This window comes from Monodelphis domestica, chromosome 4 (genome assembly GCF_027887165.1).
Source record: "Monodelphis domestica isolate mMonDom1 chromosome 4, mMonDom1.pri, whole genome shotgun sequence".
NCBI classification, from domain to species: Eukaryota; Metazoa; Chordata; class Mammalia; order Didelphimorphia; family Didelphidae; genus Monodelphis; species Monodelphis domestica.
The window spans coordinates 265,696,285-265,816,942 of record NC_077230.1 but is presented as its reverse complement, the minus strand read 5'-3'; the positions used below and the strand labels follow the sequence as shown (position 1 = coordinate 265,816,942).

Here is a 120,658-nt window from a genome sequence, read left to right as displayed (position 1 = left end):
CCCAACTCTCTAAATCAGGGAAAATATTGGCTTTCTGTGCTTGCCAGCCTGGGAGAATTTTTGCTAGGAATACTTCTGATGTGGGGATATAGAGCAAGATGAAAAATCTTCAAGGCTTTTAAGACTGAGTATATATTGTGGATAAACCCAGACAGAGATTCAAGCAAATCAGTGTTGCAAATTAATAAGCTATAGGGCTCTTTCAAAAATAGCCTTGGGCTATGTTTTACAGGGTAGAATTAAAGAAATTACTAATAAGCTTGCAGAATCATAACTTGGGAACTGGAAAGAGTCTCAGGCTTCAACCTTTAGTTAAATACTTTCATTTTATAAAGAAGGAAATTCAAAGCCTTACCCAAGTCCATTTGGATGATCTATTGCTTTTTAAAAGTGTTGGACTGAATTTTCTACATCTCAATAAGCTCTTTTTGCTATTGTGTTAATCCATCCCTAAACTAAAATGTCTTTAACTATATTATCTTGTGATTTGAGGATCACTGAAGGACACTCTCTAGAACTGTGTTGGCAAACCTATGGCACACGTATCAGAGTAGGCTGGAGGGGGCTGCTCCCTTCCCCATCTCTATTTGTGCCTGAGACATTTCTCATAGGACCCATTACTCTTCCCAGCATCCCAATGGAAGCGCTTTCTCCCTCCCCTGTCTGGGGTAAGGCTTACATGTAGCATAAAGGTTGCAGTTTGGGCTCTAAAGTCTCTAAAAAGTTGACCATCGCTGCTTTATAATATCTCTTCTCTGCTTTTCCAAATTCTTCTTTTCCTTCAAGGCTTATCTTAGCTGCCTCCTCTTCTATGTGGGCTTCCATGAAGCTCCAATCAAAAGTATTCCTCACCCTCTCAAATATTCCTACATGACTGTCTGGATCTCTCCTTCACTCCGATCTCTTTCTACATCATTTTATTTGTCTGTCTTTTTATCTTCACACATAACATGGTGCTTTGCATAAGGAGATAATGAAATTGGTCTACATGATGTATCCCTCCAGTGGTATATAAGTTCTTTGAGGACAAAGATTGTATTTTTTAAGCTATGTATGGCCAGAAATATATTAGCATGGTGCTTTGTATATAGTAGGCATTTAATAACAAATGTTTATCTAATTCAATGGAACTACACATATAGAACCAGAAAAGATGCCAGGCTGGTCATAAACTGAGAGCAAAGCATGATAGCTAAGCACTTTGACTCCTAAAATGGATTCTATGAAACATTCAAAGATCCAAGAAAAGGTCCCCTGCATATTGAGTGGATCTTTGGTGAAGAGTTTATTCAGAGACATGAGTAAGAACTGAAAAGGATGAGAAGGAATAGAAGTTTTGCTATCTGCATCAGTGGAGGGAATAAAATAATCGCACTAGTGCCCCAAATAATTCTTCAGACTATCAAGTCAATGGCTCATAAAGAGAGACAATTAAAAAGCTAAGTATTACAAATTCAATAATAGGACCCTTTCCTTGACTTGTCAATCTACAAGATGGGAGAGGGTAAAGGGAATAACTAATAACTGTAGAAACAAGGCAATTTTGGCAGCCAATGAACAACAAAGCAAAGGTCACCAACTCTACCAGTTCCATCTGAACTGTTTCAGGCATGGGTACCAAGTAGATCTTTTTGGCAACCAAAGGGGAGGGAAGAAGAAGGGAGGATGAAAGAAATACTTTCACTTAGCTCTATCAAGTTTCTTTGCAGTTTTACTAAGAGCAGTCCCAAAGTAGTTAGAAGAGAACTCAGATCAGGGACCTTGCATTTATATAGTATATTGTTTTCTAAAGCAGTTTTCAAATATTCTCATTCTACTTTAATCGATCACTTAATTAATAAGCATTTATTAGGTGCTAACTATGTGCTAGGTGCTTTGCTAAGCACTGGAGATATAAAGAAAGGCAAAAAACAATCCCTGTTCTCATAGAGCTCCCAATCTAGTAGAGGAGACATGTAATAATTATGCACAAATACATATGTACTAGATAAATAAGAAATAATTTATAGAGGGAAGGCACTTAGTTAAGATGGACTGGAAAATTTCTTGTAGAAGATAAGATTTTAGCTTAGACTTGAAGGAAGCCAGGGAAGACAAGGGACAGAGATGAGGAGAGAGAATATTCTAGTCATGGGGAACAGTTAGTGAAAATATCTAGACTCAGGAGACAGAGTACAGTGATCCCTCACCTATTGCAGGAGTTCTGTTCCAGAGATCCTGCAATAGTTGAAGATCCGTGAAGTAATGGCTTTATATTTATTTTATTATATATACATGTTATTTTTATTATACTGACTCAGCTTACCCACGAACAACTAATAGTTCTCCAATCATTTAGTTATATTCTTATTATATAGAGAATATTTTTAAATTGTATTTGTGTAGTTCCTATGTGTGTCTTAGCAGGTTGACCAAGTGTTTTATACTTTATATAATATAGAAATGGAATTTCTCTTTTTATCTCCTCCTGCATTTTATTGGTAATATGAAAAAATGTTAATGCTTCATAGGGTTTACTTTTTATTTTGCAACTTTGTTGAACTTATTTCAATTTGTTTTTTAGTTATCTCATATTATATACAAGAAAATTATAGTTTCATTTCCTCTTTACCTGTGCTTATTCCTTCAAAGTTTTTTTTCCTCACTGCTATAACCAACCTTTTTAGAACTATATTGAAACTGTAATAATGAACAGCTTTCCTTTTCCCTGTTCTTATTGAAAAAGCCCCTAGTTTATCTCCACTGCAAATTTTGCTAGTTCTTAGTTTTAAATAGGTACCACTTATCATATTAATGAGAGACACAATTATTCCTATGCTTTCTAGTGTTTTAAGAGTAATGGATGTTGTAACTTGTCAAAAGCTTTTTTTCCTGCATCTACTGATATAATCATAAAATTTTTATTGTCCTTGCTATTTATATAGTCAATTACGCTTTAATTCAATTCTAATATGGAATCAGCCTTGAATTTCTGATGTAAACCCAGTCCAGTCATAGTGATATATTGTTATAGTCTCCTAGCTAATATTTTACTTTAAATGTTTGTATTAATATTCAATAGAGATATTGATCAATAGTTTTCTTTCTCATCTCTGACATTCCCTGATTTAGATACCAAGATATTTTGTCATGGAATTAGTTTGGTAGGACCCCTTATTTTTTTATTCCTGTTTTGAAAATAGTTTATGTAGTATTGAAATTAGTTTTAAAAATTTATGATAGAGTTAATTTTTAAATCCCAGTGTTTTTTTTTCTTTAGGAATTCATTTTTGCTTGTTAATTTTCTTTTTTCTAAGACTGGGTTATTTAAGTTCTCTGTTTTTATTCTATTAATCTGGGCATTTCATCTTTTTGTAAATATTTTGAATTTCATCTAGATAGCCAGTTTTGTTTAATAAGGTTGTATAAATCATTCCTAATGGTTTCTTTGGTTTCTTCTTTATTGATAGTAAATTCACTTTTTTCATTTTTTGTTTGGTCATTTAATTTTCTTTTTAAAATCAAGGTAGGTAATGGTTTACCTATTTTACTTTTTAAGATTAGTTTTGTGTTTTTAATTCAATGTATTTTTCTTTTAATTTTGCTAATCTTATCTTTGACTTTCAGGATTTTTATTTTAATGTTCAATTTGGGAGAGGGTTCATTGTTTTGGTTATCTAGGGTTTTTTTTTTTTAGTTGTATTACAAATTTCTTGATCTACTTGTTCTTTTTCTGATTAAAGTGTTTAATGATATAAGATTTCCCTTAAGCAATTCTTTGGCTTTAACCCGAAAATTGTGGCATGTTGTTTCATTTTGTCATGTTTTTTAATGAAATTATTGATTGTTTCTACAATTTGTTCTTAACACATGCCTTTGCCTCTAAAGCCCTTTTTTGGTTACATTTTTATTACATTATATTCTGTAAAAATTTCATTTCACCTTTCTACTTTTCTATATTTATTAATAAGTAAGGATTTTATTCCTTGATGTGTATGTCATACCATATTCGGGTTCTTAATTTCTTTTTCCTTTTTTCTTTTTTTGCTTATATTTACCTAGCTCTGAGAGGGGAAATTGAGGTTTCCCTTCAAGTACAGCTCTACTGTTAATTTCTTCTTATAACTCATTTAGCTTTTCTTTAAGAATTTAGATGCTATGTTATTTGGTGCACATATGGTTAGTACTATTATTAATTCATTATTTGTTGTTCCTTTCAGCAAAATGTAGATTCCCTATTTATTTCTTTTAACTAGTTCTGTTTTTGTTGTTGCTTTGTCTGCTGCCTTTTCACTTCAGCTGAAACATTAAGGACATTGCTCTCTCACTTGTTTTAAATTTATTTGACTCATTTTTTCAAGTGTGTTTCTTGTAAACAACATATTGCTAGATTTTTGTTTCCAACCCATTCTGCTATTCTCTTCTCTTTTATTGATGCATCTGTCCCATTCACATTCGCAAGATTATTAATTATGTATTTCTGTCTATAACTATTCTCTTATACTTTTCCTTCTTTTTTGTTTTCCATCCTTCAAGTTTTTTTTTTTTGCTTAAGACTACTAATTCCTCTCTTAACCTTTCCTTCCTTTACCCCCACCCCCCTTTCTCTTCTCACTTTGCGCTTCAGTTTTCCTGTTGAATTAAATGTATTTCTATACTCTACTCTGTGTGTGTATGTATGCTTTACTTCTTTGATCAGTTTGGATGAAAATGAGGTTCAGGTGTTGCCTACTCCTCCCATCTCTTTCTCTATGTTTGCATAATCTTCTACCTGTGCACTCCAATTATGTAAAATAGTTTTCCCCATCCTTCCTCTCTCTTTTCATTTTGGAGTTTCTTTCAGGAGCTGGCTCATGAATTTTATCTATTGATTAGAGTTAGGAATACAAGTTCAAATCTGGCTTCAGACACGTATTGGGGCACATCACTTAATGTCTATTTGCTTCAGTTTCCTCATCTATAAAGTGAGGATAGTAATAATATTTACCTCCCAGGTGTGACAGAGGCTATTTAAGACACAGGGTTGTTGTGAGGATCAAATGAGACAATAGCTATAAAATGCTTAGCATGGGTTTCTGACACATAGTAATGCTATATAAGTCTGATATATACATATATATGCATATTTTCACTTTTTTATGTTTCTAAGATATTTGGGAAGGTTTTTTTATGATTTATTAAAATAGGATATCTAGGACCTTTTTAAGGTTGTGGCTTTCACATGGTCTAGGGATTCTTAATTTTCTTCCTCTTTGACCTGTTTTTGAGATCAGTTGTTTTTGCTATAGGATACCTTGCATTTTCTTCTATTTCTTTCAATCTTTTGGTTTCATTTCAATTTCTTCTTATTGTCTTATTGAGGTTTACATTTATTTGATTCTAATGTTTTGTTACTTGAAAAGTTTTATGTCTCTTGTGCCACGCTATTAATTCTCTATTCAAATTTTTCTTTTGTAGCACTTCTTTCACCATTTTTCTTTTAGTGCTCTCATTTGATTAAAAAAAATCTTTTAAAGCTCTTTTTAAAACCTCTTGCTTCATCTCTTCTAGGAATTTTCTTTGGATTTATGCATTTTTCCTTTGAAGCTTCACTTCTAGATATTTTGGAGTCATTCTCTTTGTTTCTTCAGCATCTCTAGCACCTTAATAACTCTTTATGGTAGGATTCCCTCTCCTCCCCCCTATTCCTTTTAACCTATTTCTTAACTTTGGACTTTCTGTTAGAATAATATTCTATTTATTTCTGGGGAGGGGATGTCTAGGCTGAGCTTTTGTCTTCTACAGTTCTATTTTCTTTTTGAATTGAGTATTGTGTAGTTCCAAGATCTTATGGGCTTCCCTGACTGGGGATCTATAAGTTTTTAGCTCTCCCACAATGACTTGAACCATGACAAAGTATGATCATTGCTTTCTTGGTCTGAGATCAACAGGTCCCTAATATGAATTTATTGACTGACTGACCAAAAGTCAGGAAGATTTGAGTTTACATTCCACCATACTGAGATACGTGATGCCAGACAAGTCAATTAACCTTTTTATGCTTGGTTCTTTATCTATAAAATAAATAAGATAATGCTTTTGGTTAGGGGAGATGCTGACACCAAGACACTATTAGTTCAGGTTAGCTTTTGGGACAAATTAGGCAATCTGAGTCATTAAGCAGTTAAAAAGAAGAGATTTACTTAGCTCAATCATAGCAAGTATATGGAAGAAAAATATACTGGCATTTTGTTTCTACAGAGGTAATCCCCTGAACATGCTGCCTCTCCTCAACTCTCCACCCCCTCCCTCATTTCTACATGGAAATTTATCTCTTCATCATGGCAGAATGCACTGATTTTCATGGTCCTCATACATCCAATGCATGGGTGGGAATTTTTAAAGCCCTTAGGTGACCAATAGCTTCGTTGCCTTTTAGAAACAAACTAAATTCTATTACAGGGTGTGATGGGTGAACAGCATGGGAACCCTATTCCTGTCACTTTTCTTATATATCAGATTCACAGGGTTGCTATAAAGTTCCGTTAAAATAAAACAAAATAAATCACAAACTTTGAAATAGTTTGTAAGTCATCTATTTTTGCAAATACATTTCATTTTCCTTCTGTTTTAGCCATGGAAAATGATCTTTGGATTGGGAAAGACAGAAGCAAAAAATCCCAAAACCTAACAGGGAGGTAATTGCCAATAGAGTATTGGTAAAGAAATGAGAAAAGATCATTTAACTGGCCTTATGGGCTCAAGCCACCTGGCCTAGATGAACTATATGAAATGAAAGAATAATAATAAATAATAAATGATAATGATAATGAAAGAACTAGTAGACAAAATGATTAAGGCACTGCCTATTACCCTTGAAAGATGAAGGATAATTTGAGAGACACTGCAGGACTGAAGAAAATCAAACATTACTCAGATTTTCAAAAAAAAAAAAAGAAGGGAAGAAGGCAAAGCTTACCAACTACATATTGGCTGGTGAACTTCGTTTTTGTAACTGGCAAATTCTAGAATATGTAACCAAAGACATGACTAGTGAATATTAAGATAATGAATGAGGTGATTGTAAGGAATGAGCATCCATTAAGACAGAATAGGCTATTCTAGACTAATCATCCTTTCTGATAGGGTAATCAGTCTGGTAAATCAAGGGGAAACTATAGATATAGTTCACTTGGATTACAGCAAAACATCCAACAAAGTCCCTTGTACTGTTTTTGTAGGAAAAAAATGTAGAAGTATAAACTATATGATATTACAGTTGGATGTATTCAGAAAACAATATAATCAATAGACATTTATATAAGTCTTTGATAGTAATTTTTACATATATTTTCACATTTTCTCCTCACTACAAAACTAGAAGGTAGGTGATATTATTATGCCCATTTTACAGATGAGAAACTGAGACAGAGAGGAGCTAAGTCATTTGCTCAGGGTCATACATACAGCTAGTAAGTGTCTGGGGTCTAATTTAAACTTAGGTCTTTCTGATTCCAGATGCCACACTCTACGCTACCTAGCCACCTGGAATGAGTTGTGAATTGCAAGAAGCAACAACTAGTCACCAATGCATCATTGTCTAATTGGAAGGTAGTTTCTAGAAGATTGCCTCCAGCACTATGTTGCTGAATATTTTTTATTTGAAAATAAGTGACTTAGATAAAGGCATGGATAACCTGATTATCAAGTTTGCAGATGACACAAAGCTAGGAGTAAAAGCTAACACATCAGATGTGGTAGAGTTAGGAACCATAAAGAGCTTGACAATCTGGAACACTGAGCCAAAACTGGTGAATTAAAAAAAATTAAACCCTTTTCTCTTATTATGAATTCTTAAAAAAAAAAAAACAACCTTGCCTTCTGTCTTAGAATTGATACTAAATATTGGTTCTAAGGCAGAAGAGTGGTAAGGGTTAGACAACCAGAGTTAAATGACTTGTCTAGGATCACATAGCTAAAAAGTATATGAGGCAAGATTTGAACCCAGGCCCTCTTATCTCCAGACCTGGCTTTCTATACACTGAGCTACCCAACTGTCCCCTTAGTATGAATTCTAAAAAGAAGAGTGGCAAAGGTGAGGCAATTGGGGTTAAGTTACTTGCCCAGGGCCACACAGCTAGAAAATATCTGAGGCCATATTTGAACCCAATTCCTCTTGACTCCAGGTCTGGCATTCTATCCACTTTGCTACCTAGCTTCTCCTGTTAACTAAATATTTATAGGAATAATTAGAAAATATTTCACATGGGCACAAAAGTCATCTTCATAAAGTGCAAGATGGGCATGGCATGGCTAGCCAACCAATTCATTTTTTAAAAATCTTGAGGTTCTAATGGGCTTCAAGTTCAATATGAATCATTATTATGCCAAAGTAGCCAGAAAAGTCAAAGGAATCTTCAACTCCATAAACTGAGACCCAATGTCCAGGACTAAGGAAGTGATAGTCTCATTTTCTACTCCAGCCAGACCACATCTGACACATTGTGTTCTATTCTGAACACCACATTTTAGGAAGGTCATTGATAAGGTAGAGAGTATCCAGAGGGTAACTAAGATGGCCAAGGTCCATAAAACCATGAAGTGTGAAGACTAATTGAAAGAACTGACAATATTTTGCCCAGAGACGAGAAGGCTTAAGTGGGCATCATAACCATATACAAGTATTTCAAGGCCTATGTTGTAGGAGAGGGAATACATTTATTCTACTTGGTCATAAAGGGTAGAAATGGGAATAATGATTGGAATCTGTAAAGAAGTAGCTTCAGGGTTGACATGAGTAAAGTCCTAGATCTTCTGGAATCTGAGGCTAATCTCTACCACACCAGGCTGCCTCTGACATGTCCTGATTATTGTGACACTGGACAAGTCACTTAAATCCTCAGAGAACTATGGGAGATTCTAAATTGCAAAGAAGGTGCCAGTCAGCATTGGTAGATGGCTTTTCTTCACCAGGAATTCCTCACACCAATGAAATCAAAATCTCAATCCAAAAAGCCACAAACCAAACATAAGGAATAACACCATAACATTTAGACTCTTCCCAAGATGGAGTGGTGAAGTGGTGAGTTCCTCTTTAGTAGAGTTCATCAGAGACTGTAGAGAGGATATTTTAGAGAAAATTCTGGTTTGGGTTTCAGTCAAACTTGAAGACTTCTGAGTTTCTTCCAACTCTGAGATTTAGTTATTAAGAGGTATATTGACAAACTAGATGAAATGTTAGAAGGAGATATGGATGATGAGAGGAATGGAGACTATGCCATATGAAGAATGATTGAAGAAATTGAGAACTCAGAAAACAGAAAATGTAGTGAGAGCTTCCTTCAAATATCTAAAGTCATCATAAAGTGTAGCCTTCAAAATATATATGAGCAAGAAAAAAAATGGACCAGTCCCACAGAAAGAGTCAGGATTAAGTTGACCACTCCCATGAGCTATTTCTATTTTTGTGATGAAAAGATAGTGTTGAGGAGGCCCCAAGCAGGTTGAGTGGATCCCCTATAGTGAACTTATAGGCAGACATGAATAAAAGTATACAGGATGGATGAGTGTAGATGGGTGGCAATCTGTATCAGTTCAACACATCCAAACAGAAATCATGGTTTTCCTCTGAAACCCTTCCCTCTTCCAAACTTCACCATCTCTGTCAAAGGTACCATCACTCTCCCAGCTTCCCAGATTCATCATTTCAGCCAGCATTATCATGGACTCCTCAGTCACATCCCGAATACATCCCATCAACTGGCAAATCTTATTTCTAACTCCATAACATCTTCACACCTGTCACTTTTTTTTCACCCCCCAAAGCTACCAGCTTTATTTAGGCCCACAACACCTCTTGCTTAAATTATTTCAACAGCCTCCAGGTCTCAAGTCTCTCTGTACTCCAGTCCATTAATCTTGACTTTGACACTTATCAGCTGTGTGACCATAGGAGTCACTTAATTTCTTTGATCCTCAATTTCTTTAACCATAAAGTGGAAATTATAATAGTTATATATATGTATATATATAATATGTGTTATATATTATATAATAGTCTTACAGGATTGTGATTAGGCAACTTCTTTGTAAAGTGCTTTGTAAATGTGAATTGTTATTTATAGTAACAACAGCAATAATAAACTAACCAACAATATCCATTTTACTGAAAAGTTTCGAGGCCTCATTGAGTTTTGATATACCTTAGAACACTGATGACAAGGAAAAAGATACCAGGCTCTCCTCTCTCCAATGTGGGTCAAAAAGATGTTTCATCTCCAGCTGGGGGCCCATATTAAGCAAAAAATGTGAAAAATATCACAGCTTACATGGTTTCATTTTTTTAGACGCATAGGATCCGAGATCTTGTAGGACATTTCTCACATCATCCACCCCTTTGCCCAGCAGTACAATGGGAGCACTTCCTCCCTCTTCTGTCTAGGGTAAGGGGACAGCTCCCACGTAGTATGAGGGTTGTGGTTTGGGCACTTGGGCTCTAAAAGGCTCTCCATCACTGCCCTACCTCATCTGACTGCCAGAAAAAGATGAAAACTTTTTCATGTTTCTTGACTTGGAGTGGAGTTAGTAGGTGGTGGTCTATTTTTTCTTCCTTATTCTAGAAATAAGGTGTTTGAATAGTGCATATCATAAATATTGAGTTAAACATCATTTGGTTCTCTAGAAAATAAGCTGAAAATTGTATTATGAAAATCTATCTAGATTTTTTTGGTAGAGGAATTTCCTCAAATTAACTCTCTTTGAAAGAAATCCTATAACACAGAAATAGGTTTTGAACAATGATACATGTATAACCCAGCAGAATTGCTTGTCAGTTCCGGGAATGGGGAGGGAAGGGGGGGGGGTGGGAAAAATCATGATTAATGTAACCATGGAAAAATATTATAAATAAATCTAATACTGGGGGAGGGGAGGAGAAAGAAATCCTAAAAGAGAGTATCAGGTCCATCGAATCTTTTTTCTCTTCTGCAGAAGCTGCTATACAGGGCTATTCCATGTAAACTTTCCAGACTCAGTTAACAATGTGATGATCTGGGAGTTGAATTACTGTGGCTGGCACATCTACGTCACAGAAACATACAATGCTAGATCTGGAAGCTTTCTTAGAGACTGCCTTGCCCAGTGTTTCCACTGTTCTTGGCATCTCTACTCTCCCATTATCTTCCCTTACCACTTACTTTGCCACCATGACCAAAGACAGTGTCCTGGAGAGTTTAACCCTTTAATTTCCAAAACATCCTGCTTGAAGCACTTAGGTGCTGAGGTCCTAATTAATGATGCTTCATGTATGACCCATGATATTAGTAAGGGTACTCTGGCTATATTTCACTTCTCTGTGCTTCCACCTTCTGTATCCATGTAACTCTTTGTAGGCTCCTCTCTTTCCCTTTCTAGTTCTCGGGCCATAACTCAACCCATATTTCACCACCATCAAGAAAGGTGTGCCAATCTGCTCCTTCATCCTTTACTCTTCATTTCAAGTAAGCAAACTGAATCCTGGAGAGACTGAATGATTTGCTCAAGACCCTATAGGCAGCAAGGAATGCCAAATGCTGAGCTCTTTCCATCATCTCACACTCTCTATCAAATTAGACTAGAGACATATGGAAAAAGTAGTTGGGATATATGGGTTGAGAATGGAACCTGTCATGAGCTAAAATGGAGTTAATTCTGTGTGTCAGTCAACGAAGCCAGGATGACGGAATGTTACTGCTATGGAACTTCTATACAGTTAAGGACTGGAAGTATTACTCAATAAGCCAGAGTCAGGATCAAAGAGATGAGTTATGAAGAAGGATTGGAGAGAGGTAGAAAGTGATATTCAGAAGAAAAGCAAGACTAGATTTGGAATAAAGAACAGTCCAAGGATATGCAAGAAGACACATTCTAGGGTCAAGTTTTAGGGGCTAGATACCAAAAGCAATAACAGGGGTACAAGTTTGACAACTCATTTACTCAATTTGTTATACTCAGCATTTGGTAGGGTGTGGATGTTTTTATGTTTAGCCCAGTGCAGCCAACTCCACCCTCCTAGAGCTTCCTTTAAATTGAAGCAGCTGGACAGCTCCCACCTCTACAGGACTCATTCTCCATAGTAACAGCAGACTCTTAGTAGACATGGACTTAAAACATTATATTCAAGACCCAAAGACCTAGTGATGATTACTAAATTCATAATGTCAAAAATGTTCTCTTCCAATGTATAATCCTTATTTTTAAAAAACTCTTTCCTTCTGTCTTAGAATCAATATCAGTTCCAAGGCAAAAGAGTGGTAAGGGCACTTGGTAATCAGAGGTAAGCAATTTGCCCAACATAACAAAGTTAAGAAGTATCTGAAGCTCAATTTGAACCCAGGACCTTCTATCTCCAGACCTGGTTCACTATCTATTGAGCCACCTTGCTGTCCCATTGCATAACTTTTTCATTAATCTTGAGAAACATTATTCATTTTAGTTGGGATAACATGGGGCCACATTTGGAGAAAAAAGCCATCTCCCAATCTTGGGCTGAGCTGAGGAGTCAGACACATATTTGCTGGTGGTGGGATTTCACAGTGAGAATTTAGGAGATTTGGGCAGTGATTAAAGAGAGAATTAGTGAGGTTGTATAGCCAGATTGCATATTTTATGATATGAGTGATCTTTTCATGTTTCCCTATAAAACAGGTTGGAGGTGGCAGAGAATTGTTGCATCATCCTTTTCTTTACCTCTGTCCATATAAGATTGCTACCATGAGTTCAGGATGTTTCCTTGTACCCTATTCAGGTTAGCTTGGATTTCAGATTTTAATACATGACTGACATAGGTGTGAAGGAAAAAAAGAGGAAGAAGGAAAAAAACAAACAAAAACAACCTTTAAGCAACCAAAGGGTCAAATTGTCCCATGTCATTCTTGGTAAAAATAAAAATACATGTGATTAATGAGTACCCAAACTTAAAAATGCACCTAGGTAGCAAATACATTTTCTGGAAGGCTAGAAAGTGTCTTGTCACTATTGTAACTCCTTCATTGGACCTGGGCTACTTCAATAAGCTTTCCAGATAATGTCCCAACCCCAAACTGAAAATAGGAGGAGCCATGCTTCATCCATTCCTTACTTATAACTAGCTCTGCGTGAGGGGGAGGGACAGGGCAAGGCTCTCTGCTGAGCACACTGCTGCCCAAGTTACATTCACCAATGCCTCCAGAGCAGCTCACTGGCTGCATCCTTTTCCTCACATTCCTTTTGCTGTCTGGACTGGTTGAAGCAGTTACCAGGACATACTATATTGGGATTGTGGAAGAACTCTGGGACTATGTACCCCAAGGGAAGAATGTTATTACAGGAAAAAGTTTCTCAGAAGACAAGTAAGTAAATCGGGGTCTCTAACATAGATAACTAGAGTTGTATTCTTTAGTTTTAAATTTTCTGCTTTGGAGGTTTGACATTTCTGAACTATTAAAATGATTGATTAGGGCATGAATCAATTTAACCAAAATGCAAAGGGAAATTTGATTTTATTGAATGGTAAAAAAAAAGGGGGCATTTGTTGATCATTTGGGAAGAATAGTGTGAGTTTAAAGAGCCCATAGATTTCAATTTATGAAGAGGCAGGTAGGAAATCAGGTGTCTTCCTTAAAAGTAATTCATATCCTGGACCAGGTTTAAAAAAAATGACAACAAACTTTATTATGTCCTTACCTACCCTGGTCATATTTGTAATAGTCTGAGTTTAGTTTTTAAGGAAATAGTATATCTTTCCTAGAGTTAAAAGTTAAGGATTTCCTTTCCTTTCCTTTCCTTTCCTTTCCTTTCCTTTCCTTTCCTTTCCTTTCCTTTCCTTTCCTTTCCTTTCCTTTCCTTTCCTTTCCTTTCCTTTCCTTTCCTTTCCTTTCCTTTCCTTTCCTTTCCTTTCCTTTCCTTTCCTTTCCTTTCCTTTCCTTTCCTTTCCTTTCCTTTCCTTTCCTTTCCTTTCCTTTCCTTTCCTTTCCTTTCCTTTCCTTTCCTTTCCTTTCCTTTCCTTTCTTTTCCTTTCCTTTCCTTTCCTTCTTTTTTCCTTTCCTTTCCCCCTCTCCCTTTCTTTCTTCTTTCTTCTCTCTTTTTCTCTCCTCTCTTTCTTTCTCTGTCTCTGTCTGTCTGTCTTTCTTTCAGACCTCTATTTTCTGTGTTAGAATCAATACTGTATATTGGTTCCAAGGCAGAAGAGTAGTAAGAGCTAAACAACTGGGGTTAAGTGACTTGCCCAGGGTCACACAGTTAGAAAGTATCAGAGGCCACATTTGAACTTGGTTATCAATCCACTGAGCTACCTAGAGCTCCCCAAAAGTAAGGGATTACATAAATTCCCCCCAACTCAAAACATATCATTTGTTTTGTGTATTTATTTACTTGTCATCAGAGGCTTTGGTTTTTTTTTTCTTGTAAAAGGAAAAGGAACTTACTTAGTATCAGTATGCCCGAGGCAGTAATCTCTTTCAAAAACTTTTAAAAGAAAAATAAGAGAATGGCAGATTCATTTGTATTAATTTTTAGATCATCTTAGGAGTTCACTGGGTTTGTTGGAACCTATAGGATACCTTGGACATCTCAAAGATTTGACCAATGATTGAATTAGATACATCAGTTTCTTTTTCTATTTTGTCAGTGATAGGAAGATTATTCCTCTTCTTACTCCTTCCTGGAGCAAGGCTAGGGCCCACAGCACAAGCTTATGGGATGGTGCTAAATTTCCAGGTTTTTTAAGTGAGTCAATGTGGGGTGGTGGAAAGAGAACTTGATTTTGAATCAGAAGATTTAGCTTTGTGTAAAGTCACTGCATTTAATAGTTGGGCAACCAGGAGCAAATCACCTCACCACCATGAGCCATAATCTCCTCATCTATAAGAGAGGAGTAATACAGCTTGAGCTGTCTACTCCAGCTGTTCCCTCTCACTACTTGTGTGACATTGGGTAAGTCACTTAACCCAGTTGTATCAAACACACACACACTGCCTTCTGGTTGCATACTCTAGAGTGTGTTCTGAATTAGATTAAATTTTGGTTGAGAAATATTTAACAAAATAAATAAAAATACAATAGAACATAATTAATGTTAACATGTAATGTTCTAAGTCACCATGCAGCAGCAGGATTTCTTATGTTCAGTTTAATGACTCTATTTATATTTGAGTTTGATACTACTGACTTAACCTCTCTGGGCCTCAGTCTTTCTATCTGTTAAATGAGAAGACTGGATTAGTTCCTTCTAGTTCTAGATTTATGATCCTATGGTGTTTTTGTGAAGAAAGGATTTTGCAAACTATGAAGAGTTATGTACTTGTGAGTTGTTGCTGTGCTTTTAAGGACTTTTATTTCCTAATTTACTTTGTGGAGAGGAGGGGGTGTGTGGCAATGGATGCTGAGACTGAGAACATTTCTCCTGAGACTCCTTCCTTCTCTCATCATTCTCCTTCTGTCACCTGATATCCAACAGGTTTAACAAATAGAATTCCTCTTTTCCCTTCCTATCCACCATATGCATTTCTCTTTCGCTCCAGAAGCTTTAGTTTTTCCTTTTTAAAATTTTGTGATTTTTTAACATCCTTTCAGATGTTTGGCTGTTGATACTGGAAGTCCAGAGGTTTGTGCTTTAGACAAGCAGTGGTCTTCCCTCCAGCACCCAAGTTCCATTTCTAAGGTGATCAGCTGATAAAAATGCTATTGGGAATATAGAACAGCGAAAGTCTAATTCTTCTAGGGGTTTGAATGAACCTGACAATTTTTTGGAAAAAGTTTTGTTTGTTTGTTTTGTCTCTGAAGGGGTTGATGAAAAGCTAATAAAATCTGAAGACACAGTAGCACTGGAGATGGTGGTGATGATGATAATGATGGGGGGAAAAGATCCAATTAGCTTATTGTGCGTAAGGTCCCTTAAAAAATAAATCAAAGGAGCATGGATTTAGAGCTAGAAGGGACCCTAAAGGCCATCATATCCAACCCCCTAATTTCAGAGATGAGGAAACCAAAGAATAAATTGGTAGTGACTTTTCCAAGGTCACACAGCTAGTAAGTAAGGGTCTATAGCAAGATAGAATGCAGATTAGATCTTCTTGACTTCAATACTTCTTTAACAATCAATCAGTGAACAAGCATTTATTAAGTGAATCCTATGTACCAAGTACCATCTTGAGCACAGGGGATATAATGAAAAAGAAAACAGCCTTTGTCTTCAACCCAAACAGAAAGAGGGAAAAATTAAAATTTGCTTGCTAAGGATGGACTCTGAATCTGTCACTGAATTTGCTGAGAAGGTCTTCTTCATCAGCACCAGAGGACTTGAAGAGACATTATGGAGAGTCATATTTCTGCTAGAAATCAGGGAAAACTTACTAAAAATTAGTCCTTTAAAATGGAATGAACTACCTTTAGTGAGAATGAGTTTCCCTTCACTGGAGGTCTTTAAATGGAGACTGGAGGATACCTGGGCAGGAATTTGGCCACATGGTTTGAACAAGATGATTTCTGAGGCCAGCTGAGATCTGGTGCCCACTTCTCTCTCCACCCCTCATCATTTGGAGGAGAGAATCTTTAGCCTTTTTCCCATTCCCATTGCTTCAAGAAGAGAATATTCTGACCCTGGCTCTAATTACAGAGAAGTGGGCTAATTACAAGGAAGGCCTAAATTTCCCTGAAAATATTTGGAAGGGTCCAAATAATCTTAGAAATCCTCCTTCCATGGTCAGCTAGCCAAACAAGAAACTTGCCACCCATTTATCTAAAGTCTGGGCTGCTGCTGCTCAGAAGTAAGCTCCAAAGAACCCTAAATCACAATAATTTTCTCAATCAGAAAGAGAAAATGCTATGGAGAAAATGTCATCAAAATAAGGAAAAGAAACAATTGTGGGACAGTAGTCAAGATAGAAAGAGGATCCATAAAATTGGGCAGGATCAGAATTAGGGGCTGAATGAGGCTAAACACCCTGTACATTAACTCATCCAGAGGAAGAGGACAGGTGCCAGCTCTGTCCTAAATCCTGACTTTCAGGAGAGAGAGGGAGGTTGGGTGGAGAGTTGGTGCTCACAGCTGACTGATTCTCTGGGTGGGCAACTGATAGTTGTAAAGTGTTGGGTAGGGCCTATGTCATTTTGGGTGTTCTGATCCCTGTTTTGAGGTACCAAGATATGTACCACATGTGATATGCTTTCCGTCTTATATGTAGGATGTATCATTTGGATGGGTTCCCCTCAGCAATACCCACCTACATATTTTTCTTCATGAGCAATAGAATGAGTTTGTGAGATGCTAGACAGAAAATAAGGGTATGTTTTATACCTAAAGACAGGCAACTATGGAATTGGCTTTAGAATCAGAGACCTTGGGTTTGAATCCTGGCTGCATTGCTTGCTTTTATGATTGTGGGCTAATCATTTAACTTCTCTGGGCCTTAGTTTCCTCATCAATTAAAGGAGAGAGTTGGAGTAGAAACTCTTGAGATGCTCTTCAATGCCAAATTCTATGATCCTATGAATAGAACACTAAGGTGTTTGGATTTGCAGAGGTCAATTGGCTTGTATATATACAGTCCAGTCTGCGATGTGATGTCATGAACCACTATGGCTCTACATCTAATTAGCTCATCACTGTGAGCACCCACATATTCCAGGACTTTGCACATAGTAGGTGCTTTTAAAGTGTTGAATTTGTTGAAGGACCTTGGTAAATGGGAGATCATCCATAGGAAGACAACCAAGAGAGTGAGGACAATACACTACAATGACACTATATCACATGAACAACTCTGAAAGGGTGAAGATGACTTATGGATGATATAGAAGAGATACTAGACTTGTTCTGTTTTGCTCCTGAGGATAGAACTTAGTACAATGTATGGAGGAACTACAAGGAAATTGCAGTTATTTGGACTCAATATAATGACTTTTGGATAGGGACAGTCATGGTCTTGGGAAAAGTGTTTTGGATCTTCATACCTGAAGATCACATGGCCAGGGTGTGAATTTTGTCTTGACTATTAACTAGCTATATCATTTCATGCAAATCACTCCTTTTCTCTGGATCTTAGTTTTCTTAATTATAAAATCAGGTAGTTGGAATAGATGATGTCTAAGAACATTTCCTAGAGAAGAAAATGGCAAACCACTCCAGTATCTTTGAAGAAAACTCCAAAAGGGGTTATGATGAGTTGGACATGACTTTAATGATTTAACAACAAACAAGAACAATTCCAGTTCTAAGTCCTATGATGGCAAAACTATCCAAAAATGGAATGGATTATTTCTAGTGATAGGGAGATCCCCTTCAGAAGAGGCCTTTTAGGGGAGACTGGATAAAGGCTTTTCCAATGTATTGTAGTGTGCCCCTTCTTGTTCTGAGAGCTGGTGATTCTCATAAAAAATATGAAAACTGCTGACAAGTTCTTTGTTCTCAGTGGTTAGTTCTATCTTTATATGGAAAAAAAAGGAAAAAAGGGAGGTTCTCTCCCTTTCCTTCCTTCTAATTTGGTTATGGATTAAGGTATGGCAATATTTTATTGGATCTTTCATGGCAGAAGCTTTGCACACAAGTAGTGCAAAATGTTAATGTTTGTTGCATGAATGAATGAATCATGATTGGAAAAGGTATAAATTAAAGAATGAAAAACAGAACCATATGTAATAGAGAGATATATACAGTCCATACTTGTAGGCAATGTAGGGTAGTGGAGAATGGATTGGTGAGCTATCAGAACTGGGTTTTATTTCTAATTTGGCCATTAACATATTATGCGACCATGGGTATATTACGGTTCTTGTATCTCATTGCCCACTTGGTAACTAATATTGACCTCGTTTTTAAAACAAGGTTATTGGATTAGATTATCTTTGAGATCCTTAGAGCTTCATCTAAATTATTTATTCCAGGAAGGCTTCTTTCAAGAAGTCATTGAAAAAAAAAAAACCACAACAACCCACTATTTGCCAAGTATTTTATCATATGGACCAGAGCAGAAGACAAAAAGAAATGAATCTGACAAAGTGTGAAAGGTTTCATTTTTTTCTCCACCTATCCAATTTCTGTCTTTAAGGCCCAGCTCATGTCTAGACTTTTCTTGAAAGTCCTGACCTATGCTAGAATTCCTTCCTAGAATTTCAGAATCATATACCACATTTTGGTTTTTTATTATAGTCTGATTTTTCCTAGTCTTTTCAAGTATGTTGGTTTTGTTTTCTTGACTAGACTAAAAAATCTTTTGAAGTAAAGACTAATTTTTGCATCTTCCACAGAATCTTCATAATCACTACTAGGTGCTTAATAGTCATTAAAATATATAGATAGGATTGAAAAGTCAAGGTTTTCATGACCACCATCATAACTAAGTTGAGGGCAACTAGACTTCATTCTAGGATGTTGAAATTTAAAGGTTGCTACTAGCATTCCTATTCCTTGTCAGGTAGATGCAAATAAGCACAATACTCAAGTAATAATAATTAGTTAAAATAGCAAGTTGCCAAATGACTTACTTCCCTCTTTCTTAATCCTGTGGTTTAACTTCAGGGGAATTCTTCATAACAGCCTTCTTTTTAGCTTCTTCCCAGAGTCTGAGGATCTTTAAGTCCCTGGAATCTTATGTCATGACCTCAGAAGCCTTTCTTCATCTTTCTATGGGCTAAAATGAATGTCTTTTTAAAGATTTGATGGGAAAAATTCAAAAGACTTGAGGGCACCTGTCATGCTGCTTGCCACAGGAGCAAGACTTACTAATTATGTTCTTGTTCTTGACATCAAAGAGAGTATAAACTAGGAAGTTGAGAGAAGCACATCAGTTGGAATTAGTAGGAGAAAAAAGTTTGGGGACTCACACTGGCCAATGTCATGTATATCTACTAATTCCTTGGTTCTGAGCATGAGATGGAAAATAAATCATCAGAGTCATCATCTCACTGACAAAAGCACTATCTCCTTCCTTCCTTCCTTCCTTCCTTCCTTCCTTCCTTCCTTCCTTCCTTCCTTCCTTCCTTCCTTCCTTCCTTCCTTCCTTCCTCCCTTCCTTTATCCCTTCCTTCCTTCCTTCCTTCCTTCCTCCCTTCCTTTATCCCTTCCTTCCTTCCTTCCTTCCTTCCTTCCTCCCTCCCTCCCTCATTATCTCAATGCCTATCACCATCTTAGTAATTCTCTTCTTTAAATATTCCAAGCTTGTCATTTTCCCTTCTAAAATGAAGCCCTCTGAACTGAAAGAGAGAGAGCACTTGTCTCAAAGAAGCTGATAGTCTAGTTGGGGGATAAAACACCAATGCAAATAGCTTTGTAATATGCCACTTTACATGATAAAGTACTATTTCAGATCCAAATAGTAACCTTGATCTTGACTGACCAAAGAAGTTACTAAGAGGAAATGTCATCTGAATTAGACTTCAAAAACTGGCTAAGAATTCAACAGAGACAGAGACGGCACAGGCTCAGGGGATGTACCACAAGGCACAGAAGGGGGAACATAGGATATGTATTTGATGTGGAAGCATGGAAGCAGACTACTCCATTTTGGCTGGCTAATTTTACTTTCAGGGGAAGTTAGGTAAGAGAAGACTGGACAAAAGGTTGGCACCAGATTGCAAAGGGTCTTACAAGCCAAAAATTTACAAAAACAAGGAGGTACAATTTAATAAAACTCCCCATCGATGTAAATAATTTGGCTAGTGGTGTGAAAACTAGAATTGAAAATAAAATTGAGGACCTACTCAGTGAACAGAGAGCCAGGCTTGGTGATTGGAGGTCCTGGGTTCAAATTTGACCTCAGACACTTCTTACTGTGTAACCCTGGGTAAGTCTCTTACCCCACCATTACCTAGCCCTTACTGCTTCTCTGCCTTCCAAACAAGACATTGATATGGTAAAGGTTTAAATTGAGGTTAGTGGCAATGTTTTTTAGGAAAGTGTGGTATTTAGGAGTTAGAGTCTATTGAGAAAAATTTATACCAGTTTTGCATTCTGCACCTCTTAGCTGCTTGTAATTTGAACAAACGAACTCCTTTGATTCACTCAGCAACTGTGCCAACATTTTGATCTATTTAAGCTAATCCTGTTGGGCCAATAAAGTATTTAATGAAAGCTTCTGAGTCTTAGATACTCCTCTTTGGAGTATCCAAGCCACAATCCTCACCCTAGGCCTGAATATCAAGCTGGTGCAATGGAAGAAGATTCATTTCTGGTCAATGTTAAACTAATAAAGAAAATAATGTGGGCAAAATGGCTCCTGGACCTTGACTGTGGTGGCAACCATATGGCGACAACTGGCATTATCCCATGGCTTTACAACTTGGTAAAAGGGGAACTGTGCTAACCACATTGTTGCTTCAGAGGGTCAACCAGAACCACTGGATGCAAAACCTGATACTAGAGAGAAACCTGTATGTCTGCACGGAGGACCAGTTCAAGGCAAGAAAGAGGCAGAGTTACTTGTCCAAGTTTTCAGGGCAAGAGGAAGATGTCACTTTATTAGGACCAAGTCTTAGAAAAAGGATATCATTTACAACTTAATTACTTTCTTACCTTCGTTATCATTATCACAAAGCATTTATCATTAAGTTCCCAGATGATGATGATGATGTCCTGTGCTGTGGGTTCCTCCCCCTCTTTCCCCCCTTATCTCTTTATTTTACTCTTAGTTCCCATACTACTACATTCCTTCCTTTTCTAGAACACACCATCATTTCTTTTGTCCCTGTTTTGCTTCTTTTTCTCTTCTCTCTTCTTAGCCTTTCCTTGTCCTCCTCCCTCTTGGCTAGTTTTAGAGAGCAGAAAAGGAGGCCTTTGGGCTGGTAACAGGGAGAAGGCCATCCTGTTGGTCCTTTGGGTAGGGAAGAAATGATGAAGAGAATCAAAACAGACAAAGGAAGGGAGAAAAAATAGCTCCCATTGTTTGAATGTTCTACAATTTTGGGTCATGACATCATAGATTTAGCTGGAAGGAGACTATCTTGCCCAATCCTGTCATCAGACAAATGAAGAAAGCCCAGAGAAGTCAAGTGATTTACCCGGCAATTTATATAGTGCTTTCCTTACAATAACCAGCTAGGAATCTCAGTGGTTAGAGCACCAGTGCTAGAGACAGGGTCCTGGTCCTTAGATACTTCTTAGCTGTATGACCCTGGGCAAGTCACTTAACTCTAATCACCTAGCCCTTACTAACCCTTCTGCCTTAGAACCAATTCTAAGACTGAAAGTAAAAGTTTAAAACAAAAAAAGCAAAACAACCTTATGTCAATAATTAGTGCATGTGTCACTGTCCCCACTTTATAGATGTGATAGAGAATTGAAATGCAAAGAGGTTTCATGACTTTAACCAGTATCCTACATCGATGTAGTGCCAGAGATAGGCTCAAACTCATGTCTCCTTATTGCCCACCCCTTGCTTTTTCTGATAGGCTATTCTGTTGCCAATTCTTCCCAGAGAACCAGTACATTTTAAAGATGTGCTAGAGCCAGCTCCCACTGGCTCAAGAAAGCTCATTGTTAAATTTTCCATTTTTCATTTAAAATTTCCATTTTTTAATTTAAATTTTACAATTGGCAATTGGCAAATGCTCCAGATTAGGGCTTGATTTATTGTTTTATTGATTGTTTAGACTTAAGAAAGTGATGGAGAAAATGTCAATAATGCAGATTAAACCTAAAAAAAGAGTATCAGATGTCCATTTTCTTTCTTCCTGGAAAGTCAGTGATTCAGCTTTTAGCAGCATGCCTATGCTGACAGACCCAGGCTGGCCTGTGGCAGGGCAATGGTTTGGACAGCATTATCCCAGGTTAGTTTCCACACAAGGATTCCTGAGCCAGAATCCTCCTTTCTTTAAGGCCCCTCCCTAAAGCCCCAGGTCCAGAGTACCCACTCTGGGGGAAGCTTTGCCTCTGTCTTCACACTTTGCTCCTCTCCGTCCTAGATTCAACTACAGTTAGTGATTCATTTTGCAATGAGCCTTGTCTGTTTTAGAGAAAACTCTGACAGCAATGAAGGAGTCTCAGGATGAGGGAGTGCAAGGGGAAGCACCTTACTCAGAGACTAGAAAATGATTAATTTAATTAGGGAGGGTGTGTAAACTCTAGCATGTAATCAAAATCTCCACCCCCTCTTTTTTTAAAATCAGATTTAAAGTTGTCCTAGTCTTATTTCCTTCCTGTTGGGGAAATAATAATGTTCCTCAGTTTCAGAAACCTTTCTTTTTTTGTTTTTAAATCCTTATTTTCTAGCTTAATAACAATTCTAAGAGAGAAGGGCAAGGGCTAAGAAAACAGGGTGAAGTGACTTGCTCAGGGTCACACAGAAGGGAAATATTTGAATCCAGATTTGAATCCAGGTCCTCCCAACTCCTGGTTTGGCATTCTATCTATCCACAGTGTCTCAATCTCCCACTACCCCACTTTTTAAAAATTTCAGACAACTCTAAATTAAAGTACTTAGCACAGTGACTGACAAATAGTAGGTGTTTAAGAAATGCTTATTCCCTAAATAGCTCCTAACCATTTACAAATTTCCCCCTTCTCTATCTAGAATGAATTCCCTCATCTTCTCTGCTTAAATCAATCCTTCCCTTCTTTGAGGGCCCCAGCTCGTGCACTGAATTCCTCTGGGAAGTTTTCCCAAATTGTTCCAGCCCAGACTGATACTCTACTTCTCTGAACTCCTCCAGTATTTATTATCCCCTCATGTAGTGGAATCAAGAGATCATGTAATTATAGATTTAGTTAGAAAGGATCTCCGAAATCATCCCATTTTAGTTATTAGAAAACTGAGGCTTAGAGAAGTTGAATGGTTTATCTGAGGTCATAAAAGGAGCAAATAAGTAATCAAGCTGGGATATGAACTCAAGCCTTCCAAATTCAGGGTTCTTTCCAAAGTGCTCCACTACTTTTTAATAGGCATTTGTCCCATGCTACCTTGTATTGCTTTTGAATTCTTTGTTTACATGTCCAATCATCTCAACTAGATTGGAAGCTCCTGGAGGGCAGACAAACAAGTCTTAGACCTCTGTATCCTTCAGGCCCAGTACCTGGCAAGTTCAATATGGTGGTAGTGATAATAGTGATGGATTTCAGAAGTGTATCTGCCTCAAAGACCCAATTTTCTAGGCATGAATTCTTTAAAAACCATCTGGGTTTTGACCTTGGCATTCAACTGTATTTAAAAAAAAGTCACAAAACAAATTTCCAAGGATTTGCAGCTACTTTCCTCAAGCAGTTTCCATGGAATTAGTGGAGGGAAAAAAAGACAACTATAACAAGGCTAATTTGGCAAATGATTTCTCTTTCCAGTTTAAAAGGTGTCTATGCTGACATCACAGCCCCTGGGGCCTTGGCAAGATCTGAATAGCTTCATCAAGTTTTAAATCCTTGTCTTGTGTCACTGCAGCAAGTAAGGCAAGGAAGCCTAACCCAACTGGATTTTTTAGCAGTAGGAAATGGGTTCCTCTTAAGCTTCCCTGCCTGCAGTCAGTGGTGGAATGTCTTGGGGGTGGGGGTAGTGGGGAGGAGCTCTTTTGCAGTTGCTTCCAATGGGGTCCTCCTGGGGCTATGCTAGAAACAATAAACTCACCCTTCCCTGGCATTCTAATGAATATTTCATCTTAGAGTTCTCTTGAAGTTACACCCTTATCACTCCAAGGGATATGCGTGATTTGCATTCCAAGAAGAACTGGAGCTAGGCACTAAAGGATCTTAGACATAAGTAATGTGTTTTATGCTTAGCTTACTCACATATTATATAGGCTGGTCTTTTATTTTCTTTTCTTTTTCTCCTCTTTGCCTATGATTGGTTGTAGTCCATTACTGGTTATTTCAAATAAATTACTAGCGACCCATAACAATCACCTCAATTCTATTTAGCCACAACAATATTGTTGTGTTTTTTTTAACCCTTACCTTCTGTCTTAGTATCAATTCTAAGACAGAAAAGTGGCAAGGATTAGGCAGAGTTAAGTGACTTGCCCAAGGTCACATGGCTAGGAAGTGTCTGAGGTCAGATATGAACCCAGGACCTCCCAACTCCAGCCTTGGTGCTCTATCCTGGAAGCTAGTTGTCCCAAAATTGAATAGTTTTCACAAATGATTATTTACTTCAAATATATAGTGAGAATAGACAAAGTCAAATCAATATTAAGCATTTATTAAATACTATGGGCTAGGCTCTACACTGGGGGCTAAGGATATAAATAAAAGGAAAAAGACTTTCTCTGTCCTCTGGGAAGACAACATTTAAATGAGAAAGCTACAGTTGTAGGGAAAGTGAAGAGTCAATGAGAGCCCCAAGGTGATGAACCTGGGAGATTAGAAAAATGGCAGTGCCTTTCTTTAGAAGAAAGTTTGGGAGTTTGGAAGAGGGGTAGATTTGGGAAAAAGATGAATCTTGTAGGTCTGACATAAAATTGAACATAGAGTTGGAAATGTCTAAAAGGCAAATGGCGATGTGGGATTGAAGCTAAGGAGAAAACTAGGGCTAGATATCTAGATCTAGGAGTATTCAGCTTGCACCTGCTTAGATTTAATGTAGCTTTCCTTTTAGAAAGGAAAGGACATTAAGAAAAGATGGCAAAAAATCAGACTGTAGAGTGAGGTTAAAAAAGGAAGAACATAGAAGCAAACAAGAGCAATACTAGAATAAGATACTGTAGGACCCTGTAGCTGTGGGGGCTACTTTCCAAGACCTACCATGGATGGTTGAAATCATGGGATATAAGTGAGGACCTGATGACCCCATATATATGTTCTCTTGTTCCCTATTCCTGCCCCTCTACTTCATGCAATCTCCCAACCCCCAGCAAAATATCCTCTTCTTCCCCCCAAAATAACCTTCTAAGTGAAAGCAGAAGAATGGATTGTGGAGATTCTGCTGCTTTGGACAGACTGCCTCTATGGGAGGTCCTCCAGTGCAGAGAGACCTTTGCTCCTCTCTACCCACCCAGCCTCAGGTCAAGTGTCTGTCTTCCATGTGTACCTTGGGTCTGGTGTCTGTCTTTGCTCTCCATGTATCCTTGAACCATGTGCCATCCTCTTCCTTCATCTGGCAGCAGCCTCCTTCCTGCCTCATTCCTTTCCCTGGGATTAGAAATTGACAATGGGTAACTGAAGCCTTGGAAAGCAAAACCATCCATAAAATGGGGGAACTACTGAATAAAGAATAGTGGGAGTCCCTCACATCATTGTGCCCCCAAATGGAAGGGGGTAAAAATGAGAGACTGGCCAGTGAGATGTTACTCTTATGGCATAAAAGCTTACTCTTTGAGACTCTCTAAAGCACATCTTACCTCTCACAGCTTTTCTAGGTCAAATCTTTCAGTACATCCTGGAAATAACCAGATCAGCTATTGTAAATCTGAATTGAAGGGAACAACATAGATTATTTCAAGCAGATACTTCTTTTCTGGGCATGACTATGTCACACTACTGCTGGAAAAATTTAGGAAAATACAATAGAAACAAAAGAAAGGTGAGACAAATTAAAAAGGTCAGGGACAAATTAGTAGAAGCAGAAAAGGAAGACAGAGAATTAATTGAAAGAGAAGGTAAAATCACAGAATCTCTGAGATGGAAGGTACTTTAGAGTACATCTAGTCCAACTGGAATGCTACTGAGCATATCTCTACAACATTTCCAAGAGTTGTCCAGCATTAGTAGAAGCAGTCCAACAGAGGAAGTAAGGCTAGAAATGGATTTTTTGGGGAAAAAAGAACAAAGTACCAAGGGACGGGGCGGGGGGGGGGGGGCGGGGGGGAGAGACAGAGAGAGAGACAGAGACAGAGAGAGAGAGAGATGGGAGGAAGAGAGAGAATACAGTATATGAGGTCTGGAGTTAGGAGGATCAGGGTTCAAATCAGACCTTAGACACTTTCTAGCTGTGTGACCTTGGGCAAGTCAATTAACTCTGCCTCTTCCTTGCTGTTCTTTTTTTCTTAGAATTGATACTAAGACAGATACTAATTAAAAAAAAAGACTCAATGTTGTGGTTAAATAGCATTGAGGTGATTGTTATAGATCCCGAACAAACTCCATTTGCCTATAAATAAGTAAAAATTTAAAAAATAGTTGTTGTCATAACAATCATTGGAATCTCTCCCTATGTGGTCTCTACCTTCTGTTCTGCCATCCATTTCTATCTCTCTCCCTCCTTGTTTCTTTTCACCCTTCCTTTCCCCTCTTAATCTTTTTTCTCTGATTCTTTTTCCTTTTTCTATTCTCAGAAAACTCTGTCCCTCTCCTTTTCTTAATCATAAAATATGAGTGCCTACCATTGGGGAGTTCCTATATATTACCACATAAAAGATAATTTAGTAGATACATTGATCTGAATTTCTACAAAAAATGTAGATTTTGACCTAAATATAAACTACATATACTACATCTACATATAAACTGAATTTGATTCTGCTCATGCATTCCAACAGGTGGCAGAACTGTAAATCTGCTCTGAGATTCTATGATTCTTATCTTTCCCCCCCTTTTTTTTTATCATCTCCTTTATCATTGCTTCCCTAACACTATATTAATGAACAAAAAGAAGGGAAAAAGTAATGCAAACATTTGGTACCATCCATTCCTTGCTCTGAGTCTATCTTTTCTTACATAGAAACCAAAGTCTTTAAGAACAGGGATTGGATCTTTTGGGTTAATTCTATATAGAACTCACTATATCATAGTTACTCAAAAAGAATTTTTTTATTTTTTTAATTAAAAATTTTGTTATTTTTAAATTTTTCCCACAGTTACATAATTCATGTTTTCTCCCTCTTCATCCCTCCCCCATCCTGGAGTTGATAAGCAATTCTGCTGGGTTACACACACCCACCCACCCACCCACACCCACACCCACACCCACACACACACAAAATCTCTTGAACCTATTTCCATATTATTCATTTTTGTAAAAGAGCAATCCTTTAAAATAAAAGCCTTAAATCATGTACCCATATAACAAATAATAAATTATATGATTTCTTCTGGGTTTCTACTCCCACAGTTCTTTCTCTGGATGTAGATAGTGTTTTTTCTCCTAAGTCCCTCAGACTTGTCCTAGATCATTGCATTGCTCAAAAAGAATTTTTTAGACAAATAATTGAACAGCAGTAGTCATCAGATTCAGAATATTATGTGATAAACTGGGAGTTAAGGGACTTAATGCCACTGCTGAATTTCTGTATGATCTCATGGTGGATAATGAGGATGTTAATAATACTACTACTAATAACTAACATACATATAGTGCTTTAAGGTTTACAAAGTGCTTTCTTTTTTTTTTAAACCCTTACCCTCCGTCTTGAAGGCAGAATAGTGGTAAGGGCTAGGTAATGGGGGTCAAGTGACTTGCCCAGGGTCACACAGCTAGGAAGTGGCTGAGGCCAGATTTGAACCTAGGACCTCCTGTCTCTAGGCCTGATTCTCAATCCACTGAGCTACCCAGCTGCCCCCTATACAAAGTGCTTTCTTTACATATGCTATTTCATTTGCTCTCCAGAACAACCCGGGAAGTAAGTATTATTATTCCCATTTGCAAATGAGGAAGCTGAGATTCATTATGTGATTTTCTCAGGGTCATATGGCTAAGTAAGTATCTAAGGCTGTATTTTAACTGAGTTCCTTGAGATTCCATATCCAGAAATCTTTCCATTGCACCACATAGCTGTTTCATTTAAACTCCTTATGGTCTATGTCCTCTTCAGAAACATGGGGGGAATAATAAGTACCTTCTCTTTAACTCACAGGAATATTGCAAGACTTACAACTACAAATTATATACTACAAAATCATAGTATCGTGAAAAAACAGAATTGCAGAGTTGGAAAAATAATAGCTAGAGTTTATATGATGTTTTAATGTTTGCAGAGTGTACATACACTAACTCATTTGATCATCCCATCAAACCTCTTTATTCCTAGAAACTCTTCCTCTTTTAATGTAGTCCAAGATTGCATTAGCCTTCTTGATGGCCCCATCATATTTTTGAGTTATATTGAATCTGGGATCTGTTAAAACTTGAACATCTTTTCTGGGTGATTTCTAGTTATGTTAACTGTATATTATAGATGTGAAATTTGGAGGCCAAATTTAAGACTTAATATTCATTTTTGTTAAATGTTATAGTTTTAGATTCAATCCAGAATTCTAGCCTGTTAAGATCTTGAGATCCTGCTTCAGTTCTCTAGTAGGCATCCCTACCATTTATCCCTACCTGCATATTTTGATAACCAAGCCATTTATGCCCTTATCTAAAATCTAAATCTATCTATCTATCTAAAAATCACTGCTAAACCTAATAAATACTAGCTTACTGATATGCTCAACAATGCAGCCTAAGGCACTGTTTTCAAATTTATACTAAACCAGGAATGACTAGTTTCTTTGTCTAGTCACTGAACCAGGTCCCAAATCCATCTAACTATCTTATTGACTTAACTCTCTTTTCATCCCTTATACAACTATAGCATGAGCTATTTATTCCAAATACTTCTTTAAAAACCTAGGCAAACTTTATCTATGCTATTCCCAAGAATCCTGACAAAGAAGGAAATAAAGTCAGTAGTGCTTCCTTTTAAGGAAATCATCTTAGCTCTTTGTCAACCTTGTTTCTTTTTTTAGGCATTCATTAGCCATAGCTTTAATAATACATTCAAGAATTTTGACGGGAATTGGGGTCAAATTCACTGGCACGGTCAAAAAATGTCATTCTCTCTCTCTCTCTCTCTCTCTCTCTCTCTCTCTCTCTCTCTCTCTCGGAAATTGTAACAAAATTTGCCCTTCTTTAGTCTTTCAAGGACTTTTCACATTCCCCACAGTCTTCCAGATACAGATAGTGGCTACATAAGGACAATCTTTACCTCTTTCAAATTGCAGGAATTAGTTCATCTGGACCTGGTGACTCGAATTCATGAAAAGCAGCATATCAGAGTGGTTAGGGGGCTGGTCTTCAAGTTAGGAAGGAAAGAATTTGAATCTTATTTCAGCAAGTGTTTTGCTTTGTAATCTGGGCAAGTCACTTACTCTTCCTTGGCATCAGTTTCCTCATCTATAAAATGGGGATAATAATAGCACCTACCTTGCAGGATTTTTGTGAGAAGTGATTGACCAGAATGGTGAGGGGGTCTCCTCACCTCATTATGATACATGAATACTTGAGGATGTTTAATCTGAAGAAAAGAATACGTAGGTGGGGACCATAGGAGCTATCTTCAAACATTTTAAAAGCTATTATATGAAAGATCAAAGACAGAAAAAAGGACCCATATGTACAATAATATTAATAGCAGCTTTTTTTGTGGTGACAAAGAACCAGAAACTAAGGAGGCTCCCATCCACTGGAGAGTGGCTGAATCAATAGTGGTATATGAATTTAATGCAATACTATTGTACTGTAAGAAATAATGAAGGGAATGGTTTCAGAGAAACCTTGTATAAACTGATGAAGAAATTAGATATTTTTCAATGGTGGGGGATAGGAGGGAACAAAAATCAATTTTTATTCATTAAAATTTTACAAAAAAGGAGGGGGGGCAGCTAGGTGGCTCAGTGGATAGTTGGGCCTAAAGACAGAAGGTTCTGGGTTCAAATTTGACTTCAGACACTTCCTAGCCATGTGACTTTGGGCAAGTCATTTTGGCCCAGTTACCTGGCCCTTACTGCTCTTTTTCCTTGGGACCAATACTTAGTATTGATTCTAAGACAGAAGGTGAGGGTTTAAAAAATATAATAAAAGTTAATTAAAATAAATGTTAATTTCCTTTTTTTCCCCTCAAAAGAGCAGTCATACTATTTCTTAGGAGGTTTATCATTGCTGGTGGCAGTGCAGGCTCCCAACAGCTAGAAAGTGACTTCCCTTTTTTAACAGCAGCAATGTGTGATTAGGTGATGAAGAACGGTCTCAGTATATTATAGTCACTCTTCAATGAGTAGAAAAGGAATAAAAAGCTACCTTATCTAAGACCATTTTTAAGAAGAGAAAAACACTCAAATTCATTAATTCCTTTGTTTTTCTATTAAACAAGGATTTATCAAGCACCTACTGTAAGGTTCAAAGGTACTGTGGATAAGGAAGGGTTGGTAACAGGGAATGAAGGTGAAGGGACTGAGAGACTCTGGAGGGCTGGAGAGGTAAAAGAATACCCTCTGTGGCTGAGAGGCTGTCTTTGAAATCCCCTCACACTCAACCCACAAGAGAGGTACCCTGGGTAAGGTTAGGTTAAGGATGACAGGACCAGTGTTCTTGAGAGAACTTATGGGACTAGTGGAGATTACTTAGCAAAGCTTGACTAATAGTTGAACCCCAGGAGTTCCCCCTTGTCTGGCAAACACTGTTACTGTTGTCTCTCATTGTTTTGCCTAGGCTAATGGCTAGCTTAGCCATCAGCCTCTCGTTCTTTGTTATCCCTTTAATATGAAACTGGCTGCGATTTTCTGTTTCTCAAGTAGTTTAATAATTATAGTAAATCAAGAAAGGGGATAGGTTTGAGGGATGAGGAGACCCTATTGGGTTTCTAGTTTTTCTTCAGCTGAGTCAATAGTGTAACAGTTAAAAATTAGGAAACTGAGGCAGGAAGAAATTAGTTTCTCTCTGCAAGGAATATTATATTTTTATGAGGTTTATTAAAGATTAAGGATTAAAGAAAATACAGAATAAGAAAACACATGCCTAGGCCAGAGAGGCCTAGACAGGATAACCTCACATCATGGAAGAGACCTGTCTGCCCTAAAACGGAAGTCCAAAAGAGCCCCCAAAGCCTTTCCAATCAGGTTAAGTACTTGATCTCGCTTTCCACCCAGGTAAGATTACAAGGCATTTTGGGAAAGTGGAGCAAGGAATTCTGGGGATTGAAGTCCTGGATTCGAGTCTATTTTTTACAATAGATGGCTCAGCTTCAGCTTATCTATCTTCTTCTTAGCTAATCAATGTCTCTATCTTACCTTAACAAGTGGCCAGTGTCCTTCTTGAGAAGGTCAAGGGATGGAAAGAATCTTCAGGGTGACCCCTTCAAGTTAAAGGATTGGCCCCTCTTAGCAGCTGTTGTTGTTTGTTTTTCCTCTAATGGATGCTCTCAAAATACAGGAACCTTTTTTTTTTCTGGGTAAGGGAAATGGAGGCAAGCCTTTTCCACAGGTTGGGATCTAGAGCTTCAGGTCTTTGTTCCACACTCAGAGTTCAGAGGACAAAACCCTTCAGTTAGCAGTTTCTCCCACAATCCTTTTCTCTCACTCCAACTATCACTCCCCCTCCCATCACATTCCAACCAATGTGTGCTCCATCTCAGTGGGCAGAAATGCCAAAGCTTGATTCACAGTTTTCCTTTCCACACTACATAAAAGCAGAAGCAGAATATTCTGCTTTTATGTACACAGAGTTTAGATAAGAATTCGTCTCATCCTTGATAGAGTTTACAGTTCAGTAGGGGGATAATTCTGAAATACATATAGCTGAAACATACAAATATTACCTAATAAATACCATAAAGAAGTATAAAACTATATTATTTTTGAGAAATAAGATCATAATTAGCTTGAAACTTTATGGAAGACTTTGTGGAGGAAAGGCGGTTTGAACTGGACATTAAAAACTAGGTAGAAATTCAATAAGTGAGTGGGGAGAGGGAGAATATCAGCGTATAACAGACAATCCAAACAAAGACAGGGGGTGCTCTTTATTATGGGCAGTCATCTAATTTGAATGGAACATTAAGTCAGTGGGGGATAAAAATATAAAATAAGACCAGGAAAGATCATGGAGGGTACAGAACTTTATGGATATTAGGGAGCCATGAACATGAATAAACTTATGCAGATAGAAGATCATTTTGGTAGAAATATGAAAGATGTATTGGTGTGATATGGGAGCATAGTGGGGATAGAAACTTCTGTTAGACGATCAAAATATTTCAATCAGCTAAGCAGACATAGTGAATTGAGCATTGGTCCTGGAGTCAGGAAGACCAATCTTTGAATTCAGTGTTAGACACTTAACTGCTGTGTGATCCTGGACAAGTCACTTACCCCTGTTTGCCTCAGTTTCCTTACCTGTAAAATAAGCTGGAAAAGGAAATTACAATCTTCTCCAATATCCTTGCCAAGAAAACCCTAAATAGGCTCACAAAGAGTCATACACAACTGAAAATGACCAAATAACAACAATAAAAATTGGTAATGAGGGTTTCCCTGAAGTTAGTGACAGTGGAAATAAAAGTGAATGGAGCAAGCAGAATGTGGCAACTAATTAGATATAAGAAGAAAAAGCACCCCAAGATTTCTGATTTTGACAGCAGAAGGAATGGTGATTAACATAGACCTAGGGTTGAAAACAGAAAATTAAATCATGAAATACAATCAACTATTTTGTAATGTCTCTCAGACCGAGTATGGTGGAAAGACAGTGGGATTCCAAAGCAGAAGATCTAGACTAGAATCCTGGGTCAGCTACCTATGTGACACTGAATGATTCGCTTCCCCTCTCTAAGACTCAGAAATGAGGCAGTTGTGTGAGATGACTTCTCAGGTTCCTTTTAGATTTAAAATCTAGGATCCTATGATCAGTCTCCTTTTCATTTCCATCATAGCCAATGAAGTAGTGCCCATCAGGGCCTTGTTACCTCATACTTATATTATTCCTAATTAGTTTCCATACCTTCAGTGTCATCCTTTGGTATCCACCATGAATCTCTTTTCCTGATTAATTTCCCTAAAATATAATTCTGATAGCATCATTTTCCTTCTCAAAATTTTCAATGATTCCCCATTTCCTATAGGATAAAGTTTAGACTTGTTAGCCTGACATAAACTTCTCTATAAACTATCCCTAATTTACTTAACCTAAATTTATCTCTCACTATTTGACTCTACTTCTCCACTGCCTAATTGTGGCCTTTTCTCCATTCTCTGCTCTTCACACATTCCATGTATACTCCCACCTCCATACATTTACTCATTTGGTGCTCTTTGCTTAAAATGTCTCCTCTCTACTTGTTCAAATTCTACCTGATTCTCAAGTCCAAGTACCACCTCCATGAGGTCTTTATTCATCCAACCCATCTTGATTTCTGAGTTCTCTCAACTAATAGAGCATAGTTATAAGTACTCTCATTCTCATCCATTTGGCATTTGACCTTCTTTGGTTATTTAATTTTCTGTTAACCTTTATCTATCTCTAGATTGTAAGCTCTTTTAGGGCAAGAAGCATGTCTTAAGTTTCTCCTGTGTTCTGAACATGACCTTGCAATAACTATTTGTGGAATAAATGTCTGCTTGTGAGGGTTGGGGTGGGAGGTTATATTATGATGCCTTCTTGGATGCAAAGGGCAGAACTGGCATAGTGACCCTAGAGGATTTTGAGCTTGACATTGTAATTGTTTGTTGTTGTTTTTGGTAGAGCTTTTAAAAGTTAATCTTAAAATATTCTTCCTTTCATTTTAGGCTTGCAACTTTGTTTCTTGAAAGAGGACCCAACAGGATTGGAAATGTTTACAAAAAGGCTATTTACAAACAGTACACAGATGGAACCTATTCCACAGAGATCCCCAAGCCTCCTTGGCTTGGATTCCTAGGCCCCATTTTGAGGGCTGAAGTGGATGATGTGATTATCATTCATTTGAGGAACTTTGCTTCTCGACCTTATTCTCTACATCCACATGGGGTTTTCTACAAAAAAGATTCAGAAGGTAAAGACTGCTCCCTTCATATAGTCTAATTGTGTCTTCTTCAATTTGATGTTATTTTTAAATAGTGTAACCATGAATGATAGTGAAATGATTAAAATTCATTTGTGACTTTCCCTTAATTCTTCTCCACTCCACTCCTGTCTTGCCCTTCTTCCTTGCTCTGTTACCTTTTCTCTTTCACTCCTAACTTCTTTCCTTCCTCCCCTCCATCTTCTATCTGTTCTAGTTCTTCATTTGGGGATGGAGTTTGATGCCACACTGGCTCATAGGCTGTCAATTTTTTACAGTCACAACAACTTTCTTGATGAAGGTTTCTAATAATGGTGGTGATACTAGTGTGTAGTAGTAGTAGTAGTAGCAGCAGCAGCAGGTGGCAGCCTTTTTATAGTGTTTTAATGTTTCAAAAGATTTTACAAATTTTATTTGATCATCACAATAACCCTTGGGAGTAGGTGCCATTATTATTCTTGTTTTATAGGGAAAAGAATTGGAAGGAGATGGAGATCAAGTGACTTATCCAGAGTTAGAAAGTGAGGTTGAATTTGAACTTAGAACTTCCTGATTCAGGTCCAGAACTCTATCCTTGGTGCCATCAATATATTATTGAACAATATGCTATCTAAATAACTAGTCGACCATTTCAGCACCACATTACTATTGAAAATCCCCAACCATGTTGGGTTTCTGGTACAAGCTTATATCCAGCCTTTCTGCTTCAGGCTTGATGCCAATTTATTGTTGCTTCCCACACATTGGCAAAGCAATCCATGGGCATAGATGTGTGTGTGCGCCTATGTCTCAGAAATATAGCTGTTAGGGTCCAGCAATAATTTCATTGCTAAAAGAGTTTAAATGATATTCTTCAGGGATGTTTTTATTTTTAATTGATTTTCTTTTTAAAATGGAAATTTACTAAATTTTAGTTCCCCATTCTTTTTTCCCCTCTGCCCTCTTTTACCCATCGAGAAGGCAAGAAATAGAAGACCCATTATACATACAGTCATGTAAAGCATATATTTATATTATTAATCAGCTTCTAACTGCTCCCTGTCAAAATTTGATAGGAAAAAATGTAATTTAATCTGTACTCTGAGTCTATTAGTTCTTAAACTGGATATAGATAGCATTTTATGTCATGCATCTTTTGAATTTATAGTGGATCATTTTATTGATCAGTATCTATGTCTTTCACAGTTGATTTTCCTTACAATATTACTGTTACTATGGATTATTCTCCTGGTTCTGCTGACTTCACTTTATATCAGTTCATAGCAGTCTTCCCAGATTTTCTGAAACCATCCATCCCAGGTTCTGAAACCATTTGTGAAAGCATCCATTAGGGAATGCTTTTAGATTAAAATTTTAAATGCCAAAGGAATATTGCAACATCAGCTTTTTGGCTGCAGGTTTCACCTTTGCATTATGGCTGGGAAGAAGAGAACAAATAATTCCAGGCACATTATACAATCTATATTATTTTCTGGCAATGGGAAACACATCCCAAGATACTAATACAATAATACAACAGGCCATGCCATTATTTTCCTTGGCTAGATGGTGAATTTAGAATAATGTTTGTTTCCTGCACTTTTCCTTTATCTAGTATACAGCAAAGATGACATCCATGGAACTGGCTGGTGCTACAAAGCCACATTGATTCTGGAAGCATTAAACCGACAGCATGATCTAATAAGTTCATATATCTAAAAGAATTTTTAAAACTTTAAATACTATAAAAATGTCGGGAACCTGACAATGGGAGCCCAGAGCTGGGGGCCAATTACATTGCTGGTAGACTTAGTGAGCTTTGAGTAAGAATCAGTCTTAGGAATGTTCAGAAGCATCTTAGAGTTTTGGTTCTAAGACAAGATCTTTGCATGCACTCTTAACTGCTGTCCCTCCAGCATTTTGGTGCACTGACTGTCATTCTGTGGAGGAAGCCTAACTGAATAGAGGGTCTCCATCTGCACATGTGCCAAGGTCCCCTTACCTCCATAACCACCATGGACGCTCTACTTAGAGAAACAAGTAACTTGTTTCTTGGTCACCATATGGTTATAATAATAATAATAATAATAGCCAAAAAATTACATAGAACTTTTAAGTTTGCAAAGCACTTTACAAATGTTATCTCATTTGATCCTCATAACAATCCTGTGAAGTAGATGCTATTGTTATCCTCATTTTACAGATAATGAAACTGATGTTCATTGAGGATCTATGCTAGGGTGTAAACACCACCAGGCAACTCCTAAAGAGGGACTGCCATAGTGAATTGCAGGGAATCTGGGGAATAATCTGAGCTGCAGGTGTCATCCAAGGGAGGCAGGGTTGTTATACCCTAGCTATGGTCTTCCTTTGGGACAGGTTTGAAGGCATTCATCAACTCCTCCAACCCTGCAGTCTACTGGTACTCTGCTCCAACTCCCTATGGCAACACAGTAGCTCTCCCTTCCCACGAAGCAGGGCTAATGTTTCATTGTTAGATCTTACTGTGAGACACAGGGATTAGGACTCATCTCCAGACCTCCACAAAAGACTACAGCCTCAGATGCAGTTTCTTATCCTTAGGCTCCCCCTGAGGAGCTTAGCCTCAGCCACTCAGCTTCTCTCCATAGTGCAGTCAAGGACTAAAGCCTAGGATACCAGTCCTCTTACCATTAGGACATTTTGTGTGTCTGAGGCATTTAGGTGGTGTCGTGGGCAGAATGCTGGACCTAGCCGAGTCAGAAAGACCTGAGTTCAAATACAACCTTGGAAGCTTATTAGTTGTAAAACCCTGGGCAAGTCATTTTCTCTGTCTATAAAATAAAAGCACCTACTTCCTAGGATTTTAGGGAGGACAAAATATAACATTCACAAAGTATTTTGTAAATCTTAAAGTGCTATGTAAAGTTATTACTGGCATGTAGGGAATATTCTGGGTGTGCATCATCACCCGACATCTTGGGATGAGGCAAAAGCCTGGCATTAAATGTGAATGTCAGGTCCTTGAGAAGGTTGTCAGTAGGCTTTTATAGATTTGGAAGCCTGATCAAATCTTCTCTTCCTTGCTCTGCTGGTTTATCACCCTGGCTTGGCCTCAATTTCCTCCCTTTAAAATTTTGACTCAAGAGTTAACCAGTTCAATTATACACTGACCTATGTTCTCGAAAGCTTTTCTCTCTTTCCCTGTAGCCACTCATGCTTTGCCAAAACCAATCCTACTTCCAGCAAGCTCTGAGTTTAAATGTGTACTTTTGAATGCTGTTGAGCAAAGTTATACAATACCGTGGCCTAGATCCACTGCACTTTTGTATTATCTAATCTCTTATGTGTTTATACAACAATCCTTTATTTCTTCCCTAATTGACTTTATCATTGTTTCATCAGACAGTCTTCTGAATCTTCACTCTAATTTTTAATTTCTCCTTAGTCATTGGCTCCTTCCATATTGCCTGAAAACATGCCCAAATCACCCACATCCTTAATAATCTTCATTTGATCCTACCAGCTTCTTAATCTATGGTCCTGTCGGTCTATCTTCCTTCCCTTCCATAACCAAACTTCTAAAAGAAACAATCTAGACTTTGTAAGTATTTTCTATTTATTTCTCAACTTATTTCAGCCTGACTTTTGACCTCAATATTTAACTGAAATTGCTCTCTCTATTGTTACCAAGGATTTCTTAGTTGTTAAATCTGTTGCTTTTTCTTAGTCTTCCTATTACTTGATTTCTCGGAAGTATTTGAATGTATAAACCATCTTCTTTTCCAGAACTCTCTCTTCCTTGTGTTTTTATGATATCACCATCTTATGATTCTTCTGCCTGTTGGATTGTTCTTCAGTTCCCTTTGTTGAATGAATCATGATACATGTCTTCACCCTTACCACTGATGTCCCCCAAGGTTTTGCCTGGGCTTTCATCTTCTCTTTTTGTACCCTCTTTCTTAATAGTTTCACCAGTTTATATGGGCTTAATTATCTCTGTGTAGAAGACTCCAAGATTATGCCATATACCCAACTCTAATCTCTCTCTTCAGCTCTGGTCTTACATCATCAACTTATTATGAGACATCTCAGACTAGAGGCTCCATCTCAGCTTCAGTGACTCCAAAATGGAACCTCTCTTTCCTCTTTAACATGCCCTTCCTCCAAACTTATCTATTTCTGTGGAGAGCACCAGCATCCTTCTATTCACACACATTCATAATCTCAGAATCATCCTTTATGGAATTTTAAAGTTGGAATTGATTAGTCAATCAAAAGCATTTATAAAGGGCCTATTACATGCACAAAATGTTGGTAGGAACTTGGGATGCAGAGATGCACACATGGGTTGCACATGAAATAGTTCTGCCTCTCAAAGACTTTATTTACATTATATCAAGGAATAGTAAATAAATATAAATATATTCAAAAGAAATCTAAGGTATTTGTATGGTGGGGATCCTTAGAAGTGACCTCTATTTCCCTTTCCATTAGATCCCCAAATATAATCAGTTGTAAAATCTTGTAGATTTTTTTCTTCACCAATAACTCTTACATCTTTCCATCTTTCTCCACACTACTAACTGTTCAGTTCCTTATCATCTCTAGCCTAGACTATTGTAATAACCCTTTCTCCTAAACTAGCTTGTATTTAACTACTTTGTACACAATACACACATATATACAATATATCTACACACAAATATGTATGTGCACATGTGTGTAAATATGTATTTATTGACTATATTCATGTTATACATATTTATATATGCCCTTGTTGTGTTATACCCAAGAATGCAAACTCCTTGCCAATAGGAATTGTTTTATTCTTTGTATTTGTAGCCATAGCACCCTGCAGAGGCCTGGCACATAAGAGTCTTTAATAAGTACTTGATGGGTTGGTAACTATATACATAATTATTTGAAGAGCAAGAAAACATTAACAGCTAGGAGGTTCGGGAAGGGCTTTTATAGGAGACAGTCTGAGCTGAGCTTTGAAAGAAGCCAAGGATTCAAAGGACAAAAGAAAAGGGAATACATTCTAAATGTGGGTACCACCTAGGCAAAGGCATTGAAGCAATATTTGTAATACCAAATTCAGGGAAGAACAAGTAGGCAAATTTGGCCACAACAGTGAGTGAATGAATGGGGATATTAGGAAATAAACTCAGAAAGGGAACTACCTATTGAGGGGATCAGGAAATCTTCATGTAAAGATGGTGTCTTAAAGGAAGAAAGGAATCTTTATTATTTTTTTTTAAATAGAAAACAGGGTAAGTGAGTTGCCCAGGGGCACAGAGCTTGGAAGTAGAAGACTAGAATTGAACCCAAGTCTTCCTAACTCTACATCTGATACTTTATCCACTGTGTCACATAGCTGTACCAATTCTTGGGGCAGAGTTAAGGAATGAGTTCATTTCATGCATGGGAGATGGTCAAAGCAATGGCATGGAGTTGGGAGATAAAGGGTTAAGGGTTATGTATGTTAACAGTTTGGTCAGATCACAGAATGTGGGTGGACATAATATCCAGTGAAGCTGGAAATGTAGGTTGGGACCAGGTTGTAGAGGACTTTCACAGCCAAAATAGAGGAGTTTATATTTTATCCTAGAGGCAACTGGGAACCAAAGGAGTGGATTGGAGAGAGAAATCACATGGTGAGATCTGTGCTTAAGGAAAATTACCTTGTCAGCAGTGTACTGGAATGGTGAGAGATGTAAGGCAGGGAGACCAGTCAGGAGACTATTGCGATAATCCACATGAGAAGGGATTAGAACCTGAACTACGTGACAGTTGTGTGAATGGAGAAAAGGGGTAGGATATATGAAGATGTTTTGAAGGTAGAAACAAGATTGGCTATATGGTGGGAGGGAAAGGGAGGAATTATAAGTATGAACATGAGATACTGAAAGGATCGTGGTGCCATTAGCAGAAATAGTTAAGTTTGGAAGAAGGAAAGGTTTTTTTTTTATTTTTTTTTTAAATTTTATTTAATTAGATGATTTAGAATATTTTACCATGGCTACAAGATTCATTTTCTTTCCCTTCCCTCCCCCCCCCCCCAGCCCCCTTCCATAGGGTTAAAAGGAAAGATAATGAGTTCAGTTTTAGGTGTGCTGCATTTGGGATGTCTTTGAGACATTCAGTTTGAAATGTCTAATAAGCAACTGCTGACACATGACTGAAGCCAGAGAAGATAGTCTGGGACTGCATATGTCGATCTAAGAATTAAGGATCTGGAAGTCTGTATAAAGATAATAATTAAACCTATGGAAGTCATTGAGGTTATCAATATAGAGTATAAGAGGAGAAGAGAAGAGGGATCAGGACAGAACCCTGGGGAGCAGATCCACAATCAGGGCAAGTGATGTAGATGAGTCAACAAGGGGACTAAGAAGTAGTGGTCAGATAGGTGAACCAGGGAGAGGACAGTGTCACAAAAACCCAAAGAGGAAAGACTATACAGGAGGGGAGGGCAGTCAATAATATCAAACACAGTAGATAGGGGAAAATGGATTAGGACTGAGAAAACCCCCCACTAGATTTAGCAATTAAAAGATTATTGGTAACTTTGAGAGGCCAGGTTTGGTTGAGTGATGAGACTGGAAGCCATATTGTAAAAGATTGAGGAATAAATGAAAGGAGAGGATTGTAGATATACACATACATACATACATACATATATGTATATATATATGTATATATATACTATAGATAGATAGATTTTAATATTGTATTTTCCTAGTAGGAATACATACCTTAAAAGCAAGGAATGTTTTATTCTATTTATTTTCATAGTATTTTCAATGCAATAGACTTTTAAAAAACTCTTACCTCAATCTTAGAAGAGATATTAAGTACTGATTTTAAGGCAGAAGAGTGATAAGGGCTAGAGCAGTGATGGCAAACCTGTGGCATGGATGCCAAAGATGGCTTGCAGAATGCTCTCTGTGGGTGCTTGGCCACCCTCCCCCACACTAGTTCATCACTAGAAAGGCAGAGGGACAGGTGGAGGGGACCGGTGGAGTTGCTCCCCCTTCCTCCATCGTGCCTGACAACATTTTTTTCACATCCCCCACTCCTCTCCCCAGCGGCCCAGTGGGGGAAGGAGGGCCAGCAGAGTTGGAGGGAGGCAGAGGACTGCAATCACTCCTCTCTCTCTCTGTCTCTCTCTCTCTCTCTCTGTCTCTGTCTCTCTCTGTCTCTGTCTCTCTCTCTCTCTGTCTCTCTGCCTCTCTGTCTCTCTGTCTCTCTCTCTCCATTCACTGAGAACATTCCTCACTTCACCAGCCCCTCCTCTCAGCAGCCCAATTTGAGTGCTTCCTCCCTCCCCTGTGTGGGGTTAGGATGGAGGGCTCATCAGGTGGTTTCTGGAAGGGGGGCCAACACAGCACGTAGTCTGGGAGGGGGTGAGGGTAGGGCCTGGCATTCTATCTCTAAGAGGTCACATCACTGGGCTAGGGTAACACATCTGGGAAGTCTCTGAGATCAGATTTGAACCCAGGCCCTCCTGACAACTCCAGCCCTAGTGTGCCACCTAGTCCCCCTCATCCCAGCAATGTGTCATTTTCTAGCTCTGCCTTGTGCCTCAGTTTCCTTTCTTCAAAATAAGAATGATTATTCTTGACCCATTTACTTCACACAAAAGAATAATGTGCTTTGTAATTCTTAAAGTGGTATATAAATGTGAATCATTGGGGTCATTATTATTTATTGATTTTATTCTGAACCTTTAGTCGCCTCTACTTCCCATTCAGGTTGTAGTCAGTCACACTTTACCTATTAATAGTTAGGGAAATTTTTAAAAATTGCCTTCAGAACTACTTTATGAGCCATTCAAGAAAATGACTAATTAATTTATGGTTATACCTCTTTCAGGACAGAAATGATGTGATTTCTAAGGGTTCCTTCTCTCTGACCCCACAATTCATCAGAATTGACTCTGAGTGAGGCTCAGGCTTTTCTAAAATTCATTTACTTTTTTTTTGCAAGCAAGTGCAGGAGAAGGTCAATGGAATGTTCCCAGAAACCCAGGGCATCCCTTCCAAGAAGCCAGTAGCTGACTACTTCCTGTGACCCCACCCAAGCCCCTCCCACCCCTGTCCTTCACTCCTCTCCCTGGGCCTCAACATCCTTTGGACCACTGTGACTTTGTCCCCTGCTGTTCCTATTGCCACCATCTATCTGCAGGTCAGGGCCTCCTAAGGCTGGGGCATTTTCCCCCGTCTCCTCCCTAGGATCTCAGAGGGCACTGGGAGAGCAGAGAAGCCTTCCCTTCTGTGTTCTGTCCTAGGCAGAAGTCAGGGGGCAAGGAGGACGACCTTTGATCCAATTTCCTCCTCCCCCAGATTCTTTGTTTCTAAGTTTCTGGTGATTTTTTTTCTCATTTTCTCTTTTTTGTTTGTTTGTTTTTAGATAAAAACTTTGGGGAAAAATGAAAAAAATTCTAATAAAAGAAAGAAAATGACCAAAAAAAAAGGCAACTTAGAAATCTCCCTGCTTTACCCTGGCCAAAGTCAAATTTTTGTAGGTTAGTACCTATTGGCTCGTCAACTGTTATGGATTAAAAGGAAGGTTTAAACAAGCTTTATATATAAAATAAAAGTTTATTTAACTAAAAGGAAGAGAGAAGGGAAGGGAATCAGGGACTAACTTACTTCTAACCCCACCACAGATATTAAAACCCTAAACTTTCTAAAATTATCTTAACCTAACTAAAGGAGTAATTAAAGTTAGTGAGGGATTTGTAAAGGCAAAAACAACAGGGGCCCAAAGAAATCTCACAACCAAGAGTCCTTCTTTTACCCAGACAGCAGTCTCAGGATGAAGGGTCCTCATAGGATTCAGGAGGGGATGAGGATTAACACACACACACACACCAGTGTGGGGTAATCTCTCACTCAACCACTCCTTCAAGATGGTCCAATTTCCTGTCAGTTCCAAAGTCTTTTCTCTTCAGAGAGAGACACCTCCACTCCCTCTTTGTCTTCTTACAGGGAGGCAACTCTCATTTCCCAACTGTCAGTCCCCAACTGCCTCTCTGCTTCTCAGTGCTTTAGAATGTTGACCCAGTCCTTGATCTCTGGAATCTTGGCTTGCAGCATCCCCTGCTGTCAGCCTGCCTTATTATGCCCTGCTAGACATCCCTTACTACAGTTTCAAAGGATTAAAATCCTTTGAGGATTTTCAAAAGAGTGGCTCTGAAGGCACCTTCTTGAACTGTGTTCCAAAATAATTTTGAGCAGTTGTATCAATGTTAGATTTTACATACCACCTGCAGACCTGACTGCTTTGAAGGAGATACTACATAGTACGGTCTGGTATATTTATTTATTATAGAAACAGTTTTATTACTTATAGTCCCACCTTGGGCTTGATCTACTAAATGTGAACATCTCCAAGAAAAGAGAATCATTCAAGGCTTCTGTTATGTGTCCATACATGGCTCGGGGCATGATAGTGCTCCCTCTGAGCTCCTTAGAATTTTCTACGGTTTAACCATAATGGAAGGCAGCACATTGATTTTTAGATGCTGCTTGGTACGGAGTAATTTCTGCATTAAGATATAGTCATGTTGCAGGTGTGCTTACACTTAACTATTGCTGAGGAGAGGCTCAATATTCATTTGATTAATGAGGATTGGATATTGGTAAAATTGGACAACTCTAAGACAGTTAAACAATATGCATTTAATAAGCATGTACTATGTCCCAGGTAAGTAGTACAGTGGATGGAGCACCAAGCTTGCAGTCAGAAGACTCAACTACCTGAGTTCAAATTTGGACTCAGACACTTATTAGCTGTGTGACCCTGGACCAGTCACTTAATCCCATTTGCCTCAATTTCTTATATGTAAATTGAGCTAGAGAAGGAAATGACAAATTATTGCAATATTAAGATAACAGGGGTCAGGGCACTAAGGAAAGGTATAGAGCAAGAAGGCAGCAGAGTCATAGTGATGAAATTAGGAGAGTCAGAAACAGTTGGAAGAGGAATGAAAATTGGCTAGGCTAGCCTGGACCCATCCCCACAAATCTATTATTTGTAATTCGAGTAAAATGCTAAGGAATATGATTTCATCTTCCAGTATTCTGTTTAGCAACTAATAGTAGCTTCTACTTCACAAAAGGGCAGATCCTATATTTATAATGGTTACCTTGGGTAACCATTTTTTAAAAATGACATTTTTAATAAGCCCAAAATTCTCTTTGTGACAAAAGGTCATTTTTTCTTCTTTTTTAAAAAAATGCTTATTTTATGTCTCAGTAACAATTCTAAGACAGAAGGCAAGGACTAGCAAACCCAGGTTAAGACTTGCCCAGGATCATGCAGCTAAGAAGTATCTGAGACCATATTTGAACCCAATTCCTTCCAAGTCCCAGCCTGGAGCTCTATCCACCATGCTACCTCGCTGCCCCTGACAAAAGGTCATCTTTTAAAATATCATCTTCTGGGATGATTGTGAGTCACAGTCTTCATTGAATTAAGGTTTAGGGGCACCCAGAGGGCAATAGAGAATTGCATGGTAGCCATGAATAGGTCTCGCATATACAGTTTTTTGGAATTTGTTTCTTCTACTAGAATGTGAGTTCCTTAAAGACAGGGACCATTTTTTTTGCCATTATTTATATTCTCCAGAATTTAGTATAGTTTCTGGGCTATAATAAATGTTTAATAAGATGCAAATTTCAATGGGCTATAAAACCGTGTATACCCTTTGATCCTGTAATATCACTATGGGGTCTGTAGACCAAAGAGATCTTCAAAAATGAGAAAGGAGGAATGCAAGGAAATCAAGGACAACTCTGAGGGATTTATGAGAAAGAATACTATCCACATCTAGAGAAAGAACTATGGAATTAGCAATCCAGAAGAAAACATATGATTTATCCCTTATTTATTTGGATATATGATTTGGGGTTTGGACTTTAAAAGATTACTCTATTACAAAAATAGATAATATGGAAATAGGATTTGAGTGATAATATATGTATAACTCCATGGAATTGCTTGTCAACTCCAGGATGGGGGAGGGAAGAGGGGAGAGAAACAAAAAGAATCAGTTAGCCATTGAAAAATCAAAGAAATAAAATGAAAAATAAAAATGAGATGTACTTGCATAAAAATATTTATAGCAGCTCTTAGTTTGTTATGGCAAAAAACTGGAAACTGAGGGTATATCCATCAATTGAGGAATGGCTGAACAAATTGTGGTATATGTTGGTGATGAAATACTATTGTGCTGTAAGAAATGATGAACAGGATGATTTCAGAAAGAACTGGAAAGACCTACATGAACTGATGCAGAGCAAAAATAAGCAGAATTGGGGGAGCATTGAACACAGTAACAGCAATACTGTATGATGATCATTTGTGAAAGACAGCTACTCTTAGCAAATCAATAATTAGGACAATTCTAAAGGACTAATGACAAAGAATGCCATCTACCTCCAGAGAAAGAATTATTGGAGTCTGATGCAGATCAAAGCATACTATCTTTCACACATTTATTTATGGTTTTATTTTGGGGTCTTGGTTTTATATGAATATTCTCTTACATCAACAACCAATAGGGAAGGATATTTTGCATGGTAATACCTATATAACCTAGATCAAATTGCTTAGTTTCTGAGAGGAGGGAAAGGAGGGAGGGAGATAGATAATTTGTATCTTATGATTTCAGAAAATGTTTGTTGAAGGTTATTATTACATATAATTGGGAAAGTAAAATATCTTTGGATAAAATACTAAAATCCTTATTGACTGGGCTTGATTTATTTCAGTATATATTTATAGTGAAGTATTATGTAAGTAAGAAAACTGTAAAAAATGACATTAGAGAGATGCATGGCTGAAAAAGGTGGGCTGGTCACATGTTGAGCAAGGGATAAACCATAGACATCTGAAAATTCCAGTGTGTGTGTGTGTGTGTGTGTGTGTGTGTGTGTGTGTGTGTGTTGTTCAGAGAAGACTAGAACCTCTAGTGTGAGGGGATTCTGAGCCCTCCTTTGGTATCCACTGCTATCCAACACTTGACTATGCCTCTGAGAAGCTATAGCATGGACAGTGGCTGTGCCCTGGTAAACCATCTGGGCAGGAGGGCTAAACCACATGAAGGGTAACCAACAGGCTTGAAACCCATCAGTAAGTTAAGGAGTTGAAGACTTCCCCTAGTGGAAAGGTTAGATGAAAACAATTTGTTCCAATGGCCATGAAGGCAGCTAAAGCAAGGTACGGTGGATGGTTTAGAGTGTGGTTAGACACTGAAGAAGCCCCATCACCAGTCATCTTAACTTTTGACTCTGGAAGACAGAGTGAGGCTGATGATGACTTTGTGCAACTCTGCCTCACTTAAATCCAATTTATGCCCAAGTCAAAAGATATCACAAGTAATGTCACTGTTCCTCTTTGAGTATGAAGGATAATAGCCAACCATACAGTGCCAAGAAACCTAAAGGGAAGCCCCCAGCATGTCAGAGGAACACCCTGAGCTGGGCCTTGAATGAAACTAAAGATCAATCCTAAGAGTCAGAGGTGAGGAGGGACAATAACAAAGAAACAAAGGCTTTAGGGAGTGAATGTCATGAATCCTTGATTCTCTTCCATGCTGATGTTTTTCTCCCTACCATTACTCAGTCTGCCTTTTCACCTCTCCACACCCTACCCAGGCTTCAAAGTCAATGAAGCCTTCAGATGGAATCAGATTCTATGCAAATGGAGATTTTGAACCTTTGGACCTCATCCCCCAGAAGTCACTTAGTATTTCCCAAAATTCCCTTTAATCTCTCCTGCGCCTCCATATTTGCGTGGTCACGTTATTCTTTTATAAGTTTTGTAGCTCCTCTCTCTTCCTTTCTTCTCTTGAGACTGGGCTGGGTTTAGGTAGTTCTTTTACTTTAGTTATTATTAATAAGACTTTTAAAATATAATACTTACTTATTAAGTATTAAATTTAATCTTTACACCATCTTGAACTCTTCTTCTCCTGACTATCTTATAATGCTTCATCTCTTCTGTACATTTCGACATTTGATTATTTTAATTTAGCATTTGATTATGTGCTTCCTAGTGCATTAAACTTTAGAATGTTAAAGCTCCATGCAGGCAGATATTGCTTGACTTATCTTTGTATCTCTCCCAATGACCGGAGTGCTCTGCATGGGGACTTAATACATATTCTTGAATTAAATTGTTCTCTACTTATCTCATACAAATAAATCTTATCTCTTGGAAAAAGCTATAAACTGGATGATAGACTGTGCACATAATTTATTTCATATACTCCAATACTGATTGTATAATGCTAGATAGAAAAAGGAGAGGCACAATGGTGTAGTGATTGGATAGAGAACTTGCCTTGAAATCAGGAAGATCAAAGTTCAACTTCTGCCTCTGTGTGATCCCAAGCAAATACTCAAGCACTTGGTTATATACTTTCCTAAGACCATAAATTGCAGAGTTGATGCTGACCAACATTGTTAAAATGAGTTTCTTCACCTGAGAGTTCTCTATCCCACTGAAATCATGGCTAGTCCCTAATCTTCATGTTGCTCTTGTTCAGTCATTACAGTTGTATATGACTCTTCATTACCCCATTTGGGGTTTTCTTGGCAAAGATACTGGAGTAGTTTGTCATTTCCTTCATCAGCTTGGCAAATGGGGTTAAGTGACTTGCCCAGAGTCACACAGCTATTTAAAGTCATATTTGAACTCAGGAAGATGAGTCTTCCCAACCGCAGGCTCATACTCTAACCACTGTGACACCTAGCTGCCTACTATGCTTAATAGTCATTCAATACAATGCCTTTATATTAGTTTTATTTATTTTTTTGAAGTTTTTATTTTTTTTTTAGAATATTTTTTCATGGTTACATGATTCATGAGCCTTGCCTCCTTCTCTTTACTCCCCACTCCTGAAGCCTACAAGCAGTTCCATTGGGTTATATATGTTCAAAACCTATTTCCATGTTATTCGTATTTGCAGCAGACTGATCCTTTAACATCAAAACCCCAATCATATCCCTATCGAGCTATGTGATGGATCTTATATTTTTCTAATGTGTTTCTGTTTGCACAGTTCTTTCTTTCTCTGGATGTGGATAGCGTTTTTCCTCCTAAGTTCCTCTGGGTTGTCCTGGGTCATTAATGCCTTTATATTTGAATTGAATTTTATTCGTATGACTAGTACAGAGAATTCAGAAGTAGAAAACTACCTCTATGCTTTAAGTCTGTGATTGCTGACTTTTCTTTCTCTTCCTAGGAGCGCTATATCCTGATGGAACATCTGGAAAAAATAAAGATGATGACATGGTTCCTCCTGGTAAAAATTATACCTATGTTTGGCCAGCAAGAGAAGAATATGCTCCTGCTTTTGCGGATGCCAATTGTCTGACCTGGGTTTACCATTCTCACATTGATGCACCAAAGGACATATGCTCTGGGTTGATAGGGCCACTACTGGTTTGTAAAAAAGGTATGAAATAAAGATTTCATGGGAGTTTCTTTTTGAGAGAAGAGACCCATGATGAGGCTCTGTTCTTGGATTGCTTGCTAATTTGTGTGGGTAACAGTCATGGTTCTGGTGTTTTCTGTCCCTTGTCACCTGTAAAATGTGCTCCCTATTTTCATAATGCAACCTTCAAGGATAAGGAAATTCTTCAGATGGATAATGATGAGAATATAAGTGGAAGAGAGCAGTAAATTAGGTTGATGTGACTAATATTTTCAATCTTTTAAGATCTGTTATTAGGCTGATTCCTTCAGAGCAGTTCTGCCTTAATGGATATGTTTGGACCCCAACTAGATGCATAAGCCCAAAAGTTAAAAAAATTCAATTAAGCAAAATAAATAGTGTGTTTGGCATTGGCAGGACAAAAAATGATCAGATGAATGAATTTCTTGTTATTTTTTTCTGAGTGCAAATGTTTAGGAACCGGTAGAAGATTTTTATTCCTAAAATTGTGGTGATTTCCAGACAAAGACTATTAATAGTTCTCCATTTCAGGAAATGATTTCAGTTTATCTCAGTTTTCAGCTTATTCCCCAAGCTGTATCCAGTTTTATGAAATAAATCAAGGAAGACCATCTCTAGATCCCAGAATCTTAAAATTTCAGAATTGTAAGGGACTCCAGAAACCCTGTAATAAAATCTGCCCCTGAATGAGGAACCCCTCTACAATATACAACACAGGTCATCCTCAAAGGCATGTCTTCTCTCTGTGCCTTCAGAATTCCTGGATGTATGTTGTAAACCATGATGGAATACAGAAATATAAGCTGTTATTAAAATTATTATTTCTATGTTGAAATATCCATAGCTTTTTGAAACAGTTCAGTGCTTACCAAATAGCACCATCAAGGAAACTTAGTGCTAAAAATTACTTCCCAATTTAGTTAACATTCACTGTGACTTGACAATTAAAAAAAATATTTGTCCTGCAGGAACTCTGACTAATAATCCAGCAATCAGAACTGATGTTAATAAAGAAATTGTAATCATGTTCACACTGGTTGATGAAAATCAAAGCTGGTACCTGGATGAAAATATCAGGAATTTCTGCACTGCTCCTGGCACAGTTGACAAGAATGATGCCGTTTTTCAAAGGAGCAACAAAATGCATGGTGAGTGTTCTCACTAGTTTAAGACAAAAAATATTTAGTATCTACCTATTGTGTACCTAGCTTTATGGAAGATTCTTGTTCTTGAGGCACTTGATGTCATTCCCCCCCCCCCAAAAAAAAAACCCTTACCTTTTATCTTAGTATCAATTCTAACATAGAAGGGCAGCAAGGGCTAGGCAATCAAGGGTTAAATATCACATTGCTAAAAAGCATCCAAGGTCAGATTGGACCCCAAGTTCTCCTGACTCCAGGCCTGGTAGCCACTTGAGAGAAATCCCAGGGCAAATGTTTACATTTTGTATAAATAGAAGTCATTTGGGGGTTACTAATTTGATTTCTGGTACTGTTTTACTCTTGTCCATAGTTTTTTTTTAATCTCCCTTCATTAATATTGCAATAAAAAAATCTTCACAGTTAAAAAAAATGACAGTGTTGTGTCTATTATACTATCTAGCTAGCCCTTCTTGCTGTCTTATTGAAAAAAGAATGAAAGAAGAGTTTCTTGGCTTTAGTTTCTTCAATTGTAAAACGAGGTGGTCGGACAAGATGATATCTATGGTCCCTTCCACCTGGAAGATTCTGTGATATTTAATATATTAGTGGTAGTTTACACTTATATTACATCTTGAGCTTTGTAAAACACTTTCTCACAATGTCCTCTTGATAGAAGATGGTCCTAATATTCTTATTCCCATTTCACACATGAAAAAACTGATCAGAGATCAGAGAGATTGTGACTTGCCCAATGTAATGAATCTAGAAGTTATTAATTCTGGAATTCAGAATCATTGTGTCTGTTAGCCCTGGAAGAAACCTAAGAAATTATTTAGTTTAACCTTCTCCCTTCATAGAATAAGAAAATAAAATTACAAATAAATAAAATTACTGCTCCAGGATACATGGTGTGTAATTAGAATCCATTACCCTAAAAACTACGATCCCCAGCAAAACTATGGCCCCCAGCTAAACTAAGATTCCCAGAACCCCACTCACTTCCTGTCATTACATGCTGATGTAGACAGGATATAAATTGGGTGAAGGTCTGTCTCTCTGGCTCTTATCTTCCTGTCGTGGCTTTGGTGGAGCAGGTTTTTTGAGCAGGTAGATGAGCTGGGGCATGTGGTTTTATTTTGTTAGATAATAAACTTTATATAAAAATAATACTTGAAGTATTAAATATTTATTTGAGTCTTACAATGGCAAATGGCAAAGCCAGGGTTCAACATTTTTTCCAGACTCCCAAGTCCAATACTCTTTCTTTTCAATGTAATCTAAGCTTTTTTTCTTCTAACCAATAAAACACTTAGAGAACAATGGAAGAATTATAGAATAAAACAATTTTACAGTAGAGAACTGGATGTCTACTTAGTCCAACCTATACCTGGGAGAGAATTCTGTCTACAACGTTGGTGACAAGTCATCATCCAATCTCTGTTTGAAGTCCTTCCATCAGGTGGATCCTATTCTACCAGCTCATTGCACTTTTGGATAATGCTATTTGTTAGGAAATTTTTCCTTGCTTTAAGTGGAAACTTGGTTCTTGGCAATTTCTAATGACTGCTCCTAATTCTACCTGCTAGAATCAAACAGAGCAAGTTGAATACTCATTTCATAGACTTCTAAATACTTGGAGGCAAAGTATGATTCCCAACCTTAGCCCTGGTCTTCTCTAGATTAAATAACCCGAGTACATTTACTGACAATGGGATATGATGTGAGATAAATTTTCTAGAGGACATGACGGCATTTGCCAGTAAAGAATGGTTAATACTACTTTCTTTTGTAAAACTCTCCTTTGATGCTTCATCCTGGCATGGAAGTGACTCTGGGTTCTCCCAGTCTCTATGACAGCAGTCTAAGATCTAGCAAGGTTCCATGAAAACAGAAAAGCTTAGATTGCACTGAAAAGCTCAGTTGTATATAGTCCTATCTTGTGATCTTAAATATAAACATATTTATATGTGTAAATATATCTATGTAAATAAATATACACACACATATATAATCATGTTATGGAAAGATCTTCTATTCTTGGAGTTTTAAAATATTTTAATATAGACGAATGATGTATTTCATTAAGAATTTTTCTCTATAGCCAATGACATGATTATATAGTCCACTTTTCTTGTTCAATATTTTATTTTATTGTTTTATAAACTTTATACCTGCCATCCTTATATTTATAAGTGCTTTATATTTTTTATGTACTACCATTATTTTATGCTTAAATCCTTTACTTAATATTTTAATGTTAATATTCATTAATAATACATGTTTTCTTTTCTCAAATTTGTTTATATTTGTTAGGTTTAAGGATCAAGATCATATTGGTGTATAAAGGACATGGAAAGCTCTCATCATTTTCTGTTTTGAAATAGTCTTTATGTTATAAGTATTATTTCCTTTTCAAAAGTTTGATAGCATTCACTTGTGAATATCTCTGGGTCATGCCTTTTGTAGGGAATCTTTGTAATATATTTGTCCTACTAAGGCTGATCTTTGGGTTATCCACATTTCTTCTAGCTTGTATATTTTGCCCTTCTGAAGAAAATCATTCATTTCTTTTAGTTTCTCATATTTATTCATATAAATCTGTGTATATCAATCTTTAATGACTTTCACAATTTCTTTTTCCTAATTGGAATCTCTCTTTTAAAAAAAAATTGGTATTTAAAACTAGTCATTAGTTATTTTTAAAATAGCCTTAGATTTCTCATTTCAATTGTTTTTTTCTTTTTTGTTCTCTTTAAGTTTAAATTCCATTTATTATTTTCTCTCTGCTTATAATATTGATTAATAAAGATATTTAGTGTACTGAAATTTCCTCTGAATTTTTATATTATGTATCTATATCATCATTATTGAAAAATCTATTGTTGCTTTGTAATTTCTTCTTTTTTCTTCTTGTTGTGCAGTAGTTCAGTTGTCTTTGACCCTCTGTGACCCTGTGGACTATAGCACACCAATGTTCATAGGATTTTCTTGGCAAAAAGACTGCAATGGTTTGTCATTTCCTTCCCTGGCTTATTAAGGCAAACAGAGGTTAAATGATTTGCCCAATGTCACATAGCTATTTAAATGTCTGAATTCAGATTTGAACTCAGGTCTTCCTGATTCCAGGCCCAGTGCTTTTTCTACTGAGCCACCTCTCTGCCTCCAATTTCTTTTTTTGCCCAGGCATAATTGAGTTGCTAAAGTTTTAGTTTCTAGGAGTACTACTATCTGAAATAAATCACATGATTTTTAAACTACTGATTTTATTGTGCAATTGTCCTTAAATGTAATACATAGAATCTCTGACTGTCTACATTTGTCATTTTATTTCTATCAGCAAATTTTGTTTCAACACATCATTCAATGAATAGATTTCTCATAAGTTTCAAAAGCTATTAAATAAAATAAGAAACTTATGCTTTATTGTCTTCTATTTTGGCAAAAATTAATTTTCTCTTCATAGTATTATATTCAGATTACCTAGGTAAGTTATTCTTACTTGTAAATCTATATAGCTTTTGTTTTCCATAATATGATATTCCAAACGTTCCACTCCTCTATGGTAATGGCTACTGTGTGGTCCTGATGGTGACTCCTTTATACTTGAATTCTTTCTTTCTGGCTGTTTGTTGCATTTTTCTCTGACCTACAAACTCTGGATTTTGGCTAATATATTCTTGTAGTTTTCATTTTGGAGTTTCTTTCATGAGGTGACTGATAGATTTTTTTCTCTATCTAGTTTGCCTCTGAGTCTAAGAGATCTGGAATACTTTCTTTTATGACTACTTAAAAAAATCTTCACCTTCTAATTTAGAATCAATACTGTGTGTGGGTTTCAGGGCAGAAGAATGTCAAGGGATAGGCAATGGGGATTAAGTGACTTGCCTAGGATCAGACAGCTAGAAAATGTCAAAGGGCAGATTCTGAACCCAGGACTCTCATCTCTAGGCCTGGGTTTCAATCTACTGAGTCACCTAGCTTTCCCCCTGTGACTTCTTAAAAGATGATGTTTGGACTATTTATTTTTTGTTTGTTTGTTTATGGCTTTTAGGTGGTCCCATGATTCTTTTTTTTTTTTAATTAAAAAAAATTTAAACCCTTACCTTCTGTCTTGGAGTCAATGTTGTATATTGGCTCCAAGGCAGAAGAGTAGTAAGGGCTAGGCAATGAGGGTCAAGTGACTTGCCCAGGATCACACAGTTGGGAAGTGTCTGAGGCCAGATTTGAACCTAGGACCTCCCGTCTCTAGGCCTGATTCTCAATCCACTGAGCTACCCAGCTGCCCCCAGGTCCCATGATTCTAAAAATTTCTCTTCTCAATTTGTTTTCTAGGCCAGTTATTTTGCTATGAGATACCTTGAATTTTCTTCTATTCTCCCCCCAGTCTTTTGACTTTGTTTTAATATCTTTTGTTGTCTCATAAAGTCATTAGTTCCTATTTGGTCCATTCTAATTTTCAGAAAGTTTGTTGCTTGAACATAGTTTTATACCTTTTTTTGTCAAGCAGTTAATTCCTTTTCAATTCTTACTTCCATAATTAATTTCTTTTCCATTTCCCCCCAGTGTCCTTATTTCATATATATTAAAAAAATTGTCAACTCCCCCAAATCCTCTTGCTTAATCTCTTTCAAAATTCTACTTGAAATTGTATTCAAACTGTGCTTTTTCTTTAAGACTATGCTTATGGATGCTGTAGTATCTTTCTTTTCTTCTTTTGGGTCTTGAGTGTGTCTGTCACCATAATAACCTTTTATGGTGGGATTTTTTTTCTTTGACCAGGCTACTTCCTGATTTGGGGTTTTATGCTTGGGAAAGACTAGGGATTATCTAAGCCATTCCCACTGCTACTTTCTTGGGCTAGTGTTATAATATTCCAGACTTTCAGGGACAGTTCAGGCTGAGAACCTTCTTGCCTTCAGTATTGTCAAGGTGGACGGATCAAGGGAAAAGTGATTGCTATCTCCTTTATTATGTGCTCTGTGCGTTCCTGACCTGGATTTGGGTCAGAGGGGCAGACCTGTATGCTTGCTCTGGTAAGAATTTTATTAGGCTGATGTTGAAATCAGCCACTGTCAGAGAGCTGGGAAGCCCTTTCGGTTCAGAGTGGTAGAAGCATAGACTTCCCTTTGGTCTGTGATTCTTTCCTGGTTATTTCTCTGTAGACTTCAGAGTTGGCTAGAAAGTGGAACTGAGAACTTGCTCTTCTCCTGGGGTCAAAGTCATCAACTTACTGCTTATTTTGAACTTATTTCTTGCTCAGCATATAGCTAAGATCCAGTAACTATTCTGGATGCGAGAACACCTTAGATTAATCCCCTCAAACTAGGTAGTGAGCAACTAAACAACCAGCTGACACCTGTTTCTGCTTCTTATACAAGTTTAGGTACTTTTATTCTGGATCTGGGACTTCCTCTTGCATTTTTGTATTGTCTCTCCCTCAACAACAGTGCTATATAACATGCTTCTAGTCACATCCTGTTTCCAGTCTCTGTGGAGTTCTCTCTGCTCTCTCAGATGGAAAAAAAAAATGACTTGCTATGACTTTCCTTTGAATTTCCAGATCAGGATTTTGTGTGCTATGTTTTTTTTTAAGTTTACACTTATTTATTTGTTACAATAAAATAATCAGATAACTTCCTTTGTCCCTCCCTTTTTGCATCAGAGAAGACATCATTTGACAAAAAGACATGTACATATAAAGCTATATCTTGCTTATTTCTATTTGTTAGTTCTTCCTTTGGAGGTGGACATACATAAGTCATTCTTCAAACAATATTTCTATTGCTGTATATAATGTTCTCTGGGTTCTGCTCATTTCATTCTTCAAAACTTCATGAAGACCTTTCCATGTTTTTTTTAATTAGCCCATTCTTCATTTCTTATGGTGCAGTAGTATTCCATCACAATCATATACCACAACTTATTTAGCCATTCCCCAATTGATGGACATCCCTTCTAGTTCTGTGCCACCACAAAAAGATAAATATATTTTGATATAAATATAAATATTTTGATATAGATTATAAATATTTTGGAACAGATAAGCTTTTCCCCCTTTTTCATCTTAAGGAGTTCCTTTCCTGATCATCTTAGGAAACAAACCTAACAGTGGTATTGCTGAGTCAAAAGGTATATACAGTTTTATAACTCTCTGGGTGTAATTCTAAATTATTCTCCAAAATGGTTGGATCAGTTCACAGTTCCATCAACAATGTATTAATGTTCCCCTTTTTTTTCACATTCCCTTCAACATTTGTTATTTTGCCCTTTTATCATTTTGTCAAATTTGATGGGTGTGAGATGAGACATTTCTCTAATCCATAATAATGTAGGACATTTTCCACATAGTTATATATAGCTTTGATTTTTTCACTCAAAAACTCTGTTCATATCTTTTGGTCATTTATTAATTGGAGAATGGCTCATATTATTATAAATTTAACAAAATTCTCCATATATTTCAAATATGAGACCTCTCTGAGAAACTGTCTACAAATCCCCCCTCCAACTTCTTTCCTTGTTATTTGGCTACATTGGTTTCATTTGTACAAACCCTTATTAATTTAATGTATTCAAGTTATCCACTTTACATGTTATAATGCTTTCTGTCTTGATTGTTCATAAATTCTTCTCCTATCTTTAAATCTGATAAGTAACAAATTCTCTGTTCTAATTTGTTTATGATATCTCCCTTCATGTCTTGGTCATGTATCTATTTTGATTTTATCTTGGTAGATGGTGTAAGATATTGCTCTATATCTAGTTTTTGTTAGACTGCTTTCCAGTTTTCCCAAAATATTTTTTACCAAATAATTAATTTTTATCCCCAAACCCTGGGTCTTTACTTTTGTAAAATACAAATTTACTCTAATTTTTTACAATTGTTTTTTATATATCTATTTTGTTCTATTGATCTACTTTTCTGTTTCTTAGCCAGTACCAAATAGTTTGATAATTACTACTTTATTATATAGTTTAAAATCTGGTTCCTTTGGTATTCTTGACCTTTTGTTTCTCCATATGAATTTTGTTTTGTTTTTTTTTCTGGTTCAGTAAAATAATACCTTTGTAATTTAATTGGAATTGTGCTGTTTTCTTCTGGGAAAGAGAAACTAGAGTGCCTCTGTATTTTTATTGCTGTTATTCTTCATATTAATCCACTTTATTTATTAAATACTTATGATGTATCAAGGAGTATTCCAAATTCTGGGAATACAAAGAAGAACAAAAACATAGTCCCTATTCTCAAAGTGTTCTTCATTCTAATGAGGAAGAAAAAATATGTATATATATATATATACACATATAAAAACTATTTACATACACGATATCTACAGAGTAAATAGAGTATGCTGGGTTTTTCTGGGGTGATAATTCTTGGTTCATGGTTCTCATTTCTTAATTTTGTAAAAATATTGCATTTCTTTTTCTACAATCCTACCTTTTTCTCCTTCAAAGTTACATTTTCTTCATCATTATTATTCCTGTGACTGATTTATTCACTTCTAGGTGTTTGTAATACATTTTCCTTGGCAATGTAGTGCTGGAGTACAAAGACATGTAAAATATTGTTTTTATACCATGCTCACTTATTATTTGCTTTGGCAAATTTTGGAAATTTTAATTCTTTTTCATCAAATATATTCATATTCTTTTGTTTTTCTTGGTACTCTGTGAAGTCAACAATCCTGAGATTTCTGAGTGTGATCTTTTGTCCAGGTCCATCATCTGGGTGCATATGTTTGTCCTACAGTTTGGACAGTTCAGTGATAGCTTAGATCTCTATTACCAGCTATTCTGCATTATGTGAAAATTCTGTTTTCTATTACTGCAATGGGGTATATGGAATTCGGGAAGTTTTCTCCCATATTCTCCACACTATTTTAAAAGAATTATTTCCTCTTGCTCTGTTTTGGAATCTTAGTTCTCACTTGATTTCCTCATGTCACTATTTACCAAAATTTTAAAAAATTAATTTTCCAAATGTTCTTATCCTTTTCCTAACCTTGCTCAAGTTCTTTGAAATGTGTCCATAGCTAGGTAGCACAGTAAGTATAGCACTGTGCCTGGAGTCAGGAAGACGTGAATTCAAATTTGACCTCAGCTACTTACTATCTTTAGTGTGATCCTGGGCATTTTACTATTTAACTCAGATTCTTCAACTACAAAACAGGATTAATTGAGATAATAATGGTACTTACTTTGCAGGGTTGTTGTGAGGATCAAATTAAATAGTATTTGAAAAGCACTTAGCACAATGCCTGGAACATAGTAGGTGCTTAATAAAGCACTTGTTTCCTTCTTTCCTATCCATTTGAGAATACCTCTCAGGAGGACTTACATGATTTTTTGTTTAATTTCCATTCAGTTGATTCAGTTGTTCTATGGTATTTATTAGTATATTGGAACTATTTTTCTAATTAAAAATTTTTTTGTTAGTTTTTAGTATGTGTATGTGTGTTTTAGCATTTCCTCCCTATTTCTTTTTATTTGTTTTTGGAATGTTGTATGAAGAGTTTAACTCTTTTTGATCCTTTTTACTCCACCATGTTGGTTATGGCTCTGAAATAATTAATCTTTAAAAATATTGAAATAAATATTCCCACTTTATATGTCAGCAAAAGAGTCTATTTCCTTTGTGAACGTCTCCATTTCCTTTGATTTTTCTTTTTTCTTTTCTTTTCTAGCTCTTAATGGTTATCTTTTTGGAAACTTCCCTGAGCCAGAGATATGTGTGGGAGACACTGTGTCCTGGCACTTATTTGGAATGGGCAATGAGATCGACATCCACTCCATCTACTTTTATGGCAACACCTTCATCAGCAGAGGACATCGGACTGATGTTGTCAACCTGTTCCCCGCCACTTTTCTTACCACAGAAATGAAAGCTGAGAATGCTGGGAAATGGATGATCACCTGCCAAGTCAGTGACCATCTGCAAGGTAAAGAGATAGAGCCTGATGACAAGGAAGCATAGAAAGTCACTATATACTCATTTTGACAAATCATGGGATAACTGATCATTGAATCATAAGCATTTAGAGCTGGAAAGGATACTTTAGAGCTCATCTAGTATAACTCTTTCACTTCACAGATGAGGAAACTAAGTCACAAAGAGGTTAAAATGATTAGTTTAATGTTACATAGGTACTAAGTGACAGAGGAAGAATTTGGACACAAACTCTCCAATATCAGAGCCAGAACCCTTTCTCTTATATTATGTGTCCAAACATTATTGTTTGTTAGTCAGACACTGTATACTGTGAATTTTAAATTTCCTCCATCTTGCTTGGTCTAGCACCCAAGAATGTGCACACCCACACTAGGGCATGTGCTAGTTAATGACAAATCAGAAACAACTAACTGCCCCCCTGGGCTGTCCTAAGCCAAGCTTGAGCCACCATTGGCACTTGTGAGGCTCAGGAAGTGAGGTAAAGAACAGCCTCTGCAGTTCGCTCACTTCCTGTGCACAGGCTTCCTGGAGCTCGAGCTGGGAGGAGGCACGTGCTTTCTATATTCATATTTTCTTTATTTCTTAATATTTAATAAGCCTCTAAAATATAATACTTTTATTACTAGAAACAAAATTTTAATCTTAACAATACAAAGCAGATTATATATGAGCATCGTCTCCCCAAGATATGTCCTGTCCCTTCCCATTAGGCTGAAAGTGTCTACATTTGGGAACTTGCATCTTTCATTTTTGCATCCTTGATAATTCACATGATATTGTATATGTAGCAAGTTCTTAATTTTTATTGTTTTTGTTAGATGGTTTTCTTGTTAAAACTTTCCATAAATGAAGATAGCACAAACATACATTAATATGTGTGCATGTAAAACATTTATTTATTATTTATATTTATATATTATATATCTATATATAGTAAAATTTAGAATAAACAAACAAATAAATAACATATAATAAATTTATATAATAAATACATCTTATTTATTAAATGATTACTTAACATAAGTCTGTCTTCTAGGCACTGAAGGAGACAATTTCCTTTGGTGTACAAGGAGATATATGGTGGAGACTCTCCCCTTACACTGCTTATAACCTATAATAGGAGATAAACTAATTAGTCAACAAGCTAGGCACAATGCTAAGCACTGGGGATTTAAATGCAAAAGCAAGAGTTTCTGCTCTCAAAGAGCCCATCCCTTTAACAGGAAAGACAAGATATTTTTTAAAATTTCAGTCAGAGGGCAGATGGTGATGTCTGGAGTTTATAGGTTCAGGGAAAGAGCACATGGGAGTCCTAGAGGACCTTAGGAGGCAATGGCATCTCATAAAGCCTAGTGGTCTTCCATTTTTATCATAAAGAACAGAGTTGGTGATTTCCACCTCAGCCAAGACATACAAGTAGTCAAGCATTCCAGAAGGGCTTTGAGAGACTCTGACTTGGGGCAGAGACAAATTGGGAAAGTAATAGTCAATGCATCCCCAAAGGCAAATAGTAACAGGTCTTCCTGCTGCTGGGATAGGTTCTTAGACAATTTGGGGGTCTGGGATAGAGTAATAATAATAATTATAGCAATAAAAATCAATAGTAGCATTTTGCCAAGTGTTTTACAGACATAATCTCATCTGATCTTTCCAATAACCCTGTAAAGTAGGTGCTATTATTATCCCTATTTTATAGATGAGGAAGTTGAGAAAAATGGAAATTAAGTGATATGTTCAGGGTCACATAGCTAGTAAGCATCTGAGGTCTGATTTGAACTCATCTCTACCCACAGTGCCACTTAGCTTCCTGGAAAGGAGGAAATGGAAGGAAGGAAGGAAGGATGTGGCCAGGGTAATGGATATTCTCACTGTCCATCCATTCTGGATGGTTTCCTGTAAAAGCTGAAATATAATTGACTTCAACATTTTCTAGCTAATTTTAATATTCATATATAATCTGGGAAAATAAGCAGCAGCTTGTGACATTTTTATCATTAAACCATCACCTTTTAACAAGACCGATGGGTTAATGCTATGATTGTTCAGCAAATGCTGATTATGAGTGGCATTTAGGTTTTTCCTGGAATGTAATAATAATATACCCTGAAAACCACTGGCAATGTTAGAAAACTCTTTAAAAATAGGTAGCCATCAGCAATATTTTAACTTGACTTATGGTTTCCTTCTCTTATATAGCGGGTATGCTGGGACAGTATAATGTCAAGACATGCACAAATAATATTTATCAACCCAAGTTGCAAGGCCGGGAGAGAAGTTACTATATTGCTGCTGAAAAAATTCTTTGGGACTATGGTCCTCAGGGTTACGATAAGTACAGTGGCCTGCCCTTAAATGCCACTGGCAGGTAAGTCATTGCCCTTTGCTAGCTCATTACTGTTAGGATAGACACTTGTAAAGATTCTCATAAGAAAATCTGTTGTGTCCTAATGGAGAACTAAATACTTTCCTGCTAAGTTTCTTGCCTTTTACATATAGTGGTAGAGTAGGGATTCTTAATCTGGGGTCCATGAACTTTAAGAAAAAAATTTTTATAACTGTATTTCACTATAATTGAGTTTTTTGGTTATCCTATTTTTATTTCATGGATTTAAAAACACTTTTTTTAAAGGGGTCCATAGGCTTCCCCAGACTGAACAAAAAGAACTATAGCACACACAAAGGGTCAAGAACTCCTAGTCTAAAGATATGACAAAGAAAAGGATATGATAGAATCTCATTGAGCAGGTGGAAAAAATGACAACGGATACTTTGGCTCAGATTGTAACTGCTAAGATTTGATATTTAAATTTGTTCTTGGGATCCCTAGTATTTCATCAGAATATATGTAGAATTAAATTAGTCATTCAGTAAAAATAAATATTTACTAAGTATTCACCATGTGCAAAAATCTGTGCTAAACTCTGGATATGCCAATATTCATTTAGTTTCAGAATGAAATAGATATTGTATTCTTCTTTAAAGAATAGTAATTCATGCATATCCTATAAAGTAACTTTTCATCAGAATATATGATTATCAGTCATATGTTATGTCCTGTTCAGAAGGCCATAGAAATTTACTGAAGGATTTTGAGGACAGAAGTGAGATTTCAGATAATTAAGAATTTATTATATATTGTAGTTATCAGTTGAGAAAAGTTATCTATTACTTTGTAGAAAATCTTAATATATGTTTGTTGAATTAATTTTTTACATGTATAAAGCATCTATATTTGCAAAACACTGTTTAAGGCAAAGACCAGTTATATCCTTCCCGCATAGATTTTATATTCTATAGTCATACATGCAAATTATCATGATGTAAAATCTAGTGTCTTTGGATCCAGTCCTTACTAATAAAGAGTTAACTCTTTTTTGTTAGAGCTCTGTGAAAAATAGTGGTGGAACAAATCAGTTTTTTCCCTTGCTAATCTTTGTCTACCACACTTATTGTCACATAAAGCCCTTTACAGTCTGACACCAGTCTGCTTTTCTAGACTTCTTAAACGTTGCTACATTTGGGCATTTTCAGTTCCAGCCAAATTAGCCTACTTACTGTTCCCAGAATTTGGCATACTATGTCCCACCTCCATGATTTCATATTTGATGTCTTGATTGCCTATAATGATTCCCTTCCTTACACCCATCCCTTTGAATAGGAGTCTTTAATCTGAGTTAAAAGAACTTGTTTTTTTTTTAAAAGTACATAGATAGAAAGGTGAATAGACACACACACACACACACACACACACACGCACACACACACACAGCTAGTTAGCTAGATATAGATAAACTGTATTATAACATAATTGGTTTCCTTTGTAATCATAACTATTTTGTTTTATGTATTTAAAGCCATAATTCTGAGAAAGTCCATAGACTTCACTAGACTTCCAAAGGGATCCATGAAACAAAAGAGATTAAGAACTCCAGCCTAAGAATTTTTAGCTTTCTTGAAGGTTCAATCAAATACCCCAGAAACCGTCACTGGTTGTCCTAATTATTAGTGCTTTCTCACCTTTCTCAAATTAAATTAAATTTATTTATCTGCTTAAGTGCTATATTCCTTTACTATAATGTCAGTCCTTATGGCAAATATTGCTATCCATTTTTTTGTACCTTCATTGTTTTGAATATGTAGACATGTAATAAATGTTTATTGAAGTGTATTGAGATGCTAGGGTATGACTAGGGTATAAATGCTCCTGAGCTTCTATGAGCCTTTTCACTTTCAGTTGGTTAAATGTTCCTGGGGACTGTTAAAGGACCCCTCCAGAGTTTCTCCTGGTGTGTTGGAGAGAAGAGCTTATACCCATTAAGTGAGGCATTTGGTGTGCATGTGGAAACGTTCTCAATCAGGTTCCCGCATCCTTTCACAGTGAATCTGAGCCCTTCTTCACCCAAGGGGAAACTAGGATAGGAGGAAAATACTGGAAAGTTCAGTATGTGGAGTATACTGATGCATCTTTTACCAGAAGAAAAAGCCGATCTGGGACAGAAATCCACCTTGGAATACTTGGTACAGTAAATCATTCCAAATATTTCAACCCAGGGGGACAGATTTCATTTGTGAGAGCTAATGACGCTAAATAAATTCTCCTTTCCTTCCCTTTTCTTTGCCCTCTCTCCTCCTTTCATTTTCTCCTCCCTGTCTCAAACTCTCATAGGCCCAGTCATCAAAGCTGAGGTGGGTGACACAATAATAGTGACTTTTGCCAACAAAGCGGATAGGGTCTACAGCATTTTGCCCCATGGTGTACTCTACAACAAGGCATCTGATGCAGCACCAAACCTTGATGGTAAGTATTGTTCTGTTTGTACAAATGCAGCTAGTTGGTGTAAGCAGCTTCATTGGCTCCATTCAGCTCAATAAACATTTACAAAACTCCTTTTAGGAACAAAGCACAAATAGATATTTACTTATCTATTCAACTAACACCAAAAAGTCCAAACAAATCAGATACAGGTTTTATTACACTCAAAGTATGGCACTCTCCAAACATTCTCCACTGATGGGGAATGCATCATTCACAATAGGCAAATGATATTTTTACATTATATAAAACAAAGAAAAAGGAAGATGCTATTCATTAAAATTCAAGGGACTATACAAACTGTAGTGTACTTGTTAAGAGAAAATGACATTATTTGCTACAGTAGATAATAGAATTATCTTCTTAGCATAGCTAGTTTCATGAAATCAAGGAAAACTGCCCATTACACCAGAAAAGAGAGGAAGAAATTCCTAGGACTCTGGACAGCAACTTTATAGCCTTTTTGCACCAATAAGAGGAGAAAAGGAGAGAGAGAATGACATGACAAAAGCTGTTGCAACTAGTGGTGTCCATGAAGAATCATGTTGGGCAAAATGGTTACTAGGGAACAGAATGGAGTCAATTATGCTCTTCCAGGGATTCACCTTCAACAGAAGGGACTGGGGAAAGATATAAAGATCCATAAGATAGGCCCTGCTCACAGGGAGTTTACAACCTAATTGGAAAAAAGACTGGCACATAGATAGCTAGGATAGAAGGGAGAGTGAGGAAATGCAAAGGAAATATGGAGGGTCAGGACAGTGACAAATCTGAGGAAAGAGAGCTTTCATAGAGAGGAGGCTAGAGTACTGGTGGGGTCCAATATGGCTTTGCATTGATGTCAAATGAGTTATGTCTTACTTTAGATGCTTGACTTCTGTTTGCCTCAGTGTCCTCATCTATAAAGTGGGGAAAATAATAGCAGCTACATCCCAGAGATGTAGTAAGGCTCAAATGCAATACTTGTAAAGTGCTTAAACTAGAGCTTGGCACATAGAAGTGCTTTATAAATGTTAGCAATTATTATTAGTCTATAGGATGCAGAATTTTTTTTTTGCAGGGAAGATCAGATAGGATACTAAAGGCTATTGCCTTTTCTTCATCTTTTCCTTCACTACTTCAGAGCTTTTGCCAAGACCTCTAGCTAGGGAAGGGTTATCAGCACTTAACCCCAAGATGACAAATCTATGTATCTAGATTCTGTATTCAATGTAATATGCAATTCATATCAGTCTTATGTGGTCTTTGCTCAGTAGCAACAAGGACTTATTTGTGATTATAATTGTGTACTTTTCATTTAAAGGGTACAGAAGAAGTAAAAGGCTTATTTCCTGCCCATAAGAAACTTACAGCCTAGCTAGGAAGAAGACGTATGGAAGAGTTAGTGATCAATTGTCCCTATAACATATTGTCATGCTCTGTGATGTAATATAACAACTTTATATGACATGACAAAATAGGATATGATAGTATGTCTGTGCATAATATAATGTAATATAGAACATATAGTAATGCATATTATATGTAGTGCCTTTTTCACATAAGATCTTTATGATTGTGATTATGGAAACTTTTATTCTTTCTTCATTTTGCCTTTGGAGGAGGTTCCCTCACCTTTTCCTTTAGAGTTTCTTGCCAAGAGCTGTAACTAGGGAAAGGTTATCAGGACTTGGTCCCAGCATGACAAATTTACAGGTTCTGATGACACGACTTCTTTTAGCAATAGAGAAAAACAAGAGCTTGGCAGCTAGTTAGCAGAATAATTAACTAACATTAGAATCTATCAGATGGTTGAGGGAATTCTTTCCCAGGCTCTTGTTGCTTTGTTGTTAAGTCCTGCCAAACTCTTCGTGATCCCATTTGGGGCTTTCTTGGCAGAAATATTGGAGTGGTTTTTGCCATTTCTTTCTCCATCTTATTTTACAAATGAAGAAACCGAGGCAAAGAGAGTTAAAGGGTTTGCCCAGGGTCACATAGCTACCTTATACCTGAGGACAAATTTAAACTCAGGACAATGAGTCTTCATGACTCCCTAGTGCTTTATCCACTGCCCCATGTAGATCCATCACCTAACTTTGCCCCCACTCCATTAACTCTGAACTCCTTCCACTTTTAATGCTTAGTTACACCTCTGCTGCTCTGTACCTGGAAGAACTCTGATTGTTGCTTTTTAGCTTGCCCAAGTGTTAGTCCTCTTTTTAGTTAAGGCTAGGTTCAGTGGAGGCAGACCAAACAGGTAGCAATGGGTAGGAAGAACAAAAAGTTAGAGACCAACTTCTCCCCTTCCTTACAGCTGTGCTCTCATCAGCAGCATTCTGAGGCCAGTTTCATCGTCTTACTACCCCCACCCATAGCAGCTTAGGTTTATTCAACCCCTTCAATTTACAGATGAAATGTGGAATCAGGAGGTTCAACTATCAGATGGCTAGTGGAGGGAACTCTTTCCCAGTCTATTGTTGAGACCTGCCCAACTCTTTATGACCCCATCTAGGGTTTTCTTGGCAGAAATATTGGACTGGTTTTGCCATTTCTTTTTTCCAGCTTATTTTACAGATGAGGAAACTGAGGTAAAGAGTTAAATGGTTAGCCCTATCACACTGCTAGTTCATAGCAAATCCAGGACTCGGTTACATCCCTTCTGTTTCCTAGACCAGTCCTCTCTCCCCTATGAGGGGCTGTCTCTCACAAAAAAAGAATAACATTTCTTGCACAATGTCTCTGGAATATTTTATTTCCTAGTTAAGAAAAGGAATCATTCATTAGTGCAATGTGGCTATTGCTTGGAAAACAATTCTGATTAAAATGACAAGTGAAAAACATCTCACCACCACAGATTGGACAGCATTATTCTTTGGGCTTTTCCTGATTTTTGTACAGAGACCAGATCTTCAAAGACTACATAAACCCAGTGCCTCAGACAGGCTGAAAATCATCCTGATGCTCTTCTAAAAGTCCAGTTGTTCTAATTGTTCCAAATTGAAAGGCAATTCAGCTAATAGGGAGGCCAGAATTTGGCCAGATTGATAGTTTACTTCTTGCTGAGATGGACAGCTAGGCTAGAGTGCTTCTTACTCAGGTTAGAATAAGATGTTTTGCTGGTCTACTCTGATAGCGATGCTAAAGTGGTAAGGAGGCAGAATTCCAGCCTGGTTCAGGATACAGGATATTCAGGTCCTGTCTGGTCTCCTAAATAAATGGATACAGAGCCCACAGCCAAACCTTTATATGAAAATTCCCAAGGACCTACCTCCCATAGCAAAATTCTGGCTATTTTTATCTTGATAGTCAAAAGGTAATAAGCTTAGGGTATTCATTTGTCCAAGAAACTGAAAAACTGAAAATATAATTTAAAACTTAAAATATGGGATTTCATCAGTAGTGACTTTCATTTTACCCATGTAGATTGCAACCTCCTTATTGCTTTGAAAACTATTGTGACTTAAAAATATATCATCTTTTGGTCAACGTGGTGATGAATCACTCAGTTTAGCTAGCACAGTCTCAGTATACCAACATATGACCCATCATTAGGCTCACTTCTGAAGAGTTTCCACTTGGATTAAGATTTGACACAGCCTCGGAGAATTCATGGCCACCTCCACTCTACTATCGGGTATTTGGGTAGGATGCCAGTTGAGAATGCAAGGCTGCATTTGTATAGGTAGATTTTTTTTAATAGCCTGGACTCTGGAATTAGCTGGAAAAAAAAGTGTTCCTTCTTGTATTTTCATCTACTTATTTGAAATTTTTATTCTTGATCAAAGAATCTATGTGTTGGGCTATTTGGATGTCAATAGTACCTTTATTTCAGACATGATATGCTGATTATAAAGTCATGAAGCAGAGGAACAGAAGGGAAAACTCTGGAATTGCTATGGGGACAACTTAGGACCTTGAAGCTACCTACACATACTATTTTTTCTGGAATTTTTGTTTTTTCTCTTCAATTTTGCATAATCTCAGCTTCTATATATTGTGTATATATTTTAAAATCTCTATTTTTGGGGAAAACATCCAGGAAGTTTTGTTTTCATGTTTTTTACTTTACTAAGGAAAAAATTATTTTTTAAATCTCTTAGATTCATTATAACTGACTTAACCCAGAAAAGCACCATATTTTGTAACTATGAAAGTTTTTATCTGAATTTTTAAAAACCTGTATTTTGTAGGATATTTTACCTAGAAATTCATTCTTCTCTCTCTTCTGTGACCATTTTTCAAGCAACCAATTACTTAATGAAGTTATTTCTCCAAATAAAAATAGAAATGAATGGTTTGGATTAATTCATGAATCAATAACAAGTTGAGGTTTTAAGGATATTAAAGGAATCCAACTTTGGTGATTAATGTCAAGAAAGACAACTAGTGTGTTGTTTGATCTCTGATCTATCCTTGATGCATAAATCAGAATTTTAGAGTGAAAGGTTTGAAGCTTTGTCACAGTGTGTTAAAGCAAAAGGAACATTACATTAGGAAGATTAGGATCCAACTAACATTCCATTGAACATCACAATTTTTCTTGAGACTCTTAAACCTTGTTTAAGGTTTGCATGGCTAGTTGACCTCTTCCTATGCCCATTACCATATTATAACTTATATCACCATCCTTGAGGGCAGAAATTATGGCTAATATATTGCTTTTGCACATAGTGGGTGCTTAAATATTTGTCCAAATGAATTGAATATGTGTCACCATTGTCTGTTTTTTGTTGCTATCAACATAAAATGTCTTTAGGAAAATGTAGGAGTATTATTTCAGGGACAAGGAAGAAAGGGAAAAATAATAACTTGTCATTTTTACTCTCCTTTGCACCCCTATCTTTAAAGTCCTTCTCTGTCTCTCAAATATATAGGATTGAGGATTGAAAAGAAGTTTGTCCCTTGCCTTAAATTTCTAAAATGTTATAGCCGTACTGAACTTGGCATTAGGCGGTCCAAGAACAACAGTACCCTTCAGCAAGTTTTCCTTGGTACCACTGTCTGGGAAAAGATCCCAGCCTTGATTAAACATAGGTCTGAGAGATGTTTATGTTTCTCTGTTCTTATGTCCCCCTTTGAATAACTGATCATTTTACTTTGTTTCTCTAAGGGTTTCAGAAGATGGGAGCCCATGTAAAACCAGGTGACAAATTCAAATACAGGTGGATGGTGCCTGAAAGTGTAAGCCCAACAGTTGATGATCCCCCCTGTTTGACATATATGTACTTCTCAGCAGTGGATGCAATCAAAGACACCAGCTCTGGTCTAGTGGGGCCATTGTTGGTCTGTAAAAGGAACACTCTAAAAAATGATGGAACACAGGTACATAAATAATTTCCCAGAAGGACTATATGAGAGAAAGTAAAAGGTCTTAGGGTGGGCAATTAGTATGGAATTAAAAGAATTTGTTATATGAATGCATTAAAAATAGCTTTTCCTTCAAACATCAAACTGGTAGAAAAAAACAGTTTTGTAATGACTAGGCTGCTATATGCTTTAATTGAAGCTTATTGGAGCCTAGATTTGGTGGCGGTGATGAGGCAAGGGGTGCTTCTTTCCTCATTTTCAATTTGAAACCTTGAGAAATGTGAACAAAATACTAATTCAGACTCTTTTCTCTAGACTGTGTGCTATCTCAAATTCAGACTCTTTTCTCTAGGATGTGTGCTATCTCAAATTAAAGCCTAATCGTTTATGTGCTGGTCTTCAAAGGAAAGAAATTCCACAGAGAATGCTTCATATAAGGCCCAAGAGACATTTTAGGGGTTGTTCTCTCTCTCTCTCTTTTTTTGGTAGATATTTACAAAAAAATTATAGATAATACAAGCATGGTTTCCAACAGCTGTGAAGGAAAGGAAAAATGTTGTTAATTATTATCTGCATGGTTGGAATCAAATAGCTGATTTTTATATGTTTGTTATTATATAGTCTCAGTCATAATCTCAAATGAGTTTTTAGTATACAGATAATATGTGAAATATCATTTCCAAAATACAAGAAGTATCTTGAGGTTTGTCTCAGTTTTCTCAGATAAATCTTCCTGACTCCAGGTCCAGCTCTCTATTCATTGCACCACCTCGTTGCCTGGTACCTTATTTAGCCTACTTCAAATAGATGAAATCAAATTGACCTAAATATCAGAGAGAATAGAACAAGAATCGATTCTGTCCTCCCACCCAAAAGGAGGCTGCCTCTCCCAAATATCATGACGACCTAAATCTCAGACAGGATGTAGAAAGAAACAATTTTGTCCTCATTGGTGACTATATGGTCTAGTAGAAGTTTCTTCTCTTTCCTGGGAGTCCTAAGTTTTGAATGCAACACTAAGCATTATAGACAGATTTCCTCCCAGTGAAAAAGGGTATGTACAATCAAAGAGTTCCTTTTATTAAAAAAAAAAGATATTTTATTTTTCTAACTATATGTAATAAAATTTAGGGCCATTTTCAAGCCAGAAACTTTATTTTTATGAGCTCTAAAAATAAAATTTCTGACTATAAAATGATTCTAAATTCTATTAGCTTGTTGGTTAAAAAAATCTTCTTTATTGCTAAATATATATGCTTTTTGGGGTAGCTAGATGGTACAGTGGATAGATATGGCAGGTCCCAGGAATAAATCTGGCCTCAGACACTTCCTAGTTGGGTAACCCTGGGCAGGTCATTTAACCCCAGTTGCCTAACTCCTTAGAACTTTTCTGCCCTGGAATTGATATTTGTTATCAATTGTAAGACAGACGTTAAGGCCTAAAATATTAATAAATGAATAAATGTGATATTCATAAGGGGAAAAGTATTCATTTCTTCATCTGTGGGTTTGAAAATATGAATTTCAGTCCCTATTTTCTTGGGCAAATATCTCTACTTAAAGAAAATGAAACCTATTGGGGGAGAATGATGCTCAAGGAAAGGGAAAAAAATTGTTTGAATCTTATAGTAAAGATAGTTCTTTCTCAGGTAATGTTCTGACAGGGAGGCCCTCAGCTACACACTTAGGTAAGAGCCTAACCAACCCAGCCAACATCAATTTCCTTCCTCAGTGATCAACTGGAGCTTCCTAGTTTCCCCTATTATTCACAACTAGATGCAGATAAACAACTAGGTCTCCCATTAAGGAAACATTCTCTCTTGAGAAAAATATTGCTTCTTAGACTTGCACCCAAATGGACATATTACAAAGGAGACACACTAGCCTGCACAAGTCCACCCATTAATCAATCAACAAGTATTGATTAAGTGCCTGCTACGTGCTCAGCACTGGGGTTACAAAATAGAAGTGCTTCACCCTTAAGGCCTTTCTGATCCAGCCAGGGAGAACATTCCACTGGTATGGAGGCCAGTGCAAAAGTACAAATAAAAAATAGAGAGAGAGAGAGAGAGAGAGAGAGAGAGACAGAGACAGAGAGAGAGACAGAGAGAGAGCCAGAGAGAGAGACAGAGAGAGAGCCAGAGAGAGACAGAGAGACAGAGATAGACAGAGAGACAGAGAGAGACAGAGACAGAGACAGAGAAAGACACAGAGAAAGAGACAGAGAGACAGAGATAGACAGAGAGACAGAGAGAGACAGAGACAGAGACAGAGAAAGACACAGAGAAAGAGACAGACAGAGACAGAGAGTCAGAGACAGAGAGACAGAGAGACAGAGAGAACTGTGTGGAGAGAGCAGTAAGAAAACCAGTTTTGTTAGACTTTAGTAGAGTACATGAAGAAGAGTAATGTGTAATCAATTTGAAAAGGTCAGTTGGGGTCCAGATTGTAAAGGGTTTGAAATGCCAAAAAAGTGGAATTTTGTACTTGGTGCCAGAGGCAACAAGAAGTCACTAGCATTGGTGGCTCAGTGGCTAGAGAGCTAGACTAGAGCCTGGGGTTCCTGGGTTCAAATGTGACCTCAGATACTTCCTAGGTATCTGATCCTGGGCAAGTCACTTCACCCCAGTTGCCTAGCCTTTTCTTCTCTTCTACCTTGGAACTAATACTTAGTTTCAATTCTAACCTAAAAAAAAAAATAATTGGTGTTGATTGAGTAAGGGAGTGACATGGTCAGACGTATGCCTTTAGAAAATCACTTAGGCAGTTATTGTATGGAGGATGGATGGGTGAAAGGGCAAGGGCCACCACCACTTTGAGGAAAAAGTTCTGTGGATGTTCCTAATCAAGAGCCCTAACAAAGTGAAGGGATTTCAATTCACCGAACATTTATCATGAGCCTATGTATGCCAGGCACAGTAATAGGTCTTGCAGGTATATAAATGAGAATGAAGTAGCCCCTGAATACAAAGAGCTTGCATTCTACAGGGCAGAAATTATATATATATATATATATATATATATATATATATATATATATATATATATATATAGAGAGAGAGAGAGAGAGAGAGAGAGAGAGAGAGAGAGAGAGAGAGAGAGAGTAAATATAGACAATGGAACAGCAAGGTGGGCATAGTGTCATAGAGTGCCAGCCCTGGAGTTAGGAAAACTCATCTTCATGACTTCAAATCCAGCCTCAGACACTTACTAACAGTATGACCCTAAGAAAGACATTTAACCCTGTTTATCTCAGTTTCCTCATCTGTAAAAATGATCTGGAGAAGGAAATGGTAAACTATTCCAGTATTTTTGCCAAGAAACTTCAAATGAAGTCACAAAAGGTCAGACACAACTGAATGACTGAGTAACAACAAAATACTATAAAGTGAAAACAAGGTAATTTCTAGAAGGGTAAGGATAACGTCATCACTTACATTTCTAGAGAAAAGAGAGACATTAAAAGTTCTGATTGCAACTCTGAGTTTGCTACATTGAGAAATATATATGCAAAAGAATGAACAAATGCATAAAAGGCATTAATTACAAACTCCTAAGTGCTAAAGATACAAATATTTGTTAAGGAGCTAGTTTCTTCCTATACTAAGCTTTCATTTGATAACACAATGATAAAATGATGGTTATGATTATAACAACAGTCACATTGTTGTTACATTATGTTGTCAAATAGTGATCAGAAACAGTGTCCTGGGAGGGATGTTTTGGACTGCTAAGTCATCAGAATGAGAGGAGCCACAGGGCAATTGATTGATGTGACTTTTACAGGAATGGTAATATTGAGCTAGAGTGGATAACCATTAAATCAAAATTACTACCAATTACAGAATTGAAAACAATATGTAAAGGCCAAAAAAAGCACTTTGCAATTAAGAAATAATTAGTCACTTCCCTCCATCATAATTTTCCATGAATTGGTTGAGACAAGCCTCTAGGCTATACCTATTATTGATCTTCAACCAGAATTGCTTTGGTGAGGAAGATTGCATCAGTTTATAAGTACTCTTTTGGGGCAGCTAGGATGGCTCAGTGGATAAAGAGCCAGATCTGGAATCTGGAAGACCTGGGCTCAAGTCTGGTCTCAGGAACTTCTTAGCTGTGTGACTTTGGGTGAGTCACTTAACCCCAATTACCTAGTCCAAATTGCTCTTTTACCTTGGAATGGATACTTAGTATTAACTCTAAGACAGAATGTAAGGTTCTTGGTTGTTGTTGTTTTTTTTTTAGGAAAAATAAAACCCTTCTCATTTTTCAGTATTTCTCTTCCTTCCCATCCACCTATGGGCACTTGTATACTCAATATATCAGTGTATTTTTATAGTTTCTTTCCTGTGCTTTGCTTGGAAGGGAGAGAAAGGAGGGACTTCAGCTATGATCAAAAAGTCCTCTAAATACAGGATGATTCATGATGCACTGCTGACATTCATCAGAATCCTTTATTTGGAAAATAAGATGCTAAATTTGCAACTATATGTCAGTTAGGATGCACTGAGCATTCAACTTTAAAAGGGAAAATGCTAAGAACTGTTCCTTTTCTATTTTGTTTTCATGCATTTTTTCATACACTCATTTCTTTCTTCTTTCTAGAAAGGAATAGACAAAGAATTCTACCTACTCTTCACAGTCTTTGATGAGAATCTCAGCCAGTACCTGGATGAAAACATTCGGAAGTTTACCTGGCGTCCCTTTGGTGTTGACAAAGAAGATAAAGAGTTTGTGAAATCCAACAGAATGCATGGTACCAAAAATTGTTATAACCTCTGTGAATGAAAAACCATTTGCTTTGATGTATATAATATCCTGGGCACTTCAAACCTATATTTTGCAGTTGTTGCAATTCTGATTCCTTCGATTCTTTTTGATGGCTTACGCACTAGCAAGTTATTTCAGTCTCTCAGTTCCTAACCTTTAAATGATTATTTTGTCATGTATCAGTCTTCCAGGAATGTTGTGAAGCTTAATTAATACTTTAGAAACTTCAGATAGAATAACTCAATTTTTTCAAAAGTATTCAATTGAATTATCAAGTATAACCTCCCCTCTTATATACAGAAAATAAAAATATCTTTTACTAGGTTTACAAGATGTCAAATGAAGTGTTGGGATAATTAGAGATACCCAACACAGATTCATATATCTTTCTCTTCTATAAGTAGTACAGGAGTTCTTAAGTCTGTGAACTTGTTTTTTTAAATTATTATTTTTTTACTTTCTTTTTTCCTCCATTTTTTATTGTCATTCAAAACACACTTCAATGTTGTTATTGTTAAAAGAGCAAAGTCATACATAACCAAAACCCCCCAAAAAGCCAAAGATACCCTGATGTGAAAGATGACTGCAACAGATCTTTCTCTGAATGAACTTGATTTTTTAAACATATTTTGATAACTATGTTTTAACTATATTTCATTTGTGATTCTATATATTTTATTTTATGTTGATAAAAACATTATTATAAGAAAGAGCCTTCAGTAAAGAGGACAGGCTTTACTAGACTGACAAAAGGGTACAGACAAAAAGGTTAAGACTAAGAAATAGTGATTGCCCGAAGTATTCAGCTGGAAAACATTTGTTCTTGGTACCCCTAGAAGTTTGTGAAACTGGCTTGGATGTGGGGAAGAAGAAAGGAACTCAATTGGAGAGCTAGCTGGAGGCACAGACAATTGTGCTTGAGGATAGGTAGGAATTGAAGAGGTGAAGAGGAGGGGATCAGATATTCTAGTCATGAAACCCCAGGGTGTACCCTCTGTACCATCCTATTTGGCTAGGTGTAATGTGTATGGAATGGAGCCCTGTAAGATGTCTGGAAAGGTAGATGGCACCAAATGGTTACACAACCTTCAGTGGTTATGTAACAACTGTGGGATGCATTAGACAGTCTACAATCATTACTTCTAGCAATGAGGCTGTCCGTAGAGGCATGGGCAAGGCAGAATTGATCTATTTTATGTCTCTTCTGCAGTTGCCAAACTCTCAGCTAAAATAAAAGGGTGAGCTTGTGAAAGACTTATGTATAGATGAATACATGCACGTTGGGTACTAATGATGACATCAAAGGAGAAATACAAAATGAAGTAATTAAGAAGTTCTGTCTCACACCCATTAGACTGGCAAAGACAACAGCCAGTTAGTCAATTAGCATTTACTTAGCACCTGTGTGCTAGGCAAAAGAGGAAAAATGATAAATGTTGGAAGGGCTGTGGAAAAACAGGCACATGGATGGTTGGTGGTTTTGTGAATAGACAGAGTTTGGAATTACATATACAGAAAAAAATGATTAAACAGTGAGTCATTGATCTACCTAAACCCACTGCATAAGACATCCTGTATTCATTATTATTTACATGAATAACAATATTATATGTTATATAATATATAAATAATTAATAATAAAATGAATTATTAATAATATTATTATTTGTTTAAAATATTTAGAGCAGGTTTTTGTGGTATCCAAAAAAACAACAACAACAAACAAACTGGAAACTAAGGGGATACCCATAATTTTCTTTAAAACCCTTACCTTCCATCTTAGAATCAATATTGATTCTAAAGCTGAAGAGTGGTAAGGGCTAGGCAATGGGGGTTAAGTGACTTGCTCAAGGTCACACAGCTAGGAAGTGTCTGAGTCCACATTTGAACCTAGGGGATGCCTTCATGTTACAGCTAAAGGAGAGAGGGGAAAATGTTTCCTATCACTCCACATTTACCAAACCCTATAACAAAGAAAACCATTTAAGTAAAAACATTTGAGAACAGTTAATTTGCATTCCCTGCCTCTTTTCTGTTAGAAGAAAAGTATATTTCATTAAATATTCTCTGGAACCATCACTGGCTTTTTAGTTCTCAGACTTGGGCTTCCTTTTAGTGATTATTTTCATTTACAATGTTCCCTTTATCATGCAAATGCCTCTTTTGTTTCTGCTTATCCTACTCTATATCATTTCATATAAATCTTGCTATGCTTTTCTCCTTCCTCATACTTAAAATTTCTTACTGCACAAAAAATTCTATTAAATTTGCATGCCACACTATAAAACTGTACTTACTCTTTGATCCAGTAATACCACTACTAGGTCTGTATCCCAAAGAATTTTTTTTAAATGGGGGAAAGGACCCCCATTTAATTAATTAAATTTAATTAATTTAAATACAAAAATATTTATAGCTGCTCTTTTTGTGGTGGCAAAGAACTGGAAACAGAAATATCCATCAGTTGGGGAGTGGCAGAACAAATTGTGGTAGATGATGGTGATGGAATACTATTTATGCTATAGGAATGATGAACAGGATGATTTCAAAAAGAACTAGAAAGACCTTCATGGACTGATGCAGAGTGAAATAAGCAGAACCAGGGCAACATTGTACACAGTAACAGGAATACTGTGGAATGATCAAATGTGAAAGACTTGGCTACTATCAGCAATATAATGATCCAGGACAAGTCAGAAAGACTTATGACAAAGATTGTTATCCACCTCCAGAAAAAAAACTGTTGGAGTTGGAATGTAGAGCAAAGTATACTGTTTCTCACTTTAGTTTATTTTCATTTTTATTTTGATATTTTAGTTTTATATGATTATTCTCTTATAAAAATGAATAATATGGAAATATATTTTGTATGAAAATATATGTCTAACAACAGATGAAATTGTTTGCCATCTCTAGGAAGGGAGGGAAGGGAAGAAGATAATTTGGATCATATAACTTCTGAAAACTTACATGGGAAGTTGTTGTTATATGTAATTGGTAAAACAAAATATCTTTACCAAAAAAATTTACCTGCCACAGTTTGCTCAGCCATTCCTCAACTGATTAGGACTCAATTTCATTCAGTCTTAACTACAAAAAAAGAAGGCTCTTTTGAAAATGTTGAGATATATAGATATAGTATATATAGATATAGTATGTGTGTATATATGCACATAGATATACATGTGTACATGTATACATATATATGTTAGAGCTTTCTTGGCATATATTCACAGTTATAAAAACGATGAGTCAATGATTATGGACAATTAAGTCAATTTTCTTATATATTCCAAATTGCTTTCCAGGATGGTTGGATCAATTCATAGCTCTACCAAACATTATTATGGATATTACTATCATCATTGCTGCTACTATTAATTTGTTATTATTATTTTCACTTACTATTATCATTGGGCAGTAAGCTGGCACAGTGGATAAAACGCCAAGACTGGAGTGAGAAAGACTCATCTTCCTAAATTCAAATCCAGCCTCAGACACTTAATAGCTGTGTGACTCTGAGCAAGTCATGTCACCCTGTTTGCCTCAGTTTCCTCATCTGTTAAATGAGCTGGACAAGGAAATAGCAAGCTACTGCAGTATCATTGCCAAGAAATCCCCAGATGGAGAGATAAAGAGTCAGACAGGACTGAAATGACCAGACAGTAACAACAAAATACTATCATCATTATTATTACTATTAATACTAATATTAGCTAGCATTTACCTAGTACCTTAATGTTTGCAAAGCACTTAATTCAAATCTCATTTTAACCTCACAACAAACAGGGGAGATAAGTGCTATTAACCCCATTTTACAGATGTGGAAATTGAGAGATGTAGAGACTAATTGACTTGGCAAGAGTTACACAATGAGGAAGTGTGTGAGGTAGGATCTGAACTCAGGTATCCCTGACTCCCAAGTCCAGCCCTTCATCTCCTGGGTCACCTGGCTGCCTCCATTATTAATGTAAATATCTTCCCAAAGTCCTGCCAATATTGTTCCCACTTTTTGCTATGTTTGTCTATTTGCAAGTATAAGGTGGAACTTCAGAATTGCTTTAATGAAAAATTCTCTCATTATTAGAGACTCAGAGCATGTTTTCAGGTGGTTGCAATTTTTCTTTTTAAAACTCTTTAAATCCCTTGACCACTTTTCTGTTGGTGAATGGCTCTTGGTTTTATATATTTCATAGATTCCTTAATAATTTCTATATTATACTTTTATCTGTGATATTGGATGCAAATCCTTCTGCTCAGCCTAAGTGGCTATATTTCACTGATGATGCCCTAGTATATTATCAGCATCTGCAGTAGTACCTCAGACTCATAACTGCTTATTTCCTTTTGCTTTTTTTCAGCTGTAAATGGTTACATGTTTGGCAATCAGCCAGGCCTGGATATGTGCAAAGGTGATAAAGTTTCCTGGCATATGATTGGGATGGGCACTGACACCGATATGCATGGAGTTTATTTTCCAGGGAATACTGTTCATCTGAGAGGGACTCACCGGGATACTCTAGCTTTATTTCCACATATGGCCACAACGGCATTTATGCAGCCAGACCGTGCAGGTAAATGTGTGTATTCGATCTTATTTGGTCAAATTGTTGTGATGTTCTGTGTCTCCATGGAGTACTCTGTGTAAGGATGACTCCTTTGTATGTTAGTAGCAACTAGAGTCTAGCTCTGCCTATTATGACTTTAGTTAGAGATTCCTCTGGGTAACGTATTAGAACTGTAACTTAGATTTCATATTGGTAAGGAAATGAAGATCCTCAGGAACCATAACCAGCCATAAAGCAGAGCCCTGAAAAAGATGTGGCCCAATTCCCAGAGAAGACACATCTCATGTAGCTGAGTACTTTAGACCTAAAGAAAAGCTCATTTTCCTTATTCTCCTCAATTGAAATTCTGTCATCAGACCCTCCATGATGCATCCAGGAGATTGACCAGTAGCACTACTTGGTAGGTCATTCAAGGAATCCTGCCTTCTAATAATTTGATCATCCAGTGGCCCAATGGTCCGATAAGAGCAGGTTGCTTTGCTCCCAGGCTCCTTATGGCAAAGGAATCCATCATATACTCTTCCATGGGATATTATCTATCCATGGGGCAGAGGGGAGCCAGTGCCTGACTTCAAAGACCTTGTGGCTCCTTTTAAAGAAAGTTCTCGCAGATAGGAAGAATTATGGGTTTCTTCTCTCCTATACCACACTTCATCAAGATGTGGTGAAGAAAGGAATGTAAGGACAGAGCCCCTTAACGTCATCCCACATTCTTTCCTCCTTCACTCTAATCCTTGGCAAAAAAGGTGACCCTTCTCCTTGTTAAGCCAATCCCTCTTCTTATGCTTTTGATCCATCTCCTCCTGATTCCTCTTGGAGTTTGCCCCTACACTCATCCCTCTGATCTTCAATCTCTCCCTTCTGATTCAGCCCCTGCTGACTATAAATATGCTTGGATCTTCATCTTTTTAAAAAAAACATCTCTACTTTCTGTCTTAGTATCTATCTATCTATCTATCTATCTATCTATCTATCTATCTATCTATCTATTTATCTTTATAATTTTTAAACCTTTACTTTCCATCTTAGTACCTTTATGTATATATACATATATAAATAAATTTATAATTTTTAAACCTTTACTTTCTGTCTTAGTAATAACTCTAAGACAGAAGGGCAAGGGCTAGGCAAACAGAATAAATTACTTGACCAGGGTCACACAGCCGGGAAGCATCTAAGATTAAACTGGAACCCAGGTCCTCTGACTTAGGCTTGGCACTCTATCCACTACTTTACCTAGATTCCCTGTACTTTAGTTGCCATGGGAACATCTCCCTGTAGATTAATATATATATGTATATATAATTTTTTAAACCTTTACTTTCTGTCTTAATAACAATGGAAGGGTAAAGGCTATGCAAATAGGGTCAAGTGACTTGACCAGAGTCACACAGCTAAGAAGTGTCCAAGGCCTGATTCGAACTCCAGGTCTGGTGCTCTATCCACTGTGCCCCCAACTCACCCTTTCTCCATCTTTAAAGAAATTTCTTGACACACCAATCAACTCCTTAAGCTATGGTCCTTTATTGTTTTTCCTTCCATTTTGTGTCTTTCCTACATTTGTAATTTCTCTTATACCCACCATTTTCCCTCTGACACTGCTACTTCCCTGGTTGATCTGCTATTCAGTCTCTCTCTCCAAATTAACTCAGGGGCCAAATTAATATTCCTAAAGTGCAGATTGGGCCATATAAATTCCCATATTCAATAATTCCAAAACTTCTTCTTACTTGTAGGTAGAATATCAAATATAAAATCCCTCATTTGGATTTTCCAGCCCTTCCTAGACTGTCCCTTTTAAACTTTCCAGTCTTCTTACCCCTTACTCCCTTCCATATAGTCTGCCCTATGGTGGCTTCCTTGTTCTGTTCACACTCCATTTCTGGACCATGAACATGTTTTCTGGCTGTGCTCCCTATCTGGAATGCTTTTCCTCCTTGTGTCCCCCTCCTGGTTTCTCCAGATCTTAGCTACAATCCTCATTTTCTGCATGTCCCAATCCTCCTTAATATAAATGTCTTAGCTTGGAGATTATCTCCAATTTATCTTTTATTTATGTTTTGTTCATAATTATTTGTGTACTGCCTCCCCCATTAGACTGTGAGCTCCTTGGAGGTATTTCCTGAATTCCTATTTGGATATCTCTAGAGATTTTAATTGGGTTTTCCATAATCTGATGATGAATTTAATTAGCATGTGTTTATAATTTTTCAAAACATCTAGCTAATTTAGCACAACAGTAATGGCAATGATTAATGATAGTAATAAGCACACAATTAAGCTTAAAAACCACTTCATGTTTTTGATATGGAGGGATAAAACAACTGGTTGCTCCATCTTCCTTTTAACCTTTATAATTCATCCAATTCTGGCATAATCTGTTCATGGCCTCAGTGATGAAAACTTTCCATTGGCTGGAGGCTGCGCAAAATAATACATTTGCCTTTAGGGAGAAGCACATAATTTCAGAGTCTTAGAAGTGAGATACTACACTAGAATGATCCAAAATAGTAATATTCTATTGATGACATAAAAATAATGTACACATTAATCAAAGAATGACAATAAAAAAGACCCAGAAAAATTGCTTCAGGGTAGCAAATTATTTGTCTTTATCACAAATGAATTCCAAACAGGAAATTTGGAGGAGGGAAATTAGATGATTTCATATTGGTTAAGTTCAATTTGGAGACAAATATCTGGATTTATTGATAACAAAATCAAGCAACCACTTGTACAAATACTAAACAAGTTCTCTTTCAGGAATTTTTAAGGTATTTTGTTCCACAATGGATCACTTTTCAAGAGGTATGAAGCAAATATATGAAGTTAATGGCTGTGGCAACATGGCAGCTTTAGAGAAGCCCTATGGAATGAAAAGGACCTTCTACATCGCTGCAGAAGAGCTAGAATGGGATTATGCACCGAACAAAAATTGGGAGTCTGAGAAACAGCATTTGGATGCAGGAGGAGAAAGGTACCAAAGGCCAATCCACTGAGTGGTTATGTGATTGATGAACTGTTTGCTAAAGTTTTGCTAAAAGATGAATAGATTTTATTGATTTAGAGGGAGTATTTGGAGAGGGACTTTTATTTGTCCTCATTGTGCCTGAGAACTCCCATTTCTAATATGAAGGGGAGCTAGAAAGCCCTCATTTTAGCACATTTTTCCATATGCATATGTCTGGTACTAGCACTTTCAAATTGCAGAGAGTATCTCTGTGTGAAAGTGGAGTTAGGATGGAACGATGAAAGATTGGGATAAAAAAAGCAGACCTCACTGTGGATAAATGTCATGAGATTGTGGAACAAAATACCTTGAAAATAGAAAGGTCAAAAAAAGGACTGAACTCTTAGACCCCTTGGATATAGATTCAAGGGAAGAGAAAGTTGGACTGAAGTTGGCTAAAGTAAACAGATGGCTGCAAGGGAATTTTGAGGGTTGGCACAACTCTGAATAGGAATAAAATTAGAAAGGAGATAGGGGCTAATGCTTACATTTGCATATATAATTTATCTTTCATATATTTGACATATTCACATCTGTTGACACATAGTCTTTGTCAATAAGAATAAAAGCTCTTTGAGGGCAGGGACTGTTTCATTTTTGTCTTTGTGGTCTTTTTGTACCTAGAATAGTGACTGGCACATCATAAGCCTTAATAAATGTTTGCTGATTGACACAATTCATTTAAGCACACTTTCCTATATAGTCTTATACATATCCAGTTTCCCCAAAGGCACAGTTCTTAGTACATTAAATTGGTTATATCAAATATTCTTGTATTATTAAAATAACGTTCAGTCCCTCTCAAGCTTTTTGCCTTCTCTTTGGATATGGGGCTGGATGATATGATAAAAGGTGTTCCTGCTCCTGTCCAATTGCCCTTCAAGCTCTGAGACTAAGATTCTGTAATCCTGTTTTGAGACTCCTGGACTGTAAATTTACTGAGGAGGGCAAGTGCAACAATGCCACCTCATGGACAAATGTGGGATCCAGCCCTTAAAATTGGGAGATCTTAAAACTTAGAGGAGGGGTTTTAAAAATAAAAATAAATGAACTCATTCGGTTGCTACGCAATCTTTCTTTTGAGAATGGTGATACCAGTTCATAACTTGCAAAATGCAAGAGGATAACCCAACTAGTTATGTTTCTGTTTTTCTAAACTAAATTAAAATTAATTTTCATTAAAAATTTTTCATTTCTTAAGAAATGTCCCCCTTAAGATCAAAACTATTTTTCATTAGGGTGATCTAGCTTTTGAAATTAGTCATCCATTCATACTTTGTTTCATTCTACAAGTATTTCACACAATCATGGAATCTCAGAGTTGGAAAGACTTACCTCAAAATAGAAATCCTTTTGGCAGCAGTTTTATAATATGATGAATTCAATATCTATCCATCCAATAAACATTTTATCCTCCAGAATACCCAACACTATGTTCTATACTCTGAGAAAAAGAAAAATCTCTGTCCTTTGAGAGTTTACAAACTAGTGTGGTAAATAATATTTACACATAGAAAACAATTAGAAAATAATTCATAATATATAAGCAGAGACAAAGATAGTCAGTAGATTTAAAGGTTGGCAGAATTTAGAATCAATCTTTTCTTTTTTTTCCTTTTTTTTTTAAACCCTTACCTTCCTTCTTGGAGTCAATACCGTATATTGGCTCCAAGGCAGAAGAGTGGTAAGGGCTAGGCAATGGGGGTCAAGTGACTTGCCCAGGGTCACACAGCTGGGAAGTGTCTGAGGCCAGATTTGAACCTAGGACCTCCCATCTCTAGGCCTGGTTCTCAATCCACTGAGCTACCCAGCTGCCCCCTTGAATCAATCTTTTCAAAGTTTTATTAGGTAATGGATATGAATGCCTTGTGTAAATATACGTCTGTATACATAGCATAGCCTCTCCCCCCACATAAAGGAAGCAAATACTTGAGAGCCGAGAGAAAACCAAAGATTAACATCTTTGTAGCTAGAAACCTTTCCTCAGTTGCTCTCATGCTTGTTTTCACTTGAAAGTAACTCAGTAGCAGTTAGGCTTTTATAACTGGGGATATCTTTAATTTTTGTGTTCCTAATTTATAGACATGGGGACATTTTTATGAACCGAACTGAAAACTGGATTGGCTCCCAGTACAAGAAGGTGGTTTATAGGGAGTATACCAATTCAGAATTTGTGGAGATCAAAGCCCGTTCCCCCAGGGAAGAACATTTGGAGATCCTGGGTAAGTGGAAGGCACCCTCTGCAATAATGTACTCTCTGTTTCCTCTATTCACCTGTGTATGTTTTCTTTTAATATTGTGGTGTTGAAGAGAAAGAAAGAAAACTTAATCTGATTTTTTCCAAAATATGGTTATCTGATTCTTTTACTGTATAAAAAATTGTCTTTGACTGTAGAATGTCTTGGTATCTTCCCACTGAGAAAGTTCCTAGAGAGGTGCAGGTTGAACTAGATGACCTCTGGAATGTAAGGGGGGAAAAAGGTTTTTTAATAAAAAGGTTTGACTGGGTTATATTTAAAATAGGGTCACCAGGAATTTATATGAATTCCAAAGAGATTTATTTACAATTTATTTACAAAATATAGAAAGAGTGAATCAAAGAGAGGTTAGGGTAAGCTCAAGCACTAAGTCATTTACTCCCAGCCCCTGGCTCAACCAGGGCAGGGAGAGTTAGTCCTTAGGCTGATTGATCAGCAAAGCCAAGGACCTGAGGAAATCTCTCTCAAGGGGTAAGTTTCTCCTGAGGCTAGTTTTTTTTCTCCAGAAAATCTAGCAGTTAAGAGTCAGTTTTTCACTCACCATGTGTCACTAGACAGGGAGAGATTTTAGAACAGCCTCGCCAGGAACAGGGACTCTGGTCCAGCTTCTACTCCAAAGAATGAAGAATTGTCTCCAGTCTCCACTCCAAAGAATGAAGAACTGTCCCTCACAGGAAGTGACAGCTCCTTTTAAAGATGCCTCTTTTTTGTCACTTCCTGTGCCTTCCCCTAATTTTATGTCTACCAATCACAGTTTAAGCTTTGCTTTAAGATTGCCCAGGGGCAGTTGGTTTAATTCTGATTCATTACTTATTATTGCACATGTGGGTCATAGACCTCCCACTTAATGATTAAATGGGATGTATACACTTTTGGTGATTAGATCTAAAAATGGGCAGATCTCCATACTCAACTTTTAAATAGGGTGTTTACACTTTTGGTGATTAAAATCTAAAAATAGGCAGGGGTTACAATTTAATCTTCACAATCAGGAGAGAGTTAATTTCATTTTCACAATCAAGGAAAGTTAAATTTAATCTTCACAGGAAGCTCTCTTCCAACTCTAATATTCTGCTATTCTTTTTATTAAAGGGTAGACTAGTACCAAGTTTATATGAAAAAAAAAAACAACAAACCTAGGTAAAAGGGAGTTACTTGTTTTTGGAAAGTTAGTCTCAGATGTAGCACAGACAGACACATAAAAATTTATTTACACAGTAATCCTAAACCTGACTTCCTAAAATTATATAGCCCCTCTACAAACCTGGTCCCACTACATCATCAAACTCCCTAAACCACTGTTTCTCACCTTAAAAATGGGCATAATCACCCTGCACTACATCCCTCACAGAAGGGGTTATGAGGAAAGCACCTTGTAAATTTTTAAATGCTGTATGCTGTATCAACAACAGTAACATAATAGAAAAAACAGCTTTATTCATTTACCTATGCAGCCATTAAATGTGAGTACTTCAGATCAGAAGAGCAACTTGTTCCCAGATCATCATTTCTATTTATTGATCAAGATGAAGAATGAACAAGATGGAGATGAACAAAAGAAGAATGATTTTTTTATACAAACAACCATAATTATAGGAGAGGAAAAGCAATATCTTGCAGAATATTTCTAAGGTGCTAGAAAGACCTCATCTAATAACTGTAATAGTAGCTTTTGCAGAAGTAAATTGGAAACTGGATGACACTAGACAAGTCATTTAACCCCTTGCCTAGCCCTTACCACACCTCTGGGTTTGTGTGTTTTTTTTAAATAGATAAACAGGAAGGATGACTATCCAGGGAAACAAGGACGAAGTGCCAAAGGTCTGATTAGGTGGTATTTTTGGACTCTAAAACCTCCTGGAAATACCCAAGTTGCTGCTCAGATGATTATGTTCCAATTCCCCAACCTAAATTTATTTACTCTGAAATCAATGGAACTGGTTGATAAACAGAGAGCCTGGGGAAAGGGGACTGAATTAGATGATCTCTGGAAGATCTAGGATTCTTTGTTTGACTTTCCTAAGAGGAATTAAGTCTTGGAGGTATATTTCAGTTAATATTTATAGTCCTTTGGTACTATTAATATAATGGTCCTACACAGAACAGGTAGTATTACAGAACAAACAGATTCTATCATGGTTCAAAGAAGCAAACTTGTAAGCATGCAGTCATATAACAAACTTTTTTATTATTACTTAAATAACAAAAATAATAATAATAACATATTTCATTGACCTATTAACCCATAAGTCTTTTTTTATTAATTGGTTACATTTTTACATCTAAGTTGTCTCCCTCTTTCCCTCCCAACACTCTATTAGAGAAGGCCAATATTTGATATATACATATATGTAGAACCATGCGATACACACTTCCATATATCAGTTCTTTCTTTGGAGATGGATAGCATTTTCCTTCATAAGTTCTTTGTACTTGATTCAAATGATCATATTACTTAAAATAGCTTGATCATTCAGTTACTTTTTGGACTCCAAATTCAGTTACTTTTTGGACTCAAACCTTCCTGACTCTAAACCTACTACTCTGTCCATGGTGCCATCTAACTTTATTCCTGAGGATGTTGTACTTCCCATTCACCTGCCCTCCACTTGGGCACTCATTCCCTCAAAAGAATCAAAGGATAGGATAGTCAGCCATCCCAAGGCAGGAACAACCTGACTAAGGCTAGAGAATGTTTTCCTAGTTCAGTTTGAAGACATCTCTAACTGGAAAATGTAGGCTTCCCACTGACATGTCATTTAGGATTTTGATTACTACTTCTTGATAGGTGTGATAGAGGCTGGCACTAGAGAAAAAGTGACAGACTGAAGAGTATATGAAATTGATCACCTCGACTAGGGAAGAGCCCCAGGAGTGAATTTCTGGAGGAGAGAAGACTCTGGCTGGAGAGCAGTGAGGATCTCTCTGTCTTGAGATGTCGAAGAGAGAAGGTAGATAAAGACTTTCTCCTGAGGGATACTCACTTTTCCTGCTGGTGACTGGAAATCTTTCTCCTCAACACTTACTGTTTTTAAAAAAAGATGTAAAAAAAAGGAAGGGATGTAGTCTAGAGGGGAGGCTTGTACCCCTAGGTATGGAGAGGGGGAAGGAGAGGAGAACTCTCTACTTTACCACAAAACAGGGTACAGGGGAGAAAGCAGATGTAACGGGTTGACTCAGAGAGAGGAGAGGGGGTTTGAAGATATTACCCCTTCTGCAGATGCATTAATTGGTGCCTGTATGTTATTGGCAAGGTCATTTCTCCCTACTACACCTAATGGTGTCCCAGTATTAGTATTAGTAACTACATTATCCTTATTAGTCTGTCCCCTCACGTCCCCAGTCTCCTAATCGGTTCCCTTACCCATGCTTTGTTTTCTCTGCATGTAATCCTGGTACATCTCAGTTATAAGAGGGATCTGACCAAACAATGTCTCTAATATTTTATCAATGACTAGAGCATGCACAGTTTTCTTTGGGAAGATCAGGTTAGCAGCAGCTTTGATATTCTTTAAGATGTTAGTCACTACCATGAACAGAAAATAGGCTGGGGGTATGATTTGCCAGAGGTAATTCACATCTAGATAATTCATTGGCAGCTGTGTCCATCCCATAGTCATATTGGTAAATGTCCCCATAACATTGTCATCCCTGCCACTGTATTATAAATGATACAGTATAAATGATACAGTAGCCCCAGTAAATGGCAATTATTACTAGCACAGTCGACCAAAGTATTAGTTGTAACATGTTTTCCATTAGATCTTTTCTAGGCTCTAACTGCCAGGAGTTAACAGTTAGAAAATGGTTGTTGTCCCCACAAGTTTTGCTTCTAGCTAGATAGGATCCAAGATGGCTAGATCCTATCCCTGACAGCCCTACTACAGCCTCCCTTTTGCAGTAGACACTCTCTCAGTATTGTAACTGACCAGAGTGGCAGTTGGTAACTGACTAGTTCTACCCCCCACCAGGAATCAAGATGTTTTTGATCCTGTGTGGAAACGGCTAGGCAGAGTCAGTGACAAAGGCTGCTGGCCTCAAGAGTTGTAATTGACAAACTTCACAACTGACAATTGTTGGCAGTTGGTGACAGTCACTAAAGCTTTTTTTTTTTTAATAAGTGGGGTCCTTTTAAATCTGGGGTGCCAACTGTCTTAAAAAATAAAAAAGAAGGGAAAGGTATGTACTCTGCAAGGGAGGCTTGGGCTTTTGGTATGAGAGAGAGGGGGGAGAACCCCCTTCTTTCCACAAATTGGGGTTCAGGGGAGACAGCAGATATAACAGGTTGGCTCAGAGAGAGGAGAGGGGGTTTGAAGATTTTCCCCCTTCTGCCTTCTCTCCTTAGCTAAAGCTTCTCTCCCCAATTCGCTCTTGTCCCTCTTGTCCCCCCTCCACTACTTGAGACCAAAAGGTCTCTCCTTGATCCGTTCACTCACACTCAGCTTGGGGAACAGATAACTATTTTAATGCCCACTCAATCAGATAATACAAAAGAAATAACGGGCATGGAAGAATGGGAAAAGGAAAATGGGAAAAGGAGGTCCCTGTATCTAAACTCTTTTCCACCCTCCTCAAGTTCGGGGGGAACTCAGGCCTTAGCAGCCTGAACCCCCCTGAGAGAAAGTCAGGTTGACTCGCCCCTGGGCAACAGGAGATGAGGTAAAGTCTGCTCAGGTTTCTCTTCAGAAGTCCCTTCAATTGGGAAATATTGGGGGGAAAGATTTCTAGTTACCAGCAGGAAAAGTGGGTAACCTTCAGGAGAAAGTCTTTATCCACCTTCTCTCTTCTGCATCTCAAGACGGAGAGACCCTCACTGCTCTCCTCACCAGAGTCTTCTGTCCTCCGGAATTCACTCCTGGGGTCCCTCCCCCATCGAGGTGATCAATTTCATATACTCTTCAGTCTGTCACTTTTTCCCTAGTGCCAGCCTCTATCACATGGGATATGGGCAGGTAGGGGCACAGGACCTAAAGTCAAAAAGACTCATCTTCCTGACTTCAAATATCGCCTTGGATGCTTGCTAGCTGTGTGACCCTGGACAAGTCATATAACCCTGTTTGCCTAAGTCTCCTCATCTATGAAATGAGCTGGAGAAGGAGATGACAAATCACTCTAGTGTCTCTGCCGAGAAGACCGCAAATGGGGTCATGAAGAGTCAGATCAAACCAAAACAACTCAACAACAGTGATGGAATGTAAAAAGTACTCTTGCCCTGGATGCTTATTATCCTTTTGAGGATAACCGTTTGAGCCTTACAGGTTGGGAACAATTGACTCAGTAATGGCTGCCATAGGTCTGATCTATATCCTTGGACTTGCCCTATAAAAGAGAACTGAGAACAGCTTTCCAGTCAGAGAACCAATTGGGGGAACTATTTTCAGAGGGCAGACTAGGTTCACTTCCCAGGGAAACACTGTTCTGGGAAATGAGAATGATAAAGAACCAGTGGTAGAATCTCTCGGTCTTTATAGAATGTAAAAGAAGGGTCTGAGCAGTCACGGAGTTTCTGAAGGATAACCCAAGAAATGAAAGAGTTCCTGGACCCAACCATCGGGAGAGGAGGGGAGGAGGAAGACCACTGAAATTCTTAAACCAAATCTTTCAGAATGGAGAGAATCAACCACATGGTCTTGCAGCTGGAGGGTGGCTGCCAATAGAGATGACTGCCAGAGATGCTCTGTCCTCAAGGTGGAGCCAGGTTGCTACTGAAGCAAGAAGGAATGAAATTTTAGTAAAAAAAGTTTGAGGATATACAGGAATTTCATGAGAGTAGATTACAAGTCCCAAAGTATTCAGTGATATGGACATCAGCCACCCAGTTTGGCACTGGCTAGGGAATGAATTAGCATGGAGAGGAGAGTTCTGGAAGAGGTAGGCTGTTTCTACTGCTTGGAACTGAAAGGTAAAAACTAAATGACTGCTAGGGAAGCCAACCCAACAGGAGGTGGATTGCTGTCACATACTTCATTGATGGAGGACATATTATTTTCATCATTCCAAAGTTCCAAATAGAATGATAAGTTTTAGTGTTTGATTTGTGCCTTCTTCCCCACCACTGTGCTAAACATTTTCCAATGATTCCATCTTTGCTATTATTAGTCCCATTTTATAGTTGAGGAAACTGAGGCAAATAGAGGCTACATAAGTAGCATGATGGGGAGAGAAGATGAGCTGATCACTTGAAATGAGCAAGGATGACAAGCAGATGAACAGAGTACTCCACTAGTGCCCTCAAGATAATGGGAGAAATTAAAGAAAGGCTCCAATATATTTGGTGAACTTTTGGGAGAACACGGATGAGAGTCTCACAGGATGGACAGACATGCCCAGGTTGAGTTTTACATTGTTGGAGGAAACTCTTTTAATGAGATGGACCACAGACCATTTGAACATCTAAGAGTATAGACTTATAGCTGAGAGGTGCCTCAGAGGTCATCTAATGAAATCTCTTCATTTTACACCTGATGAACCGGAGTCCCAGAGAGGTAAGTGCCTTACCTAGATCTCAATGGTAGGAAATAGCAGAATTTAAAATGGAATTAAGGACCTCAAACTCTAAATCTACCTATTTTTCTTTTTTTTATCACATTATTTCTCATTTGAATCATACTTTTATTTTCTTTTCAAAGAATGTCACACAGATTATCTTAGAACTTATTACTTTACAATATCTTTATGAGCTAAGAAGAGTAGATACCTTTTTGAGCTGGAAATCGAGGCCTGAAGAAATTAAACAATCTGCACTAGGCATCATCACATTAGTGCAGGGTAGGGAGTAGTGTTCCACTGCACTGGGTAATGCTGTTGAAGTTCATTTGTAAGAACTGGCACTTAAGTTCCAGAAAGAATCTAAAGTTGGAAGTTCTAGGGCTTTGTTTCCAATGTTGTTTTGTTAAACCTTTCCTAAATGCCAAGTGTGTGAATATTGAGAAGAGCAATGGTAATCTTCCCAGTCCTATTGTTTTACCTTAGGTCCACTGATTCGTGCAGAGGTTGGTGACACCGTCATCATCGTATTTAAGAATAAAGCCACCAGACCCTACTCCATATCAGCCCATGGAGTAGAAGACATAAATAGTGGGCAAAAATTTTCAGTGCCAGTCACAATGCCAGGTAAGGTGTATCTCAAGGTCTAATGACAGCCTAAATAATTTTTTTCTTTTTTTAAAATTAATTCAAATGATAAAAAACAACCATCATTTCATAAATGCCCAAAGCACCAAGCCACCTCATCCTCGAAATCATACCCTCCAAAATCCTAGCTCAACCTCATCCTTTCTGTTTCTAATGGGACAAAAACCTACAAAGGTTTGAATACCCCATTGTGCAGGTGGAAGAGGAGAGGGAGGGGAAGGAGAAAAAGAGGAGAAAGAAATGGGCCTGGCTGGCTGTATGGTTACAAATTCAGAATAAGGTAAAGATCAGGAGCTCATTTAGCACTAAAATATCCAGTTTTCTAGCTCAATGCCTACCCTTCTCTTAACCAAATCAGGTTCCAGACCCCTTTTGAATGCCCTCTCCACTCTAGTTTATGCTACTGTTGTCCCTAAAAATCTGACCCTCCACCTTGACTTCCTTCCTATACCTGTGTGGGGACCACAATTCCATCTCCCCAAATCCTATGAAGCAGGCATTGCTCTAGTAGGAGAGGAAGATGTATACAATGCCTTGCAGGGAGAGAAAGAGGACAGGGTGGTGAGTGAGAAGAAGAGAGACATTTTTATGTTTTGGGCACATGTAGAATGTTGTGGTCATATGCTCTGGTAAGTCACATGTTTCACACCTCTCGTTTATTTAGCCCAACTCCTCCTAAGTGACTATTGTAGAACTGTCCAAGGCAGGGTTCTGGACTAGTTGGACTAGTCATACATAGTACAATGGTGGAATGTGGACAGGTTCTCTTGTCCCTGTGCTCATCGGTTTCTCTAGTGCACCATTTTGTGTGGTTAATTTCTCTCTTACGGTGATGCTCTAGAAGTATATGAGAATCTGGAGAGCCAGTTTTTTTTTTTCTCATTTGGGCTCATTAAAGAAGCGATGGCTTAAAGATAAACTGTAAAGCTTGGGAGTCCAGAGATGGAAGGACATCCAACAGACTGACCTAGAAACTGCAAGAATAGGGAAGTGGGCTTGTGGAACAAAGTAGGGAGAGCTGGAGTGGGAAAGAATGCTGAAAACAATGGATACAAGACTAAATTCAGAGGTGAGGGATTAGTTTCTATACATTACAACTCTTCTCTCTGCTCTTTATCTGAATGTTTTTAAGGTAAACAGAACTCATTATTTTGCAGTTAACAAAAAGTCAACATGGTGTCAATGGAGAACCAGTCTCAAAGTCAGAAAGTCCTAGGTTCAAATCCTGCCCCAGATGTATATTGGCTATGTGATCCTGGGAAAGTCATTTAACCTCTTGAACCTTGCGTTTTAACCCAGGCAAATCTCTAAGATCATAAACTATAGTATAATTGCTGACCTGGATGGTAAAATAAATTTCCTCACCAGAAACTTGTTTCACCCATGAAATCGTGTCAGTAAAAAAAAAAAAGATAGGCAAAAAGTTTAGAGAGTTCATTCTGTAATTTCAAGTTTAGATTCAAAATATTTATCTATGCTATAGCTAAAAAAGGTGGACATATAGAAAGGGATCTTGGCTTAACACTTTATGCAAATATTACCTATAGTGTATTTGACCCTCATCTCAACTTTTTGAGGTAGATCTGATTATTAACCTCATTCTAAAAATTAGAAAACTGAGATTTAGAGAGTTTAAGTGACTTATCTAGGGTCACTCACCTACTAGTGATAGAATTTGGATATCAACCTGGGTCTTCTGAAAATGGTCTAGCAGTTCTTTTCAGAATATCATGTAGCACTATGAAAAAATTACTTATTTTTTTGCAAATATATCAAATTCTAGATAATTTCTACTAATGAAGAGGCCATATCAACAATATGAAACAAGATACTTCAAAATAATTATCATTTGGCATCAAAATATATTTTATAGTATATTTACCTTCCTAATAATACATAATATATCATAACTAATCAAATGAGCTTTAATTCTCTGGGCATATATGACTTGAAAGTCAATGACCTTTCTCAAAAGAGAGAATATGTTCCATAGATATGAATAATTGTGGAGGGGAAAGTCTGACTGAGATTGACACTTTGCCTACTCTAAAAAGTAGAAAATCAAAGTATTTATTGAGACCTGTCAGCTATATCTATAATTAAAACTTATGATCCTTTGGGAGACTAATCTGTACAATTATATGTTTGGATACATCAGTGGATAACTAGTCTCAACCCAAGGTTAATATTAATAAAGTCTTTCTATTTATTTTTATTTTTCAGGAGAAGTAAAAACATATCACTGGAATATCCCTAAAAGGTCAGGGCCAGGTCCCTCTGACCCAAATTGTATCCCTTGGGCCTACTATTCAACAGCAAATTTTATGAAGGTAACATGGAGAATCAACTATGATATTCACATCCATAGCAGTAAAGTAAAAAAAAAATACCTTTAACTTGATTCTTCAAATAGTGATAACAGGTACAAGATGAAGGTGTATGGCATTTCATAGTGCAAAAAATTGAAGAAGAAAAGGAAAAAAGCTAATGTTTTAGCTCTCAAGTTTGGGACTTCTTTGAGTAAGTATCAAAAATAATAGAGAGAGAAATTAAAATAAATATAAATTTATTGCTGAAATTTTGTGAACTTACATGATTGGTAAGTGCTACTGGTCAGATTTTGAGTCATTGTTCAACATGGAGAAATTCACCCCAGAAAGTAGTCATTCATACACCATTCAATGCCATTTTAATTTTTATTTAGAGTTTTATTTCATTTACCTATATGTTCCTTCCCCTTCCGCTTCCAGAAAATCATCCTTTATAATAAAACATTTTAAATGAGGGGAAAAAACTTCAGCAAAACTAATTGGCACTAATGCCAAGTATATGTGGTGTCCCTCATTTACTGACACTTCATCTTCCCCAGCTCTGCAAAGAAAAGAAAAAATATTAGCTAGTATCTTTTCTTTGGGGCCAAATGGCCATTACCATTTCACAGTTCTGAATTTTATTTTTACAACTATTTTTTCAATTTCTGTTGTCATAATCATTGGGTATATTGTTTCCTTGATTCTGGTTACTTACCTTTTCATTAATTCCTGTGTCTTCTCATGCTCCTCCGTCCTCTTCATCTTCATAGTTCCTTATTCCATTCCATTCCATTCCAGAGTAACATCCCATTATATTTATTTATAGCACTTTGTCTAACCATTCCCTAATACTTTGTTTCCTGCTCTTTGGTGCTACAAAAGGTGCTGTTATAAACATTTGGGTATATGTGAGACTTTTCTTTCTGTCATGGACTTCCTTAGGGTATATGCTTTGAAGTAGGATCTCAAAGGGCATGAACATTTTAGTACTTTTTAAAGATAGTTTTAAATGACTTTCCAGAAAGTTTGGATCAATTTATAGCTCCACCAACTACGTATTGGTATGCCCATCTTTCCTCAACTCATCCAGCATTGACTGTTTGTCATATTTTGTCAACTTTGCCAGTCTGTTGGATGTGAGATGAAACTTCAGGGATGATTTGATTTCCACTTCTCCCAATATTAGAAACTTAAACCAATCTGTCATGTAATTGTTAGTAGCTTTATAATTCTTATTTTAAGATGTTATCTTAATAATGTTACTTTTGTTAAACTATTTTTTGAAAATATATTCATGCTTAGAAGATATACTGCTCTTCCTCTTTAGAAATAATCCTATTGAATCACTGTCAATACACATTCTCTGAATTGTTTTTCCAGTAGTGGTGAGAGTTTTTTTTTTTTGCTAACAAATAATTGTTAATCCTCTTTTCTTTTCATAAAGTCCTACCTAGATGCCTCATTCTGGAATGGAGATGACCCTACATTTTCAAAGACTATTCCTATGGAAAACAAGATTTGTCAGGTTATAGAATCACAGATGTAGAGTTAAAAAGCACCTTCCAACAAGGGTCATCAAAGTCCAACTCCCTCAGTTTTCAGAAATAGTTAACATTTATATTTGACCTTAAAGTTTGAAAAGAACTATACATAATTTCTCATTTAATCCTCCTGACAACCATTTGAGGTAGGTATTATTATAAACCCCATTTTACGAATGAAGAAATGGTGGCTGAGAGGTTAAATGGCCTGTTCAGGGATTGGTGAGTATCTGAGATAGTTTTAGAATACAAGTCTGCTTGATTCAAGAGTTGCCTCTAAAGACCAGATGTTTTAAGGGCAGATAATATGCCCATGGTCACTCTAATATTACAGAATTGTGAGCTAGAAGGTTTCTCAACAAAAACCTTGTCTAACTCATACACTAAAGAAGTTCTGAAGAACATATATGACAAGTAGTCATCTAACCTTTGCTTGAAGTCCTTCAAGAAGGGAGAAGCCATCACTAACCCATCAAAGAAGGCCATCCTACTTCTGGAATGCACTAATTATTAGGAAATGTTTCCTGACAACAAGTCTAAATTTTATCCACTTTTTCTGGTTCTGTCCCTTGGGTACCTACAGAACATGTTAATATCTCCTCCATATAATATTCTTTCAACTACTTGAAGATAACTCATGCTATCCATGAGTCTTATCTCATATAAGTTAAATACCCCTAGTTCCTTTAGTCAATCCTCATATAAATTGGATTCAAGACACTTCATCATCATGGTTGTCCTTCTACAAATCATGAATGGTGGTGCCCAGAATTGTATTTAATAATATTTTAGATATGGTCTGAAGAGGGCAGAACCCAGTGAGACTGTCACTTCCATATTCCAGTAAGAAATGCCTCTCAATTCAGCCCAAGAAGTCACTAGCTTTTTAGACTGTCATGAGATAATCAATAATTATGGTCCATTAGTCAATCAAGTTACAAACATTTATTAAGTATCTCTCATGTGCCAGGCACCATGTAGGTATGGGGGATATGAAGACAACAATTAAGTAACCTGTGCTAATAAAGAATATTATATATATACGTATATATATAAAAAACCAACTTGTCATAGACGACAAAAGAAAAAATAAGAGTTTTCATCACCCTGCTTCTTAATTATTATCATTTTATCTTCCCTAAGAAAGTTCAATACTCTTTCTGATTTTTCTTTTCCTCTAATATGACAGAAAACAAATGAACACATAAAAGAACTCCAAATCTATTTTGTTGTCCTTAGCTTTCCTTGCCAGCTTTTACTTATTCTAGATATTAGCACTCTTGCTATAACTTTAATAGGACCATGTCACACTTTTGCATTAATCCACTATTGCCCTTTTTGCTGCCATCTTTTCTACAGATCTCTTTAAAAAATATCTAATCTAACTGGTAAGTTCTCTATAAAACCATATTAGTCTCTTCAAACAATTTCCATCTTCTTTTCTCATCTAAATTGCTTTCTTTTGTGACAATGGAATTACTTTCATAAGAGTTTCCTGCTTTTCCTTAGTTGGCTTTCTCTTTGACTTCTTTGAAAATATTAAGGTGAACTGGAAGCCTCCCTCTCTAAGAACTGTACATGTCTTCAAGTGGCAAGAGATTACTTTGCTATCTCACAGTCTCTCCCTTTTCCACTGTCCCATGTTAGGCTCAGTTGCAAAGATGGCAGAACACAAAAATCAATTTCTCAATATCATTCTGGAAAATCCCATGTTAATTTTTACAAAAAACAGCTGGAAGGGGACCTTTAGTCTATTTGAATTAGTAACAACCAAATATAATTTAACAGTGAAAATGTTTTCTTCAATCCCTTTGGATGTATAACCTTGTATGAATTATTTATTACATTGAGAAAAGAACAGACAGGATGCTTCAATTGCATAGACTATTTTCAAAGTAAAAGGAATTTATTTCAGTTTGAAGTAATAATAATAACTAACATTTATATAGTATTTCATGTTATATACATTTATATAATATATATGTGGATATAAATATATATATATTGTCTAATTTGAGCCTCACAACAAAGGTAAGTATAATCCCCATTTTAGTGATGGACAAAGATAGATTTAATTTATGGATTTAGGTTTAGGTTTAGATATAGATAAAGATAGATAGACAGAGCATTCATTAAACTGTACTGATAAGCGCTGATAAACACTGAGGGTACAAATGAAGGAAGACAAAATGGTCTGCTCTCAAGAAGCTTACATTCTAATAGGGGAAGCTAAAACATAAAAAAGGGCTGGAAGGGGTTGGGTGTGGGCTCCTAGGAAAGGACCCTATGCAGAACAAAGGTTACTGAGGAGGTGAATGAAGCAAAGATTCTAGTAACAATAATAATAGCCATTATTTAGATGATACTTTAGAGTTTAAAAGAGCTTTAGAAATATCTCAGGTATATACGAAAGATCTTATGCAAGTAATAAAATTTAAATTATGTAGCTCTGTCTTCTGGGATCTGAGGCAAGTTGATTCAACAGATAATTAACTTGCATTAATGTAGTCAGGGATCCAAAATCAATTTAAAATGTAATGTCTGTATTAATTCCATTTCAGGTTCTGGGTTTATGAGATGTGGTTTATTAATACGACTATTTAAAATACTCAAAATATTTCTTAATGTATTTTCCTGTCTTTTACTCAAATTATTGAGGAGCTAAATGATACTTTTAAATATACTATTGCCTCTTTTCCTTCCAGGACACATACAGTGGTTTGATGGGTCCTTTGATAACTTGTAGAGAAGGAGTGCTGAATGAAAAGGGATTAAGAAGTGATATTGACTATGAATTTGCCCTTCTGTTTTTGGTGTTTAATGAAAATGAATCCTGGTATCTGGATGAAAATATCAAAAAGTATCTCAATAAAGATCCCCGAAATTTTAAGCACACAGAAGATTTTATAGAAAGCAACAAAATGCATGGTATGTATGGTTTGGGCCAAGGGCATGAAAATTTTGGACAAAAAAATATGGCCATTGGAATCCCTTTACCTACTCAAAGTCCCTGGCCCCACTTTTGTTTGTTTCCAAGAGACATCAGATGGAAATGGAAGATAAAAAGGTTTAGACTTATTAAAGCTAAGTATAGAAGAAGCAAAGCAAAAGTTTTTCATGTTTAGAGTCAACCATTAAGTGGAATGGGCTGTTTTAAGAAGCACTATTTTCCTCCTCTTTCAATGTCTTCAGTTAGAAAGACACATTACTACTTCTTGTTTACATTGTAGAGGGGATTTCCTGTTCAGCTATAAATTGGACTAGATGACTTCTACTGATCCTACTCTGAGATTCTATACCTATCTTCCTTATCTTGCCCTCTCCCTTTCCCAAGGATAACTAAAGTTTTCTATTCTTCTTTGAACTTAATATCTTAGCCTTTGGCAGAGTCAAACCACTGAGGCACTGATCTAATTCACAGCATTCTATTTCTGAATGGCAATATATCCTTAATATGTGATAGAGACTGTGTAATATTTTTAAAAATTAAAATGATTAAAGGCCTGTATCTTTTCATTCTAAACTTGGGCAACAGGTCCTGTTTGGTCTCCATTGGAGGCGTATTTTCTTTTTCTCCAGGGAATGGGAAATTGTCAAAACACTTAGAATCACAAGTTGAGAGTTGGAACAGATGATCTAATGTCCAATTCTCCTCGAAGTTTGAATTCCCTTTTCACTATTTCTGATAAGTACCCACAAATTCTGAGGAAAGACTGAGAGTGCAGAATAGTTCTTTCCATTGTTGGACAGCTTTCATTGTTCAGAAAGTTTTTCCTCATTTCAAATTACATTTGCTTTCTGGTAACTCCTACCTATTGTTGCCAATTTTACTTTCTAGGGTCAAACAGAATAAGCGAATCTGAAGCCAAGAAAAGTAGGCATTTTCCTTTATGATAGACCTTCAGAAGTAGAAGGAGTGGGATTAGGAGCTTTAGACATGGTTCAATGTTTGGTACTCTTACTGTGGGGTATTTAATCGGTAGTAAACTGTAGATGAAGGAAGGATTTACCCAGGGTCTTTGAGGACCTATTTGAAGTAGAATAGTTGGAAATTTAGCCTTTGTGCTGAGAAAGTTTGAATTTGTGTCTTTCCAATGGTTTCTTTTTTAATCTACTCACTATTTCTATAATTTAACAAGCAACATAGATTCCCTGGCTACCACCCTCTTTAGAATATAAATTTAAGATCTAAATCTTTTGTATCCCCAGCATGTACAACACTACTTGGCACTTAAAACTTTGTTGTTCATTCATTATTAGAAATTAATATCAATCAGAATGTGGGCTTGTATCTGATGCTTATGTTTTTTCAGACTAGTGACATTTATGGGATAGCTCTGAGTTGATAAGTGGAAATATTTTTAAATGGGGGGATGATTATTTCACATCTAGAAGGCCAATGAAAATGTTTCTGGGCAAAGATGTTACTCATTTCAATGTATTAAATAGTGAATACCCTTAGACTAATGAATAGTTATTCATCTCCCCAGCAATTAATGGAAAGATCTTTGGAAACCTCCATGGTTTAATAATGAATGAAGATACAATGACAAACTGGTACTTGATAGGAATAGGAAATGAAGTTGACATACATACTGTCCATTTTCATGCAGAAAGTTTTCTTTTCAAGGTAAGTAAAAGCCAAGTGCTTTTCAAATACTTAAATGTTTCTGTGGAAACTCCACAACATAGAACTAATTGACTTTTGTGATGAAACAGAGGTTATTTCATACTATTTGTGTTGTATTTAGAAGATCTAGGGGCTTTAGAAGTGAGCTCAACTGTCTCGTTTTACAAAGATAGAAACTTGGTCCCAGAAAGGGGAAAGTACTTGTTCAAAGGTAGATAACTAATAAGTGGCAAAGTAAAGATTTGAATCCACTTTCAATTTCGCTTTTTTTAAAATTTTGCTACATTACCTCTTTCAAATCATTTAGATGACAGAATATAATCATATAAATGTTTTCTGAATAATGTGTTTTATAACCCATATATATTTTATACCTTCATAGTGTCTATAAAAATATTTCCTGATTAGCTTCTATAATACATCCTAGTTTTTTATAAAAAGAATATTATGTTTATGCATATAGTGTGTTCTAGGTTAGAAATGATTTCATAGGGGGCAGCTGGGTGGCTCAGTGGATTGAGAGCCAGGCCTAGAGACGGGAGGTCCTAGGTTCAAATCTGGCCTCAGCCACTTCCTAGCTATGTGACCATGGGCAAGTCACTTGACCCCCAATGCCTACCCCTTACCACTCTTCTGCCTTGGAACCAATAGACAGTATTGATTCCAAGATGGGAGGTAAGGGTTTCAAAAAAAAAAAGAAATGATTTCATATACATTATTCTATTTGATCCTTATAATAACTCTGTGAAGAAAGACAAGGGAAGATACTATCATTCTATTCTTCAAGATGGTGAAACTGGGGCCCAGGGAAATGAAATAATTTAGTCCAGGTCACAAGAGCTAGTGAATGACAGAATTAGAATTTGAACCCACAGACTTCTTGTTACAGGTCTTTTCCCGAATGTCTCTCAGTGGAAAGTCCCTGATTCTCAGGAAAATATTAGTTAACCCATTCAAAGTGAGGGGAATCTGGAGAAAGAATTAAGAAGAGCTTGATCAAGAATATAGAGAGGGTGGTAGCTGACTGTTCACCATATCTAGTCTCAGCCCCCAATATTTGCATAAAATTGGAAAGATCAGAGACCACATAGCACAATAGAAAGAATGCTGTCCTACAAACTAAGGAAACCTTTGGTCTTTTCTTGAGGCAGCCAGATGGCTCAATGATAGAGAGTTGGTTTTGGAGTCAAGGAGACCGGAGTTTAAATCTGGTCTCAGACACTTACTGGCTTTATAGTCCTGGACAAGTCACTTAACTTCTCTTGCCTTAATACTTTGGAGAAAGAAATGGCAAACTACCCCAGTACTTTTGTTAAGAAAACCCCATACAGAGTCACAAAGAGTTGGACAGGACTAAACAAAGTGTCTATACCTAAAATTTCAAACAATTAATTATGTGACCTCATATAAATTATTTCACATGCAGGTATCCCTCATGATGAGAAGTCTGAATAGGATGGTCTCTAAGGTCAGCTCCCAGCTCTAAATGCCTAAGAATCTATGACCTTGAGGAGTCATTCCCCTTTCTTTTGAGTAGGATTATACCTTTTAATAACTCAGATTTAGGTAATACATTAACACTTTGAATCATTTAATGTCACCATTTAAATAAAAATCCCTTAAAATATTGTTATTTCACATGGGAAATTTTTCTTGAGCCTGGAATCCAGGGGAATGAAAGCTGGGGATAAATGATAACTTAAAAAAAAAACAAATCACCAGAACTCTTACCTTTTGTATTACAATCAATACTGTGTATTGGTAGTAAGAGCTAGGCAACGGGGGATAAGTGACTTGCCCAGGGTCACACAGCTAGGAAGTGTCTGAGGTCAAATTTGAACCCAGGACTTCCTGTTTCTGAACCTGGATTTCAATCTACTGAGCCACCTCACTGCCCCCAAATGATAACTTTTAATGGAAATGGTCAGGGTTGATTTTACTACAGCCATCAGCTGTGCATCCACCCTGTGTCCATAGATGAATAAAAAGAACCTGAAGATGTTTTGTGGATGGGGAAAGTTTATAGATTTGTAAATTCTTTGCCCTCCAAAGTTCTCTGTGCCCTGGTTAATTTGAGTGCTTAGCCAGGCAAGGAGAAACTCAGGGAGTTGTTTTGTCTTTACAGATGGATAAATCTTACCGTGAAGACGTGTATGATCTCTTTCCTGGGACCTTTCAGACCATTGAACTGATTGCTGATCATCCAGGAACATGGCTTGTGCATTGTCATGTGACTGATCATATCCATGCAGGCATGGAAACAACTTATACTGTCTTCAGGAACTTAGGTGCTGATTCTGAATCTTTGGAATTTAATATTACATACCGCAATCAATACTTATGTGGACTATATGCACAGTGCTTATTGTACTTGTGCTAAAGGAGAGACAAGATTTTGACAAGACATAGTCCTTGCTCTCATGGAATTCGTAGTCTAAAAGGGGATAAAACAAATACAAGTAACTGAAATAGGTAATGCTATATGATTCCAAAGTCAAGAGTTCAGTGAAATCTGAAGGGAAAAAATCATTACTGGAGCTGTTAGGGAAGGTTTCCTGAAGAAAGTAGAATTGGGATTAAGTTTCATAAAGCAGATGGTAATTCATTACCTAAAAGGGGGTTGAGGGCCCAACCATAACCCCAGAGAGCTGGTAATGAAATATGTTGCCTCCCTTATGAGAGGTGATGAATTTTACAGGTTCAGAATGAGACATATTTGTTTCTGGACAAGGCCAATGTGTGGAATTGTTTTGCTTAACCATGCTTATTGGTTACAAAGGAAGGGCTTTAAATTTTTTTAATTTGGTGGGGAGGGAGAATAGAAGGAGAAAAGGGTCTAGTGTTTGTGTTATAAAGAGAAGGTATAGAGGGAAATAAATTCAGAGGACAAATAGGACAGCTTTGGAACCAATATCCTGAATTTTTTAATTTTAATTTAATTAATTAAATTTAATTTAATTTAATTAACAAGCTATATGTAATGGAGATTCAAGATAAGCATGTAATTTTATTTTTCTGTTCTTTTTCTTTGTTGAAAAGCTCGTTTGCTAGTGCAACCTGGGTTTCCAGTCAAGCTTTTTGCATAAACCTCTCCATACTGATGGAGAGAATGCTGATGTGACACTTAATGTATAGAAAAGGCAGCCTTATTTTTTCATTTCTTGAAAAGAAAGATACAAATGGTACCAGAATCTCTTGGGGACTAAAAGGGAAGTCAACTCTTCAGCATGCCCTAAACTTCCGGTTTGATTCTCTAAATGTGTTGGTAGAGGACACAATTGGTTTCAAATTTTTTAAAAAATGCTTCCCTGGTCATCATAAATTAAAGGAGAGTACCCAGTCCTTATAATGAAATATGTTGCCTCCCTTATGAGAGGTGATGAATTTTACAGGTTCAGAATGAGACATATTTGTTTCTGGACAAGGCCAATGTGTGGAATTGCCCTTTCCTACTAAATGGAGATGACCATCACAAACACTAAACTCCTCCATCTAACCAGAAAACATACATAAGTCAGTTTTCTCTCCATCAATTATGCAATCATACATGGCCCATGATTAGCTGGAAATCTGGTTTGTCAAGTTCAGTATATAAAATTAAAAGAAGGATTTTTTTAAAAGAAAGAGGTTGAGGAGGAAGGACATTTCAGGTACAGCAAACTTCATGATCCCAGTGGTATGAGCACACAGTTGGAGACAGAACTGGAACTTGGCTGGGACATACAACCTATGAAGGGGAGTAATATAAGATAAGGCTGGAAGGTTATGATTATACATCACCTATGTGATGTGAAGAATACATGGAAGAGAGAAGATTTCTTGAAAGGTCTAAATGATAAAAAATAAAGTGAGTCTGATCTGCTACTGAGGAATGATATGGAGGTTTTGTGGTTAGGTTTTAGTCCTAACAAATGGAGATGAAACACTGAAGATAAAGTACTGTAAACAGTGGAATAGATTTATCTTTAGAGTTCTCTTGTTGATAAGACATTCTTTTTATCTAATTTTTTCAGACAACAGGGTTCCGTATTCCACTAAGACCTCTTCTAAAGAAGAAGCAGTCCCTCCCACTGTGCCAACTGATGGTAGCTATTGCCTTTCATTCTATCTATCTATCTATCTATCTATCTATCTATCTATCTATCTATCTACCCACCTACCTATCCATCCATCCATCCATCCATCCATCCATCCATCCATCTATCCATCCAATAAACTATTTATCTATCTATCACTCTAAATAAGTATGTATTTATCTATCTACATAAATATATGTAAAAAAATTCATTGGGAAATGCAGAAGTTGCTGATAGTACTTCTTGTTTTCACAGGAGTCAATAAGGAAAACGTACATTTCTTCGGCAAAGATCTTGTTCCCAGAGAAGCAAAAGCAGCTTTAGTCATCCTTTTTATTGTCGGTCTCTTTCTTCTCCTAGCGGTTATAGCTCTCTTCCTCATACTCCGATCGCTGAGAAACCGCATGGCTTACCGAGCCATTCAGACTTGTGCACTCCCAACTGATGCTTTGTAATCCTGCCCTTCCTCAACCAGGATGCAGGAGAAGAGGGCAGGTTTCACCTGTAGGCAGGGGGAAAAGCCAGTGCAACAAAATATATAAGACAACGTTTCCAATAATGAAATAGATATTGTGTCCTAGACCAGACTTCAGACTCCCTCAAAATATAACCAACTCAAAGCAGTTTGCTTTTATCTGTTGAAATGGACTATGACTAATTTTCAGGGATAGATATTCACACACACACACACACACACACACACACACACACACACACACACACACACGCGCGCGCGCACACAGGCACGTGAACTTTAAGGATGTCCTTTATTTGAAGATGCCTGAAAAAGGCTACTTGGAAAGATGTCTCCATTTTCTATTTTTCCTACTCTAGAGATCAAGCTTTCCTAGATGGCCATTAAACTTGGTTCCTAGGTATTTATCTCCCCATACAAAGTACCAAGAAGTACTGGAGCAATTCAATGAGATAGCTCTGATTTTTTCCAATTCCAATTATACTGTTCCCTAAGGTATTTGAGGAAAGTCACTATCGGCTGAATCTGTAGGACTTTAAAAAGCATCTGCTGGCAGAATATGATCTAATGAATCTTCCAAATGTTCAATAAGCCAAAGCTCCAAATTTTTCTTTTTCTTCTATTACACCAAACAGGCTGTGTGTACTGTTGCCAAAAGTAAGGTTATTAGGTTGGTTTGTCTGTTTTGTTTTGTTTTTTAACATTGCTGCTTGCTTTAAGCAAACTTCTAGTGATACTTGAATGTTTACAAACTTACTTAATACTAGATGTTTTGACAAAATATTTCTGTAGCAAGGTTTGTATTTTTTTTTTTAAAATCAACTTCATATTTATACTTAGGAAACTAGTAATTCTAGTATCTGTGAAATAATAGGCCAGGTCCTCCCACTGTTGAATCTGGCCTCCATGTACATCAAAATGTAGGGGGCTTCAGTCAAACTGTAGTGGGAATTTCAGGAATTGCAGGGTTGTTGTCCAGCAGAGGAGTTTAGCACTGAATATTTAGTTTGATTTTTTATTCAGCTTAGGGATTCCTTCCAAAGCTCCATTTTCTATTGCAATCAAAATAGTATGAAAAACACTATAAGGCAATTCATCTATGTGATTGACCTCTCACATAACTATAGATTTCATACTTTTTTTTTAAGGATCTGGAGCTTTCTTTTGGTTGGGGAGGGTGAGGGCAAACAGAAGAAAAGAGAAGGGAGCAGCTAGGAGAAGGAGGTGACTAGAAAGAAGGCTCTTTTGAAAGGAAATCTTTTTTACTTTTTCAAAACTTTTATTTAAATAGCTTTGTAGATTAGCATTGAAATTCTATAGGCCAAAACAACTTCCTAACTAAACTCTCCCTGCCCCTTATTCCCTATTACTAGGTGAGACAGATAAAAGTAAACTTTATTACTATTAGCCTAAAGAATCTTTACTGACTGAGGGCAAGAAACTCACTACAAAGCAGTTAAGTGTCCTGGTAGTGTGTGTCTAAGTTAAGAGTGGATCAAGTAGTCCTGGGGGTGACTGACAAATACTTAAAGATAAATCTTGGTGGAGGGATCTTTTATGAATATTCTTTTGCATCTAGAGATTACAGTTAGAGGCAGGGAGGAGGGTAATTTAAGATAGCTACAATAACACTGAAAATCTGAATAATAACTATTAGCTCTGTTCTTGACTAAATGAATGTCTAATGTCAATCAGGGAACTTCTTTTATTCTCATCTCAGTACCACTTAATCAAGAGCAAAAATAAAGATATAATATTCTAATAGATAACTTAAGGTTCACAAGCAAACTGTGAATGCTGTGAAATTACTGAACAATAGAATTTAAAGTATTGTCAGTAACAAATATCTTTTTAATGTAATACCCTTCATAAATTTTTATCTATTATAAGAAGCTTATTTTGATGTATTCTTCCTTTTCATTTGGTTTAATTTTAATGGAACTATAAGTACAAAAATTAGTTTAATTATATCTAACACTCTATTTAATAAAGTATTATATATTAATAGATGTAATGTGCATAGTTTCTTTTACTTTAATCCACTAGATACAAAAATAGTGTTCCTATCAGTAAAAGCAGAATTGTGTTATGTATGTAACTGAGATCCTTCTAGCAGAAGATAAAAACCACCATAAAAAATGGGCATGGTGAAATAGTAGCAAGAATACTGGACTTTGGGTTTATCGGAAGATAAGTATTTAAGTATCATCTGTATTATTTACATGGCCAAACCATTTATTCTCTCTGAGGTTCAGTTTTCTCATTTGCAAAATGGAGATAATAATACTTTATTATTTGTAAATCGGTTCATGACTACAAAATATTCTTTAAATGTGAGTAATTGTTAATATTTTGCCTTGATTCTTGAAAGTTCCATAGTTTTATCAGGGGGCACACTCATATTACCTTCTCCTCTCATGGGGTTCTTCTCTATGTTTTCTCAATAAGTTATCTACAGAGAACATACCCAAGCACTTGTAGCATTTCTTTTCTTATTTTAGTATCTTGGGGATAGATTTATCTCATTCCAGTTGCTTATTTGGATCCTTTGAATCACAATTTTAATAGCTTATCTACTTTTCCAGACAGATGCATCCTAAATAATATCTAGTCTTCCATTTCTTCCATCTAATCCATGTCATTGTTTACATGCTACTAACATGTTGCAGGTAAATCATGTGTATTTCCATTGCCTTTGAGAATATAATTTTAATTCTTCTGAAATGGTCATGTTACTATTATAAATATACTTCACATATTATGTAGACTATATTATTATTTTTAAAGATTGCAGTAAAAATATTAGAAATGTGTTTAGCCATAAGTTGGTAACAATAATGTGACAGAATCATGAACTCATAAGTACAGGGAATTTCTTAAAAGTTTTCCTACATATCACCTTTAGCAATATAATTATGAATAACTGATACCAAAATACCTTACATATATTTTTAACTTGTTGGTAGTGGTGAGGCATTATAGAATAATCAGACCCTGACTTGGCTCCAGCCTGGAAAATAAATCTCAGGAAAAAAGTGGTCTTCAATGGATCACAGAGGAAGTGGCTTTCTATTATGAATAAGTCAGGATCCTCTAGGTTTGATACCTTGTCTTTCCTTGGAAAAAAAGAGAAAACTTTCATTAACCTTTGAATTTGTTAAAAAGCTTGGAATGTAGAAGTTACATTGTCACTTCCAAATCTCAAGAGGGCACAGTTGAGCAGATGTGACCCCTAATGGAAGGACTAAAAATGGAAGCTCCCCCACTCTCCCCTTTCCCTGCATCATACCCAAATGGTGACCAAGTCTTGTCAATTCTATCTTCTTAACTTGTCTTGAAACTGTATTCTCTCTACTCACAGTATAACTACTCTAGTTCAAGTCCTCATCTACTTACCTGAACTATTGCAGGAATCTTCTAATTGGTTTTCCTGAATCCGACTAGATTGTCTTTTCAACTCATACCCCCTCAAAGCTTCTAAAATGCTATTCCTAAAGCATATGTCTAACCATGTCATTCCACCATCCCATCATTCCCTCTCTCCATTCACAATGTCATTATTTCTATGACAAAATTAAAATTCCTCTGATATTTAAAGTCCTTTACAATCTGGCTCCTATCTATTTTCTAGCTTGATAACACTTTTTTCCTTTTATTTTATTCAGCTCTTCCTTCCCTTACCCACACTACAGAAAGCCCCATCAGGCAAAATATATAGATAGTGTCTTTCATGTTTCTTCTTCTCAATTAATTTTGTGGAAACTAACATTCAGAAGTTATTCTTCATATATTTAATCTGTAGCTGTATATAAAATTCTTTTGGCTTTATTCATTTTGCTGTCCATTATTTCATATAGTTCTTCCCAAGTTTTTTCAAAATCGATCTGTTTGGGGAGAAGCTAGAAGCCTTCCCAGTAAGATCTTCAGTGAAACAAGGATGCCCATATCACAAATATTATAGAACATAGTATTAGAAATGCTAGAAATAGCAATAAGAGAAAAAATAAATAAAAGGAATCAGAATCTGCAAAGAGGTAATAAAACTGTAAATGGTAAATGTAGAAATCCCAGAAAATTAACTAAAAAAAGTTAGTTGAAACTATAAATTTAGCAAAGTAGCAAGATATAAAGTAAATTCACATGAATCATCAGCATTTTTTGTATATTACTGACAAAGTCCTGTAAGAAGAGATAGAAAGAGATATTCCATTTAAAATAACCACAGAAAGTCAGATTTGAATAAATGGAGAAATATTCATTGTTCATGAATGGGCAGAGCCCATATAAATAAAATGACAATATTACCTAAACGAATCTACTTATTCAATGCTATTCCAAATAACCAAAAATTGGTAAAAAAAAATAACAAAATTCACTTAGAAGACTATTAAAGGAAATAATGAAAAAAAAAAACACGTAAAGAAAGGAGGTCTAGCAGTACCAGATTTTAAATTGTATTATAAAGCAGTAATTATCAAAACTATCTGGTACTGTCTAAGAAATAGAAAGGTAGACCAATAGAACAGAATGGACATTTAACAAATATCAGCAAAAGATTATAGTGATATGGTATTTGACAAAACCATAAATTTAGGATTTGGGGATAGAAAAAAATTGCTGGGATAATTGGGAATTAGTCTGGCAGAAATTAGGTATAGAGCAATATCTTATATCATTTGCTAAGATAATATCAATAGGATTTTATAATGTAGATATAAAAGGAGATACCACAACAAAATAAGAACAGGAAACATACTACCTATCAGATTTATGGACAGGGGAGAAATTTATGTGTCAATGAGAGTTGGAGAGCATTGTGAAATATAAAATATATACTTTCAAATACATTAAATTGAAAAGGTTTTGTACAAATAAAATAAACACTTCCAAAATTAGAAGGAAAGCAAAAAATTAGAGAAAAAATTTATAGGAAAGCCCCTCAGACAGAGGTCTTATATCTAAAATAAAAGTGAATTTTGCCAAATTATAAGAATAAAATTCATCTCCTAATTTGTAAATGGGCAAAATATATGAACAGAAAATTTTCAGATGAAGAAATCAAAGTCATATATAGGCATATGAAAAAATGCTCCAAATCACTACTGATAAGAAAAATGCAAACCAAAAAATTCTGAGATGTCACATCACACCCATCAGACTGGCTAAAATTACAAAAGGACAAAGTGACAAATGTTGGAGGGGATGTGGAAAAATGGGGACATTAGTGTACTATTGGTAACCGTGAATTGATCCAATCATTTTGGAGAGCAATTTGAAATTATACCCAGAAAGTTATAAAACTGTGTATATCCTTAGACTCAGCAATATTATTGCTGGGTCTGTTTCCCGAGGAGATAGGGAAAGAGGAAAAGAATTCATATGTTCCAAAATATTTTTGGCAGTTCTCTTTGTGGTGGCAACTGAAGGGATGACAGTCAATTGGGAAATGACTAAACAAACTATGGTATATAATTGTGATGGAATACTACTGTGCCATAAGAAACAATGAACAAACTAATTTTTTTTAAAACCTGAAAAGAACTATATGAAATAATGAATAGCGAAATGAGTAGAACCAAGAGAACATTATACAAAGCCACAGAAATAATACTAGAAGAACAAACTTGAGAAGTTACCTCCAGAGAGTGATCAGAAGATAAAATAAGAAAAACTTATTTATATGAACATGTTACCCTCTATAATGATATCCTATGTGATGTGGGGAGGGTGGAGAGGCATTAAGACTTTAATGAATGGGATCTATCATGTAGGTATGAAGAAAGGTAAGTTAAACATATAGGAAATCTGTGATTTCATTTGTGCAATAGTTTCTTTTTCTTTAGACATGAAAATATTTGTTTTGTTTGGATTTGTAAATACTTGGAATAAAATAAATAAAAGGAAAAAAGAGCAGTATCAATAATAAACATCATAAAATTAATGTTTGTCATTTCTAACTAGACAGTAGTATTCCATCATTATTGTATGCTATAACTTGTTTTGTCGTTCCCCAATTGATGGAGTTCCTCTCAATTTCCAGTTCTTTGCAGCCACAAAAAGAGTTGCTGTAAATATTTCTATTAAAGATTCTTTTCCTTTTTCCCTGAATCCTTTAGGAAATAGATCTAGCAATAGTATTGGTGAGTCTAAGAATATACACAATTTTGTAGATATGTGCATGTAATTTCAAATTGCTCTCCAAAAGGTTGGATCAATTCACAGTTTCACTAACAATGTATTAGTGTCCTCTGATTACACTTTTCTTCTCATTCATACATTTTATATTTTAGTCAGACTGTCCTATTTGCTGTTTTTTATACTTGATACTCCATCTCCCATCTCCATGTTTTTGTAGGGGATTCTAAATGCTTGGAATGTATTCTTTCCTCACTTCTGCCTCTTGAAACTACTTCAAGGCTCAATCCAATTCTTTAAGAGGCCTTTCTTGATTCCCTCAACTGTTAGTAGTGATCCTCAAAAATTACTTTGTATTTTTCATAGGTGGGGTATTGTAAAGATAATTTTAGCATTGTGACTTAAAATCTAATTTTAATTGGTTACCAGGGAAAATCCCAAATAATAAAATACCCAAGTCAGCTGGAAATTTGTGGTGATTTAATTGATATAGTGGAAAAAGATTAAGAAGAAGGAGGAAGGAAAGGGAGTAGGATTTCTCTTGTCTGGCTAGTGCCAGAAGGAAGACTAGAGGTTCTAGAAAGTAAGGAGGAAGGAATCAGCCTGAACTCCAAAAGTGCTCAGCCAAAATACCTGAACCTGAATCAGCTCAAGGGCAAACTCACCGCTAAACCCAGCCAAATAGCTGCCACCACGCCAAGATGTAGGAACACTTAGCACGCTGCCAGCCAGAGTTGCCAGACCCAGGGGTCTGTCCGCTGTTTCTGATTTGTCATTTGCTAGCACATGCCTGTGGAATGTGGGTGTGCACATTCCTGGGTGCTAGACCAAGCAAGATGGAGAGAATCTAAAAATCACAATCCTCCCCTGATGATGATTGGGGGACTAGTCTCCCCAATTGATCACTAAACATAAGGATCCTGAACCCCCAAAATTTCTAACTGCAGGTGTATACAAAATTTTGCCCTCTAAGAGGAAAACTACAATAGTTAGAGATAAGGAGGAAATAGAAGAGAGAAAGACAGCAAAACCAATGTTATTTCTGGGTGCATTGACAAAAGCCAATTAGGGGGCAGCACCCTTTGGCATGAGTGTACATTCAAAATAAATGTTCAATTAACCTACAGTTCAATCAACCACACCCCAAGGTTCATTCTGTATATTCCTGTAGTAAAAGGGTTTAGGTATCTTTCTGCAAACAGTTCATTCTCTGGATTTAGGGGTTAGCAAGCTTCTTCTCTGAAGATCTTTCTTGAACAAAACTTTAAATCTTGGATTTTATGAAAATACAGTATGCATAGATGGGAATTGTGGATATAGAGTATTAAATATATTGTTAGATCCAATGAATATAAGGGTTGTTTTGCTAGATTTTTTAATAGATTATTTCAGTAAAAGACTCATTGGGCAGAGGAAGAAAACTATATTCAGAAATGAAGGTGGTATAAAAACAAAAAGTAATCATGAAATTAACAATAACAAAACATAAAGAAATCACTTTAAATTTATTTTCTATATATCTATTTTGACTTTCTTGGGTCTCAGTTTCTTCATCTATATAAAATGACAGGATTTATAGTCATCAATAGTCTTGATATGTCATGATAGAAGATGAAAGCATAGTTTATTAACAATTCCAGTCTAACTTAACTCTTTTCTTTTCTGGAAGGAAAGAGATACCCAGATGAGTTGGACAGTTCAACTGGAATGGAAACAGGGAAAGGAAACTGTCAGTGAGAGTTGGAATAGACCTTATAAGGGTTATCTAGTACAATATCCTCATTTTACATAAAATGACCCTGCCTAGGTAGGGTCAAGTGATTTTCCCACGGCCACATATCTAACTGGCAGCTGAAGAAGGATTTTAACTCAGAATTTCCTGAACTCAAGTCCAATGTACTATATAGGTGTATGCTGGAACCAGCTCATACCAACCCACAAGAGCTAATTGTTAAATTTTCAGTTTGAGTATTTGATATCTCAGAAATTAGAAAATGCTACAAAAACAGATCTGTGCCACTTCTGACACATATTGGACTGGCTTTGTGACCATAGACATGGAATTGTATAATCTCTAAAGTACCTTCTAAAACCTCAGATTCTTCATTTTGCTTCACATTCTTTAACAAGTGGCAAAAAGAACAGAGGAAACTGAACATCTCATGAAATACCCAAGATATTTGTGTCCTAGGTATTTAAAAAATGGTTCTTCCTACCTTTGGGTTCAGTGGAACCTAGAGATATTCATGTACTTTATCTAGTCTTGTCATTCTTATATATCTATCTCCATTCCTCTGCTATTTGTTTATTTTAAAATGTTTACTCCAGTCATTTCCAGATATCCTTCCCCATCCATCGCTGAATATCCCAAGAGTAATAATGAAAACATTAAATAAAAGGAACAGATGAAATATCATGTTTGTCTATATATGTGACATTCTGTTCCCATAATCCCCCAATTCTCTATTGAGAGTAGGGAAAGGAATTTCCATATCTTCTTTGGCAGCAAGATTAGTTATTAAAATTAGTTAAAGTTAAAAAAAAAAAAAACAAACTTCCCCTCACTGGAAGGGAGAAAAGACAATAGTCAGATGAACTGGGTGTTTGATGAGGGCATTTTCCTCATGTGGCATAGAAATAGTGGGAAAAGAAACTGTTAGAACTTAGTGTACATATTCCTACCCATCAACACTACCAGCTTTTGGTGATTTTTCTGACATCCTACATCTCTAAATGCTCTCTTCCATAGTAATAGTTCACAATCACATTGGAATGAGGGGACAGGGAAGCAGCAGGTTTCCAAAATGGACACTCCTCTCAAACCTGTCTTCTCTGCTTTCTCCCAAGTGGCACATAATGTCTCTGGTTTCAGCTTCCTTTTCCCAGAAGCCTCCAAAACCAAGTTCAAAAATATGTCACCAAACGAGTGAATTCTGGATTAGAGTCAATTCTTCATTTGAGATAATGAAGCTGGGAGGCCAGGGCTTTACCATGATCGCAGTGATGTTAATACATCAATTTTTAAAAATTCTATGCCCACATTCAATGCCAGACTATTACCAATATTGCTTGAGAAATAGATTTAAGGATACATAGATGGGGCATTGTCTAGACATCTTGGTGAAGTTTTTTTTTTTTTAATAAGGTGCAATAATTTTTTATGTCAGAGATATTAAGGAAAAGGAAGAAGATGGGGAAATGGGAGAATAGCATCTCTGGAATGGGAGTAGGATTTTTTTTTCATATTTCTAGAAAGATACCATTGGGATATTTTAGCAAGTAACATGTAGAGCACTTTAGTGTGCTGGGTCAGAGGTGAGGAAGGGAGGAGGGAATTTCAAGAGAATACTGCATGAATAAATGGATAATGATGGAAAAGAGAAGTCATGGTAAATAATTCAAGTTGACTTGCATGTAAGAGAATAGTGGGTAATAAGACTGAAAAAGTATGTGGATGCCAAATTGGAAAGGATCTCAAGTGCCAATTTGGAAAGATCTGTACATTTTTAAGTTGATATTGGAGAGCTGTTTATGGTTTTTAAGCAAAAGAAAGACAGAATTGAAGGATTACTTTAAGAAAACTAATCAGGAAGCCCTATTTAGGATAAATGGGACAGGAGAGGGATTGGTGATAGGATTTGGAGATACAGTGATCCCTCACCTATCACGGGAATTATGCTCCAGAGATCCCTGTGATGGGTGAAAATCTATGAAGTAGTGGTGTTATATTTATTTTATTATTCTTTGATGATATCTTCCTCTGATGCTTGGGTTCACTTCCAGAAGCCTTAGAGGGTACAGAATGTTTGGGTGGCATAGGGCTTGAAATAAATTCAAACTTTTATGAAAATTTCACAAAAATACAACACCGCAGAGCAGCACTACAAGCAGCAATCAGACATAAATATGAACTGGACAAGGAGAGATGCTGAATGTATGAGCACAATGCAGGAGAGCAGACAGACTGATGCTATAGTCACTGAGCCAATCAATGCCCAGGATATAGAACACAGAGCTGTGATTGGTTGCCTTTCATTCCATCAGTCAATAGTGTGAATGTACAATCTCATGTTGGCAAACTTGCACAAGTGGTAGTGCATACTGCATTCCCACTGTGTACATCCACAAAATCCCATGATATAGCCAAAACTCTGTGATCAAGAATTAGATATACATATTTTTAAAAACCCCTGATACAGTGAAGCCACAATAATTTAACCATGAGACAGCAAGTGAAGACTATAGTTTGAAGGCTAATTCAATAGTCCAGGAAAGAGGTTGTAAGGGCCTAAACAAAGGAGGTTGGAGGAGAAATAAACACTATATGAACTTCAAAAGGAAGAATTGAGAGAATTTGGCAACTGATAGAGTATATGAGGTAAAGGAGGGGGAATTCAGAGATGACAGATTTAGAACCTGGAAGAATGATGATATCATTAGAACAGTATAATAATGAAGAAGGACAGTTGATTTGAGAGAGGATAGTAAGGTTTAGGAGTTTAAAGAATTGGTAATTCAATATGTGGTAGCTGTGCAATTTTATGCTATGTCTATAGAAACATAACCCCCAGGCAAGGGAGTTAGTTCTCCTACTGTCCTCTGTAATCCTCAGGCCACATCTGTAATGCTCGGTCCAGTCCTGGGTGTTAAACATTAAGAAGGATGATTATGGGCACAGGGGAGTATCCAGCATGGCGAAAGTTCTGGAAATCTTACTCTACTAAGATTTGTTTAAAAAATTAAGGAATATTTAATTAAGAGATTAGAAGATTTAAAGAAGGAAGAGGAAGGTTAGCTACCTTCAAGCATTTGAAGAGCTGCCATGTAGAATACACAATCTTGAAAGAATCAAAATTAGAAATAATCCATAGGGCACTGGAAAGATTCATGATGAATACAAATAGACTATGACAATTCCTCAACAATGACTCACTTCTTTAAAAGTGATATGCTAACCATCTCCTGTATGATTGCAGGGGCAGAACTAGGAAGAATGGATGAATCTTGGAGAGAGGCAGATTTCAGCTGAAGAATTTGTATTTATTTCATTTAATTTCTTATATCATTTAGTATAAAACTAATTCATCTCATATAATCCTTTAAATAATATATTTAACTAGAAGGATAGAAAGTCTAGTCCTAGTTGTTAATTGTGTATAAGCAGTGAGAGATAAAGAAAGAGTTAGCTTAAGGGCTCCTGTTATAAACTTTTTTATGTTAAATATACAGCTTTCATATCTCCTGATTCTAAATAAAAATAATAGAAGCAATCAGAGTCGGTTGTAAAAGTAGGAATACTATTTGCTTTTCTAAGAATTTATGTCAATAACAAGGTCTATCAGAGAGATGACTGTTTATGTTTCTTCTTATGAATTATTGTCTAAAGTTATTAGTTATAAGATCAATAAATTTCTTGGATTTTGTACTAGAACTTATCAACTATTAACTAACACACTTTGAGTATGTGGGTTTTGTTAATCATGTCTATTAACTGTCAAAAGCCTATAAAAACAACTGTGAACATCCATAAGATGTCTTTCATCACAGACTGAGAATAATGGAACCACTGATACTCTTTACTCACAAATAAAAGTCAGTTTTCAGCCCAGAATTAGGACCCAAAATTTCTTTATTTCTTACACAACCCATTTTATAGGACAATGATGCCTGGCATAGTCTCCGTCCCCATCCCTACCTCCTTCCTGCCTTGGTTTCAAGTCCCAGTTAAAATACAGTAAATACAATACAAAAAAAAATACAATAAAAAATTTCTACAGGAAGCCTTTCCCAGTTCCCTTAATTCTAGTACCTTCCCTCTACGACTACTACTAGTTTATGCTGGCTATAGATTGTTGGCATATAGTTATTTACATGTTCTTTCCCCCATTTAGATTGTGAGCTCCTCAAGGACAGGCATTGCCTTTTGTCTTTCTTTGTATCCCTAGTGCTTAGTAAATAGTGCTGAGTAAACAGCAGGTGCTCAATAAATATTGACTTAAATATGGGAAAGTTTCTACTTTATGAGAGGCCCTATTAATAGAATTGTTTGAGAATATTCTTTTTTAAGATTTGCAAAGTATTGTTTACAATAACCTAGTGAGGTAGAGGATATGAATTGCACTTGTGATTTGTTTTGTGGGGGAAGGTAAAAGAAACCCCTAGACGAGAAAACAAACTAGCTTTACCAACTTAGATCAGTATTTCTCTGCAATTTATAGTCTTTCAGAGCTGCTTTGAGAGTTTAAGTGACTTGCCTGGGGCCAGAAAGCCAACATAAGTTATAGGAGGGACTCGAACCTTAGTCTTCTGTGTCTGAAGACAGCTATCTATTCTTATTGGCTACATTGCCTCTCAAAGTGGGTAACATAAGCCTTATCTTCTTTTTATAGACAAGAAAACAGACTGGGGCCTAGAAAGATTATATGACTTTCCTATAGTTAGGAAGTTTCTGTTACAGAATTTGAACCTAGGTCTCCAAATCCAGTGCTCTTTTTGACATACTGAATTTTCAGTGATTGTGGGACTTGTCTATTAACCAGTCAGACATTTTAATGTGAGGCTAGTGCTCATGAGAAAACTCAGGGCTGAGGATGGTTTTGGGAGTCATTCTGTGCTATGAGCAATGACACAATTAAGTCATTTATATTCATTCCTGAGTCATGAAAAGGCTTTGTAAAGAAATGACAGTACTTTATTCCTATCAGTAGGTCATGCCTCACTTAAACAGATGAAGGATTTGCCCATTTTCCATCCCCATTCAGTGCATGGCACCCTAGTAGGCACTTAAAAATGCTTATTGACTGACTCTCTCCTATAATTCTTTTATTTGTAGGTAAGATCTTTCTCCTTTCAAAGATCATAGCCCTTGCCTACACTGTTCATCTAACACTTATCAGACAGCTCCATACTGTCCTTTTTATATGTGTTTGCATCTTGGCTGAAACTCATGTGAAAAGTTCTTTCATTATGGAAAGAGGGCATACTTAATTTTTTTTCCCAGATCACATGGCAAAACAATTTTCAACTTCAGTAATTGTTTTCTGGCATTTTGCCATCCATGTTCTCTCCCTCTCTACTACTCTTCCCCCTCCCAAGATGGCAGATAATATGATATAGGTTGTACATGTGTTGTCATACAATATATATTTCCGTGTTTAACATGTTGTGAAAGAATACACATATTGCTTACATTAGTGAAAAAAGTCATGGAGGAAATAAAGTGATGAATGGTATTCTTCAAACTGCATTCAAACTCCATCAGTTTCTTCTATAGTGAGAGATAGCTTTTTCCATCATAAATCCCTTGGAGTTGCCCTGGATCCTTGAATAGCTGATAATAGCTAAGCTATTAGCAGTTGATTATTGCTCTTTATTGATTTATTGCATTAAAACATTCTCCTGGGGGAGGTCCTAGGTTTAAATCTGGCCTCAGCCACTTCCTAGCTGTGTGACCCTGGGCAAGTCACTTGACCCCCTTTGCCTAGCCCTTACCACTCTTCTGCTTTGGAGCCAATGCACAGTATTGACTCCATGATGGAAGGTAAGGGTTTAAAAATAAATTCTCCTGGTTCTGCTCACTTCACTTTGCATCATTTCATATATCTTTCCAGATTTTTTGTGACCATCTTATTCATAATTTATTATAGCACAATAGTATTCCATTATAATCACATACAACAGCTTGTTTAGTCATTCCCCAAGATGAACATCACTCTAATGTCCAATTCTTTGCCACTACAAAAAGAGCTGTTATAAATATTTTTGTACAAGTAGAATCTTTCCCCCTATCTTTGATCTCTTTGGGATACCGACCTAGTATTGGTATTGTTGGATCAAAAGATTTGGACAGTTTTATGGCTCTTTGGGTATGGTTCCAAATTGCTCTCTAGAATGGTTGTATCAATTCGTAGCTCCACCAACAGCATTAATAGTCTGCATTCTTTGGATGAATTTTGTTCCTTTTTTTGCTCATAGTTCCTATCCAGGAAATTTATAAGGATATGTGCATGGCACCCTCCACTATACTGAGAACAGTGTTACACTTTCAAGTTCAATAGTTCCTGTAATTACAGAACAGATCATTATTCTCAGGAGCTGAGAAAAGATTATATAAATTTACTCAATATTTTAGTGCCATTTCCTCAGTGCAAGATAACCATTTCACAGTCCTTTAACATAGCCCCTTAGTTGACATTGCTATCTCCCCCAGGTTCTTCTTACTCTTTGCTTTCCTCAGTTTTTACCAGTTACTGTCTCCACTTTGTGCCACATATATCCCTTGAGGATTTGCTTTTTCCCTTTGCTGCCCAAATAAGAAAGGGGCAATTACCCTGGTACCCATTATAATAATATGTTCCTAAGACTTGTAGATAGATCATAGATTTAGAGAATAGAAGGGACCTCAGAGACCATCAATTCTTACTCCCTCACTTTATAATTGAGTAAACTGAGGCACCTCAGGAACAGTAAGTGACTTTCCAATTTTCATGCCCATTCCTATTAAGCATCAGAGGCAGTAGATAAGACACAGAGTTCCTCTAGCTTCAAAGTCAAGATGGTTTCCATTGTAATACATTGTCTTGTTTAATACAGCTTCTTATCCTATGTAGGAATGTTTTCTACCATGGCCCTGAGAGAGAGGGTCAGTCTCTACTTACTGGCAATTTTCAGGTTGAATTAAGTTATCATTGCTACTCTGAAGGTTGTCACATATTGCTTTTAATTCCATTACTTCTTTATTTATAATTGGTTTAGGGGCAACATTCTTCAAGGGTGGCTGGGAAGATGAGCAATTATTTTCCTCTTCTTCCCATCAAGATGAGATTTGCTCCTACTCCCTCATACATCTTCTTTCCCACACATAGACCGACCTTTCCTTATTATTTCCCCCCACCATAACTGACCTTAATGTTCACTTTACTCTATTTTCTACTATGTGAAAATACTGGAACATTAAAATTGAAAAACCATTCAGAGCAGTAGGATTCCTTTGGGTCCCAAGTCTGTCACTTCCCAATAATGAAATCTTGGACAAATGTCCTGGGATTTAGTATCCTCATCTATTAAATGAGGATACTGGGCAAGATCAATCAACCAATAAGCATTTATCATGGACCCTTTACTCCAGGCCTTTGTAATAGGCACTATAGGGAGAAAGACAGAAACAGAATAGTCCCTGCCTTCAAGCAGCTTCATGTTTGACTGTGGCAAATAAAGGGTACATATGTAAATATAATAAGCAAATATAAAACATATGCAAATTAATTGAAATAGTATGGTTTAGTGGAAGAGAGCCAGCCTCAGAGACAGGAAGGCCTGGTCATGTCCTTTTCTGACATTTATTTATTTCCTGATCCTGGGCAAGTCAATTAAATTCTCTGTGTTTGAGACAATTCTCTAAGAGTCTAAGATCTAGATGGGTAGGGGGAGTTTCCTCACTGAATGTCCTTATCTCGGTGAAAACACAGGCCAAGGCAAAACAATACAAAGTAAGTACAATGGATATTAGGTGTGGGAGGCACTAGGAGTGAGGAAGTCAGGAAGGACTCTAGGTGGAAGATAGAGTTTGAGCTGAATTTTGAAAGAAACTATAGCTACCTAGAAGCAGAGGTGAGGAGAAAGAGCTTTGCAAGAGATGGGTATGAGGTACCCATAAGCAGAGAAGGATGTCATATGAGGTTAACAGTAACAAGCCATGGTTGTCTACCTGCCAAGAATTATATTAACACAATTAGAAAACACTTTTCACAAAAATAAAGATCTAAATAATTGGAAAGATGCTAATTGCTCAAGTTGATACAGTCAACATAATAAAAATGAATGTCAATTCTAACTAAATTAATCTACTTACTCAGTGCTATACCAATCAAACTGCTCAAGAATTTTTTTAATAGAACTTAAAACAACAACAACAACAACATTCTAATGGAAGGACAAAGGATCAAGAATGTCAAAGAAATCAATGAAAAAAAAATTTGAAAGAAGGTGGCCTAGGAGGACCAGACTTCAAATTGTATTACAAAGCTATAATCATCAAAACAACCTAGTAAAGGCTAAGAAATAGAGTAGTAGATCAGTAAAGTGGCTTAGTTACACAATACATAGTGGTAAATGACCAGAGTTATTTAGTGTTTGATAAACTCAAAGATCCAAGCTTTTGGAATAAGAATTCACTATTTGATAAAAAAACAACAACAACAACAAACTGCTGGGAAAACTGGCAAAAGGTATGGCAGAGATTGGGTGTAGATCAATATCTCACACCCTTCACTATGATAAGGTCATAATGGATACATGATTTAGACATAAAGAGTGCTAGCATTAATAAATTAGAGGAGCATAGTGTAGTCTCTGTCAAATCTATGGATGATAAGAATTTATGAACAAACAATACTTAGAATGTATTGTAAGATATAAAAAGGATAACTGATTATATTAAAAGATTTTTGCACTAAGAAAACCAATGCAACCAAGATTAGAAGAAAAGGAGAAAGATAGGGGAAAA

At 36.7% G+C, this 120,658-nt stretch overlaps 1 protein-coding gene across 1 annotated transcript; it reads left to right on the top strand.

Moving 5' to 3' along the window:
- The first annotated feature begins 13,151 nt into the window (after positions 1–13,151).
- HEPHL1 (hephaestin like 1) lies at positions 13,152–106,026 on the top strand. Its single transcript, XM_007495001.3, has 20 exons — positions 13,152–13,325; positions 34,364–34,608; positions 48,839–49,051; positions 50,020–50,199; positions 58,881–59,135; positions 61,343–61,511; positions 63,525–63,664; positions 63,813–63,944; positions 69,049–69,260; positions 73,851–74,001; positions 78,377–78,589; positions 81,347–81,560; positions 83,676–83,815; positions 90,824–90,964; positions 93,209–93,315; positions 97,544–97,766; positions 99,329–99,468; positions 101,594–101,756; positions 103,482–103,553; positions 103,800–106,026. Exons 1-20 carry the CDS (start codon positions 13,156–13,158, stop codon positions 103,997–103,999), a joined length of 3,480 nt encoding a protein of 1,159 aa, XP_007495063.2. The 5' UTR covers positions 13,152–13,155; the 3' UTR covers positions 104,000–106,026.
- Positions 106,027–120,658: the final 14,632 nt, after the last annotated feature.

What these genes read in the sequence shown, in the direction of transcription:
- HEPHL1 (XM_007495001.3), top strand. Translation starts at nt 13,156, where the DNA reads ATGCCTCCAGAGCAGCTCACTGGCTGCATCCTTTTCCTCACATTCCTT. An exon ending in CTACAAAAAAGATTCAGAAG is followed by an intron (nt 34,609 to 48,838) that starts GTAAAGACTGCT and finishes TTCTCTTCCTAG; the next exon opens with GAGCGCTATATCCTGATGGA. An exon ending in CCCTTAAATGCCACTGGCAG is followed by an intron (nt 61,512 to 63,524) that starts GTAAGTCATTGC and finishes ATCCTTTCACAG; the next exon opens with TGAATCTGAGCCCTTCTTCA.